The following is a 144,179-nucleotide window of genomic DNA, read 5'->3' as shown; positions in this document are numbered from 1 at the left end:
GAAATCCTTCCTATTATATTATACAAGTGTGCACAGTAATGCATAAGCGAAATATATAGCTTATAGATGCACAGTATACTTTTCCATAATATGTAGGGAAATCACAAAGGAGGGGGGGGGGGAAGAAGAAGGACAGGGAGAAGGGGACAAAGGGATGGAGCACATAGGTATGGGGGGAAGGGGAAGAAAAAATAGAACACAAGATAGCTGGCAGAAGTGGGCACATACCGGGTAATTCTGCGAGAGATGTGAGCAACAAGTGGGTCCCAATAGGGCTGCCTAAAGGTGAGAAGGTGAAAGAAATCAGAGGCAAGGACCTCACAGAGTGCGCCAGAAAGGCGTGCTGTGCCAAAGGTTACCTGCTGAGAAGCGCGTGGGGGCATGGACATCACAACGCGGTCTCCACCGCTAGTTGGAGTAACCATAAGTGCAGAGAGGGAGGTTAATAAAGGGTCTAAAATGCAAAAGACGCGCGAATCCGAAACGCCGGACTGCGCATACCGGAAGTGCCATACGACGCAACCGGAAATGACGTTAGCGGGTCACCGTCTGCGTTCCACAGAGGGAGAGCGCAAACCGGAAGTTCCGGTTTGAAGCGAACAGGAAGTGACGAAAGCCGGTGCGTTCCATGAAGGGATCACTTGCGTTCCAGGACGGTGTACATAGCCAGGGGAGGGAAACAACGAGAGGTATAGATGGAAAACGAAGGGGAGGTGGGAGAGGACCACAGTATAAGGTGAATCTGCAACAAAAGAGACATAAGTTAGAGCGCACACGCGAACTTACATAAACACGCCAGTCAAAAACATGGTGGCAAATTGATTATAGGGTAACACTGCGTCAAAGCAGTAATAAATAATAAAAAATGATAATAAATAAATAATAAACTGAATATTTGAAAATGTACAACAGCGAACCAGATGGACAAAAGAATCTTAGGCCCACATGTATGGGATAATCCACCCCGATTGAGGACCCAGGTGACAGTACATCAAGAGGTGTAACATAGTAACTGTATATAAACAGATAGAGGAGCAGGGGAGACTTTAGTTAAAGGAGAGGAGGTCGTATTCCCTATTCAATCCCCTGGGAGAAAGGGTGTCCAATGTGTGGATTCAGAAGGCTTCCTTCTGTTTAAGGAGTAGGGTCCTGTCTCCACCGCGGCGCGGCGGTACCACTTGTTCCAGAACCTGGAACCTAAGTTGGGAGATGTTGTGTCCTGAAGTAATAAAATGATAGGGGATTGGTAAGAGTAGATTTTTACACCTGACCGTAGATTTGTGCTTTGAAATTCTGTCACGGATTGGTTGCGTGGTTTCGCCTACATAGAGGAGGCCGCATGGACATTTGATGAGGTAGACGACAAACGAGCTGTCACAGGTGAAATACCCTTTGATAGTATATTTCCTACCGGTGTGCGGATGGTGAATTGAGTTCCCTTTAGTAACATTGTTACACTGCCTACAATGAAGGCAAGGGAAGGTACCAGTTTTGGGTTGTTGAAGGAAGCGTTGTGTCGAAAGAGACCTATTAGTACCAATGTCAGCTCTGACAAGTGAGTCTCTCAAATTGGGGGCACGTTTAAAGCAGGGCATAAAAGGCCTTTGAAAGCCAGTGACAGAGGGATAGCCAGTGCGTAGTATGCCCCAATGTCTACGTATGGTTTTGTGCAACACATAGGCAAATGGATGAAAAGTATGGACAAAAGGGATACGATAGGAGTTATCAGGGCTTGCACGGGACGATTCGCTAGAGGATTGGAGAAGCGCTTGTGGATAGCCCCTGTTAATGAATTTGCGATTCATTTCATGAAGTCTGTGTTGGCGGGTGACGGGATCGGACACTATGCGTTCCACCCTCTTGAATTGGGATCTGGGTATGGATTTCTTGACATGCACAGGATGGTTACTGGTATAGTGCAACAGTCCGTTGCGGTCCGTGGGCTTTGAATACAGGTCTGTGGTGAGAACGCCATTCTCATCTTTGATGACTAGCGTGTCAAGGAAGCTAATCTGGTGTAGATCGTATGTAATGGTGAACGTGAGGTCGGGCCATGCAGAATTGAGATCAGTGAAGAATGTTTCAAGTGTAGATGAAGGACCATCCCAGATACAAAAAATGTCATCAATAAATCTCTTCCAGACAACAGAATGTGACTGGAAGAGAGGATGGGCGTAGACAACGTCGGTCTCAAAGGCCGCCATATAGCAGTTAGCGTAAGGTGGTGCCACATTAGAGCCCATTGCTGTGCCTTTTATTTGTAGATAGTATCTGTCTTGAAACAGAAAATAATTTTTGTGAAGTATGATGGATAATAAGTCAATCACAAGGTCAGTAATCTGTGGGTCTGTATGGAACTGGGTCAAGAGAGACTTAACTGTATGAATACCCATGTCATGTGGGATAGACGTATAAAGACTCTTCACATCCAATGAAACCAAAAGGGCAGATGAAGGAATCTGTCTGTGTTCGGCCAGAATCTTCAGAAAAGAGCCCGTGTCCAGTAGAAAAGAGGGGCTTTTTTGGAAGAGAGGAGTGATTATTTTCTCCACAAAAATGGAAAGAGGGGAGAACAACGAGTCTGTAGAAGCCACAATGGGACGGCCCGGGGGTTCTATAAGACTTTTGTGTATCTTCGGTAGGACGTAGAACACCGGGGTAATGGGATTAATTTTAGTGAGGTATTCACTTGTTTTGGTATCAATAGTCCTAGCTTTAAGGTGACGCTCAATGGTATCACGTATCAGAACCCTGAACTCGGGGGTAGGGTCCCGAGATAGCTGATGGTAAGTGGTGGTGTCACTCAGTTGGCGTTCAATTTCCCTAATGTATTGGGCTTTGTCCATAATGACAATGGCACCCCCCTTGTCTGCCGGTTTAATGATCAAAGAAGTGTCATCACGTAGGCTGCGTAGAGCCTGTTGGTCTAAGGCAGATAGGTTGGGTTCGAAGTGTAGTTTCCCTCTATCCATATTTGACCGTAAACCTCTGAAAGCTGAATCAATAAAACCAATGAACGTTTCAAGAGCATGAGAGTTATGGGGGGGCCTGTATGTGCTCTTGGTATAGAGACCCAAACTTTTAGCAGTGATGGCTACATCAGTGTTAGGGGTCGGGGCTTGTTGTGTACCATCGGAGGGTGTAGGGCCTTGATCGAAGTGGACCTTGAGCCTAAGGGAACGATAGAATCGTTGTAACTCCATGTCCAACTTAAAGGTATTAAACCTCATCGTTGGAGAGAAAGTAAGACCTTTTTGTAGTACAGATAATTGGGCCATGTTTAGAGTCTTTGAAGAAATATTTACCACCAAGTGGGGCGCGTCTGGGACCTGGTCACTCTGCCGTAGTCCGTACTGTCTCCGATGCCTGCCACCCCTCCTCGTTTTCTTCTTGACGGGTATCTCCGCGGATGACCTAAAAAACGAGAGGGATTAGTGAGCCGGTCCCGTCTCTCAGGTTCGGAGCCAGAGGAGGACGCGTTGGTCGAGAGGTCGGTGAACCGTGACGAATGGCCACCCGGTGGATATCGTTCCTGCCACCGGTACACCCTGTTCGCCTCGTAGTCCTCTGCGTCGCGCTTGAACTTGGCCCTTTTCTTGGATTCAGTATCTTTCTTATGCTGGTCAACGTTGGATTGGATTCTAGTTGTCAGGTTGGACCAATCATCCGGTGGTAGAGTCGAGGTGAGTTGTGATTCTGTACTGGTGATAAGCTCCTTCGTAGATGATATTGCTTTATGCAGGTAGTCGACGGTCAATAACATAAGATCAAAGGAGCATTTATTCAGGATCTGTTCGAATCTGGTGTTATAGTCAGGTAGATCAGAGAAGAGAGTGGGTCTGAGTGGTACTCTAAGGCCCCTTGGGATCCTTTGTACTTTGAGATATTCAGTCAAGGTAGTGCAGTGTAGTTCTAGATTCACCAGGTGGCGGTGGTCCTTCTCCAGGTTGCACCCTCTCGTCTCGCCTGGGGGCAATCTCAGGAAATCGCTTGATACACAGGTGCAAGCCAGGAAGAAGAAAACGAGGAGGGGTGGCAGGCATCGGAGACAGTACGGACTACGGCAGAGTGACCAGGTCCCAGACGCGCCCCACTTGGTGGTAAATATTTCTTCAAAGACTCTAAACATGGCCCAATTATCTGTACTACAAAAAGGTCTTACTTTCTGTCCAACGATGAGGTTTAATACCTTTAAGTTGGACATGGAGTTACAACGATTCTATCGTTCCCTTAGGCTCAAGGTCCACTTCGATCAAGGCCCTACACCCTCCGATGGTACACAACAAGCCCCGACCCCTAACACTGATGTAGCCATCACTGCTAAAAGTTTGGGTCTCTATACCAAGAGCACATACAGGCCCCCCCATAACTCTCATGCTCTTGAAACGTTCATTGGTTTTATTGATTCAGCTTTCAGAGGTTTACGGTCAAATATGGATAGAGGGAAACTACACTTCGAACCCAACCAATCTGCCTTAGACCAACAGGCTCTACGCAGCCTACGTGATGACACTTCTTTGATCATTAAACCGGCAGACAAGGGGGGTGGCATTGTCATTATGGACAAAGCCCAATACATTAGGGAAATTGAACGCCAACTGAGTGACACCACCACTTACCATCAGCTATCTCGGGACCCTACCCCCGAGTTCAGGGTTCTGATACGCGATACCATTGAGCGTCACCTTAAAGCTAGGACTATTGATACCAAAACAAGTGAATACCTCACTAAAATTAATCCCATTACCCCGGTGTTCTACGTCCTACCGAAGATACACAAAAGTCTTATAGAACCCCCGGGCCGTCCCATTGTGGCTTCTACAGACTCGTTGTTCTCCCCTCTTTCCATTTTTGTGGAGAAAATAATCACTCCTCTCATCCAAAAAAGCCCCTCTTTTCTACTGGACACGGGCTCTTTTCTGAAGATTCTGGCCGAACACAGACAGATTCCTTCATCTGCCCTTTTGGTTTCATTGGATGTGAAGAGTCTTTATACGTCTATCCCACATGACATGGGTATTCATACAGTCAAGTCTCTCTTGACCCAGTTCCATACAGACCCACAGATTACTGACCTTGTGATTGACTTATTATCCATCATACTTCACAAAAATTATTTTCTGTTTCAAGACAGATACTATCTACAAATAAAAGGCACAGCAATGGGCTCTAATGTGGCACCACCTTACGCTAACTGCTATATGGCGGCCTTTGAGACCGACATTGTCTACGCCCATCCTCTCTTCCAGTCACATTCTGTTGTCTGGAAGAGATTTATTGATGACATTTTTTGTATCTGGGATGGTCCTTCATCTACACTTGAAACATTCTTCACTGATCTCAATTCTGCATGGCCCGACCTCACGTTCACCATTACATACGATCTACACCAGATTAGCTTCCTTGACACGCTAGTCATCAAAGATGAGAATGGCGTTCTCACCACAGACCTGTATTCAAAGCCCACGGACCGCAACGGACTGTTGCACTATACCAGTAACCATTCTGTGCATGTCAAGAAATCCATACCCAGATCCCAATTCAAGAGGGTGGAACGCATAGTGTCCGATCCCGTCACCCGCCAACACAGACTTCATGAAATGAATCGCAAATTCATTAACAGGGGCTATCCACAAGCGCTTCTCCAATCCTCTAGCGAATCGTCCCGTGCAAGCCCTGATAACTCCTATCGCATCCCTTTTGTCCATACTTTTCATCCATTTGCCTATGTGTTGCACAAAACCATACGTAGACATTGGGGCATACTACGCACTGGCTATCCCTCTGTCACTGGCTTTCAAAGGCCTTTTATGCCCTGCTTTAAACGTGCCCCCAATTTGAGAGACTCACTTGTCAGAGCTGACATTGGTACTAATAGGTCTCTTTCGACACAACGCTTCCTTCAACAACCCAAAACTGGTACCTTCCCTTGCCTTCATTGTAGGCAGTGTAACAATGTTACTAAAGGGAACTCAATTCACCATCCGCACACCGGTAGGAAATATACTATCAAAGGGTATTTCACCTGTGACAGCTCGTTTGTCGTCTACCTCATCAAATGTCCATGCGGCCTCCTCTATGTAGGCGAAACCACGCAACCAATCCGTGACAGAATTTCAAAGCACAAATCTACGGTCAGGTGTAAAAATCTACTCTTACCAATCCCCTATCATTTCATTACTTCAGGACACAACATCTCCCAACTTAGGTTCCAGGTTCTGGAACAAGTGGTACCGCCGCGCCGCGGTGGAGACAGGACCCTACTCCTTAAACAGAGGGAAGCCTTCTGGATCCACACATTGGACACCCTTTCTCCTAGGGGATTGAATAGGGAATACGACCTCCTCTCCTTTAACTAAAGTCTCCCCTGCTCCTCTATCTGTTTATATACAGTTACTATGTTACACCTCTTGATGTACTGTCACCTGGGTCCTCAATCGGGGTGGATTATCCCATACATGTGGGCCTAAGATTCTTTTGTCCATCTGGTTCGCTGTTGTACATTTTCAAATATTCAGTTTATTATTTATTTATTATCATTTATTATTATTTATTACTGCTTTGACGCAGTGTTACCCTATAATCAATTTGCCACCATGTTTTTGACTGGCGTGTTTATGTAAGTTCGCGTGTGCGCTCTAACTTATGTCTCTTTTGTTGCAGATTCACCTTATACTGTGGTCCTCTCCCACCTCCCCTTCGTTTTCCATCTATACCTCTCGTTGTTTCCCTCCCCTGGCTATGTACACCGTCCTGGAACGCAAGTGATCCCTTCATGGAATGCACCGGCTTTCGTCACTTCCTGTTCGCTTCAAACCGGAACTTCCGGTTTGCGCTCTCCCTCTGTGGAACGCAGACGGTGACCCGCTAACGTCATTTCCGGTTGCGTCGTATGGCACTTCCGGTATGCGCGGTCCGGCGTTTCGATTCGCGCGTCTTTTGCATTTTAGACCCTTTATTAACCTCCCTCTCTGCACTTATGGTTACTCCAACTAGCGGTGGAGACCGCGTTGTGATGTCCATGCCCCCACGCGCTTCTCAGCAGGTAACCTTTGGCACAGCACGCCTTTCTGGCGCACTCTGTGAGGTCCTTGCCTCTGATTTCTTTCACCTTCTCACCTTTAGGCAGCCCTATTGGGACCCACTTGTTGCTCACATCTCTCGCAGAATTACCCGGTATGTGCCCACTTCTGCCAGCTATCTTATGTTCTATTTTTTCTTCCCCTTCCCCCCATACCTATGTGCTCCATCCCTTTGTCCCCTTCTCCCTGTCCTTCTTCTTCCCCCCCCCCTCCTTTGTGATTTCCCTACATATTATGGAAAAGTATACTGTGTATCTATAAGCTATATATTTCGCTTATGCATTACTGTGCACACTTGTATAATATAATAGGAAGGATTTCTGTTTCACTACTTATGATATGCTGTTTTTTCACTATGTCATCTAGAAATGATATTTGTATCGTTCTGTATCTAATTGTCTATGACATTGTCCTATTTTCTACAGTCAACTGAAGAAGGTCGCTAAGACCGAAACGTTTTGGTGTTATTTCTGTGTACAGATTTATTTCACAAAGTCAATAAATTTTCTCTTGCAAAAGGACGATTGAGGGCCGAGGCTCTTTGATCTCACATGAGCTCCAGTCTTATGGGGATAAAAGCTCCACATTCTACCAATCGGTGCTGGTCCCAGCAGTCATATCCCCACTAATCAATAACTTTTCACTTATCCTGTGGAGAGGTGATTACTTGTTTTCCCTGGAGAACCCCTGTAAGTGCATCTTGTTCCAAGTATTTAATCACTAATGGAAATAAAGAATATTCTCCTAATTAATATCAGAGAGAACAAATGACCGCCATACATAACACAATCCACTATACCAATACTAATAGTACCACATACAAGGGAGAAATACCGCCACACCATGACCAGACCACATAGTGACCGAATAATACTACATACAGGGGAGAAATACAGTGACATCTGTGACCAGACCACATATTATCACCACATAGTGACTGAATAATACCACATACAAGGGAGAAATACCACCACACTATGACCAGACCACATATTAGCATCACATTGTGACTGAATAATACCACATACAAGAGAGAAATACCACCACACCGTGACCAGACCAGATATTAACAGCATATTGCGTCCAAATAATTTCCCATCATTGCACTCCCCCAAACCTCCATCATTACTCTCCCCCACCTCCTCCATCATTGCTTTCCCCCATCCCCATCATTGCTCTCTCCCATCCCCATCATTGCTCTCCCCCACCTCCTCCATCATTGCTTTCCCCCATCCCCATCATTGCTCTCCTCCATCCCCATCATTGCTCGCCCCCATCTCCTCCATCATTGCTTTCCCCATCCCATCATTGCTCTCTCCCATCCCCATCATTGCTCTCCCCCACCTACTCCATCATTGCTCTCCCCCACCTTCTCCATCATTGTCATATCTCCCCCACCTTCTCCATCATAATTGCCATATTTCCCCCCACCTCCTCCATCATCACTGCCATATCTCCCCCACCTCCTCCATCATTGCCATATCTCCCCCACCTCTTCCATCATTGCCATATCTCCCCCCACTTCTTCCATCATTGCCATATCTCCCCCACCTCCTCCGTCATCATTGCCATATCTCCCCCCACCTCCATCATCATTGCCATATCTCCCCCACCTCCTCCATCATCATTATCATATCTTCCCCACCTCCTCCATCATCATTACCATGCCATATCTCCCCCCATCTCCTCCATAATCATTGCCATATCTCCCCATACCTCCATCATCATTGCCATATCTCCCCTGACCTCCTCCATCATCATTGCCATGCCATATCTCCCCCCACCTCCTCTATCATGATTGCCATATCTCCCCCCACCTCCTCCATCATCATTGCCATATCTCCCCCCACCTCCTCCATCATCATTGCCATATCTCCCCCTACCTCCTCCATCATTATTGCCATATCTCCCCCCACCTCCTCCATCATTGCCATATCTCCCCCCACCTCCTTCATCAATATTGCTATATCTCCCCCCACCTCCTCCATCATCATTGCCATATCTCCCCCCACCTCCTCCATCATCATTGCCCATCTTCCCCCACCTCCTCTATCATTATTGCTCTCCCTCATCCCCAGTGTATTAGTTACAAAAAAACACACAAGCGCACACTGCATGATGGCGTCATCAAGCCGCGCAAGAAAGTGTCAGGAAGCAGAGGACGGATCCCTCAGCTCCACCACTATTTTCCTCCCGTCAGCAGCAAAGCTGGAGGGATCGCTCCCTGCCTGCCGCACACGATGAGGGCAATCTGGCCATGGGCCCCCTGGAGCCTGGGGTCCGAGAAGCAGGGCTGATTGCCCTCATTATCAGCCGCACCTCAAGGGCCCCCCTCCTCCTCCGGGTCCAGGTGCATGTGCACCGGCGGCCATGTCAACCAGCGGGCCCCTGTGCGTCCTGCTCGGGGGCCCGCCGAGGACCCGGGCCCATCGGAGAATTCTACGGGGCCCCAGTCCGACCCTGCATACAAGGTCTTTCAGAGTGATAACTGATAAATTTAAAGGGAACCTGTCAGCACGCTTTCCCTATGTAAACTGTATCCACCACTTTTGTCCTGTCTCTAACAGTGTTCCTGCAACTGCATAATACCACATCTGCCCTGAATATATAAGAAAATGCCTTTTATAATGGTCCCACGCCATATACTAATAATAGTCCCATGCCATTTGCTAATAATTTTCCCATGCCATATGCTAAGCGCCGATTGGTCCAATGGGCGTCTCTGGACTGTGCTCGACGCCACAAAATCGCCATCTCTCCTGCCTTGATTTACATGGATGACATCATCGCTATAGTCTTTTGTGCCTGTGTGGGTTTGTGTGACACAGCAGTTGCCTGGACAGAGGAGCCTTTAACCACAACTTTGAGATGCCCATTGGACTGCATAACTCTAATTAGCATATTTCGAAGAACAATTATAAAGCTATGTGCGCACGTTCAGGATTTGAAGCAGAAATTTCTGCAGCGTTTCTGCATCTCCTTGGCAGGAAAAACGGTTCGGAAAGGCCATGCAGTTTTGCTGCATTTTTGACGTATTTTTTTAGGCATTTTTTGAAGCGTTTTTGTACTTCAATGACTGCTTTTTGGAGCTAAACAAAGTTATTTGGTGGGATATTGCTTTAACCCTTGGATTACCGTCAGAACTGGGGTGAGTATATTGGTTAATTTAAATGATTAAAGAATGTGTCTGTTGTATTTCAAATAAAGTGTTTACTCCATGTCTGTGTGTTTATTTTACTCTTTACTTTACTTTACTTTAATTAGGTTTGGTTATGAAAGGGTCTGATTGACACCTTGTCATCACCAAACAAAAGAGCTAGGTGTGAGCTAATCCCATTCACCCAATCTTCATTAGCATTCCCATTCATGTAATTTCTGGGGCAGCTGTGAGCTGCTATTTTTAGCCTAGGAAGGTGCCATTAGGCAAACATGTTCCCTGGCTATTATTAACAGCTCACAGCTGTTTTGTTAGCCGCTACGTCCCCCTGATCAGCACTCAGCAGCGCTTTGGACACAACATATTTTTGTGGCATGCAAAACGTGGTGTTCTAATGCCACACTTTTGTTTTTGGTACATGTGAATCCACCACATATAATGACATTTCAATCAGTCAAAATCTGCAGCGCAGACTAGCGTGTCAAACAGAAATTGACTTGCTGCGGGTGATTTTGGGTACGTGGCCACGATCAGGAGCCGCTGCAGGTTTGACACTGTGTGTTTATATAGCGTCAAACCTGCAGCGTCCAGATGTTACAGCATAGTGGATGGGATCTCTACAAATCCCATGTACTCTATGCGTGCAACAGAGGCTGCGAATCACCCGTGGACACTGACAGCAGCATGTCAAATTCTCTTGCCATTCGCTAGTCTCCGCAACATAAATTTGACCACTAGAATGTATTGAATGCGATAAATTCGCATGGTTCAGTGAACACATGTGGATTTACCTGCTTTCAATAGAATGCAACGTTTTGGAGGCAGCAAAAATATGCTGCATCCAAAGCGCTGCTACGTCCTGATCGTGGGCACAGAGCCTAAAATTAAAAAAAAAATGGCATTGGCGCCCTCGTCATTTTTATAACCAGTAGAGGGAAAGCCGATCGCTGGGGGCTGATATTAGTAGACGGGGAGGGTGCCATTAGCCCAAAATGCTCCCTGGCTATTAATATCAGCCCACAGCTATTTGCTTAGCCTTTACTGGTTAGATTACAAGGGGGGCCCAGAAAAAAATTGACGTAGGGTACCCCTATAAAATCTAACCAGAAAAGGCTAAACAGACAGCTGCGGGCTGATATTAATAGCCAGGGAAGGGGACTGAGATCACTGGGGTTCAGCTGATCAGCCCCGGTGACCTCAGCACTAGTACTGGTGGGAACATTCTTCAGAATGTTCACAAGCAGCATCGGTGCCATAAAGTGAGGTCACGTGAGCTCTCACCTGATCTTCAGCTGAGAGCGCAAGTGACCGTCACGTGATCGCAGATCCTGCAGTGCAGTACATACTGGGAGCGAGCGTACCGCCGGGAGGATGACATCGCCGGGGGACATCGCCGGACAGGTGAGAATAGTGTTTCTTTTTTCTTTTTTACTTTTTTGTTTTGTTTTTTTACACCGCGTGGTACCCGGCTCGACTGAGGAGACTACTGCTCCCCTCAGCCACACCGCTTTTGCTGTTATCAGTGGGAGCGGAGGTTGGATCAGGGGAGTAGTACTCCTATTCTGCCGACCCGGGTACTACCTGCAGTGTTTCCGCAGCGTTTCTCTGCCCATTGGCTTTAATTGAAACGCAGCAAATCCACAGGTATAAATATTATACCTGCGCATTTGCTGCGGTTCAATTAAAGTCAATGGGCGGGAAACGCTGTGGAAACGCTGCGGAAACACTGCGTACAATTGACATGCTGCTTTTTTTTCTGCAATGGTAATCCTGAGAGGAAACTTCCGCATCTTGTGCACAGCACATCAGGATTACCACTGCAATAGCTGGCAGACCCATTACCAAGTGTTTTCACTGTGTTTCCGCAGCGAAAAATCGCCGAGAAAAAGCATAAAAAACGCTATGTGTGCACTTAACCTAGAAGGGGTTTTCCAAGTTATGTGGGGCAGCTGTGATCTTTTGAAAGGGTTACAGGAGTCCTATTAGAGAGAACTTGTCATCCTGATTTTTTACCCCAAACTAATGCGATGTATGTAAGGGTGCTTTAATGCTGATTAAATCCTTAACTTTCTTGTAGAAGACTATAAGTCCCAAAAAGCTTGAAAAGAGACACAAAGCCAACAGAGCATTGAGTATCCAGAAAAAGACAGAGTGAAACCAATGGAAAGGCAGTTGGCTCTTGGAGCGAACTCAGGTTCAGCAGAGCATGTGAAACATCAACGTTGTTGTCACTAATTCACTTCCCACTCAATCTCCTATGTATTCAGTTGTAATGAGAGCCAATGGGGTCACATGGTAAGTAAATATGAACAAAGAACACAAAACATTGGAATTGCATGCAAATGAGCCTAACATGCATCAGGGTGGACAATGCACTTGCTGCTCTCCTGACTCCCTATTCTCCACCTGCTGCATGTGTCCTGTCTCTGATTGATAAATAATTATTAATTCAGTGACCAGTTTTCCCTACAGAGATTTCCAGTGCCATCCATTCCTTGGGTGGTGCATGTGCAGTAAGGACCTCATGACATCACAGGGAGTTGATCTGCATATGTGCCACCCCAGGCACTGACGGCGATGGCAGAAGAACTAATTAGGAAAAGCAGGTCACTGAAATAAGAGTGACCTGTAATTCAGACGCAAGAGCAAGACGGTGGGAGGAGAATGAGGAGGGGATCAGGAGAGCTACAAGTTCATTGTCCCACCAAGCTGCACTTGCCGCTTATTACAGAACCATTTCAATGTTGGGTTTCTCTAAAATGTAAAGACTATTTTCTACAAGTAAAGTAAAGATTTATTCAGCATTAGAGCACCTTCACATACTGTGAGAAGGTCACTGGTAAAATACTGGAGGGGAGATATGTGTCACTCAAGATTTTAGCTTCAGTGATATGAACCTGGAAAAATGCTCCAGCACACTAAGTGCTGAGAGGGGTTAATCAGCCATGTTAAGGGCCAGGTTTTTGTGAACATCTGAAGAGTGGGTAGGAGGCTGTTCGCCACATCTCTACCCCAGGGTGTGGTCCAGAAGGTAAATGTGAAGCCTTTGGACTCATTCAGTGTTCTGTGTCTCTTGAGATGAGATCTCAAGAGCTGTGCTCATATTAAAGAGAGTTGAACCTTGTGTTTTTTTTCCCTGAGCAGGCAAACCCTGCAGCTACACCGACTGTACTGTATGTTATTTTGTTTTTACTGTTATGCCAGAAGGGCAGTGTATATTCATTTAATTTTGAACTAGCTTATGCAGCTCATTTTTTAATAGACCAGTGGAAGACTTAAACAGAAAGCCTTACTGTGTCTACCTCTGTGAGCAGCTGAGTGAGGCGATCTACCACAGTTGATGGAAAATGTGGGCAACTTCCCCAGGAAGTACATGTGATGGCTGTGGACAAACGGCATGTCTTGGGTGACAGCAGCAGGATTAAAAGCAGATAACAGGAAAGATGTTAGGAGATGTTAAAGCAGCTACTGTAGGCTAATCTCCAGCAGAAACAGGAATGAAAGCATCAGCAACAGGAACGACAGCAGCGACAGCAGGAACAATTCCAGCAGCAGCATCAGCATGAGCAATTTCAGCAGCAGCAATTGGCGCTCCAGATCAAGGTGATCCGTGGCAGGGCGGTCACACCTCCCCCAAGTCCAGGTGATGACTCATATACCTGGAAGGCGGTAAGACGTGCCATGCAAAAGATGACCCATGGTGATGATGTGGAGCCATTTTTAACTGTACTTGAAAGGGAAGCAGAGCGAGAAAAGCTGCCGCTGGAGCTGGCAAGCCCCAAAAGGCTTATTATGACCAATGGCCAAGAATGTTGTTATCAACAGGTTTATTCACTCCCTTCCTAGGCGGGTGCAGACTTGGGTTCTCCAGGGAGACCCACGGAATGCCGACGAACTGGTTGCCCTAGTGGAAAGGTACCAGGTGGTCAAAAAGGCCACAAGGAAACCGGGCATGGTTGCATCCCCATACCGGGGTACCCAAAAAGAGCCTAACTCTCAAAAGAAGGGTAATTGAGCCATGACTAAAGGCAGTCCAAGGTCTCAAGGGGCTCAGGGGTTGCCGAAGGCCACTGGGAAGGACGTAATTTGTTGGAGGTGTCACATTCCTGGACACATAGCCATCCATTGTCCCATGTCCCCCGAACAGATGGACTGCAGAATAAGGAGTCGCTGTTCATATTAGTCCACTCTGCAGGCCGGATAGGCATATCAGCCCGGTGAGAGGCTGCTGGCATGTCCAGTCACAATAAATGGAGTACTGGTGTCAGGACTCTGGGACTCGGGGAGTCTGGTGACCCTGGTAAGAGCCATACTCCCCCACCAGTTGATCCCTGGGAAGCTCGTATTCACATGTGTATGTTTATTTAATTCAAAACTGGTTTATGCTGCACATTTTTTAATAAACCAGCAGAAGACTTAAACGGAAAGTGTTCCTGTGTCTACCTCTCTCAGCAACCGAGTGACCCGATCTAGCACAATACTTAGCATTAGTTTGGGATACAAAATCCTGAAGACAGGTAAAATTTAAAGACAACTAATAGGTGGTAGATATAGTTTATATAGGGAATACCTGCTAACGGGGTCCTTAAAAGATTAATTTCCCTTAAAGAAGAGCCTGATTTCAGTTCTTACCTATCAGATGGTCACCACAATATTTCTTAAAGATGAAAAGTAAGAACATTAGACTAACATATAACAGAAAATATAGACAAGCTAGATAAGCTACAAGATACCTATTCCAGTGATCCATGTGATTTCTAATAAGATTTTATTTTCCTAGTCTAATTAACCATCCTAAACATTTATGATAAGGTTGTAACATAGAATAAAATGACAATAAAGTATGACCAGGTTTACTATAGACACTGACTCATGGTGAAAAATCCTTCTAAGAGGTCTTTTTACATTGACGTGCTAGAATAGTCAGCATAGTGTGAGTGGAAAACACTGTGTGGCTATGAATGACCCTATTCATAATGAGGCGTATGTGGATTTTGTCACTTTACTAACATACTAAGCTACACATATTACTAGCTCCTTATCCTATGAATTAAATTAATGTTAAAAATTTCAGATGAGCTCACCATAATGTATTCTGTAGATTTTTTTTCCTAATTCATCCCTAAATAGAGTTTCTCATAAAATAGTATAGTAGTCAAATAAGTTGGGATCATCCAACAGAAGATCCTTTGTTGATCTAACAAAGTGATGGTCCCCAAATGGTTTAATAGCAGACAACCTTAGTTGGAGATGACACTGGGGTATATTTATTTTGAGTCGCTACTAATCCTAAGATGTTAGTGATATGTCCCATGTGTGCAATGATCACAACAATAAATACATTGCAGTAAGTAGTAGATATCTGTTAGCAGAAGTTTCTTTTCGTCTTTCCATGGAACCGCACTCCATTACTGGGCTCTAGTATGTGAAACCTTTTTTAAATTATATTTTGGTAGGTTCCAACCTATATTTGCCTCCTTAACTGGTAAGATTAATAGAATATAGAACCCTGGACAAGAACTAATGACCGTTACTTGCCATTTTAAGCAGTTTTTCACATAATTTCAAAATTCCTCATGTTGTATGGATAGTGACTGGGCTTATTGTAACTTCCATAGTCGTCTAAAGCTGGACATACACATTAGATAGCTGTAAGCTGATCATTTGGCTAATAGCTATCTCTCCAGATTCCCCACTATACAAGAACACTCTGCTCAGCTGAAGATTCTTGTGTCCTGCTAGAATCACAAGAATTGGGCAATGGAATTCCAATGATGGGTTGGCCACCATACACATTAAATAGTCAGCCAATCCGAGTTCAGTCAACTATTATCTGATATGCATTAAAGGGGTTGTCTGGTCAAATCATATTGATGACCTTTGTCAGATTGGTGGTGGTTTGACATTCAGCACCATCACCGATCATCTGTTACAAGCTCAGCAAGCCGGATGCGAACACATGGAAATCAGCTGCAAAGAGCAGCTCCAAGCAGTGCGTAGCAGTTGCTGCTGGTTACTGCAGAACAGCTCATTTTCAATAAAGTGGCTTTCGAGTATACTACAGAACCAGAGACTTGTACCCCTTGATGAGAATTTTAGTTTTATAGCAGCTGGAAAGCCATAGGCTATTGAGGACAGAAGTAGAGCATAGAGCAAAGTATTGTATTGTATTATTCTCAGACTCTTCTCTTACAGAGAACCTGTCATGAAAATGCAGTTCAATTTGCAGGCATCATTTTGTGGAGCAGGTGGAGTGGAGCAAATTGTTATATAGTTTTGTAACAAAAGAACCAGTATAACCTGTGATTTTATCATTTAAAGCTCTTTTTGTTCTGGGATTTTTGGTCCAGTGGGCGGATCTAACAGTGACTGACAGTTCACTCACTTATACAAAGAAAGCTGTCAGTCACTGATAGGACCCCCCACTGGAACATAACAGAAAGCAGAAGTTTAAATTACCAAAACATAGATCATATTGAATCTTTTGTCACAGGACTATATATCAATCTGTTCAGCTCCCCCTGCTCTATAACATGGTGCCTGCAGATTGGACTGTATTTTCATGGTGACAGGTTCCCATTATGTCATCAGTTTAATTCACCGGTGTCATTTTTCCCAGTATGGCTACCTTGCTTACCTCCAAATTTTGGCTCAACCCTTAACAGATATAAATAGACTATGCTCCAGATTATTTCTTCAACTATGCACTGTTTACATGAAGAATTAAGTCAGAAGCACATAGATCTTGGCAATTTCCTCCTTAAGACCTTGACACACATTAAAGTCATCCAAAACTGCTAATTTTGACAAAAACAGCTGGCCATATGACACAAACCGAACATACATGTGAAATCTGGGGTAGGAAGAGATAGTTGATGACCAAATTAGTTGTCTGCCAACAGTTATCTGATGGGTATGGCCAGTCTTTCGGGAAGTAATGTATCGGCATTGCGAGTGACGCGCCCCCTGGGCCATAGGATACTCGGTAGCCGGGCCGGTCGGTGCTGGGGATGTCTCGGTGGCAGTGACCCGGTCCGTGACCCAGGGCGGTCAATAAAAGGGGAAAAGTAAAAGGGGAATAAAGTTTTTAGAGATAATGTTCATGACGCCACCTGTGGTATGCGGCTATATGTGGTGCAGATCCTCTGGAGCTGATGGTGATGCAGCAGAGTTGGTTCAGCTCTCCACAGGCAGATCTTAGCTATAGGGCAGAATATAGTGATGCTATGAGGTAGATGTTGTTGGTGCTGTGTACTGCAGGGCTGGTGATTGCACAGCAGTCTTCAGGTTTTACTCACAGTTGTTAAGTTCCTCTGGTTACACTTTCCAGATTATAACCGCTCACGTCGTTCTGTGTTCACCAAGAAAGGGGTTTAGCAGCTCTCAAGTATTTCAGGAGTACTTAACTGGACCCGTTCTATGTTCCTTTCTCGGTCATCTTCCCCGCGCTGGCTCTCACCCTCCTGCCCTGCACCTCACAATCAGTGTCCCAAGCCAGTAGCCTTGGATCTTGGAGGGTGAAGTGCAGTTCCCTGGACCCTCTGTGGCCACCTTTTCAGCGATGTAATTGTGGTGGTTGGCAGCTGCACCTTGCAAGTACAGTAGCCTCCGGTTATCTAGCTGAGCCTGATTATTCTCCACTAGTTTAGGGGCCGGTCCCCTCTGCGGCCTGATCCCTCCATGTCCGTGTAGATTCAGGCGCACGGGTGACTTCCTGCACTCCCTGTGCCCATGGGATCCCCTCTGTCTCTGGAGCCTTCCCTCTGCTCCCGTCCTCGCTTTCTCTTTCTTTCCTGGGCCTCTCTTACTAGGCCCCACTCCTCTCAACTCCTGCTCCAAGCAATGGAGCCAGGAGCCTGGACCTCCTACACTGCTCTCCTGAGCAGGACTCGCCCTTACTGAACTCCTTCTACATGGTTCCCTTCCTTCTTATACTCCTACTCACGGTGCTCCCCTGATTTGCTTCCTCCACCCACACCCGCTACATGGTTCCCCCTCTCTTGGTTCCCCCCCTTCCAACCAGGGACAGGGCTCAGCAGTGGATTCGTGCATCTTGCCCCTCCTGCTGGTCTGTAATGGTGTAGTGTTGGATGCAGGTGGGTGGATTCCGGGTAGTACTCCCTCCTTACCTGAGAGTGGGGTACCACACCTCTGGGTGAGATGCAGTACCTCTGTGGCGTCGCCACACGAGCGGGATGAAAGATAAGAGATACAAAGCTCCCTCATCTTACTTTCTTCTGTCCTCTATTCAGCCTTCCTGTTCCACAAATCTTTTCACTTTATGTGACAAGGTAGCTAAGGAGGGTCTCAACAAAAATCCTGCGCACATAGGATATTCACCACTCAGAATGAGAAGTGGGATCATTTTATATAGGTTTTATTATGATTGCAAATAGATCTTTATGGGAAATGGTACTTTCAAAGATCATTTGAGGAGGTTTTGCTGAGGTTTCATATTACATTTATTTTATTAGATTTGTACTGTACACATGAATTCACAATAATTCAATTACAGAATTTTTTAATATACAAAAATATTTACATAAATTAATAATTTATACTGGATATATGAAAGAGAGATAACAGAGATATCAATGTTGTGTAAAAGTGATGTTGTGGAAAATGTGGAGATTTCATATAAGTAAATAAGACTTCAAGGTAGGTCGTGTCTGAGTGTAGTTCGACCATGACAGAGCAGGCCAATTCAAAAACTTGGTGGTCAAGATTAGTGTTGAGCGAATTTGTTCGGCATTTCAAATTCGGGTTCGTGTTCGGAGTTCCGGCTTGTTCGCGCCAGAAAATCGACTCCGCCCGTGAACATTCCTGATTTGCCACGCTGTCACGCAGACGTTATGTCTTCCTTCGTTAGGCCACTCAAACCTCATTTTGACTAGTGTTGAGTAAATTTGTTCAGCATTTCAAATTCGGGTTCGTGTTCGGAGTTCCGGCTTGTTTGCACCAAAAAATCGGCTCCGCCCATGAACATCCCTGATTTGCCACGCTGTCATGCAGATAACATATAAATATAGGATGTGGGTACAAAAATCACACAAAAACTACGGCCCCTTTATGCACCTTTCCTAAAATGCTGCCTCATATGTATGGTAAACAGCTAATTCAAAATGTGGACCCAATGACACTGCACAAACTGTAGTTGAACACCCTCTGGCATCAACATCTGTGATGTTCTCTCTTCTAAGTGTGATATTCCCATACATACATCTTATACTTTTCACCTAATTATTCACTGGGAATATCACCATTGAATTAGAGTTATAATAGTTCATCTAGAGAGTGGATCATTTAAAGAGGTTGTCCACTACTTTAACATTGATGACCACTATGTTAAAGTAGTGGACAACCTCTTTAAAAATTTAAATTTTTTGCTAATTTTGTATTTTTACCAGTGTTTTTAGTCTGTATTTTTTTACCAGTTTATATTTATTATGCAATATGTTGCAGTATGTGATAACACTTCTGTACATTTAACAGTCACTTTCCATTAAAGATGGTGTATCTGTTCTTGTTTTGACACAAATTTCCCGTCTTCAAATTCCTCTATGATTGAAACAATCTTCAAACTTCTATGTGAAACTAAATGGAGAAAGAGCAGAAATACATTAATCATTTGAGAACAGAAACACTCAAAATACCAGTAACATACACAGAAGAGTGAAGTCCCCATATAGAGGTACAACTGGGAGCTCCTGGGTACAAATGCAAAATCTGCAACAGGGCCCCCACTGACCATGTGCCATTTATAACAGTGATCTCTTCTAATATGGCTGAAGAATCTCGCCAACCCCCAACTCCAGATGCAGGGTTTATATACTACCTCTGCATAACTTATAGATGTAGGGGTGCCCTCGTAGCTGAGATGAAATGGGCCCCTCATTAAGATGCAGGACTGGTTGGCAAGAATGTTCTGGTGTATTTTTCTCCTACATTTTTAATAACTTTTGGAGAGTTCAGTACAGGTTTATAAAAGTTATAAAAGAATGGTATCCTCTATCTCTTCTACTTGAGCGATCTCTATTGTGTGTAAGCCCTTTACCACTGCTTCTGGTCAAGCAGCTGGAAAATCTAGAAAATCCAGAAGTCCTAATTCTAGTAATACATATAGCATAATGTCTATCCAAGCATATTGATAACATGGTCACCGTTCTGTTTGTACCATTGAGATTGAAAGACCTGAACCTTCTCCCTCTTCTGCATATACATCCATATTTGCAGTTGCATCCGTTAATGGGGTGTGTTCAAGCTTTTTTGGCTGATTAATATGTTCCCAGCCTCCAATTCTCCCACCTTTCATGAAAATTATTATGTACATGTTACATGCCAGCTCAATTTTTGTCAAACGTGATTAATTTTTAGAACAATGACTACTACAGGTTTAAAACCGTACTACACTCTGGAAAAATTAATCATTTCTATTTTTCATGCCTGAATCAGTTAGATGGGTCCCGTTAACATTTGGGCTAGGAATTTTTACTTGCCTTTTGTTTTTGTAGATTCAGCCAGTGGAATTCTGTAATGAGGAAAAGAGGAAAAATGTAACTGGCTTTATTTCCTAAGATTTAGGCTAATACATAGTCAGTACTACAAATGTATTTTAAACTCATAATCTAACCATACGCATGGACTTTAAAAAGAAACTGATAATCTTGTCCCATCAGTCTATTTTAAAGACACAGTAGCTATTTCTTCCTACATACATGTCTTCTTCTTGCAGGAGACGTCTATATGTAGCGATTTCCATCTCCAGGCGCGTCCTTACACCCATCAGAATCTTATACTCGTGTTGTTGACGCTCCAGGTCGTATCGTAGCCTGGAAAATTCAGCTTCCACATTGTTAACCAAATCTTGTATGTAAGCTAGCTGAGTCCCGTAATCATCTTCTGTTTCGACTAAAGAGTCTTCCAAAGCCAATTTCTGCAACAGGTCACGACAAAGCAAATAGTGATTTGCAGGTTATAATTCTTACTAAACAAATGAGTGGTGATCAAAATATTCGCCCATGTCGTCGACACCACTTTTTGCACAGAAAAAGAGTTACATTGACTTTGACTTTTTTGGCTTCGAAGCATTCTATTGAATGAGAAGATTTCCACACTCAACTAACAATGGCGGTGCCATCAATGCTGCTGCAATGCCAGACACAGCCTATGGACTACAGTGATGCTGTTTCTAGTGGAATAAAGCAGACCCCTTTTCTAATCTTAGGCTTAAGCTTTAAAGGAAATCTGTAATTAGGTGTTTTCTACCTAATCTGAGAGCAGCGTGATGTAAGGGCAGATTATTATTATTATTTATTATTATAGCAGATACCCTGATTCCATAAATGTGTCACTTATTGGGCTGCTTAGTGTCGTTTTTATAAAATCACTGTTTTATCTGCAGGAGATTATCATTACAGGACTAATAACCATAACCCTGCTGACAGGTAGTCAAGCCCTGTCCCCATCACTGATTGGCAGCTTCCTGCCTATGCACAGTGGTGTGGGCGGGGTTACACAAAGCTCAGCATTCAGAGAGAACTGGTAGATCTAGAATCATAGAATCATAGAATTATAGAATCATAGAATGGTAGAGTTGGAAGGGACCTCCTGGGTCATCTGGTCCAACCCCCTGCTCAAAGCAGGATTCACTAGATCATCTCAGACAGATGTCTGTCCAGCCTCTGTTTGAAGACGTCCATTGAAGGGGAACTCACCACCTCTCGTGGCAGCCTGTTCCACTCATTAATCACCCTAACTGTCAAAAAGTTTTTTCTAATATCTAATCTGTGTCTCCTCCCATTTAGTTTCATCCCATTGCTTCTAGTCTTTCCTTGTGCAAATGAGAATAAAGATGATCCTTCTACAATGTGACAGCCCTTGACATATTTGTAGACAGCTATTAAGTCTCCTCTCAGTCTTCTTTTTTGCAAGCTAAACATTCCCAAATCCTGCAACCGTTCCTCACAGGACATGGTTTGCAGACCAGTCACCATTCTGGTCGCTCTTCTCTGAACTTGCTCCAGTTTGTCTATGTCTTTTTTAAAATGTGGTGCCCAAAACTGTACACAGTATTCCAGATGAGGTCTGACCAAAGAGGAGTAAAGACCGATAATGACTTCACGTGATCTAGACTGTATGCTTCTGTTAATACATCCCAGAATTGTATTTGCCTTTTTTGCTGCTGCATCACACTGTTGACTCATGTTCAGTCTATGATCTATTAGTATACCTAAGTCTTTTTCACATGTACTGTTGCTTAGCTCTATTCCTCCCATTCTGTATATGCTTTTTTCATTTTTATTGCCCAGCGGATAAAAGTTTTTCATCAAAACTATAGTTCCCAGTAAAGTAAGTGATACATCGCTGGAATCAAGGTGTCTGTCCTTCCATTATGCTGCTCTCATATGGTGCAGCAAAAACTGGCGACAACAGACACTCTTTAGGCTACATTCCCACAATGAGCTTTTGGTGATTTTTTGACACAGCAGAATTTCTGCAACTATTATATAGATTTGGTTACTTGCAGTTTTTCATTGCGTTTTTGTATGCGTTTTTTAACATGCGTTTCTAGCGCGTTTTTTACACTGCATTTTTTTTGTTCTTATTTTGGTGTGTCATGCTTTAAATAAAGCTGCTTTGTTTTTCGCACTTCCTGGTATTTGGCTTTGACAAAACTTTATTGATATACTTAGGTACGGATAACATGCATTTTCAATGCGCTCCCGGTGCAGAAGCTCACTAAAGACCCACATGCTTTTTTACTTGCTGATTTTCTGCATCTAATTCAAGTCTATGGGGAAAATGCGCACAGAAAATTCAGCGTACCCGCAAGAGAAACTAACATGTTTTTTTTTACGCTGAGTAAAAATAAAAGCACAGCAGGCATGAGATTTCTCTAAATCCTATCCACTTTGCTGGGCCTGTAAGATGCTGTGGTTTTGATGCACCAGAAATACACAGCGTCAAAAACGCACCAAAAGCTCATCGTGGGAACATAGCCTAAGACTAAATATCTTAAAAAATTTAACAGAAGCTGTCTCACCATAGCCAACCCTTTTTAGATAAGATCAGATCAATTAGCTGATTATTCCAAAAGAAGAGAAAAAAGCAACTTCTGCATGGGAAATGTAATAGTACATGGAGGCAAGTGAAATGAAAGTGCTCTGTTCTTGCCCGTTGGGCAACCATATGATCTCATAGCATATAGACAAGGATTGAGTTCATGATTGTTAACAATACTGTAGCATGGCGCTGTAAAGCCAAATACAGAATTAGGTTAGCTCACTTCTGCTGGGAATTTCATGTAGCAACAGTAGTCCAGAAAGTTGAAGGAGACCGGTACTGGAAAACTTCAAAAACATTTTTATTAAGGTCTAAAAAAAATCAAATTAGGCCATCAGTGGCAAAGCGGCATCTCTTGACTTACATGTTTCTGACCTATTTGTTCTTTACTCATAGCTTTGTTATAACTATGATTTTAGAACTTATGGGGTGCTGATCTCCACCAAGTTTTCTGGACTACTGTACTAATTGTTTAACATACTTCATGTCAATACCAAAAGTTCACAGACTCATTGTTCTACCTCATCTTACAGTGTAAGCACATACTTTGCTCATGTCAGCATGAAGATCGATCTCTAATGTCTGTATTGTGTGCCGTAGATCAATGACTTCAGTTTTCACCGTCTGCAGCAGCTCGGTCCCGGAAATCATTTGTTGGTTCAATTCTTCACTCTATGCATTTAAAGGAAAATATAAAACATGACATTTAACTTCCCTATCCCAGCTTTAGATCCATATACTTAACAAGTCTCTGTAACTTTTGAAAGGTTGCAGCTGGACAGGTCCTTGATGGGAGATATGTGTCACTGTGGTGGTTTTTAATAGGGCAGTATGGCTCCAGGTTTTTAGGAGCAGTCAGAAGAGATTGGTGGAACTGGCTGCTCCCATATCACCAACCCAGGAGTTGAATGGACTATTTAAGTAAGCTCAGCTGCTTCAGTCTTGGTCTGGGAGTGGAGGTGGAAAGACTTCTAGTGTTGTGTCTCTGCCAGGGACTAAGAGCTGGACATTTGTCTGAATGGGTGAGCTCATGTTATCATATGGCCTGTTTATTTTCTGTGTGTTTTTGTTTCACCTTTATGCCGGAGGAAAGATCCTTTGTTTTCCATTATGAGAAAGTTTCTGAAGTCTAATAAACCTTCCTGTTTGCACCAAGAAGCTTCCTGCCTGTGTGGACCCGGCGACTACCAAAGAGTGAAATCCTCATACCTTGCACTTAGAATTTTGCAATCTAATTGCTTATCTTCTGATTATAAAACACAACCATCTATTCTTAAAAAGTACCTTTCACAAGATTTTTTTATAATTTAAATTGAATACCTCCTCCACTGGGCTCTGCTCTACTAATTCCGGAACAGTTTTTAATTTTATTTTTTGCCTCTTTGTTCCAAAATGATGTCGCCTGGTAAAAAGATTTTAAAAAATCCCCTTCGGCCAACTGGGCATATACCATTGAACTCCTCTGTGGGTGCGGCTATGTTTTGATTGGCCAGCAGCATCAGACGAGAAAAAGCAAAGGCCCACAGAGAAGATCTGTGGCATACGCCCAGTAGGTTGAAGGGAACATTTGCACCCTTATTACTGGGGGTGTAACTTTGGAACAGAGGGGCACAGAAGAAAAACAAAAAAGTTCTACAATCAGTGGACCAATTTGGTTGGTTACTCAGTTTAAATTTTAAAAATCCAGCACAAATTCCTTCTTAAAGAGATTCTATTAGATTTCTTCCTAAAAAGCTAATACTAGTGTTGGGTAGTACATCTAAAGACAAGTGATATAAAACCTGCATTGAAATTACCAGTGATGGAAAAAACTAAGCTTTATTCTTTATGCAAATAAGATCACATGTGGTTTTTTGGAGGTCCACTGCCAGACATGTGGTCTGCTTATGTTGATAAACTCACTTCCACGCCTCCCCTTTGTCTTGATTGTTGGTGTCCGGAAAAAACAGCCTGTCTGGCTCTAAAATTCAGCACCTGCACCGTTTATTCCAGGGGTGGCACATGTGGCATGTGAGATACTTTCAGGGCTGTGGGCATGGTAAGTAAATCTGCACAGTCAGGTACTTTTCCCGATGCCTTTATCTGCACTATCTGGTGTTTGTTTTAGTATGGAGACATCTAATCACAGCCAGTTAGATGTTGAGGTGGTCCGGCTGGGGAGGTGACATAGTTTTGCACAGTCCTTCGTGTCTGCAGCAATCTCTAGTCTATCTACATGACTCACATTCTGTATGTATTATCATGTTATATTGGATTCAGGAGAAAAAAGGAAAAGCCAGAAATATTGGTAATTTTAATATGAACTTTCAGTACATATGGTCATGTTCAGACTTCACCCTGATCTTTTCGATTAGGCCCCATTAAAAAAATAGTTTCAGAAGTCCTGCTTTAATCATTTTAATTTGCTTTGTAGGTCTTTCTTTTGCTTAAATCTATTTTTGAAGTTTTAAAATTTGTGATCATTTGATTTCTACAGCTTCTATGGATCACAGTACATTGACTTTAGAATGCATTAAAGGGTTGTTAATAGTGATAAGCGAGTATGTTCTGTTAACCCTTTCGGCGAGCATGCTCGGGTGCTCGCCGAGTATCTTCAGCGTGTTATGTTTTCGTCACTCCGTGCTCATGATTTGTGACTGTTTGACAGCTTTAATACATGTGATGAATGCATAAGAAACAGGCATTCCTCACATGTATTAAAGCTGCCAAACAGTCGCAAATCATGCGACTAAAACATAACACCCGAGCATGCTGAAGATACTCGGAAAACACCCGAAAATCTCAAGTAACGAGCATGCTCACTCATCACTAGTTAACTTTCATCCAGCTTCTGTCCTCAGGCTCATTTAGGTATAAAAAAAACAGACTAATCTTTACTTACCCTCCCCCAGTCCAGAATTGTGCTTCCAACACTACCACTGTTGTTTGGCTGCAGAAATGACGACAGTTCTGCAGCCAATCAGTGAGGTCAGTGACTCATGCCATCAACATTGGAAGTTGCGGAACTCAGTGATTAGCTGCAGCACTATCGATGTCATGTCACTGCCGCAGTCAAACGACAGAGACCAAGGAAGCACAGGAAACACATCGGGGGAGAGTGAGTAAAGCTGAGTTTTTATCTCTACACATAACTGAGTGTGTGGGCAGATGTTTGGCTAAAGACTGAGGTCAAACCCTTTAACAGTGAACTTGTTCTGACAACAGAATTTGTAAACCTTATTTTTCCTCTCATGAAACATCTTTCAAGCTAATTTATGAGCTGAACTTTGATGTGGTCTTCAATCAGTTTAATTTACGGAAGGATTCATTGGTAACTCATTCTGCAGCATGCTATGTCCGAAGCTGAAGAAGCTGTAGTAGCAAAAAGATTAAAAATTGAATAAGATCCTTTTGCAAAAAAATATATATATATTTTTGGCCAAAAAATTTATTAATTTAGGTTAAAAAAATGCCATGAATGTATCCATATCCAGCAGTTTGTCCGTGTGGAAAATTAAGGAGGCAATTTTCTGAAATAATCTGTCAGGCGCATAGTAGAAGAAATAATTTGATGTTTTCGCCAGTCAAGTTCCTGCTTTTGCTCGAATTACATATTTGGAGATAAGCGTACAGCTTTGCAGAGAAGCCTCAACTTTCATCTTCTGAGATGTTTGGCTTGGTAAGCCTTCTGTGCTCCCCTGAAATGGTATATTCGTTTCCTTGACCGTGTTTGATGGCACACACTAGTTGTAGAACCATTTTATGGACAACTAGGCTCTCTGGATCCTCTCTTAGTCAACTTCTCCTTAAAAACTCACCAGCTCTGGTAAATGTAGAAATATATGGTGCTGGTCTCTCCATGGTCCACCAATCTAGGCAATATATGAGATGGAAACAGTTCTTCACCGTAAATAAGCAGTGAGCCTTTATTACACTGGTACAACGCCTCAGATTCTGTGAGCCAGCCTCAGAGAGGGTCACAGAAGCTGAAACCTTGCTTGAGGTGAATAAAGATTTGCTGTTTATTTTTGGTGAAGACCTGTCTGCGTCACTTATACTGATAATTTATTCATGGACTTTCTTATAATTTTGGAAAACAATCCTTTGCATATCGTCATAAAAAATCAAAGCCACAAAGGGTCGGAACTTGGGCCTAGAGTAGTCTGTAGGCACCATATTTGAGAGTCGGAATATAGCTGAATACAAAGTATGTCAAGTATATATAGACTTTAAAAATAAGGGGACCACAATCATGAAATAATAGTCTAACTATTCATACAGCTGCTCCTTCCAGAGGATCCAGTACCTGAGTGATGAACCAGGTCTCCACATCCTTCATGTTTTCCGCCATCAAGCTTTCATATTCCCTTCGGATTTCTAACAAGATCTTACTCAGGTCGGCTGACGGCGCAGCTTCAACTTCCACATTGACTCTGGCGCCTAGTTGTGTTTCAAGGCTCTTTACTTCCTAAAGAAATACCAAATTGTAATTCTATTAAATATATAGATGAAAAATAAAAAGACATCAAATGTATTGTGCAGCATGGAATTGATCTGACTGAACCCTGCAGGATAATTATTGTTTGTTTTATATTTATATGTAAGGACTCATTCAGATGTCCGATATCCTCATATACTGCATGTTCTTCAATCTATATTCCTCACACCAAATACACCAGATAAATACAAAAGCATCATCTCACCTCCATGTGATTCTGGCTGTTCCATCAGCCTAACGGCAATCAATATGTTGAGACTTCAGTGGAGTGATACCGGCTCAAATAAATACAATCTCAGTAGAAAAGATTATTTCACACAAACTCCGGGCAAGACTAAATAAAAAAGTCTCTTTATAACATTGGTGTTTGTGTGAAGCCAGCTTTTCTATGGAAACTGTACAGTGCAGTATAATATAGAGAGATGTAGTATTATACAGTACAGTGTGGTGAGGTGTAGTATTATACAGTATAATATAGTGAGATGTAGTATTATACAGCACAGTGTGGTGAGGTGTAGTATTATACAGTATAATATAGTGAGATGTAGTATTATACAGTACAGTGTGGTGAGGTGTAGTATTATACAGTATAATATAGTGAGATGTAGTATAATACAGTACAGTGTGGTGAGGTGTAGTATTATACAGTATAATATAGTGAGATGTAGTATTATACAGTACAGTGTGGTGAGGTGTAGTATTATACAGTATAATATAGTGAGATGTAGTATTATACCGTACAGTGTAGTGATGTGTAGTATTGTACAGTACAACGTAGTGAGGTGTAGTATTATACAGTACAGTGTGGTGAGGTGTAGTATTATACAGTATAATATAGTGAGATGTAGTATTATACAGTACAGTGTGGTGAGGTGTAGTATTATACAGTATAATATAGTGAGATGTAGTATTATACAGTACAGTGTGGTGAGGTGTAGTATTATACAGTATAATATAGTGAGATGTATTATACCGTACAGTGTAGTGATGTGTAGTATTGTACAGTACAACGTAGTGAGGTGTAGTATTATACAGTACAGTGTAGTGAGGTGTAGTATTATGCAGTATAGTGTAGTGAGGTGTAGTATTGTACAGTACAATGTAGTGTAGTGAGGTCTAGTATTATACAGTGCAGTGTAGTGAGGTGTAGTATTATACAGTGCAGTGTAGTGAGCTGTAGTATTGTACAGTATAGTGTATTGAGGTGTAGTATTATACAGTGCAGTGTAGTGAGCTGTAGTATTGTACAGTACAGCGTAGTGAGGTGTAGCATTATACAGTACAGTGTAGTGAGGTGTACTATTACACAGTACAGTGTAGTGAGGTGTAGTATTGTACAGTACAGTGTAGTATTATACTGTACAATGTAGTGTAGTGAGGTGTAGTATTATTCAGTACAGTGTAGTGAGGTGTAGTATTATACAGTGTAGTGTAGTTTAGTGAGGTATAGTATTGTATGGTATAATGTAGTGAGGTTTAGTAGTGTACAGTGTAGTGTAGTTTAGTGAGGGGTAGTATTGTATGGTATAATGTAGTGAGGTGTAGTATTGTACAGTGTAGTGAAGTGAGGTGTATTATTGTACAGTATAGTGTAGTTTAGTGAAAAGTAATATTGTTATTGTATGGAGTAGTGTAGTGAGGTGTAGTATTGTAAAGTGTAGTATTGTCTAGTGTAGTATAGTGTTGTGAGGTATAGTGTAGTTTAGTGAAATGTAATATTGTTATTGTACAGTGTAGTGAGGTGTATTATTGCACAGTATAGTGTAGTTTAGTGAAATATAATATTGTTATTGTATAGTGTTGTGTAGTGAGGTGTAGTATTGTGAAGTGTAGTATTGTCTAGTGTAGTATAGTATTGTACAGTGTTGTACATTGTACTGAGACATAGTATTGTACAGTGCAATGTTGTGTTGTATAGTACTGTACAGTATAGTGTAATGATGTTTTGCCTTGCATGGTATATTGTAGGGAGGTGTAGTATTGTACAATATGTTGTAGGAAGGTAGACTATTGTACATTAAACTGTTGTGTACTATTGTACAATATAGTGTAGCAAAGTGTATGTTATAGTGTAATGTGGTGTAGTATTGTACATTTATTGTTTAGTATTGTACATTATTGTGTAGTATTGAACATTATAGTGTAGTGTTGTGTAGTATTGTACATTATTGTGTAGTGAGATGTAGTGCTGTATAGTGTAGTACAAAAATAGTAACTCACAGGTCCATCATCCTCAATCACAGTACCTCATTATGACTCTTCTTTAGTAATGACAAATCTTCCATGAGAAAATTAATCTGAAATTCAAGGTCAAATTTTTCCAAAGTCAGTCCATCAAGACCTTTCCGCAAGGCTTTAATATCTGCTTCTATATTATTCCGTAAACTGAGCTCCATGGAATATCTTGAAAAAAAATCATATCACGTTATTTCAACCTATGTTATTAATGACAGATGATGCTATAACTAATCATTATAATTTGTTTTTGATTTTATTAAGGACCTTTCACTAAATTTTTCATTTTCAATTTTTACTGGGAGAAGAAGTCCACGTCCCCAGTGAAAACACCCACTTGGACTTAACTAAACTTAACTCATTGGTTACCAAATACTTTGACAGCTAATATCTTCACAACGGAGAGGCAAAATTCAAAACAAATACAAAAATGTAATTTCGCTCTGCAGCCGTTATTACATCGTGTGTCCATTTTAGCATGACATTTTGGGTGAATTGTCCTCTTTCAGTGCTCCTGTGAGGGTTTCTCCACTCGGACTCTCATCCGTTGCTAGAATGTGGCTGCACAGGCAATGTGAAGATAACACAACTCATCTTTTTCATTCTCATAATTGGTGGGAGTCCCAACATTTGGACCCTTACTGATCACCGAGTGACAGCATATCTTCAACATCTTTAAACTACAGATTCGCAAATGAACAGTAGAATAATGACAATGGACATTTCCACTAGTGCAATCCTCGCCATAATATTATTATGTAGTAATAATAATAACATTAGCAAATACCTGCAATTATAAACATAGTATAGTTCTTCTGCTTAGCTATGTCACTTTGACCATGTGCAGGGCATTTCAGTAGCTTAGGTATCCTTGGTTATGACAACTGGCAACTAACTAACTGTCTCTTTATGAGTGGTCGTAACCATGAATACCTAAGCTACTGCAATGCCCTTCACATGGGGTAAGCGGCCTAGAGAATCAGAAGAACTATACTACATTTCTAATTGGGGCTATTTGCTAATATTATTATTATACCTACTACATATTGGGATAGGATCTTGGAGATGGGAACACCCCTTAAATGATAGGTTGTCTGTCTCAACTAATAAAGATGAGAAAGACAACAACTGATAAGCACTGAAAATGGCATTCTTATTCTAAGGCCCAATAGACATTGGTAAGTGATGGGCAGAAATAGCTTGCTAACCCCTAGTGATTTGACAAATTTGGGACATTAGATTGCAGCCATTTTACTAATCTAACATGTGTCACTTTACGTGGTAATAATACTTTATGTTATTATTACATTTAGGTAAATTAGTTTTGTGTTTATTTAAAAAAAAAAATTAATTTACAAAAAAAAAATTGGACCTATTTCAAATCCTTCTGCCAACGAAGTGGATATTCATAAAACAAAAAACAGTTAATTATTACATTTTCCACATGTCTAATTTTTGTTGCCATCATTTTTTATATATCCATTTATTTGGGGGACATTGGAACTCTTAGTTTAGTAGTATAAACCTATATTTTTAGGGACTTATTCAGTTTTCAAGTACCTTTAATCACGCAATTTTAAACAATGCATTCCTTATAGTGTTCAAAATAGTATTTCGGAAGTTTCTTAACTTTTTATCTATTTCACAGGATTTAGATAAACTTGGACGTAAAATCAGTCAATGTCATCATCAATGTCAGATGAGCAGATGACGTACTGTTCTAATCACTTGACTGCTGGAGCAAATCTCAAGCCTCAATGGACCTGTGTCAGAAGAAAGGTGACACCATTGCTTTCATTGTTGCAAACCACCAGAGCGACCTGTGCTTGATCCATGTGGGTGACAGCAGTTGAGTATGGCTTAGTTTCACTATATCCATGCCTCAAGTAGAGTTTTTATTTCGCCCACACATGCATGATGAAACCCAACCTCTGCCACTGGGGAGAGCTGGGCCGCCTCTATACCGTATTGTTACACGCATGCCGCTAGGTTCAGATAGGGCGAGACGGGTTTCATTAATTCTTTGGAATCCTGGGGGAACCGTTACTCAGGGCGACCATAGGCTGCAGCTTCTCTCAAGCACATGATAGATTCAGTTGCTGACCAGACACATCTGACAAGAGTCTTTTTCAACAGTTTAACAGTGGAATTTAACCTGAAGCACGGCCAGTGCAATTCAGGGATATTACAGCAATAATCTTCATTACAGTACAGTTTAATAAAGCAGGCACAGTAACCTCAGTCTCTTCAGTAGCAGAAATCAGCACAGATTAGATCTCTTGGCAGCACACTTCTATGCATAAACAGCAGGCTTTTCCTTCACAAGGACTCACTAGTACACACCATTCTTTATCCTGCATGGAGATGGAGAGGGGGAGGGTTTGATGAGGGAGATGATCCCTGTGACACAATTCCTTCCAGTCCTTATCTTGCTGCCCGATAATACTCTGCACTGTTAGTTCAGGGAGTTTATCTGACCTGTGTTTAGTTTCTCTCCTGATCTGAATCCTGTTCAGTTGCCTTCTCACAGATCCAGATAACACACCACCTTTCTTCTCGGCTTCAGCCAGACTCCAATAACAAGTTCCCCACAATCCCCATAGGGCTCTGCTAAAACACTCCCTGTCTCCTACTGTGTTAACCCTCTAGTTACTGGATGCTTCTGAAGCACAACAGCACTACTTCTGCATGTCACAGTATGCATTAGACCTGACATGGATATTTTACTAAATCGGATCCTTGGCCTGTGGACCAAGGGCTTGGAGCAAACTTTCATCTGTACTGTTTTATGAAAATGTGCTTATTCCCTATCCCTTTCAGTGCATGGCACACGTAGACACATAGCTTTCCTTAACACAGCCCAGATGGGGCTGTTTAGCTGCTCCTTCCAGCTGCCCGGTCTGTTCTGGCGCAAAGGCGCCATTTACCACCATTCGTGTTTTTTTTTCTCCTGTGCAGATAGGCAAGTTGGCAACTGTACACAGTCTTGGTGTTAATACTTGTGCTCTGGACCATAACAACAGATCAGACATTGAAGACTTGATAAGTTGGTAGATTTCCTGGTCATTGTAGGATTTTATCCTTATGTTTGCCGGTTCCCCGCACATTGGACTTATCATAACATCTATTCTCACCGGTAGCATCTGATCAAAACCATACAATTTACTGCTTATTATTTATGTAATAGGTGTAATATTAATAATAATAATAATATTAATAATATTAGAAAATAACTCCAATTAGAAATGTAGTACATTTCTTCTAATTCGCTATGTCACTTACCCCATGTGCAGGGCATTGGAGTAGCTTAGACATCCATTATTATGACCACTTATATAGTGACAGTTAGTTAGCTGTTAGTGGTCGTAACCATGTATACCTAAGCTACTGCAATGCCTGCACATGGGGTAAGCGTGATAGCCAATCAGAAAAACTATACAACATTTCTAATTGGAGGTATTTGCTAATATTATTATGACACCTACTACATATTGGGATAGGATCTTGGAGATGGGAATACCCCTTTAAGTTCAGTGTATTGGTTCAGCCCTTCACAACAGTCCTAGTTTCGCATGTGGTCCCTTGAGAAAGTTAATTACTCACCCCTGTGTTACACTGTTGGTTAACCCATATGATATTCTATTCCAACACTCAACCACTATAAAATCTAATACCTAAAGACAACATAGATGTCTTGTTATAGTTTTCTTTCTTTACATATAAGCTTCTTACTTGTTTAGTAGGTCATCCCCTGCAAGACGGGCATTGTCTATGTGCAGAACAGCCTGCGAATTCTCAATAGTAGCATTCAAAATCTGGAAAGGATGGCAGAAACTGAAGCTGAATATGTCAGATAAACGACTCAAAGCCAAATATTACACACAATATATATTATATATGGAATACAAATTATTAATATATGATATGATTGATTATTTTTCATTTTGATACAACTTAAAAAAAACTGACCCCTGAGTTCCCTAAAGTGGTTCTCCTCTTTGGAAAATCATTTTATGTTAGAAGTGACTCTCTATGCTTTGCAGATGACAGTCTGCTGAGACCACTAGAAATCTATTTTATCCTGGGAGTACTGTATCATTACACCATTTTCATGAAATATATGGGTTGCACAAGGCATGGACACCCTAGATCCTCCAGAGCCAAAGAAATTACTTGTAGCTGCTACCTGCTCTATCTAATAGATGAAGCTCCTGAATGGGGACCCAGTAACTACTGTTAGTTCAGAATTTCTAATAGTGTCTTTGAAAATATTTTTTAAAACAAGATTTTTTGTTAAACTTTAAGACAGCAGATTTAAAGTCAAAATCTCAGAGTGGTGTCAAAGAGGTATGGGCAACTTTTTTGAGGACACAGACCCTTCATTTTAAAGGGAACCTGTCATCTCATTCATGCTGCCCAAATCTCAGGCAATATGAAAGTGCTCTGGCGATTCAGAAAAAATAAACTTTAAAGATCTGGCCTGGAACCATAACCAGACTAATATTGTGCCGCCCCTGGCCAGCTCTTCCCAGCGCTGCTGCAGGTGATTGACAGGTCTCTCCCTCATATGTGCATAAGATCATTAAAGTTTATTCTCTCTTAAACGCTGGAGAATTTCAGAGAAAAATATACCTGGCTACAATTGTGCAGCTGTATTTCTGGTATGTCTATATCAGTGTTCCCCAACTCCAGTCCTCAAGGTCCACCAACAGGTCATATTTTCAGGATTTTTCTTACTATTACACAGGTGATGATATTATTGCCTGTGCAGGTAATGCAATTATCACCTGAGCAATAGTAAGGAAATCCTGAAAACATGACCTGTTGGTGGGCCTTGAGGACTGGAGTTGGGGAACTCTGGTCTATATGACATCACAGATGCTTAGTTTGACTGAAAACAGAACATCCTCCATTAACCTCTATCTGCAGACTTTTATTACCTCTTTTTGAAGCTCCTCGATGGTCTTGAAGTAGGCTTTGTAGTTTGGTAGCTCTTTTGGAGCATTTTTCTCATCCCATGCCTGTATCTTTCTTTCCAGTCGATTATTTTCTTCTTTTAGTTCTGCAACCTGTTCTAAATAATATGCAAGCCGATCATTTAGAAACTTCATGGTTTCTTTAGAGTTCGTGCTGAATAAGCTTCCATTCTTCCACTCATTATTACTTCTACCGGCTCTAAGACTATAGCTTTTGTGTACACGCTCAGGTCCAAAAACATAATGAAAAGCATCCTGAGCTGTTCTCCTTGGCTTTGTTCCACCAAGTACACTAAATGTCTCTGAGCAGCATCCATTGTATGATAAGGACAAACGCCTTGATATTTTTTTAGGGTCACCACCAAAATGATAAGTTCCTCTGTGGGATCCAGCAGAAGACCAAGCTTTCCTCCCACTGCTGCTCATGGTGATACAATAGTTAGGTCCAGGTAGGTTGTTAGAGATCTTATTTTAAATTAAGAAAAGTAAAACTTCAAGGTATACTTCTTTTATAGGTCGTGTAGTGGGTGTCGCATAGAGAAGAGTGTTTTTATAGGAATTTTACAAGCGTCCGTCCCTATGCCAGGCCTATTCCCAGCTCCATCAAAGGTTTTTTAACTATATAGAATATTTTGTGTCTATGTAGGAAGGTGAGCATCACACGAGGCGACACCCTGTGAGACACAAAAGTAAAGACTAGTTGTAGCTGTCAAAAAGTCACTAAGTATACACTACTCACAGTGTGGGAATCTAGGTGTCTTGTGTAATATAATTTCTTATTACTAGGTTAATAGTAAGAAGCACATTGTAATTGTTAGTGTCAATGAAAGGTTTAACAGTGTGATAAATGTAAGGATATTCATCATACAAAAATATAGATTTCACACTATAGTGTGTGCATATATATGTAGCAGCTCGGTGGCTCAGTGGTTAGCACTGCAGCCTTGCAGCGCTGGGGTCCTGCGTTCAAATCCCACCAAGGACAACATCTGCAAGGAGTTTGTATGTTCTCCCTGTGTTTGTGTTGGTTTCCTCCAGGTTCTCCGTTTTCCTCCCACACTCCAAAGACATACTGATAGGGAATCTAGATTGTGAGCCCCAATGGGGACAGCGATGATAATGTATGTAAAGCGCTGCGGAATATGTTGGCACTATATAAAAATAAAGATTATTATTATGTATAAGTGCTTCTCACTAAATTAGAATATCACAAAAAGTTAATTTATTTCAGTTCTTCAATACAAAAAGTGAAACTCATATATTATATAGAGTCATTACAAACAGAGTGATCTATTTCAAGTGTTTATTTCTGTTAATGTCGATGATTATGGCTTACAGCCAATGAAAACACACAAGTCATTATCTCAGTAAATTAGAATACTTTATAACAACAGCTTGAAAAATGTTTTTAAAATCCGAAATGTTGGCCTACTGAAATGTATGTTCAGTAAATGCACTCAATACTTGGTCGGGGCTCCTTTTGCATGAATTACTGCATCAATGCGGCGTGGCATGGAGGCTATCAGCCTGTGGCACTGCTGAGGTGTTATGGAAGCCCAGGTTGCTTTGATAGCAGCCTTCAGCTCGTCTGCATTGTTGGGTCTGGTGTCTCTCATCTTCCTCTTGACAATACCCCATAGATTCTGGCCTGGCCTGGCCAGGCCAGGCCAATCAAGCACAGTGATACTGTTGTTTTTAAACCAGGTATTGGTACTTTTGGCAGTGTGGACAGGTGCCAAGTCCTGCTGGAGAATAAGATTTCAATCTCCAAAAAGCTTGTCGGCAGAGGAAAGCATGAAGTGCTCTTAAATTTAGACGGCTGTGCTGACTTTGGACTTGGTAAAACACAGTGGACCTACACCAGCAGATGACATGGCTCCCCAAACCATCACTGATTGTGGAAACTTCACACTAGACCTCAAGCAGTTTGGATTGTGTGCCTCTCCACTCTTCCTCCAGGCTCTGGGACCTTGATTTCCAAATGAAATGCAAAATTTACTTTCATTTGACACAACAACACCTTGGACCACTGAGCATTAGTCCAGGTCTTTTTCTCCTTGGCCCAGGTAAGACGCTTCTGGCATTGTCTATTGGTCATGAGTAGCTTGACACAATGAATGCGACACTTGTAGTCCATGTCCTGGATACGTCTATGTGTGGTGGCTCTTGAAGCAATGACTCCCGCAGCAGTCCACTCCTTGTGAATCTCCCCCAAATTTTTGAATGGCCTTTTCTTAACAATCCTTTCAAGGCTGCAGTTATCCCGGTTGCTTGTGCACCTTTTTCTACCACACTTTTTCCTTCCACTCAACTTTTCATTAATATGCTTGGATACAGCACTCTGTGAACAGCCAGCTTCTTTGCAATGACCTTTTGTGGCTTACTCTCCTTGTGGAGTGTGTCAATGACTGCCTTCTGGACATCTGTCAAGTCATCAGTCTTCCCTATGATTGTGGAGCCTACTAAAACAGACTAAGGGACCTTTTTAAATGCATCGGAAGCCTTTGCAGGTGTTTTTTGTTAATTATTCTAATTTACTGAGATCATGACTTTTGTGTTTTCATTGGCTGTAAGCCATAATCATCAACATTAACAGAAATAAACACTTGAAATAGATCACTAAGTTTGTAATGACTCTATATAATATACGAGTTTCACTTTTTGTATTGCAGAACTGAAATAAATTAACTTTTTGATGATATTCTAATTTAGTGAGAAGCACTTGTATGTCTATGCACACATGTATGTGTGTGCTCGCGCACATGTGTGTGTCTAGGTGTGCACATATGCATGTGTGTGTATGCACATGCATGTGTGTGTGTGTGTCTGCGTATGCGCACATGCATGTATTTGTTTGCATGTGTACATGTGTGTGTGTGTATATGTATGTAACTTGCAGCTCTTTACTGCAATTCAGAATCCAAGGTAACAAGAAGACTTTGCAACTACCATGTGCCACTAACTGATGCTCTTTTATGTAGGACTGGGTTTTGAGTACCTTTTGTGAGCCGAGAATAGTTAAAGGGATTACGTGCTATGTCAAGTGAAGTTACCTAGTGGTCGCTGTGGCTATTGCTTGCATTTCACCCAGTAAACCTACTAGAGCTCAGCCTGGCAAATTTAGATTGGGCAAGAAGGGTCAGGTTTAAGCTAACATTTCTAGTTGTACATAGCATACCAAATGTTCATACCTAGAAGCTTTACTATTAAAGACTACGTGACTAACCAGCTCTATATAAGATAAAACCTGAGTCACTGAAAAATATCTATAATATAATCGTAGATGCGTCCCTTTGTCGAAGCCTCCATAGACTGCGCATGCGCAACGCCCCTGCGCAGTCTGGCTCCAGACAAAAGACTGCATCCAGCCGTTACAAGTAAGAGGAGTGTATGGCGCCGGAGATCGCGGTATGCGTAGTCACTGAATGCATAGCGCGATCTCTGGCGCCATAAAGACATACTTCCGATGCCACAGGCCGGGGGCGGACTGTGGCATCGGAATTGTTGCATTTGAATAGCGCGCTATCCGGCGCCATTTTACTGAAGACACATTTGCAGTGTATCTTCAACAAAATGGCGCCAGACAGCGCGGTATGGGCACGTGCGGACTCTGGCGCCACACTCCTCCCCCGACCTCCGGCAGAATAGGAGGCAACTCTGGAGCACAGGGAAGAAAGATGAGTAGAAGTGTTTTTTTTTGTGTGTGTGCGCTCCGTGATGGGGATGAGGGCCATGCTTACCAGGATTGGGGGATGAGGAATACCTTACTTTCCAGAATACGGATGAGGGGCCATACATACCAGGATAGGGATGATGGGGGGCCATACATACCAGAATCGAGAGATGAGGGGTACCATGCTTACCGGGATAGGGATGAGGGGTACCATGCTTACCAGGATAGGGATGAAGGGTACCATGCTTAACAGGATAGGGATGAGGAGGCCATATGTAAGGTGCCCCAGCGAGGTAGTCGTGGGCGAGTTGTAGCCCCTGATCGCTTTGACACCCTACAGACAATTTGTGTCCTCCCTCTGTTATGTGGCTGGGTATGTGACATTCTTCACTTACTTCAAACCATCCGATCTCGGCTGTCTCCAGGCATTTCTCTTCTGGGACCAGGGCATCAATAAATTCAAAGGACACAAAGTTCTTAACCATAACTGGGATTTTACTTGGGGGAGAGGAGTATATACAGTATTTACAGTCAGGTCCATTGGATAAGGCCCAACAGGTTTTCATCTCCCATACAGGTGCTCGAAACATCTTCAGCCCTGGTGCCCTCTTTAGGTGAAGCATCTCTCTAACTCTATTCTCTAGCTGAAGAGAAGTTTCCTCACCAACAACAGTGTATCCGGATCCTATATCCCCCTCACGGCTTAACCTGGAGTCCTATCTTCCTCTGCTACCTGCAGACTAGAAGTGACCTGGGGTCCTCAATACCTCTGTTGAGTTTCTCCGGCCGACTAATGGGACTCCTGCGTGAGGAGATATTTACACTGCTTATCTACTGTCTGAGGTTAGGGAGCCCCCGTCTACCCTAGCAGCCAATTTCTCTGGCTGTCCGCCTGTAAGGCTTCCTGTCACAACTCTGACAGGACTCCAACTGACACTTTCTGGAAAATTCTCCAGACGTTACCTAGGATGCCTGCGGCAGTTAATTCCTCACTGTCATTCTGGCAGCAGGCTCTCACTAACAGCTGTGCCCGACAGTGGCATCTTGTGGCCCATTAAAAGTACTACAGCCCCACAAGGAAATATGTCAAACTAAACCCCAGATATACTCCATGCCTGACGGAGACACTGCGTTCCCCCCCTCTACTCTACTGACTGTACCACTGAAGCTAACCCCTTAACTTGACCTAACAGCAGTTCAGAGAGATCTAACTATGGGAACATTTTATTTTAACTGCTTCAGTGCCAGGGGAAGGTTACACCCAGGGCCGGCGTCAGCACCCGGCGTACCCGGGCAAGTGCCGGGGCCCTGGAAAATCAGAGGGGCCCACTGCTCACTCACTGTCGGGGCCCACCGCCCACTCACTGTCGGGGCCCTGGCCACTTCCTCGGCACCTGTTCAGTGATGCAGGCGCTGCTTGATTGCCGGCACTCCCCCAGTCCCAGACATGGCTGCGCGCTGTGCGGCTGTGTCTGCTAGTAATGACACGGAAGGGTCGACGGCACTGCACCTTTAATTGTGCTTGTGTGTCGCCCCTGCCGCGTCATTACTACCAGACACAGCCGCACAGCTCGCGGCCATGTCTGGGGGAGTGCCGGCAATCAAGCACCGTCGGAGGTCCTGCACAGATGGGGGGAGCGGCCCGGACCCGACCGCAAGTGGGCCCCTCTGATGGTCCAGGGCCATGATGTCTGTGACACGCCGGGGGCCCTGCACTGCCCCATACCTGAGGAGCTGCTGGACAGGACACAGGACCGGGGACAGGTGAGTGAGGCTTCCCCAATCGCCATATTAAAAATATTTGTAATGGGTCTGTGTGAGTGCATGAATGTGAATGTCAGTGTGTTTAACTGTGTATATATATTTGTCTGTTTTATATATGTTTTTAAGAATTTGTGTAAAAATGTGTGTATGTCTGTATGTGTACATATCTGTGTACCGTGTGTGCGTGCGTGTGTCTGCGTACCGTGTGTGCGTGCATATGTCTGCGTACCGTGTGTGCGTGCATATGTCTGCGTACCGTGTGTGCGTGCATATGTCTGCGTACCGTGTGTGCGTGCATATGTCTGCGTACCGTGTGTGTGCGTGCATATGTCTGCGTACCATGTGTGTGCGTGCATATGTCTGCGTACCGTGTGTGCGTGCATATGTCTGCGTACCGTGTGTGCGTGCATATGTCTGCGTACCGTGTGTGTGCGTGCATATGTCTGCGTACCATGTGTGTGCGTGCATATGTCTGCGTACCGTGTGTGTGCGTGCATATGTCTGCGTACCGTGTGTGTGCGTGCATATGTCTGCGTACAGTGTGTGTGCGTGCATATGTCTGCATACCGTGTGTGTGCGCATGTCTGCATATGTGAAGGATGAGGTGGCAGGCTGGGCCCTGTGTACTATATATATTTCTCTGCGGTATCTGTGCATCATGAATCGTGTATGTGTTAAAAGGGGCCCACTGAGACTCTTTCGCCCGGGGCCCAGAAAAACCTGGAGCCGGCCCTGGTTACACCCTTCCTCACTATTACACATACATACCAGGATATGGATGAGAGGCCATACATACCAGGAGAGGGATGAGGAGGCCATATATACCAGGATACGGATGAGAGGCCATACATACCAGGATTGGGGGAGAAGGGGTACCATGCTTACCAGAATAGGGATGAGGGGCATACATACTAGGATAGGGATGAGGGGCCATACATACCAGGATAGGGATGAGGGGGTACCATGCATACCAGGATAGGGATGAGGGGTGCCATACATACCAGGATAGGGATGAGGGGCCATGCATACCAGGATTGGGGATGAAGGGGTACCATGCATACCAGGATAGGGATGAGGGGGTACTATGTATACCAGAATAGGGATGAGGGGTGCCATGCATGCCAGGATAAGGATGAGGAGTGCCATACATACCAGGATTTGGGGGGCCATACATACCAGGAAAAGCATGAAGGGTGCTATGCATACGAGGATAGGGATGAGGGGTGCCATGCATATGAGGATAGGGTTGAAGGGTGCCATGCATACCAGGATAGGGATGAAGGGTGCCATGCATACCAGGATAGGGATGAGGGGTGCCATGGATACCAGGAAAAGGGGTGCCATGCATACCAGGATTGGGAATGAGTGGTGCCATGCATACCAGGATAAGGATGAGGGTGCCATGCATGCCAGGATAAGGATGAAGGGTGCGATGCATGCCAGGATAGGGATGAGGGGTGCCTTGCATACCAGGATAGGGGATGAGGGTTGCTATGCATACCAGGATAGGGATGAGGGGTGCCATGCATACCAGGATTGGGGATGAGGGGTGCCATGCATACCAGCAAAAGGGGTGCCATGCATACCAGGATACAGATGAGGGGTGCCATGCCTACCGGGATAAGGATGAGGGGTGCCATGCATACCAGGATAGGGATGATGGGGGCCTTGCATATAAGGATGAAGGGGGGCTTGCATAAAAGGATGAGGGGTGCCTTGCAGACCAGGAAGGGGATCAATGGTGCCATGCATACCGGGATGGAGGGGTGCCATATTCAAGGATGGGGGATATTAACAGAATTGGGGGACATCTATAATATAACCAGGGATGTAACCTTCTGTCTGAAGCCTCTGTAGACTGCACATGCGCGACGCGCCTGCGCAGTCTGGCTCCAGACAGAAGAACGCATCCAGCCGTTACAGGTAAGAGAAGTATATGGCGCAGAAGATCACGGTATGCGTAGACACTGAATGCATACCGCGAGCTTCGGCGCCATAAGTACATACCTAACCCGAAGGAATGCTGCAGCGGCACCTCTGTTTTGGCTGGAGTCTGGGGAGGAGTGCGGCACCGGAATCGGCGCATGTGCATAGCGCGCTATCCGGCGCCATTTTAGTGAAGACACATTGGCGCCGGACAGCGTGGTATGGGCACACGCATACTCTGGCGCCACACTCCTCCCCCAGCCTCCGGATGGAGGCAGCACATAACAGGATGGGGGCGCAGGATGGGGGCTGCACATAACAGGATGGGGGCTGCACATAGTAGGATGGGGGCAGCACATAACAGGATGGGGGCTGAACATAGTAGGATGGGGGCTGCACATAACAGGTTGGGGGCGCAGGATGGGGGCTGCACATAGCAGAATGGGGGCTGCACATAACAGGATGGGGGCTGCAAATAATAGGATGGGGGTGCAGGATGGGGGCTGCACATAGCAGGATGGGGGCTGCACTTAACAGGATGGGGGCTGCACTTAACAGGATGCGGGCTGCACGTAACAGGATGGGGGCTGCACGTAACAGGATCGGGGCTGCATATAACAAGATGGGGCTGCACATAACAGGATGGGGTCTGCACATAACAGGATGGGGCTACACATAACAGGATGGGGGCGACACGTAACAGGATGGGGGCAGCACGTAACAGGATGGGAGAGCATATACCAATAAAGATGCTCGTCACCTGGGCATAGAACGGGTTCAATAGCTAGTATATAATATTCAGAGTTGAAATGACACAACACTGGACCTGAGGATCTACTGGTGGCTCAAGATAATGGGGCGAGCCAATAGAGTCTATGAGGAACAAAAGCGAACAACACCATCTAAAACTGATAGAGGGAAAATCACTTACTGCATGACCCATTTTGGGTAATTTCCTAAATAACTTAATAGAGTAGACTTTGGTCCCGATTCATCAAGACTGGTGATTTTCTTGACAGTATTGATAAAGGGGTGGGATGGAATGTGCGGCTCCTGATTCATTAAGAGAATCTGTCAGTAGGATCAACCCTCAGAAGTAGCCTATATGGGTATATGGACATATGGGCATGTAGGTCATAGGAAGATGAATAAAATGATGCCTTGATATCTGCAATCCGATGGATAGATCTCAATATTTCATTTACATATAAGAAAAACATGGATTTCTCTGGAATAAGACATCAGATATCAAAGTATCATTGTATTCAACTTTCTATGAACTGCATGCCCATATAGATGGCTAAGAAGGATTGATCTTATTGACACATTCCCTTTAATAAATCAGGAGCAATTGACAAGTGGCATGTGCCTCTACTTGTGCCTCACCAAAGTCCCCGCTGGAGTAAGATTTGTGGCACAGCAAACAATGCTGCTCGTCATGAATTTGATGAGCTGAGGCCACCATTCCCTGTCCCGCCTCAGCTCCACAGACTTTGTCAGAGCTGGGCGAAAATAAAATCAGAGCGCCAAAAGTTAAAACGTTTTAGCTCAGCCCCGAGTTGTGCCAAAATGTGTTGACTTTTCAAAGTTTTTTTACCTCAGAATTCTGGATTAAAAGCTTTGATGAATCTGTGTTAATTATAACAGAAGAGTTTCTAATGGAAATTCCTGTTCACTTAAGACATAAATAGTATTCAACTAAATCCCATCAAGGACATCATCTGCAAGGAGTTTGTATGTTCTCCCCGTGTTTGCGTGGGTTTCCTCCGGGTTCTCTGGTTTCCTCCCACATTCCAAAGACATACTGATAGGGAATGTAGATTGTGAGCCCCAATGGGGACAGTGCCGATAATGTCTGTAAAGAGCTGTGGAATTAATGGCGCTATATGAGTAATATAAATAAATAAATAAATATTCAGTTTTTTGTTTTGTAAAAGGAGTCCGCACAAAATGACTATTCAAGCAAAGCACAGAGGCTTTGTGCACCCTTTGTATAGCCAAAAGTTAAGTGCTCTTTCCCATTTTGTTTTCCATCTAACGCCATAATTTTCTGGCTCCCTTGAATCCAGAATTTTCAATCAAGAGAGAGAGGGCAGCGATATATGGAAAACAGTAGGTTGGAAGGTGCACTGAACTGTTTCGCCAAGTCATAGGTGCACCAAGCGCCTGTTATTTTATACTGACAGAGTACCTTTCAGCATAAAATCCTTCCTGCTTTTTGATTTAATAGACCCATATTTTAAACAAAAGGACATTTTGGTCTTTGATAACATTGGGCGGAACCCATAAAGATCTTTTATTGCATAACATTGTGCAATGAGATTGAACATAGAATTGACTTCAGGTTCATAGACCAATGCATAAATCTTTGCTTGACAAAATGGTCTTAATATCTGCTTAGTTTGGTGGTGGAAATGACCTTTCCGCCAACTTCCTCTTTGATGATTGCTTGCACTTTGGTGGTGGTGGTGGTAGTGGTGGATGAGCTGGATCCTGGAGAAGAAAGAGAGGTTGTTAATTTATATTTTTATTCGAGCTTTGTAATGTAATGTCAGTAGTGATTGATACACTTTGCAATTGCATTCTATAATTTTTTAGATTATGATTCTTACCTGATTGAAACTCTCCACCGGCAATTCTGAAAAAGAAAAATATTTTAAAGATTAAAAAAGAGACAGATAGATAGATAGATAGATAGATAGATAGATAGATAGATAGATAGATAGATAGATAGATATGAGATGGGAGAACATGGGTCATGATGCTTGATGCGATATGGGGCAACATTAAGCCAATTACATATTTGAAGAAAAGTCTAACGTGAAGTGTCTATGAGAAATCTCATAAAATATGAATAGACTAAGGCTATGTGCCCACGATGCAGAAATGCTCCGGATTTTTTCCTGAGCGTTTCTGCATCTCCCTGGCAGAAGAAACGCATGCGGATTGTACATACGTTTTTCCTGCCAGGGACAAGCGGATGTGAAGCGTTCTTCACATGCATTTCCGCATGCGGGTTGACAAGCGCTTTCCAAGCAATTTTAGCATCACTTGGAAAGTGCTTGTCAACTTGGTCACATTATATAAATCCATGCAAACAGCATGGATTTATATAGTGTGACCGAAAGAATGTTTAAAAATAAAAAATAAATCTATACTTACCTTCTGATGGCCCCCGCAGTCTTGCTTCACTCCGTCCTGGCTGCCGGCAGATCGCGGTACACTGAAGGACCTGCCGACGTCAGCGTGACTATGATGTCAGCGCAGGTCCTCCAGTCCATCGCGATCTGCCAGCAAGGAAGGACGAGCGCAGCGGGGGCCATCAGAAGGTAAGTATAACATTTATTTTTTATTTTATTCTTTTTTTTTACAGTTTTCTATGGTACCAGGGTCCGGAGGAGAGTCTCCTCTTCTCTAGACCCGGGTACCATCCGCACATTGAACGTATGTATTCCGCATGTGCTTATCTAGTGAAGCGGAATCCATGCGGTCTAATGCATGTCAATGGCGGCGAAAATGCAGCCCTTCCGCAAAATAATTGATAGTGCTGCGTTTTTTTCCGCAATGATAATCCGCAGCGGAGCACAGCACATGCGGATTATCATTGGGGAACATGGCAGGCCTTCTACCATGCATTTTTTAAGCGTTTTTGCAGCTTTTTTGCCGCTGCGGAAAAGCTTAAAAAACGCATCGTGGGCACACAGCCTTACTGTTTCCAGAGTAAGTTAAGGCCCCATACAGATTAGACTGAAGTTACCCAAACTCGCCGATATCGAAGAAGACAGATGATGTCGGTGGATAGAAGGATCTAGCCAATGGAATTCCATCATCGGCAGCAGCTCTCTCATAGCCAACGTAGGAGAGCTCGGCCAAACTAAGCAATGTTGTGCATGGGGAAGTTGCAAAGACAGAGCTGCCTCATGTGTATTCGGCCTTCAGTCTCCTACCCAGCTTGTAGTCTGAAGCAGTTTCGCAAAAATAGCCAAATTACTCATCTATGATTTGGACCTGGAAATCACATGTAGTTAGAAGTTTGTTGGTCATTGACTGGTGACCAAACATCCTTAGCTCAAAGGGAAGGTTGCTAAGTATAACATCACAAATTTTGAAATGCCCTTCAGAATAGAAAATATATTGGCTGCAATAGCAATCATTAGTATCAGTTTAAAAAAAGATAATTTTTACTATTAGAGACTATAAATTAATTGAAGTACTAACTAAAACAATGCACTGATGCACATTGGACAATGGAGGGAACAAGACTTACTTTCCACCCTCTCCTTCTAGGAGTTGATGGTATGTGGCGATTTCCTGCTCCAGTCTGGTCTTGATGTCCAGCAGGGCACTGTATTCTTGGTTTTGACGTTCAAGGTCTGAGCGGATATCACTAAGCTGTACTTCAATGCTGCCGATAATAGACTGTATCTGGTAAAGTTGTGCAGCATAGCGACTTTCTGTCTCTGCTAATGTAGCTTCCAGGCCGGCTTTCTGTTGTAGGAAATAAGTTTGGGATTAGGATTTCATTTAATTTAATGTTTAAAGATGATTACCTACTTTATTTCATTTTTTTCCAGAAACAGCCCAATGTTGCCCTCGCCATTGTTGTAACCTAGCCCATTTTAATTGAATAGGGAAGAACTGGTATACCAGACACAACCCATGGACAAGAGTGGTGCTAATGCTGTACAGAAAAGTTAATTCTGGTTTTAACGTGTTTTTGAAAATGTTATTATAAATATTTGCATTCACTTTAAAGTAATTTTAAAGTTTTTTTAGAACTTTACAACCAGGCCCGGCGTCAGCACCCGGCGCACCTGGACAAGTGCTGGGGCCCTGCGCAGGCGGAGGTTCCCACTTGCCGTTGGGCACCCCGACGCACTATGGGAAACGTGAGTGGAGGAGTCCGGTGCCAAAACCCGTGAGTGGGCCCCCCCCCTGCTTGCTCAGAGCCCCGGCATTATGCTTACCTCTCCCCGTGCCTCTGCAGTTCCTGTCTCTTCCGCATCTCTTGACTTTGATGTCTCAGGTCAGAGAGTGCGATGACATCTTTCCAGCGCGCCCTCTGCTGAGCAGTCACATCGCAGAGCGGGAAGACAGCGACGCTGAGGAGCGATGGCAAAGCATCGGCAGAGAGGAGATTATTTTATTTTTTTATGTATGGAGGCATGGGTCATTATATGGGGCCCATACAGAATGGGGCCCATACAGGATGGAGCAATATATGGGGCCCATACAGGATGGAGCATTATATGGGGCCCATACAGGATGGGACCCATACAAGATGCAGCAATATATGGGACCCATATAGGATGGAGCATTATATGGGGCCTATACAGGATGGGGCCCATACAGGATGGAGCATTATATGGGACCATACAGGATGGAGCATTATATGGGGCCCATACAGGATGGGGCCCATATAGCATGGAGCAATATATGGGGCCCATACAGCATGGGACATTATATGGGGCCCATACAGCATGGGGCATTATATGGGGCCCATACAGGATGGAGAATTATATGGGGCCCATACAGGATGGGGCTCATACAGGATGGAGCAATATATGAGGCCAATACAGGATGGAGCATTATATGGGGCCCATACAGGATGGGGCCCATACAGCATGGAACAATATATGGGGCCCATACAGCATGAGGCATTATATGGGGCCCATACAGCATGGGGTATTGTATGGGGCCCATACAGAATGGAGCATTATATGGGGCCCCTACAGGGTGGGGCATTATATGGGGCCCATACAGGATGGAGCAATATGTGGCCCAGCCTGCATGGAGAATTATATGGAGCCCAGCCTGCATGAAGCATTAAATGGGGCCCATACAGCATGGAGCATTATATGGGGCCAATCCTGCATGGAGCATTATATAGGGGCCAATCCTGCATGGAGCATTATATAGGGGCCAGTATTCTGTATGGAGCATTATATGGGGTCCATTATTCTGTATGGAGCATTATATGGGGCCCATAGTACTGTATGGAGGACTATACTGTCCGGTCTGCACTGTGCGCTGCAAGGATTCTCTGGTTTCTGAGATATTGTAGAATTTACAATAGATATCATTCATGTATTGTAAGAAGTGAAATCTTTCGCCTTGTACTATATATATATATTTCTCTGTGGTATCTGTGCATCATGAATTGTGATATGTGTTAAAGGGGCCCACTGAAACTCTTTCGCCCAGGGCCAGCGAAAACCTGAAGTCTGCGCTGTTTACAACTGCTTGTTAACTATCACCTCTTATCAAAGGGGTGTGTCCCTTTACCCTCCAAAAACTGTTCTATAAGTACTGGTAGTATCAGACAATAAAGGCAAAAAGCCCCAAAGGGTATGGTATAACCTAGGAAGAATAACAAGGATAGAGAGAGTTCTAAGAAAATATGGGGAATTTATATTTTATGGGGAATACAATTATTTCATAGATTAGACACCTTAAGTGACCTAACAGATTTCCCTTTTAAGTAAGGTAACAGTTTTTCAGATACTTACAGCGCTGAGCAGAGCCTGAAGTTCAGCCTCAAGTCCTTGATAACTGCGTCTCAGGTCAGAGCTCTCAGATTTGTTGGATTGCACTTGTTGTGTGTTGGTAACAACTTCATTCTGCAAGCTTTCAACCTAAAATGTCAGAAGACAATTTGAGTTACCCTTACCCTAAATATCATCAACATAACTGGCTATGAACCAGGCCTCTAAGTATCCAGATGAGGGTTCCAATATTGAAACAGCCATTCTGTAAACCGCACAGTTATATAGCTGGTCATCACGCTAACCTGGCTGTTTAATCCAGAATATACTTTCAAATGTATTTTGCAGCAAAATCATCTTAAAGGACTAATCTTATGAAGAAAATCCTGTTTATATGGGTTATTAGGAGATATGGACCACATTTTAGAAGGTGATCCCCAACTTGAGTCCCCTATAATTGAGTCAGCACATAAAGTCGCAGTGTACAGCATGTGGCCACCGTGTACCACTACACTTCTCTTACAGCATCTACAGGAGCTATTTAAATCTACATTAGCATCTTCAATCCAAGCAACTAACAACCAAGAAAAATCATTCAGGAGGTCCAAAAATGTCTATATTTTGGCATAGGTGCCCATTGGTCAGAAGAACTAATTGTTTAATTAACATGGTCAACCTTTCAACACTCTTTTTTGTTTAATAAGAGGTTTTTCAAGATATATGTATCCATGAGATGAGTTCAAAAATGGTGTTATGAGGGCAGCACGGTGGCTCAGTGGATAGCACTGCAGCCTTGCTGTGGGGTCCTGAGTTCAAATCCCACCAAGAATAACATCTGCAAGGAGTTTGGATATTCTCCCCATGTTTGCATGGGTTTCCTCCGGGTTCTCCAGTTTCCTCCTACATTCCAAAAATATACTGATAGAGAATGTAGATTGTGAGCCCCAATGGGGATAGATGTCTGTAAAGCGCTGTGGAATTAATGGTGAGTGAGAAAATAAATAAATAAAAATAAATGTTACCTGGCCAAGGAACCAAGCTTCAGCCTCTCTTCTGTTCTTCTCTGCAATATGTTCATACTGTTCCCTGAGGTCATTGATAGCCTTGAGGAGGTCAACTCCAGGAGCAGCATCCAGTTCAACATTGACGGTGCCAGCAGCTTGCTGTTTGCTGTCGCTGAGTTCCTGAAAATTCATAATGGAAAAAATCCTTAAATGTCAGCACAAAAAGCATAAGACATTGATATATACACTGTATTTTATCCCTAAACATCACTGCACAGAATCAGTCTATGTTTATTGAATGACATAATCAATCATGGTGGTAGTGGAGATTCTAGGTTGATTAATAAAATATTTAGTTACATAAAGTTAGATAATAATAAAAGTCGTGAAATGATTTAGATAGTTGTGTGTGGGAGGATTGTTCTGGGATTGTACATATTGCACAGATTGGTCTTGTTGACTTGATTGATAACTGGGTCACAAAACTGAGGAAACTAGAAGGAGTAGTATCTACACATAATATTTGTTCTCCATTAAGGTCAATTAAAGATATCAAGAAACATTATGAGGGATCATAGACTGATTGTTCCCTATTTTCACTTACCTCCTCGTGGTTCTTCTTCAAGTAAACCAGTTCCTCCTTGAGACCTTCAATCTGGAGCTCCAGATCTGATCTCGTCATGGTCAGCTCATCCAAGACACGTTTAAGTCCATTGATATCATTCTCCACACTCTGGCGAAGGGAAAATTCATTCTCATACCTAAAGAATGGGGAATGGGATCATTTATGTAACTCCAATAGGTATCAATAGCTGACATTTTTATTGGCTGACTGAAGAAGATTTTGCCAAATTACTGGAGCATGCAAATTATTTTTATTGCGTATAAAATGTATTTACAGTAGAACATGTTTTAAGCCATAATAAGTTGTAATAGATTCAATCTCAAATAAAGGGGTCAAAGAAAGAAATAACCTTAAGACAAAAAGAAACAAAAGAAATTAAAGAGATTGCTCAAGATTTTTTTAAAATGGCCAGAAAACAGGAGAGGCATTAAAATAAGCAAATTACTAAAATACCTAACAGATAAACTCCTTTTATATATTTCATAGAAGAACTGTAGTGACCGACTACCCACAGGTGACCTCTGTTGTCAATCACTTGTCTCAGCGGTGATGGTAACGATGTCAGCATATGACTCCTTCGGTCAAGGATTGGGTCAGTGGCCCCTGAGAGTAGTGGAAATTTCATCATCACTGTAGGACAACTAACAAAGACTGGTGGGACCAGCAGTGCTTGAATGGCAGTAAGTGTAAGTTATTTTGTTATTTTAGTGCATCCTCTGCTTTCCGGCTAGTGCTAAGGATTCTTGGGCAACCCTTTTTAGAATAATAATAGTTAAAGATGAGATATCTAGAAGAGATAGATAGATAGATAGATAGATAGATAGATAGATAGATAGATAGATAGATAGATAGACAAACTATCGATATATCAAATAATCACTTCAGTTTGAAGTCATCAGCAGCCAGTCTGGCATTATCGATCTCCAAAATCACTTTTGAGTTGTTGATTGTTGCTACAAAGATCTGTAAGAGAAACACATAAAATAGATTAAGTAAATTCAAGAATGTATGCTCTTGAATAGCATAGATAAGATAGATAGAACAATATCTAATATATGGAAATTGTATTGTGTTGTGTTGAAAGTGCTCTATTTCTCTCTTCATCACAATAATATGATTCATACCTTATCACGTAGGTCATCAATTGTGGTGTAGAAGCCAGCAAAGCTCTGCTCACGAACTGTCACAGACCCCTGCTTTGTATACCAGTCACGGATCTTAGCTTCCAAATCGTTATTTGCCTCCTCCAAGGATCGGACTTTATCAAGGTAGTTTGCAAGACGGTCATTTAGGTTCTGCATGGTATATTTTTCATTTCCTGAAAGTAATCCATCTCCACCGCCACCACCACTGACACCAAAGGATGATCCAGAGGCAAAGCCTGCTCCACCACCAAATCCAGAGCCATAGCCTGCTCCACCACCAAATCCAGAGCCATAGCCTGCCCCCCCACCAAATCCAGAGCCATAGCCTGCCCCACCACCAAAGCCACGTGATGAACCAGTGGAAATGGAGATGCCAGATCCTCCATATCCACCACCCTGGACACTGGCTGCTCTGTAGATTCCATCAGAAAGCCTGGATGAGACACCACTGCTCATTCTGGAGGAGCCAGCTTGGCTAAAACTGTAGCTCATGGTGGCAATGAGTGGTTTCTGGAGATGACTATGAAGAAGGATCCTAAACAACTAGAGTCAGGAGTGCAAAAAACCTTGGTAGATGAACCATATTTATAGGACAGGTGTAGGGTCATATTCTATTACAGGCTTCACACCCCTTGGACCAAAGCCACATCTTAGAATTACTTCTTATTGGTCAGTAACTGGTTTTAAAGATGATCATTTACATTCTTTCCTTTTTGCCTTAGGATAAACACATTTCAACTTTTCTTGTCTGATTTGTTTTAGAAACATTCCCTGAAGGGATAAGCGGAATTCACCTGAAGATTTCTGTAATATATAGGTATCTTTGAATTTTTGCATTTTTTTTCTTTCACCTATATGTTGCAAATAGAAAGTTTTGAGGCATCTGTTTTAAAGAACATAAAACACTAATATAACTAGCTGTTATAAATGGTCATTAAATCTAAGCATCAATAACCTGAATAAGTTATAATCTTGACATACTGATGTACGGAAAGTCTTATATATACACAATGGGTCAGATTTAAGGTTCACTTGCATGAACTGACCTGCAGCCTTAAATGACCAACCGCCGATTGGTAAATATACAGTACAGACTAAAAGTTTGGACACACCTTCTCATTTAAAGATTTTTCTGTATTTTCCTGACTATGAAAATTGTACATTCACACTGAAGGCATCAAAACTATGAATTAACACATGTGGAATTATACACTTAACAAAAAAGTGTGAAACAACTGAAAATATGTCTTATATTCTAGGTTCTTCAAAGTAGCCACCTTTTGCTTTGATGACTGCTTTGCACACTCTTGGCATTCTCTTGATGAGCTTCAAGAGGTAATCACCGGAAATGGTTTTCACTTCACAGGTGTGCCCTGTCAGGTTTAATAAGTGGGATTTCTTGCATTATAAATGGGGTTGGGACCATCAGTTGTGTTGTGCAGAAGTCTGGTGGATACACAGCTGATAGTCATACTGAATAGACTGTTAGAATTTGTATTATGGCAAGAAAAAAAGAAGCTAAGTAAATAAAAACGAATGGCCATCATTACTTTAAGAAATGAAGGTCAGTCAGTGCGAAAAATTGGGAAAACTTTGAAAGTGTCCAAAAGTGCAGTTGCAAAAGCCATCAAGCGCTACAAAGAAAATGGCTCACATGAGGACCACCCCAGGAAAGGAAGACCAAGAGTCACCTCTGCTTCTGAGGATAAGTTTATCCGAGTCACCAGCCTCAGAAATCGCAGTTTAACAGCAGCTCAGATTAGAGACCAGGTCAATGCCACACAGAGTTCTAGCAGAAGACACATCTCTTCAACAACTGTTAAGAGGAGACTTTGTGCAGCAGGCCTTCATGGTAAAATAGCTGCTAGGAAACCACTGCTAAGGACAGGCAAGAAGCAGAAGAGACTTGTTTGGGCTAAAGAACACAAGGAATGGACATTAGACCAGTGGAAATCTGTGCTTTGGTCTGATGAGTCCAAATTTGAGATCTTTGGTTCCAACCACCGTGTCTTTGTGCGACGCAGAAAAGGTGAACGGATGGACTCTACATGCCTGGTTCCCACCGTGAAGCATGGAGGAGGAGGTGTGATGGTGTGGGGGTGCTTTGCTGGTGACACTGTTGGGGATTTATTCAAAATTGAAGGCATACTGAACCAGCATGGCTACCACAGCATCTTGCAGCGGCATGCTATTCCATCCGATTTGCGTTTAGTTGGACCATCATTTATTTTTCAACAGGACAATGACCCCAAACACACCTCCAGGCTGTGTAAGGGCTATTTGACCAAGGGGGAGGGTGATGGGGTGCTACGCCAGATGACCTGGCCTCCACAGTCACTAGACCTGAACCCAATCGAGATGGTTTGGGGTGAGCTGGACTGCAGAGTGAAGGTAAAAGGGCCAACAAGTGCTAAGCATCTCTGGGAATTCCTTCAAGATTGTTGGAAGACCATTTCCGTTGACTGCCTCTTGAAGCTCATCAAGAGAATGCCAAGAGTGTGCAAAGCAGTCATCAAAGCAAAAGGTGGCTACTTTGAAGAACCTAGAATATAAGACATATTTTCAGTTGTTTCACACTTTTTTGTTAAGTATATAATTCCACATGTGTTAATTCATAGTTTTGATGCCTTTAGTGTGAATGTACAATTTTCATAATCAAGAAAATACGGAAAAATCTTTAAATGAGGTGTGTCCAAACTTTTGGTCTGTACTGTATACCGATCAGTGGTTGTTTCATAACCTGTTTACACAAGCAGACCACTCTTAACGATGTGCACTGAACAATCTGGTCTCAGCAGTGCAAGTCCTATTTACAAAAGGATAATGCGCTGAAGAGAACGATGATCTTTTGTGCCGCTCAAAATATCATCTCACCCGACGACTGAGCATTTTGCTCGCCCATCAAGTGACCTCAGCCTGTTTTCACTGCAAGATTATTGTCAAACAAACATTCCTCGGAAAGCTCGCTTATGATAATTTTGCAGATACACCATATTTATCACAATGGCGCTCTCTCTGATTTGGTATATCTTGATAGAAATGTTAATTGAAATGTCAGATACTTTTCTGTAACTTATCTTACCTACTGTAACTTATCTACTGACGTCGCTGAAATAAAGCAGAAGAACAGCGCTGGACACCCAAGAAAACGGCGGTAGATGAGTATATTATCAGACTCACACTACAGTACATACACACACACTTAAACAATAAAAATGTTAGTGGGAGTGCTTCTTTAAGTAATGCATGAAGAGTGTCTAAAACATGTAACAAATCTGGAACATGACATGTACAGTATATCAGTCTTTGGTGCAAATTGTTGCAGTATTCTGGTGCATTTCCTATAGTAAATCCATCAGAATTGGATGAAAATCTAATATGGATGGGGATCATAAATTCTGAGAGATTAATCCAACATGCATGTTATTTTCACCCTTGGGACATAAGCTGCTGTCAGAGGGGTCTGAGCACATACAGTATGTCTTATATGTTGAATGTGCATGTTTTTGAAGGAATTGAGAAAGGAAGCCCTTTGATTTGTATGGCAGAGTTTAGCCTTAGGCTATGTGCCCATGATGCAGAAATGCTGCATATTTTTTACGCTTCTCCCTGGCAGGAAAAACGCATGCGGATTTTACATGCGGTTTTCCCGCCAGGTAGAAGCGTTTGTGAGGCGTCTTTGCAGCGTTTTTGCATGCATTTCTGCATGCGGGTTATCAAGCGCTTTTCCAAGCGATTTTAGCATCACTTGGAAAGTGCTTGACAACTTGTTCACACTATATAAATCCATGCAACTGGCATGGATTTATAGTAGTGTGACCAAGTTAGTTAAAAAAAAAGAATAAGAATAGTAAGAAATAAAAAATAAAGTTTATACTCACCTTCCGGTGTCCTCCTGGTGTTCTCTCTGCTGCGTCCGGTGTGTTGGACGGCTCGCGGTGTTGTGAAGGACCTGCGGTGATGTCATTGAGCCATGTGATGGGTCACATGACTCAGTGACGTCATGGCAGGTCCTTCACAACAGCGCGAGCATTGCAAGAGACCAGATGGAGCAGACAAAACACCGGGAAGATATCGGAAGGTGAGTATAAACTTTATTTTTTATTTTAAATTATTTTTTTACAGTTTCTATGGTACCCAGGTCTGAATGAGAGTCTCCTCTCCTCCAGACTTGGGTACCATCCGCACATAGAAACGCATAATATCCGTGTGTACAAATGTACTGACACGGATATTATGCGTTTCAATGCAAGTCAATGGCGGCGATTACGCTGCGTGTCCGCAAAATTAATGGACATGCTGCGGATTTTTGAGCGCAGCATAAATGCTGCGGAAAAATCCGCAGCATGGGCATTGACATTGCGGCTTGTCATTGGGGACCATGGGGGGCGGATTACCAAGCGTTTCCCAAGCATTTATGCTGCGGAAATTCCGCAGCATAAATGCTTGGAAAACGCATAGTGGGCACACAGTAAATTTATACTTACTCACAGAGGGTTTATACTTACCCTCTGATGGCCCCCGGTGTCTTGCTTCGCACTCCGTCCTGGCTGCCGGCAGCTGTACACTGCACCGTAGGACCTGCCGACGTCAGCGTCGCGTGACCCGTCACATGACTATGACGTCAGCGCAGGTCCTTCAGTACATCGCGAGCTGCCGGCATGCGAGCAGGAGCGCATCGCGGGCCGCCAGAAGGTAAGTATATATTTATTTTTTATTTTATTCTTTTTTTTTTTACAGGTACTATGGTACCCAGGTCCGGAGGAGAGTCTCCTCTTCTCTAGACCTGGGTACCATCCGCACATTGGAACGCTTGGAATGCGCATCTACATATACAGTGATGCGGAATCCATGCGATCTAATGCAAGTCAATGGCGGCGAAAACGCAGCACTTCCGCAAAATAATTGGTAGTGCTGCGTTTTTTTCCGCAACGATAATTCGCAGCGGAAATTTCGGCAGCATGTGCACAGCACATGCGGATTATCATTGGGGAACATGGCAGGCCTTCTACCATGCGTTTTTTAAGCGTTTCTGCAGCGTTTTTGCCGCTGCGGAAACGCTTAAAAAACGCATCGTGGGCACACAGCCTTAGTTGACCGTTGGAGCAGGAGCAACCTTCCATCTATCAATATTTTCCCTATGACACCATTTGTGCTACATAGGTACAAAAAATCAACTGGATAAAATAAGGGAACCCTTCCCCTTGTTAAACGAATTGGGGGCACAATTCATACACATAAAAATTATATTGAGGCAAATCACTGTGTGCTACGCTTTGTGCAGAAAATATTCTTCTATGTCATAAGCCATCAATATCTGATTGGTAGGAATTCCACTAATGGGACCTCCACCAATCCCTGAAGACAATTGGCTCTTCCTAGAAGTTATGGCTAAGCAAATAACATGCTTGGGCTTTTTCCCTTTTTCCATATCTACCATTAACTTTATATGGGTGTGGAATTTCTTATTACAGTGGGGAAAATAAGTATTTGATACACTGACGATTTTGCAAGTTTTCCCACCTACAAAGAATGGATAGGTCTGTAATGTTTATCATAGGTACACTTCACCTGTGAGAGAAAGAGTCTTAAAAAAATCCAGAAAATCACATTGTATGATTTTTAAATAATTAAATTGTATTTTATTGCATGTAATAAGTATTTGATCACCTACCAACTACCAAGAACTCTGGCTCTCACAGACCTGTTAGTTTCTCTTTAAAAAGCCCTCCTACTCTGCTCTCATTACCTGTATTAATTGCACCTGTTTGTACTCGATACCTGTATAAACGACACCTGTCCACACACTCAATCATTCACACTCCAATTTCTCCACCATGGCCAAGACCAAAGAGCTAGCTAAAGAATCCAGGGACAAAATTGTAGACTTATACAAGGCTGGAATGGGCTACAAGACAATAGGCAAGCAGCTTGGTGAGAGGGCAACAACTGTTGGTACAATTATTAGAAAATGGAAGAAACACAAGATGACCGTCAATCTTCCTCAGTCTGAGGCTCCATGCACAATCTCGAGTCGTGGGGTAAGGATGATTCTCACAAAGGTCAGAAATCAGCCCAGAACTATACAGGAGGACCTGGTCAATGACCTGAAGAGAGCTGGGACCACAGTCTCAAATATTACAGTTAGTAACACACTACGCCATCATGGATGAAAATCCTGCCAGTTGCACGCAAGGTTTCCCTTCTCACACCAGCACATGTCCAGGCCCGTTTGAAGTTCACCAATGACCATCTGGATGATCCAGAGGAGGCATGGGGGAAGGTCATGTGGTCAGATGAGATGAAAATAGAACTTTTTGGTTTCAACTTCACTCGCCGTGTTTGGAGGAAGAAAAAGGATGAGTACAACCCAAAGGACACAATCCCAACCATGAAGCATGATGGGGAAAACATCATACTTTGGTGGTGCTTTTCTGCAAACGGGATAGGACGACTGCACAATATTGAAGGGAGGATGGATGGGGTCATGTATCGCGATATTTTGGCCAACAACCTCCTTCCCTCAGTAAGAGCATTGAAGATGGGTCATTGCTGGGTCTTCCAGCATTACCCGAAACACACAGCCAGGGCAACTAAGGAGTGGCTCCGTAATGAGCATTTCAAGGTCCTGGAGTGGCCTAGCCAGTCTCCAGACCTGAACCCAATAGAAAATGTTTGGAGGGAGCTGAAACTCAATGTTGCCCAGCAACAGCCCCAAACCTGAAAGATCTGGCGAAAATCTGTATGGAAGAGTGGGCCAAAATCCCTATAGCAGTGTGTGCAAACTTGGTAAGAACTACAGGAAATGTCTGACCTCTGTAACTGCAAGCAAAAGTTTCTGTTCCAAATATTAAGTTTTGTTTTTCTATTGAATCAAATACGTATTTCATGCAATAAAATGCAACTTAATTATTTAAAAATCATACAATGTGATTTTCTGTTTTTTTTTTTTAGATTTTGTCTCTCATAGGTGAAGTGTACCTACAAAAAAAGTTACAGACCTCTGAATTCTTTGTAGGTGGGAAAACTTTCAAAATCGTCAGTGTATCAAATACTTATTTCCACCACTGTATTTGTAGATTGTGAAATGCAATGGTTTCACTATAAATGTCAATTCTTTTGCTGTTTCTTTTACAGAGCCAACATATTTCACAGCCATTGTCATTATTCACATAAATACCTTTCTTCAAAGGGGCTCACATTCATTGCTGTCAAAACAAAAAAACACAATGCTGCCTATTAAAACATATGGGGAGCCCTATTGTTCCCTCCTCCCTACTCTTAATGCTCCAATTGCCTAAGGGCCTGACACAACGGGGATAACATTTTTCAACAAATGATATATCCATACATTGCAACTTAAGGATAGGGCCCAATAAATTTTGTGGATTAGTTTCTTTGCTGTCAAAAACAACAGAAAGTATTTAAGCTTTTGCAAAGAGAATAATCAGAAGTTTCTGCTTGTATGTACATGAAAATTGTTTGAGCTATGCTTTGTACATAATGCCTTTGTAGGTCGCCTAGATGGTGTGCTGTAATATTTGGTGATGCCGCCAAGCTATATTTCTGTGGCTGGTAATGGATCTGACAGCCTTATTTGCTGTCAGCTACGTCTGGAGGTATAGATGTAGCGCCCCGAGGGTTCGGCCTCTACAGGGGTATTGCACCTCAGACCGGGGGTGTGATATTCCACTCCCAGGTAAGGATGGAGTATGGACCAGGGCTCAGTTGGCTGCATACAGCACACACACCCCATTTCCGAGGGACAGCTCAACGGTGCTCCCACTAGACAGAAGTGCAGGCACGACCGACTATGTCCCTGCCTGGAGTGGGGAGGGGGGTGGAACACCCAGTGCTGTAGGGGCAGATAGGGGTTGGTTCCTGAGCGTAGATAGGAGCTCATTGGTTGCTGGTCACCTGGGCTCATGGCTAGAGGGAGGTATAAAAGGTGGGCACCATCTTAGAACAGTGTTCAGTTCTGTGGAGAGGAGAAGACAGGGAGCAGCAGCTCAGACTGAGTGCTGCTCCAGAGGCAGGCCTAGGGAAGAGGCCGGGGCCTGAGAGGAGAAGGAGAAGTGGGCCTGGAGAAGAGGCCGAGGAGGAGGTGAAGGGGAGCTGAGATTCTGGCTCATCTCAGCTCCAAGAGAAAGGAACAGAAACAGAAAGGAACTGCAAAGAAGGAGAGACAGAGAAACAGAAGGGCTCAGGAACAAGAAGGTGGAAGGGACCCTAAGAACCCACGAGAATCCAGGGTGCAGGGTCAGGCAGATTAAGGGTACCGGATCCCAAGTTGGTGGAGGAGAAACAACCCTCAGCCAAAGACCGGTCGTCGTGATCATATATTGGTGCGACACCTCATCAAACCTGCTAGGAAGGCACCATATAGGACAGCGGAGGACGGGGCCCACGTTTAACCGCACAGGTCCGCGGCAGCTGGACAAAAGTGGGTCACTGGTGAGGCAGGCCAGAGAAAGGATAAAAGGGGGTCCTGTGCCATGCTCCTGAACTGCCTGGGAGTTGACCGAGCCCCTCACCTGGTGGACGCAGCACGGCTCAGGAGGTCACTGCTGGCCGAAGTGACCTGGAACAAACGAACTGTGAGTAAAGACCCTGGACTGAAACTTGTTGTCTGTGTGCTCCTTCGCGCCTCCAGCACTATCAGCACCGGGACTCGCACTACCATTACTCCCAACATCCACTACACTGCCCTGGGGCTGCACTCTTCCCGTGGGGAGTCACATCACCTCAGCTGCACCCATCATCAGCCCCAGCGGACTGCCTTGCAGCGGCGGTTCCTAATAACCGCAATCCACGGGTGGCGTAGTCGGACATTATTTGGAGCGCATAGCAGACTACCATTGGCCTGACCACCCTGAGCCGCGGGACCGGGCCGCCACTACTACTATCCCCATCGTTCCCCTATCGCCCGGATCCGCGTGCCCCACAGCCCAGGGGGCGAGTCAGCTTTGGCGTAGTCGGCAGGATCATTACCAACCCGCCACAAGCGGGTATTGCGTGCCTGAAGAAAATTGCACATGTACCTTAAAAAGAAGTTTCCCGCCGTCCGGAGTCGTTTCCCGCCATCCGGAGCCGATTCCCGCCATCAGACGCCATCTTGGACCGTTTCCCGCCATCTTCATCCGTCTTTCCCGCCCTGGCAGAGCGGACACCATTATGTGCGCACCAAAAGACAGCAGGAAGCCACCTCCCATCGTGGGCCAGGTCCCAGAATGGCGCCAAAGAAGGAGCCCGCCCCCACCAGCCATGAATGCAGCAGTGGAGATGTCCATCAACATGGGGGGGCTGCCCCTGAAAGTGATTGTCAGCAGAATGCCCCAGGACCACCCCCGCTGGGGGCGGAGAGAGAAGAAAACTGTGGGGCAGGGCGCAGTCTGGATCAGTCTGGCCAGGCCGCACCCGGAGATGGAGGGAGAAACCAGTTCCGGTACCCTGGCAAAGGGCCTGCTGCAAGCTACACCACCATGCAGCCTCACCGAGCTGTTAGCCCATCTCCCCAAGGAGGACCCCGAATATACATGGGCGGCGTTGGAAGAGCTGGACCGGAGGATGGTCCGGGCGCAGCGGGACGTGATCGCCGGATGGAAGAAGGAAGTGGCCCGGCGGGCTGTGATCCTGCAGCCGAAGGCGCCATTGACGAGCAGCGCACCAGCCACTGAGGGCAGTGAAGGCCGAGCGGAGGCCGAGGACGACGCCGCGGAGGAGGCCGCGACAGCAGAGGCAGGTAACGGAGACGCCCCTGCACTGATTCCTGAGGCCGCCGACCTGCCCCTGCACCCCGTCACGGAGCCCAACGCACCGGGACACGCCGTCGACACCGTGCCCCCGCCGCCATCAACCGGCCCCCAGGCCGTCGACGCTGCCGGTGAGCCCCGCCCCACGCCGTGCCCTCTGACCCCGGGCGTGCTCAGCCAACCACCATCGCAGGCCCGGCCGCAAGGCCCTGCGCCCCCGGGCCCAGCTGCCCCGACGGAACCCCCTGCACCTGCTGTACCGCCCTTGGGAGCAACCAGGAAACAACCAGCACGGGCCTGGTCGCAAGGTCACGTGCCCCCGGGCGCCGCCAACCCACCTGCGCACCCTGCTGCTGCAGTACCACCACTGGGCGCGGATCTCTTCGCCCAATACACCACTCCGGATGGGCTGCCTTTCATCTGGCCCCCCGAGTTTGTCAACCCCCGCTTCCGGAGGAGCCCGTCCGCGGAGGTCGAAGTACCCTCTGAGTCCCTCATACCTGCTCCGGCGCCTCAGGAAATCCCCCAGCTGCCATTGGAAGATGCCCAGTTTGAATGGGACCCCACAGGGGATGACCTGATGGGGTTCACGAAAGAAACGCGAGCGGGCGCAGCTGAGCGGCGGGAGGCCTGCCGCCAACAGCTGGAGATGTTTGAGAAGGAGCAGCGAGAGCGGCGGGTAAAGCAAGAGAAGCTGCAGGTCCAGAGCGCGGAGCAGAAAATGAAGGCGCGACGAGATCCCCGAACTGCCCGCAGACCCCGAGTCACCGGGACTGTGGTGAAGTTCCAGATGGAGCGCGGCTGGGGCTTCATCCGAGACCCCGAGACCATCAGTGACGTGTTTGTGACAAGGAGAGATGTGGAGAGTCACCTACCGGAAGGCCATCGTGGGCGGGATCTATTCCCAGGTGACGTGGTGTCTTACACCCGACACCAAGGCGTGAAGGGGTGGTACGCCCTACACGTCCGCCGAGTAGTAGAGGAGGAGGAACAGCACTACTCGGACGCTGAGTACCAGGAGGGCCCGGACGGGCCTGAAGATCCGTATGAGGAGGAAGAAGGAGCGTCACGAAGACACCGTTACCAGTGAACGGTCAAGTGGCATTATAAATAGTTACCCGTAAGGGTGCAAAGGAACTGTGTGGGACTGTTTCAAATTGCGTGTGGTCCCCGTTGGGACTGATATAGGACTGTGTGAACGTTATGCCCTATCCCCTAAGTAACCTGGCTGAGGACTGAGAGCAGCCATCCCTCTTCCCCTAACAGGCTGAGGACTGTGAGCAGCCATTCCCCTATCCCCACCGGCCGAGGACTGGGAATGGCCAATTCCATGTATATAGTTGTGCTTCTTAAAGCACCCCCTACTGGTTTTATACAAGAACCGCAACGTCTACCTCAAAGTTAAAATGGACTGTTGCACCTTTAAAAAGAAAGAACGCCTAGTCGCAAGTTGCACCGCCGCCAGGATCCAAGAATGTGCTTTACTTAAAAAAATGTAAAGCAGAATGCCCCAGGACCACCCCCGCTGGGGGCGGAGAGAGAAGAAAACTGTGGGGCAGGGCGCAGTCTGGATCAGTCTGGCCAGGCCGCACCCGGAGATGGAGGGAGAAACCAGTTCCGGTACCCTGGCAAAGGGCCTGCTGCAAGCTACACCACCATGCAGCCTCACCGAGCTGTTAGCCCATCTCCCCAAGGAGGACCCCGAATATACATGGGCGGCGTTGGAAGAGCTGGACCGGACGATGGTCCGGGCGCAGCGGGACGTGATCGCCGGATGGAAGAAGGAAGTGGCCCGGCGGGCTGTGATCCTGCAGCCGAAGGCGCCATCGACGAGCAGCGCACCAGCCACCGAGGGCAGTGAAGGCCGAGTGGAGGCCGAGGACGACGCCGCGGAGGAGGCCGCTGAGTACCAGGAGGGCCCGGACGGGCCTGAAGATCCGTATGAGGAGGAAGAAGGAGCGTCACGAAGACACCGTTACCAGTGAACGTTCAAGTGGCATTATAAATAGTTACCCGTAAGGGTGCAAAGGAACTGTGTGGGACTGTTTCAAATTGCGTGTGGTCCCCGTTGGGACTGATATAGGACTGTGTGAACGTTATGCCCTATCCCCTAAGTAACCTGGCTGAGGACTGAGAGCAGCCATCCCTCTTCCCCTAACAGGCTGAGGACTGTGAGCAGCCATTCCCCTATCCCCACCGGCCGAGGACTGGGAACGGCCAATTCCATGTATATAGTTGCGCTTCTTAAAGCGCCCCCTACTGGTTTTATACAAGAACCGCAACGTCTACCTCAAAGTTAAAATGGACTGTTGCACCTTTAAAAAGAAAGAACGCCTGGTCGCAAGTTGCACCGCCGCCAGGATCCAAGAATGTGCTTTACTTAAAAAAATGTTTTATGTGAAAAGGTTTTATATGCTGCTAAATAGTCATGTGAAAGTTTTCTATAATGTTTTATACAAAAGAGTTCCGGAAGTATTGGAAAAGTTTTCTATAATGTCTAGTGAAAAGAAAAGTGTGTCCCATAAAGGGAGTTGAACCGTAATGTCTGTTTCTAATGTAAAAAGTTATTGAAAAAGTCTTTGCATGTCCTGTAATCAACTGTTTTTGCTCTTTTCCAGCCCGAGGACGTGCTGTGCTTTACCAGGGGGGAATGTAGCGCCCCGAGGGTTTGGCCGCTACAGGGGTATTGCACCTCAGACCGGGGGTGTGATATTCCACTCCCAGGTAAGGATGGAGTATGGACCAGGGCTCAGTTAGCTGCATACAGCACACACACCCCATTTCCGAGGGACAGCTCAACGGTGCTCCCACTAGACAGAAGTGCAGGCACGACCGACTATGTCCCTGCCTGGAGTGGGGAGGGGGGTGGAACACCCAGTGCTGTAGGGGCAGATAGGGGTTGGTTCCTGAGCATAGATAGGAGCTCATTGGTTGCTGGTCACCTGGGCTCATGGCTAGAGGGAGGTATAAAAGGTGGGCACCATCTTAGAACAGTGTTCAGTTCTATGGAGAGGAGAAGACAGGGAGCAGCAGCTCAGGCTGAGTGCTGCTCCAGAGGCAGGCCTAGGGAAGAGTCCGGGGCCTGAGAGGAGAAGGAGAAGTGGGCCTGGAGAAGAGGCCGAGGAGGAGGTGAAGGGGAGCTGAGATTCTGGCTCATCTCAGCTCCAAGAGAAAGGAACAGAAACAGAAAGGAACTGCAAAGAAGGAGAGACAGAGAAACAGAAGGGCTCAGGAACAAGAAGGTGGAAGGGACCCTAAGAACCCACGAGAATCCAGGGTGCAGGGTCAGGCAGATTAAGGGTACCGGATCCCAAGTTGGTGGAGGAGAAACAACCCTCAGCCAAAGACCGGTCGTCGTGATCATATATTGGTGCGACACCTCATCAAACCTGCTAGGAAGGCACCATATACGACAGCGGAGGACGGGGCCCACGTTTAACCGCACAGGTCCGCGGAAGCTGGACAAAAGTGGGTCACTGGTGAGGCAGGCCAGAGAAAGGATAAAAGGGGGTCCTGTGCCATGCTCCTGAACTGCCTGGGAGTTGACCGAGCCCCTCACCTGGTGGACGCAGCACGGCTCAGGCGGTCACTGCTGGCCGAAGTGACCTGGAACAAACGAACTGTGAGTAAAGACCCTGGACTGTAACTTGTTGTCTGTGTGCTCCTTCGCGCCTCCAGCACTATCAGCACCGGGACTCGCACTACCATTACTCCCAACATCCACTACACTGCCCTGGGGCTGCACTCTTCCCGTGGGGAGTCACATCACCTCAGCTGCACCCATCATCAGCCCCAGCGGACTGCCTTGCAGCGGCGGTTCCTAATAACCGCAATCCACGGGTGGCGTAGTCGGACATTATTTGGAGCGCATAGCAGACTACCATTGGCCTGACCACCCTGAGCCGCGGGACCGGGCCGCCACTACTACTACCCCCATCGTTCCCCTATCGCCCGGATCCGCGTGCCCCACGGCCCAGGGGGCGAGTCATAGACATCAGCAAAGATCAAGGAAGAGTCTGATGTTGACTAGAAAGTGTTGATAATACCAATGTGCTGAGCCATCACATTTTGAGGAGCAGTCAGAAGACGATAGCATGGAGAAGTTAACAGAAGGTAAGATTGCAGATGATTTGCTATAAGGCTACATCCACACATCTATGTGACACGTCCAAACGCTGTCCGATTTTTTTCTCGGAGCACTAGAGTAGAATAGGTATATTCTCACATTCGTTAAAATCACGATCCAAGAGTGAGATAAGTGTGACACAGAGCAGGTCCGAGGATCAGACGCGGCCTTCAAGTCCATGGGGATCTGTAAGACACAAAAATTGGAAACTCTTTTTTGAATCCATGTCTCACGGATCTGTTGATTAGTGATAAACTTGAATAAAAACATGACCTGCCAAGGGTTATTTATTGACTTGCAAGCAAGCAAACTTCTTCAGTGAAAAAAAATAGAAGCAACTAGGATGCAAATGTAATGCAATTAGGATGACTCCTGAGAATAATCCATCCATTTCTCTCAGATGGTAACATCAAATACTGTATGTGTGAAGATTGTGTGAGTCTAGCCTAAGACAGCTAGGTCTTCTGCTTGTCCACTTAGTTTCAGTGAGCTGGTAGAAAGGGTAGGCTTAGTCTTTAGGAGAGAAAGTGGAGGACTAGAGAATGGAGAACCTTCCCACTGAAGAGTTGGAGATGGGCTTGAGGCCAGAAGGCACAAGGAGAAGCTGTGTGAAGTTTTGGCCAGTATGCTTGAGAAAGTCCATGGAAGGGAGTGGTCTACCTGCTTCATTAGCAAGGCTTAAAAGATTGTCACATGGACATTGTCACTGAAGATTACAACCGTCAAAATAGTTTCAGATACATGATCTTCCTAGAAGGCTTTACAAAGGGGCTATACCTTAATATAAAGAATAATGCAGCGCTAAAATAGTTAAGCTCTCCACCAAGTTTGACCTTGCACAGTAAGAATGTAGGTTCATACCCTGCAGTTATTGAATATCTTATGTCAGCTTTACTACAAGTTCTCTCATTCCCAAAAGCTTGTGGGGTTTATCCATCTTCTTTCACCTGCCAATATACTATAAGTAGCCCGGGGACAGCAATCCGGAACTAAAACCTTGTGCTGCATGCCACAATTTGCCAAAGGGCCGTAGGGAAGTTTGAGGGTTGGTTAGAAGGCTACGCTGCCCCAATTATAAGGAACGTGAACTGTCAGAAATATTTCTGTAATTATTGCTTGGAGGGTTTTTTAATGACTTTCCTGAACAGTCATGTACAGTAACAGGACAATTTGACTTAGGTAGAAATGTATAGATGTGTTATACTTTTATATCCTCTGAATAAAGCTAAGCCAGTTTCTTGAGCACAAGAGCGGATATGATTTTATAGGTCAAGTACCATCTCTAGATTACAGACATCCTCTTCATTATGACATATCACAAATGACAAGTGAATGGCTCTAAATTCACCTCCAAATTGAGTTATTTTCTGGTCCTATTGTGTTGGAAGTTGCACCACATGAGGATCCCCTAGCATTTTATTATGTCATTGTGACCTTGTAGAAGGGTCTTCCTGTTATTGAAAGTAATGGAGATGGGTACAGGTTATATAGAGTATAGGGTAAAAATAGGTGAAAAATAAAGTGGGCTCTATGTATAGAAAAAAAGAATTAGGCTGAACTGATATCACAACAGGCACAGAGACCCTTGCTCTATGTTCCTAATGAAGAAATAGTTTATGTTAACAATGTTAATAAAAATTGATGTGCGGAAATAACTTGAGAAAACCAGGGATAACTCAATTGACTTAAAGGATTATTCACAACTTCTATTTTCAGGAGCACACAGCTTCCCTTACTTTCAGCTTTCTGCTTGCAAGCGGGACTAGGATACTCTATTTAATATTTATTTTTCTTGTTATATCCTGAAGTTTTCACTTTACAAAAGTCACTGGAATGATCTCTTGGCTCTCGCCAAACCATTGGTATATCAAATGGCATCTTATCACGTGGTCCCGTTGTCCACATCCGTAAACTCTCAACACACTGCTTGTGACTCGCCCCCTGGGCCGTGGGGCACTCGGATCCGGGCAATAGGGGGAACGATGGGAGTAGTAGTGGCAACCCGGTTCCGTGGCTCAGGGTGGTCAGGCCAGTGGTAGTCCGTTATGTGCTATTGATAATGTCCGACTACGCCACCCGTGGATTTGCGGTCATTAGGTACCGCCGCTGCAAGGCAGACCGCTGGGGCTGATGAGGTGTGCAGCTGAGATGGTGTGACTCCCCACGGGAAGAGTGCAGCCCCAGGGCAGTGTAGTGGATGGTGGGAGTGATGGTAGTGAGAGTCCCAGTGCTGATAGTGCTGGAGGAGCAAGGAGCACGCAGACAATAGGTTGCAGTCCAGGGTCTTTACTGAAACAGGTAAACTGACCCATAAACAGTCCCAGCTAGGAGGGGACCTGGATGTCTGAGAGCAACGGGGAAATTGGTCCTGGTCAGGGTGAGGGTGTAGGCCTACCGTGCTTTCTGCGCTCTTTCTGGCTATCTCCTCGTTATAGGGTAACAGCCCACGTTTCCGAGCTTTCCGTGTATTCTCGCCTGTATGGCCTGCGACGTGGGTTCCTTTCTGCTCCCAGCCTTGTACGGCTTTACTGGTCCCTTCTGTTGTGGCAGGGCCTCCAGGCTTCTTAGGCCAAGGAATATACAGTCCCCTGCGGACTGGTTATCTGCTGGGGGATGTGGAATCCTCCCAGCCTCAGACACCAAAGTCTGGGAAATTAAGTCCGTTATCTGCCAAGACAGGCTCACTTCGCCTCTTGTCTCTGGCTTGTGGCTCTCCTCCTGCCACACTTCCTCTTAGGTGCAGTGCAACTGTCTGTCCCTGCTCTGCTCTGGGACAAGTCTCAGTGCTGAGACAGGTCATCAGGTTCTCTCTAACCCTGCCCCAAGCATCAGCTTTTATAGGGGCAGCCAGCTCCCCCTACTGGCCTGAGACAGGAGGCATTGCATGCTAATGTTCCCCTGACTAGAGAACCTCCCCCTTGCTCTCAGACACAGCTTTAATACATTTTGTGGCCAGGGTGACACATTCCCCCCTAGTGAAATTTAGTACTCCGGGACTAAACAGTAAACAAAGACAATATGCATAACAATAAAACATTAATAGACAGACGACGCACAAATTGAGTTCTTAAGGTCACAGTGTGGCCTGTGACCGGGTGTCCATATCACCAACCCAACGGGGAGCCTTAACCAGGTGGGGGTCTGTCCTACCCCAAGTCCTTCACAGTCTTAGTTCATTCCTTGGTTAGGCTCCGAATGCAGTCCATACAAGGTCCCGGTTATAAAAAGTCCATAACCTGTGAGTCCTTACGGTAGCTGCAAGAAACTGAAACAGAGTATTACCAAACATGCATGTAACTTTGCAAACGATTCAACATTTGGCAACAGGGTTATTTACAATTTTAGTACATCCTATATTCTCCAGTGAGCGGGTATCTGCCCCTTTGTGCTCCTGGTTGACCTCCTTAACCCACTGTCTGGTGGTGGACCAACCTGGCTTTCCCCACTAGCGTTAGGGGTACAGCTACCAGCTGGGTTTACAGGTAGGGCAGGCAGCTGTCTGCGGGTCCTTTGGCTTACCGCAGGCATGGCAGGCTCACTGTCAGCAGAGGGTTGACTCTCCTGGGCTGCTGGTACAGGCTCTTCTGCCTCTGGAACCGCTTGCTCCTCTTCACCTTCCGGCTCTGGTTTTGGTTGTTGCTGTGCCGGTTGCAGGAAATGCAGGACGGGTACCACTATGGCATTATTTATGCGAGTCCAGGACTGAGGGAACTCTCCGAGAACGGTGCTGATCATTTCTTCCTTGTCCTCTGCGGGTTCAAAGTCAATCTGATCCTCTTCTGCACTACGGAGTTGCTCGGGGCACCTTTTGAGGTGGTCTCTGGAGACGACACTAGTGGTTTCTCCTCCGTCCTTGGTGATTACGCACACCTTTGGGTTGTCGTGATCAGACTGCAGTACGGTGTAGGGTTCCCTTTCCCACTGGTCGTCCAACTTATGTAGCCTTCTCTTCCGCTTCAGGACTTGCTCACCAGGTTCTAGGGGACCAGCAGGGGCGTGTTGATTGAAGAGTTTTTCTTGCCTCTCTCTCACCTGGGCCAGGCTCTTCTCCACACTCTCCTGTACCTTCTTGTACTGCAGTTGCCTTTCCGTATCCCAGTCCGCATCCGGGGAGGTGTCCTCAGGTATTAGGACTCCCATCTCCAGGTCTACGGGCAGCTTACCTGGTCTAGCTCGCATCAGGTAAGCCGGGGTGCAATTTGTAGCATTCACCGGGATATTGTTGTATAGGTCTATCAGGTCCGGCAGTTTTTCTGGCCACAGGCTGCGTTCCTCCAGGGGCAAAGTCTTCAGGAGATCAATGACTATATTGTTCATCTTCTCACACATCCCGTTGGTTTGGGGGTGGTAAGGCGTTGTCCGAATCTTCTTACAGCCATAGAGGTTGCAGAACTCCTGGAAGATTTCAGCCTCGAACGCTGGACCCTGGTCTGTCAGGACCTGTTCCGGATACCCGTGTGGATGGCAGAAATATTGCTGGAAGGCTCTGGCCGCTGTTTGGGCTGTCAAGTCCTTTACCGGGACCACCACTAGAAAACGGGAATAGTGGTCCACGATTGTCAGGGCATAGATGTATCCTGACCGGCTGGGAGCCAATTTGACATGGTCCAGAGCTACCAGCTCAAGAGGCTGCGTGGTGACGATGGGCCTCAAGGGTGTCTTCTGGCTGGTGCGGTCCTTCCTCCTTAGGTGACAAGGGCCACAGTCTCTGCACCATTTTTCTACAGCTCCTCTCATGCCGACCCAAAAGAATCTTCCTCTTAGCAGGAACTCCAGTTTCTTCCAACCGAAGTGCCCCGCTCGGTCATGGTAAGCCCCCAGGACCATAGCTGCATCCCGCCTTGGGACCACGACTTGCCAGGTCAGCTCGTGCGTCCGGTGGTTAACAATCCTTCTGCACAACTTGCCTTCGTAGAGGAACAGCTTGCTCTTTTCCTTCCATAGCTGCTTGGCTTTCTCTGGGGCATCTGGATCTAAGCGGGCGTCTTCCCGGGTCAGCAGATCTTTCACCAGGCGGACTGCAGGGTCACTATCTTGGGTCTCGGCCCAGCTGTGGTGAGGTAGAGGATTGATCATCACAGTTGTTAGATCCTCCTCCTTCACGCGGTGAGAGTGTTGAGCGGCTCCATACCGGTGAAACGCGGGGAGTTCTACCTCCTCCAGCTCTTCTGGGTCTTCGTCACCCTCAGGTAAGTGAGGCATTCTTGATAGGGCGTCCGCGTTGGCATTGGTTTTGCCTGCCCGGTACTTGATCACGAAGTCATAGTTGGAGAGACGGGCCATCCACCGCTGTTCTAGGGCACCCAGTCTTGCATTGTCCAGGTGTGTCAACGGGTTGTTGTCCGTGTACACGGTGAACTTCGCGGAGGCCAGGTAATGCTTGAAGCGTTCCGTCATGGCCCACACCACCGCCAAGAATTCTAGCTTGAAGGAGCTGTAATTCTCCGGGTTCCTCTCGGTGGGCCTCAGCTTCCGGCTGGCGTATGCGATCACCTGTTCTCTGCCCTGTTGGTTTTGGGACAGTACGGCTCCCAGTCCCACATTACTGGCATCTGTGTGAAGGATAAAAGGCTGGCCATAATCAGGGTAGGCTAGGATCTCATCCCCCGTGAGGGCCATCTTCAACTGGCGGAAGGACTCCTCTTCCGGTTTATCCCACTTGAAGGGTGGCTTTTGACTCCTGGACTTAGACTGTCCGATCAGGAGATCCTGCATAGGAGCTGCCATCTTAGTGAACCCGGGGATGAACCTTAGGTAGTAGCCTACCAACCCGAGGAACTGTCTCACCTCTTTGATGTTCGAGGGGCTTCGCCAGCTCTTGATTGCCGTGACCTTGTCAGGGTCGGGGGCTACTCCTTCCACACTTACCACGTGCCCTAGGTGCTGGACCTTCGGTTTCAGCAGGTGACACTTCGATGGTTTCACCTTCAGGCCGTAGCCTGCCAGGGCTTCGAACACCTCGGCCAGGTGCTTTAAATGGTCCTCGTAGGTCTTCGAATAGACGATCACGTCGTCCAGGTAAAGGAGGACCGTCTCGAAGTTTCGGTGCCCTAGACAGCATTCCATCAGCCGCTGGAAGGTCCCTGGTGCGTTGCAGAGCCCGAAAGGCATGCGGTTGAATTCGCTCAGTCCCATCGGGGTGGTGAAGGCGGTCTTCTCCTTGTCAGCCTCTGCCACAGGAACCTGCCAGTACCCACTAGTAAGGTCCAAAGTAGAAAAGAAGTTAGCTGATTTTAGTGCGGCTAAAGACTCTTCTATTCTAGGCAGCGGATATGCGTCTTTGTGGGTGATACGGTTGATTTGTCTATAGTCGACGCACATTCTCATGGTGCCGTCTTTCTTTTTCACCAGAACCAAGGGGGCTGCCCAGGGGCTACAGCTGTCTCTAATGACCCCAGCTTCTTTCATCTCTCTTAGCATGCCCTTTGCGTTCTGATAATGTGCAGGGGGTACAGGTCTGTGTCTTTCTTTTATCGGTGGGTGGCTCCCTGTGGGGATGCGGTGTTCTATCCCCTTTACTCGGCCGAAGTCTAGCGGGTGCTTACTAAAGACTCTCTCGTACTCCTGTACCACCCGGTAGACTCCTTGTTTTTGGTGCAGGGGAGTGGAGTCAGCACCCACATGGAGTTTCTGGCACCAGTCCTCCTTTTGTTTCTGGGAGCCATTACCCTCCGCCTGAGGAGATGGAGGCAAGGGTTCCACGGCCCTGATAGCTTTGTGTTCGACAACAAACAGTTTGGCGAGTGTAGCGTACCTGGGTAAGTGTACTTCCCTCTCCCCAATGTTGAGGATGCGGACGGGCACCCTCCCATGACGGACATCAACCACCCCCAGGGCTGTCAAAATGGTGGGCCTGCTGTCTGAGTACACGGGTTCTACCATGGCTTGGTAGTCTCTACCTCTCAACCCGATTGCAGTCCGACACCAGATCATCATTTCACTTTTGGGAGGCATGGAAATGGGGAATGGGTCACTCAGTCTTACGCTACCGATCTCACCACCAGACAGTTCTACCTGCTGCCGTCTCATCAGGGCTTTTATCTCCTTGTTGAGGACTCTCTGTTGGCTGGAACTAGCATTCACCGCCACCTGTTGTAAGAGTACAATTACCTCTGAAAGACAATTTTCAATTACGTTAGTACCCACAGTTATTTTAGGGTGACTTTCACGATGGTCAATGTCCACAATAATTACTCCCTGTGCCGGCAGTTCAACTTTACCAATTTTAATGGTCATCTCCTTGAACCCCATCTGCGGCACGGGTAAGCCATTACTGGCGATGATGCTCAAGTTACTGTCTGGATACCGTGTGATATCAGCATCAGTCCAATACTGCTTAAAAAGTACATAAGGGATAGTGGTTACTTGCGACCCAGTATCCAGCAAGGCGCTCATGGGGATACCGTCCAGCACCACGGGTAAAACCGGGCGCCCCCCAACGTACTTATTATGCCAATTGTAAGGGCCTGGTGATCTTATGCCTGGGGGTTGGCCCTCTGCCCCAGGTTGGACCCGTTTAAATTACAGTACCTGGAAATGTGTCCGGGCTAGTTGCATCGACTGCAAATGGGCTGTCCATCCTCTGCGTAGCGGTCTGTGGGCGTCCCCCGGAACGACGGGATCCTCCTCTGTCGACGCCACGGGACATCCTCTGGACTTGAAGCCGACTCGATGGGTCTTGACGGGTCCACTTGCAACGCCTGGACGGTCCTGGTCAACGCCGCGACGCTCCTGGTCAGCTCCTGGACTTGGTGGTGCAGGTCTTTCGACGGGGCTTGGTTCAGGGCCTGTGCATCAGCCCCCACGGGGTCCATAGAGGAGGGCGCCGCCTCCTGGTGGTAGGTGAGAGCAGGGCACCGGGGGTTTATAGCGCCACTGGTTGCAGATTCACTGAGCACCCTTATGGCCCTGTCCTAAAATTGGGCAAAGGTCAGGGTTCTGAAAGAACATGAGGCGCAGTTGGGCCCTGTGGGCGCTAGACAGCAGACCTTCTATGAATTGTTCTGTTAGCAGCTTATCCGTTTCCTGCACACTGCCAGGGTCAGTTTTTTGAATAGCCCTCAAGGCTTCCTGCAGATTTAGGGCATAGTCTCTGATGCTGTCCTGTGCCCGCTGCTTACATCCATAGAACCTCATTTTAATTTCAGCGGAGGTACGTGTGTCAAAGGTACCCCGCAGCCGGGCCAGAATACCCTTCACAGTCCTTTTCTCCTCAGTGGGCCATGATTTTACCTCCCTTTGGGCTGCGCCAGTTAACTGCCCTGTCAATATGCTGACCCTCTGTTCCTCTGTCAGGGGGTAAACATGGAACAAACTGTATAGCCTTTCCTTGAAGTCAGTTAGGGCATGGGGCTCCCCTGAGTATTTGGGCAGCCTGGCCGCTCCAGGGATGTAGGGCAGGGAAAAGGGCATCACCGCTGCTGCAGCTGCGTTGGTGGTAGTGGGGGCCTCTGTGTCCGACATCTTCCTCCCCCCTAGTCAAGCGTGGCCTACCTTCCGACGATCCTCTTCTGTAGGCCGCGGCTCCGCTGCTGCTGCTATGGACGAGGACCTGGCGTCGCGTCCTGATGACGTCAGCGTCGCTCTCTCTCCCTTCCAGGACCTTGCGCAGCGTCGGTGCGTGGGGCGGAGCTTCGGATCTCACGCGGTTTTGACGTCCACGCCCCTCTTCTTCCCGCGCGGCGTCCTGAAGATGGCGTCCGATGGCGGGAAACAGCTGCGGATGGCGGGAAGATGGCAGAAGACGGCGGGAAACGGTCCAAGATGGCGTCTGATGGCGGGAATCGGCTCCGGATGGCGGGAAACGACTTCGGACGGCGGGAAACTTCGCCACAGGTAAGTTACAAAAGTCTTTTTTCAGGCACGCAGTACCCGGTGGTTGCGGGCACGAAATCCTGCCGACTACGCCAAAGCTGACTCGCCCCCTGGGCCGTGGGGCACTCGGATCCGGGCAATAGGGGGAACGATGGGAGTAGTAGTGGCAACCCGGTTCCGTGGCTCAGGGTGGTCAGGCCAGTGGTAGTCCGTTATGTGCTATTGATAATGTCCGACTACGCCACCCGTGGATTTGCGGTCATTAGGTACCGCCGCTGCAAGGCAGACCGCTGGGGCTGATGAGGTGTGCAGCTGAGATGGTGTGACTCCCCACGGGAAGAGTGCAGCCCCAGGGCAGTGTAGTGGATGGTGGGAGTGATGGTAGTGAGAGTCCCAGTGCTGATAGTGCTGGAGGAGCAAGGAGCACACAGACAATAGGTTGCAGTCCAGGGTCTTTACTGAAACAGGTAAACTGACCCATAACAGTCCCAGCTAGGAGGGGACCTGGATGTCTGAGAGCAACGGGGAAATTGGCCCTGGTCAGGGTGAGGGTGTAGGCCTACCGTGCTTTCTGCGCTCCTTCTGGCTATCTCCTCGTTATAGGGTAACAGCCCACGTTTCCGAGCTTTCCGTGTATTCTTGCCTGTATGGCCTGCGACGTGGGTTCCTTTCTGCTCCCAGCCTTGTACGGCTTTACTGGTCCCTTCGGTTGTGGCAGGGCCTCCAGGCTTCTTAGGCCAAGGAATATACAGTCCCCTGCGGACTGGTTATCTGCTGGGGGATGTGGAATCCTCCCAGCCTCAGACACCAAAGTCTGGGAAATTAAGTCCGTTATCTGCCAAGACAGGCTCACTTCGCCTCTTGTCTCTGGCTTGTGGCTCTCCTCCTGCCACACTTCCTCTTAGGTGCAGTGCAACTGTCTGTCCCTGCTCTGCTCTGGGACAAGTCTCAGTGCTGAGACAGGCCATCAGGTTCTCTCTAACCCTGCCCGAAGCACCAGCTTTTATAGGGGCAGCCAGCTCCCCCTACTGGCCTGAGACAGGAGGCATTGCATGCTAATGTTCCCCTGACTAGAGAACCTCCCCCTTGCTCTCAGACACAGCTTTAATACATTTTGTGGCATCCAGGCCAGGGTGACACACTTGCACACCTTGAGAGAGGCCCAAGATGTATCTCAATCATCAAGTTTTACTTTGAAATATGCAAAATACGCTTGCTTGACAAATGTGCTGATGTTCGTCCTTTCACTGGGATTGGTGAAGCTGCCACAGATATAATAGAAGGAATCAGGGCTGTTTAGGCACTTACAATGAGAAATAGCAGAAACAGACATGATCTGAAAGAAAGCAAATAAGTGTGTAAATAAAAAAATAAAATCGGCTAACCCCTTGTATACAGACTTTCGGAATCGTTTCACTACATATACATTATAGCACAAAAGTGAGTACACCCCTCACGTTTTTGTAAATATTTTATTATATCTTTTCATGGTACAACACTGAAGATATGACACTTTGATACTATGTAAACTAGTCAATGTACAGCTCGTATAACTGTAAATTTGGTGTGCGCTCTAAGTAACTCAATACACAGCCATTAATGTCTACACCACTGGCAACAAAAGTGAGTACACCCCGAAAGAGAAAATGGCCAAACTGTGCCCAAAGTGTCAATATTTTGTGTGGTCACCATTATTTTCAAGCACTGCCTTAATTCTCTTGGCCATGGAGTTCTCTAGAGCTTCACAGGTTGCCACTTGAATCGTCTCCCACTCCTCCATGACGACACGGAGGTGGTGGATGTTAGAGACCTTGCGCTCCTCCACCTTCTATTTGAGGATGCCCCACAGATGATCAATAGGGTTTAGGTCTGGAGACATACTTGGCCAGTCCAGCACCTTTACCCTCCGTTTCTTTAGCAAGGCAGTGGTCGTCTTGGAGGTTTTTTTCATGTTGTTTTCATGTTGGAATACTGCCCTGCGGCCCAGCTTCCGGAGGGCGGAGGGAGGGGAACGTGCTCTGCTTCAGTATGTCACAGTATATGTTGGCATTCATGGGTCCCTCAATGAACTGTAGCTCCCGACAGCCGACAGCACTTATGCAGCCCCAAACCATGACACTCCCCCCACCATGCTTGACTGTAGGCAAGACACGCGTGTCTTTGTACTCCTCACCTGGTTGCCGCCACACACGGTTGACATGATCTGAACCAAATAAGTTTATCTTGGTCTCATCAGACCACAGGACATGGTTCCAGTAATCCATGTCTGCTTGTCTTCAAACTGTTTGTGGGCTTCCTTGTGCATCATCTTTAGAAGAGGCTTCCTTGTGGGTTGACAGCCATGCAGACCAATTTGATGCAGTGTTCGGAGTATGGTCTCAGCACTGATAGGCTGACCCCCCACCCCTTAACACCTGTGGCAATGGTGGCAGCCCTAATACATCTATTTTGAAAAGACAGCCTCTGGATATGATTCTGAGCACGTGCACTCAATTTCTTTGGTTGAAAATTACCTGTTCTGAGTGGAACCTGTCTCGTTAAACCGTTGTATGGCCTTGGCCACCGTGCTGCAGCTTAGTTTCAGGGTGTTGGCAATCTTCTTATAGCCTAGGCCATCTTTATGTAGAGCAACAATTCTCTTTTTCACAACCTCAGAGAGCTTGTTGTCACGAGGTGCCATGTTCAACTACCAGTGACCAGTATGAGAGAGTTTGAGTACGTTAACACCAAATGTCCCCATTCACACCTGAGACCTTGTAACACCAATGAGTCACATGACACCGTGGAGGGAAAATGGCTAAAATCTTGACACTTTGGGCACAATTTGGCCATTTTCACTTAGGGGTGAACTCACTTTTGTTGACCGCGGTTTAGACATTAATGGCTGTGTGTTGAGTTATTTAGAGCTCACATCAAATTTACATTTTTATACAAGCTGTACACTGGCTACTTTACATTGTATCAAAGTGTGATATCTTCATTGTTGTCCCATGAAAATATATAATAAAATATTTACAAAAATGTGAGGGGTGTACTCACTTTTGTGATATACTGTAGCGGCACACAACCTCTCGCTGCACTGTAACTGAATAGTCTAGACAAATAACCTGATGCCGCTCACCAAGGCTGTCCTACACCCCTCCCCACTCGAGGGCCATTCGCTCTCGGCCAATAGGAGAGCACTAGTGCTACCCTCAATCAAGCCTAGAGTAATCGCATTAAGATAAACTGTAGAAAAAAAAACTGGCATGATAGAAGAAAACTAACCTCAGTTTTGAAATCAGCCTATTATAGCCTACATCAGCAGAAAAATCGAACTCAACAAAAATGATGTTCAAAATTGTTCTCCAGTGAATTGCCCAAACTCACAAAATGTAAATATATTTATCCCATACGTTGAATGCTGAAATGAAAAAAACATATTTGATATCGCCACAAGAAAAATAAAAATAGCTGCTGCTCTTGGAATAAGGGGAGGAAAAAAACAAAAGAGCAAAAACAATAAATGTCTGGCTCCTTATAGGGTTAAATAAAAACTCAAATTTTAATTTCAATCCTTAAATCACTGATATGTTTATGTGCTTCTGGATTGCCTCCTATAAGCAATGCATCATAAGAAAAGTGAATTATTATTTAACCCCTTTCTGACATTGTCAGCAATAGTACATCCCTCTGCCCTGGGCCCTATGGACCAGGTACGTACTATTCCGCACAATGTGATCGCACCCTCATAAAAGCTATGCGGGGCAATCGCCGCCGAGTGTCAGTTGATTCTCACAGCTGACACCCGGTACTATGTGCCAGGACCGGTCCCGCACCACTCCCGGCACATTAACCCCCGAAATGCTGAGATCAAAGTCACAGAATTTCAATTAGGATTGTGCTAGGGTTAGGGTTGTGTTAGGGTTGGGGTTGTATTAGGGTTGAGATTTTTTCAAAAGTAAAGAAAAATAAATGATGACGATATGGCGACTAGTATTGAGTGCAAGTGCTCGCTACTTCAGCTTGCATTGGGTGCTCGGGTATGTACCGAGTATCACGGATGCATGAGTGACACACTCGAGTCTCCACCCCATATGTTTTGCGACTGTTATACAGCCAAAAAACCTTGCGGGGATTGCCTGCCATGCACGAGCGATCCCCATATGTTTTTATTTGGGTGTCTAACAACCGTGAAACATGCAGGGCGGGGACTAGTGCATGTCACTTGAGCACCCGCAATACATACCCGAGTACCCGATGCAAACTCAAGTAGCGAGCACTTGCGCTCAAGTCTCATGACAACTTATTCAATATGATGACCTAATGTTATCAACTTTTGTGTCGCATCTCTGGGTTAAAAATGTTCACTATACCCCTTGATAAAATCCTTGAGAGGGTCTAGTTTCCAAAATGGGGTCACTTGTGGGGGGTTTCCACTGTTTAGGCACATCAGGGGCTCTCCACACGCGACATGGTGTCCGCTCTTGATTCCAGACAATTTTGTGTTCAAAAAGTCACGCAGTGCTCCTTCCTTTCTGAGCCCTGCCGTGATCCCATACAGTGTATTTTCCCCACATATGGGGAATCGGCGTACTAGCTAGAAATTGCACAGTTTTTGGGGTCCATTTTCTTCTTTTACCCTTGTGAAGTTAAGAATTTGGGGCTAAAAGATAATTTTTATGGAAAAAGTTTGATTTTAGATATCAAACTTTTTTGATATAGGGTATCGGTGTGCTCAGGAGAAATTGCTCAACAAATTTTGTGGTCCATTTTTTCTAAAGAAACATTTCTGTGAAATAAAGTTAAATGTTTATTGTTTTCTTCCATATTCCAAAAATTCCTGTGAAGCACCTGAAGGGTTAATAAACTTCTTGAATGTGGTTTTGAGCACTTTGAGGGGTGCAGTTTTCAGAATGGTGTCACCTTTGGGTATTTTCTGTCATAAAAGCCCCTCAAAGTCACTTAAAATGTGATGTGGTCCATAAACAAAATGGTTTTGTAAATTTTGTTGGAAAAATGAGAAATCTCTGGTCAACTTTTAACCCTTATAACTTCCTAACAAAAAAATTATGATTCCAAAATTGTGCTGATGTAAAGTAGACATGTGGGAAATGTTATTTATTAACTATTTTGTGTGACATATCTCTCTGATTTAAGGGCATGAAAATTCAAAGTTTGAAAATTGCAAAATTTTTGAAATTTTCACCAAATTTCCGATTTTTTCACAAAGTAACGCAAGTCATACCAAAGAAATTTTATCACTATCATGAAGTACAATATGTCACGAAAAAAACATTCTTAAAATCAGGGGGATCCGTTGAAGCGTTCCAGAGTTATTACCTCATTAAAGTGACAGTGCTCAGAATTGTAAAAATTGGCCCGGTCATTAATGTGCAAACCACATTTTGGGGTAAAGGGATTAATCAATTATTATTTTTCATTATAATTTTTTTTTCTGTCACTCTACATATCCCAAATAAAAAAACACCTTCTACTTTTCACAGTCGTAACTAGATCACAATAGGATGGCATTTCCAGTTACTCGCAGCTCACTCCTCTGCTTTGCTGCATAGACTGGAACAGAATCAGCAGAGCAAAGTTCAACAATACTTAAGCTGTATTTACACATCAATATTTTTGATCAGTATTTCAATGCTAAAACCAGAATTGTCACCAAAACAGATTTTAATCTTTTAATTAAACTTTTACTCTGATTGTTCCACTCCTGGATTTGTATACAAACAGTGATCAAATACTGACGTGTGAATAATGGGACCTTAAGGTACTGTTCTTCCTGGGAATAACCCAAAGTAGACGGCCCCCACCCTCTTTATGACAAAATTAAAAGCTGACATACAGCGCACACATCGTGTTGCACTGTCTAGAAGCACAATACATGACGGACATTGTGCATCCAATATGGTAGCCTCTTGTTACATGAAATACTTTTACGTTTCCTTAAAACAGGCTGTCCATCTTTGATACCCTCTTTTCTAGCAGCAGCTTGTGTCACCTTTTTGCCCCAATGTATTGGCTGTCCTTAAATACCCAATACAATGGTGATCAAGTATTTGGTGCACCCTTGAAGTACAAGCCAAAAATCCCACCCAATGCCTCTAATATCCCCACAAATAAGGAGTCAGTGGGGTGCCGAGGTTTGTAAATACTTGTGTTGCTACCTGACCTTTTTGGCCATGCTTTGGTTTCATTGAATATTCTTTGAATTTTTGCATTTGTAGACATATGAATAGGTAAAATAGATGAACAGGTAAATAGAAAACCAATAGAAAACCATAATGTTTAATCTGTGAAAGTGATACTTTATTATCGCAAATATTCTTTGATAACATTTATGGCTGATTTATTCATTTGCAACACTGGAGACAACGTGGTAGTGTTGCTGTAGATCACTTCTCACTTCTTCTCGTCTTTCACAACAGTTTGGACCTTAGTGGTGGTTGTTTTGATTGTAGTGGATCCTGAGAGTTCAGACAAATGGAAATGAAAACCATAGTATACTTGTATTTATGCAATATGCATAGTCATCTACTAGATAAATCTACTAGATAAAGTATAGTACACAGCACCATTCTTGCCTATGGCTGTGTGTGGTATTACAGCTCAGCCACATTCAAGTGAATGAAGTACAAGGAAGAGGCCAATGACAAGAAAAGTGCAGTTTTTTAAAACATAAATAAAAACAGATTTGATCACTCAGACTTATGAGGTTTCCAATGTATGTAAAATAAACAATGACACTAACAGTTGCATAAGCATTCATTTTCATAAAATATTGTATGTAACATAGGACACTTAGTAGCTATCACTTTTTTTTAACTCAGGGTATAAAATATTTACCTGCACTTTCTTTGTGAGATCCACCAATGCTGTGAAAAGAAGGAGAGGAAATCAGGTGCTGCACACGGCATTAATCACATACTGTGGGCATCAAAGGGAATCTGTCAGTAGGATCAATCCTCCTAAGCCGTCTATATGGGCATGTAGGTCATAGAAAGCTGAATAAAATGATACCATGATATCTTTGATCTGTTGTTTTTCTTTAAATGTAAGGAGACATTACCAGTGTGAGACATGTAATGACTGACAGTCTGCTCTCATAATCACACACAGCTCTGCAGTGAGATCCGAACTAACACAGTGCAGCAGAGCTAACACAGTGCAGCAGAAGTGAACTTTGTCTCATTACAAACATTTAGTAGCAGCATTTATCGTCCCATGGTGCCCTCAGCTTTGCTGCAGATCTGTGCATGATTATAACTAACACAGTACAGGAGTTGAACCTTGTCTCATTGCAAATACATTTGTAGTGATGTCAGCTCTGCCCTCCCCATCCCCACTAGCTGCCTGTGAGATGGTAGCTGAAGCACTGTGAGAGGACACCTGCTGTGCAAATGTGTTAGGACATCAAAAGTGAACCTTGTCTCATTACAGAGTTAGATCTGCTGTACTGTGTTAGTTCTCACTGCAGAGCTGTGGTTATGAGAGCAAACGTTTAGTCAGGCATTCCAAGTCTGACACTGGTAACCCTCCTTTTATTTAAAATAAGCTCTGGAGGCAGATTTTCATGGTCATCATGAGCCACACTGGCTCAGACATTTTAATAACCAGTTGGCAACTGGTTCAGCCATGGTTCTCCTACCATTTGTGGACAAATTAGCTTTTACTGCTCAATGAAAGTCTCAGCCTCACCTAGAAGACATAGGGCCCAATTCCTTAAGACTGGCATTTTCTTAATGTAAAAAGCGCTGGAGTATGACGCACCAGATTTATTAAGAGACGGGCACCAATTTTGCACATCATTCTACTGCCATTGGCCAGTGTCAGAAATGTACACCAGTGTACATTAAAGGCAATTTTCTGGAGTAAATTTTTATGAATTTGTCAGGTGTGTTTGGCCATGTCCCGTCCAAGTTACACCCACTTTGGTGGAGATGGTCAGAAATTATAATATTTTTGAACAAATATTTTGCAACATTTCAAGGACTTTTACACCAGAAAACCTAAATAAAATACTTAATGAATCGATCCCAAAGTCTAATATGTTATCAGAATGCCCAATCAATGTGGCACAGTTGGTCAAGATGATGCAACAGTTTTATTTATAGGGTAGCAACCAGTATGGTTTCAAAAGATGTATGTGAAAATGTAATTCAAGAAAATGTTGAAAGGGTAAAAGCTATAAGGTCATCTTAGCTAAAAAAAAGAAAGAGAAGTTTAAGCATTTTTCGTTAGTACTAACAGAACAGGGAAACTGGTTGTGGCAATCACCTTTGGTCATGTTCGTCCAACAATTTACGATATGTAGCAATCTCAGCCTCTAAGTGAGCTTTGATGTCCAACAGGGTCTTGTACTCCATATTCTGGCGTTCCAGGTCAGACCGAATATCTCCAAGTTGAGCCTCCATGCTGCCAATTACATGCTGGATATGATGCAGCTTGTTGGCATATCGAGCCTCGGTCTCGGCTACAGAGGCCTCCAGTCCTGCTTTCTAATGGGAAATAATGAAGCCATAGTGAGCTGCAGATAGAAATGCGTTTTATGACTATTTTCTTGATAGCTTAACCAATACCCTGAGCACTGAGTCCAGTACAAACACAGATGAAACATTCATTGATAGTAATTCCCATTTTGTTCCATTTTATCTGACTGTGTGAAAATGTAATCTGTGTCTCTCTCTAGCTGTCTCACTGTTTGTCTATTAGATATTTTCAATTTTCTGTATTATTATGGATTTGTGGAACTATTTGACAGGAGGAAAGTTTATTCAAGATAAACTTTTTTTACTCTTATTTTCTATTTTGTAAAGGTTCCCATACACAGTGGATAAAACTGGGATGAACCAACCAATTTGGGAAGAAATGGTCAACATTCTAATGGGTATAAATGCACCACTTGGGTGATGTTAGAGAAACGACCGATCGGCCATATTGGATTTCAACAATTCTCACATGAGCAGAACCCAGAACCCTACCAGATGTGTCTGACGTCAGCTTGTTCCCTTCTCACCAATGTAATACAGGAAAAATACAAAGAGATTGAGAAAAATAACAGTTGGCAAAACAGTCAGGCTGTCATTGCAGTAAAGCTGTGACAGATAATGGGATTGTATATTATAATAATGTTCTTTTTTTTCCCAAAAACCGCTCTTGTCCATGTTTGTCATTGGTTTTGCAGCTCAACTCCATCTCCACTTTTCAGAGAACCATCTCTAACATAATAACACAATCCTACATGTTCCTACCATGTTCCTATCCTCATACAGTATGAACTTTTTTCTCCCTTCCTATTGATGAGTGGAAGGAACCTGATATGAGCTGACAACTATTGCCCAATATAACATGCAACAAAATAAATATCTAGAAATTACTTTCATATGTGCTGTATGACCTTCTACAATGTAAGTTATGAATTGGTCACAAATAGCACTAAGATTTTGCTTGTACGTGACTAATATACAGTTATATGAAAAAGTTTGGGCACCCCTATTAATCTTGAGCTTAATGTTTTATAAAAATTGGTGTTTTTGCAACAGCTATTTCAGTTTGATATATGTAATAACTGTTGGACACAGTAATGTTTCTGCCTTGAAATGAGGTTTATTGTACTAACAGAAAATGTGCAATCTGCATTCAAACAAAATTTGACAGGTGCATAAGTATGGGCACCTCACCAGAAAAGTGACATTAATATGTAGTAGATCCTCCTTTTGCAAAAATAACAGCCTCTAGTCGCTTCCTGTAGCTTTTAATGATTTCCTGGATCCTGGATGAAGGTATTTTTGACCATTCCTCTTTACAAAACAATTCCAGTTCAGTTAAGTTTGATGGTCGCCGAGCATGGACAGCCCTCTTCAAATGATCCCACAGATGTTCAATGATATTCAGGTCTGGGGACTGGGATGGCCATTCCAGAACATTGTAATTGTTCCTCTGCATGAATGCCTGAGTAGATTTGGAGCAGTGTTTTGGATCATTGTCTTGCTGAAAGATCCATCCCCTGCGTAACTTCAACTTTGTCACTGATTCTTGAACATTATTGTCAAGAATCTGCTGATACGGAGTGGAATAGATGCGTCCCTCAACTTTAACAAGATTCCCAGTGCCGGCATTGGCCATACAGCCCCAAAGCATGATGGAACCTCCACCAAATTTTACTGTGGGTAGCAAGTGTTTTTCTTGGAATGCTGTGTTTTTTTGCCCCCATGCATAACGCCTTTTTGTATGACCAAACAACTCAATCTTGGTTTCATCAGTCCACAGGACCTTCTTCCAAAAAGAAATTGGCTTCTCCAAATGTGCTTTTGCATACCTCAGCCGACTCTGTTTGTGGCGTGCTTGCAGAAACGGCTTCTTTCGCATCAGTCTCCCATACAGCTTCTCCTTGTTCAAAGTGCGTTGTATAGTTGACCGATGCACAGTGACACCATCTGCAGCAAGTTGGTGCTGCAGCTCTCTGGAGGTGGTCTGAGGATTGTCCTTGACTGATCTCACCATTCTTCTTCTCTGCCTTTCAGATGTTTTTCTTGGCCTGCCACTTCTGGCCTTAACAAGAACTGTCCCTGTGTTCTTCCATTTCCTTACTATGTTCCTCACAGTGGAAACTGACAGGTTAAATCGCTGAGACAGCTTTTTGTATCCTTCCCCTGAACAACTATGTTGAATAATCTTTGTTTTCAGATCATTTGACAGTTGTTTTGAGGAGCCCATGATGCCACTCTTCAGAGGAGATTCAAACAGGAGAACAACTTGCAAGTGGCCATTTTAAGTAGCTTTTCTCATGTTGCATACACCTGGCTATGAAGTTCAAAGCTCAATTAGGTTACAAAACCAAAAAAAGTGCTTTAGTAAGTCAGTAAAAAGTAGGTAGGAGTATTTAAAATAGGAAAATGATAAGGGTGCCCATACTTATGCACCTGTCAAATTTTGTTTGAATGCAGATTGCACATTTTCTGTTAGTACAATAAACCTCATTTCAAGGCAGAAACATTACTGTGTCCAACAGTTATTACATATATCAAACTGAAATAGCTGTTGCAAAAACACCAATTTTTATAAAACATTAAGCTTAAGATTAATAGGGGTGCCCAAACTTTTTCATATAACTGTACCAGTGCCAGTACCATAAATGCAGGACCATTTTCATTTATATCAGTAGTGGTGGAACATTTTTAATCTTTTGTAGGAACAAACCCTCTTTGCATCTTATGGTACCCATACACCTTAAATATTGCTCAGCTCAATGATTGTTTGACCAACTGCTATCTCTCCTGACTAACCTTTGGCGGTTGTTTATCTCCCACAAAAACAAGAGGATCAAGCGTTGTAATTCAACATGCCTGATTCATCAACAACATTTGTTGGAAGGGATGTTGGGAGGACTCCATATACTGTACATTAAATTCATCACAGGTCTAGATGAAATCCACAGATTTGGTCGAATTTAATCTTGTGTATAAGGGAACCATTAGAACCCAGTGATCTCCTCCTATTTTGGTTTTGTTAGGGAATTTGGGTTGTTTATGAAGAAAGTTACATTTTGGATGACCGATTACTCAACTAATGACTTACCATGCTGTGTTGCGACTGCAACTCAATTTCAAACCCTTGCAAAGTGCGTCTCAGCTCAGTGACTTCCGTTTTGCTGGATTGTACTTGTTCTGTGTTAGTAACCACTTCCTTCTGGAGGGATTCACTCTAAAAATTGGAATTGCAAATGAAGTTATGCTATAGTGATAGATAGATAGATAGATAGATAGATAGATAGATAGATAGATAGATAGATAGATAGATCTTTACCTGAGACAAATACCAGGCCTCAGCATCCCTTCTATTCCTCTCAGCAATGAACTCATACTGATCTCTCATTTCACCCAATATCTTGGTCAGGTCACATCCCGGAGCTGCATCCATCTCTACATTTACTGTGCCACTCATCTGCTGGCCCTTCTCACTCATTTCCTAAGGAGACCATCACATGAAAAATCAAATTACTGTATTTTTTCATGACAAGGGTCTAAAGTAACATTGACGGAATGTAGATGTCTAACCTCCTCATGGTTCTTCTTCAGGTAGGCCAACTCTTCCTTTAGGTTTTCAATTTGCAGTTCTAAGTCAGATCGGCTGAGGGTTAATTCATCCAACACTTTGCGCAAACCATTAATATCAGCTTCAACACTCATTCGCAGGGAATGCTCATTCTCATGCCTGAAAAGAAAAAGACGGTTGCAGACATTTGTTTATGGGCTTTATTTGATATGAGAGCCCAACTTAACTCACTGGAGCTACAACCCCAACACTGTTATGAGCAAGCGCAAAGCTATTACTGATACCTCCAAATACCTCATATCATAAAAAAGTTTCTTCTAAAGGAAATCACATTTTAATGCATAGAGATAATAAATCATAAAGCATAGAAACTTACTTCAGTTTGAAATCATCAGCGGCGAGACGTGCATTGTCTATGGCCAGTAAAACTTGATTGTTCTCAATAGTTGCATTGAGGATCTGTAAAGATAAAGTGTAAATTACTGATTAGTTCAAGATAGCAGTCACTCCGAGACAATAAATACCATGTGATTCTTGAATCCTGGATGACCACCTATTAAAGAACTTTTGTGATCATCCCATTATTTTAAAAACCAGAGAGGTGGATCCCTCAAACAGGACCGCCCTCTAAGAGCCACAGTGATGGGTTTATATCAAAGAGTAGCTCTTGTTGTACCCTGGTGTTTCCTGCCTGTCCGGACATTCATATGGACCACCAGCACAAGAAACACTTAGATAATTGTAACTTTTCCTGGAGATAGCAGCTATTCATGGAAGGTTTCTGAAGCTGGCCTAGTCTATTGTGCCTCCCTTTGGTTGTATCACGTTGCACAACTTGTATACTTGAATTCCCTTTACTTTGACCTTTCTGCTCTAGGAAAATCAATCACCATCATCTCAAATCTATTTAATCTAGACACAATGCAAGCCAAATGCTTCTGCCTATAGCTTGCCTCCCCCAATATATGCGCTTTTAAGGTTAGGAAAAATTTTTTGCTGATGATTAAAAACTATCTAATACATATTTATTTACCATTAACGCAGCAATCACTCTAATTTGTAACCACTCACAATGCATTGTACTCATCCTAAAATAATGAATCACTTTATCACTATACATTAAACCTGTAAGTCAAAAAGCTAGCAGTTTTTTTTTAAATGTCCATATTCAGGTACATGTAATCTCATCGTTCTCATAGTTACCCGTAAATCCAAATTAAACTTACCTTCTCCCTCAGCTCGTCAATTGTAGTGTAGAAGGGGGAATAGTTTTGTTGACGTACAACGACCGACCCTTGATTCTCATACCATTCACGGATCTTTTTCTCAAGCTCAGTATTGGCATCTTCCAATGAGTGCACTTTTTCCAAGTAATTAGACAAACGGTCATTCAGGTTTTGCATTGTGTACTTTTCATTTCCAGATAGCAATCCATCTCCGCTGTGAGAGGCAAAGCCTCCACCAAAACTGGATCCACCTGCACCACCAAAGGATGCTCCACCACCAAATCCAGATGACACTATTCTAGAAACTGATTGGGTAATTCCTGCGCCACCATGACCACCATGAATACTTGACCCTCCAAAAGCTCCAGGAAATCGAGAGGAGATGCCACTGCCTCCCCTGGAGGTGCTGCTTTGGGCATAGCTATAACTCATGGTGGCAATGAGGGATGGAACACTGTGCGAACTACGAAGACACCTGTTGGAATAGGTTTGGAGAGTTGAACCAGGCACTCTTTATGCTGTCCCCATCTGTCGTTGTCATGGTAAAGTTGTGTACATGTTTGATGTATACTCCTACTTGGACCCATGCCATCCGGATACCTTTCCAAATCTTACTTATCACAGATTCCTCTCTTGCAGATGCGTATCAGAGTTTCATTCTCTTGTTTTCTCCGAGAACAAAGACAGCACTCAGCACCCTGCCTAAGGCTATGAGCTCAACATCAGGTTACCTTTCACTAATTGTCAAAAAGTAAATACAGGTTCCCCCTGCCTTGTGTCAATAAACTTGCACTTTTCAAATACAGAAGATACTCCTTTTAAAATGGGCAATTTTAAGATTACCGAGTTACGTGAAATTTTTAGCTTTTTATTTCCTGGGTGCAAAAGAAGGCAAGATGTACCGTATATCAAGAAGCTTCAATAAGCTATGATTCTTCTGGAACACACACAATATCTGATATGTATAGCTTCATAGTTATAGTAAAGATCTTGACTTTTTTTGGATAATAATTCAGATTGTACACTAAAAAAACTCAGAGTTTTTACAATATTATATATCAGAAATTGCAGACAAATACTTTAATTATAGTAAATGGGTTATTTTGAACCTGTCAAAAACTGAACTCTTTTTGTTTCCCCCTTCAACTAACCTACCTAAACCTGAAATCTCTGTGTGTGGTTCTACCATAACTCCCACGCAGCACGTCCAGTGTCATGGGGTTATATTTGACTCAGATCTTTCCTTCTGGCCACCGTCACATGTTCAGTATTTGGTCAGTATTTTACCTCAGTATTTGTAACCCAAAACCAGGGGTGGAACAATCAGAGGAAAAGTATAATAGAAACACGTCACCACTTCTGTATTTATCACCCACTCCTGGTTTTGGCTTATAAATACTGATGTAATACTGACCAAATAATGAACGTGTGAACGTGGCCTCACTCCCTATATCTGATCACTCGCTCACTAATATCACGTGCACCTAAAAACATCTCCAGAATTCAACCTTTCCTTACCTTTGACTCTGCAAAAACTCTTTCTGTTAGACCTTGTTCACACATTCAGTATTTGCTCAGTATTTTACCTCAGTATTTGTAAGCCAAAAGTGGTGCACGTGTTTCTATTATACTTTTCCTCTGATTGTTCCATTTCTGACTTTGGCTTATGCCATGATCACATTGCAGTATATTGGTCAGTATTTCACATCAGTATTTAAAAGTCAAAACCAGGAGTGGGTCAAAAAAGTATAATAAATACTTTTGCTCCGATTGTTCAACTCCTGGTTTTGGCTTACAAGCACTGATGTAAAATACTGAACAAGAACTGAATGTGTGAATGTGGCCTTATAAATTCTGATGTAAAATACTGACCAAATACTGAAGGTTTGAACAGTGGCCTACTCTGATTCATTCTCACCTGGACTACTGCAACTCTCTACTAATCAGTCTCCCTCTTCCTAAACTCTTCCCTCCCCAATCTATCATGAATGCAGCAGACAGTATCATATTTATGTCCAACCGCTACACTGATGCCTCCACCCTGTGCCAGTCTTTGCACTGGTTTCCCATCCACTTCAGAATCCAATATAAACTGATCACTCTTGGGCCACGTTCACACGCTCAGTATTTGGTCAGTATTTGTAAGTCAAAACCAGGAGAGGAACAATCAGAGGAAAAGTATAATAGAAACACGTCACCACTTCTAGATTTATCACCCACTCCTGGTTTTGGCTTACAAATACTGAGGTAAAATACTGTGATCAAATACTGAACGTGTGAATGTGGCCTTAGGGTACGCTCACACTAGCATATAAAAAATTGGTCCCATTCTCATCAAGGAGAGTGGGACAATTTTTTCTCATTTGTCATCCATGTGCAGTCAGTGTGCAGTCCGTTTTTTTACTCAGCAGCTATAGATCATTTACAGGACCATTTAAAGTTTCTTATTTTACAGAATTGCAATGTATCCGTATTGCGATTTTTTTCACAGACAGATTCTGCTAGTGAAAAAAATCATCTGTCTGCACTGCACTGAGCCCCAAGAGTCATTGAGCAACACTGACAGGGTTTAAAGTCATGGCATTTTCTTCCCCAAGACTTTAACCAAAGAAAGTCTGGTCTGTCAATTGAACCCCCATACACATTAGAAAGCTATTGGACAAATCATCGTTCACCCAATCATTCACCTGATCATTTTGGCTGACAGCTATCTCTCCCGACTCCTCCATGCACAACAGTGCTTGGCTCGGCCAAGTTCTCCTGTGTTCGCTAGGAGAAAGCAGATGCCAGACTCCTCTGGCACTTACTTATCCCAACCAGAACAAAAGGAATGGCAATCCAAAATAGGTCAAGCCAGATCCTTATCTCCCCCGACATCATCTGTTGGGAGAGTCAGGAGAGTTTAGCCAACATTAGTTTAATGAAGCACTCCTCCTCCCATTAAAGTTTTTATCCTCTTAATATATTGCAATCATCATATTATATAGCACTCTGTACTTACAATTGCTCATTTCGCCTTTCTACCCAGTTAATTTTTCTGTTTTCCATTAGGTCTATGACATCACTTCATTAAAAACTGACTAGCTGACTCCTTCTAAACTCTATGTAGAAACAGGAGGTAAATTTTGCCTGCACAAGTCATGAGTCAGTGCAAAAGTCCCTGGCAGGGGGAGGAGGGAGCAGCTGGGTCAGCAGTTGAAGAGGGAGATGATAAATGGAGGGACAAGAGACTTCTTGTTTCTACATAGAGCGGAGAAAAGAGAAGAACTAGCTGGGTAGAAAGGCAAATGAGCAATTGTAAGTGCACAGTGCTATCTAATTTGATGATTGCAATATATTAAGGGGATAAAAACTTTGATGGGAGGAGTGCTTCTTTAATGTGTTTGGGGGCTTTTAGGCCACATTTACATTTGATGGATTTGTAACAGCAACTGCAAAAATCATACATGTCGACGCAGTTTTAAAATCCGCATCCACATGTTTAGGAAAATGTCTACGGAGAAACCAGAGCTGTTGATTTTATCATTTATTTACAATGCACTGGGTGAAATCTATAGCAACGCTAAAGCACAATTTGCATTTAACACAAAAAGCCAGCTGCGTCAAATTGTGTCAAAAGCTTTTCAGACTGTAATTTTTGTTCACGTGAAACTATAAAAAAGGAGATCGGTCAAAAAAAGAAATAGTTTCAATTTATTCAAAAATACTTCACAAGTGTCCAATTTTGGACCACCTATTGTGTGAGGTTCATCTTCAGACATAATTAGGTAAGTCATTGTGACATCGCAAGATGACAAAGGTAAGGTCGTGCTCAGTGCTCTTTGCAATTTCAAGTAAAAAGCCAAAGGGTGAGTGCTAATCTTTTTGACCTGTTGGAATACACAGTTTATTGTATGTTCTGCAATGCTTTATGAGGCCTCTTAACTTTTACAAAGTTTTAGCGTAATGCATAGTTAGCTAAGTAGAAGATCAACACTTAAAGGAGTGCTTAGGGAATAGAAAAAAAATACCGAAAAGGAAATGTCATTATAAGTAAATTTCTAAATTCCTAAATACATTTAATTAGCAAATCACACTCGCTTTGTCCAGGGAGGTAATCACTACAGAATTAAAATGGCCGCTGTCCTGTTACACTGACATAAACTTGCCCTAGAATGTTAAGACATGTGCCTAACATTCTAGGACAGGTTTATATCAGTCTAACAGGGTGGCGGCCATTTTAATTCTTATTTTAGTAGTTTATTTATAATGATATTTCCTCTAGTTATTTATTCTTTTGTATTCCTGGAGAACTCCTTTAAGATCCATTTATACTGCATGATTATTGTGAACGAGCAATCCTAGGAAGACCTGTTTCATGATAATTGTGCAGTCTAAACAAGGCTGCTGGTGGTCACCCAATGAATGAGCAAAAAATTGGGTGAATTGATCTTTTGTGCTGTACAAAATATCATCATTCTCGACAGCGCATCGTCCTTTTGGCTCTTCACATTATTGATGATACAACATGTTTGTTTATTAATGATTTGTCTTCTATCTTTCTACAAATACTCAGTGTATGGCTAGGGTCACAACTCCGTTTTCTCTCCATCCGAGAAAAATGGTCCGATTATGCTAATCAGACTCTGATCAGAGCGGGATTCGATTTTCTCGGAGGTGGAGAGAGAAAAAAAGTTTCACCACCTTCTACATTATGTCAGCTCTTGAAAATCGATGTTATCTAAGTGCGGTCCAATTTTTTTCACTGACCCATTGACATGAATGGCCAAGGAAAACTTGATCAGAGGAAAAAAAAAGTGCATAGCCTCATAGAATAACATGGGTGTGAGTGCTGGCTGCCAAAACCATGGATAACACTCGTCCGATTTAAATGGTCGTATGCATGAGCCCTAAAAGGCAAAACGCACATTAGACAAAAGTAGTTTGATGGTTGAATGATCAATGAAAAAAATGAATAATTGCAAGGGTGCATGTACACTGGTCAATCATGCTTGTTAAAGGGAATCTGTCACCCCCTGGGACCTATCAGACCTCTAATATGGGCATACACGTGATAGAAATGTAAATCTCTACATACCTGTATGCCTCATATTAGAGGTCTACTTGCTTTGAAATACCTTTTTATTAAATTAGTTTTGGCAAGCTTCCCATACAGGGGATGCAAAGAAATCTCCCTTATTAGCTTCACTTCCATATTCCCCCCTCCCTCCACTGCAAGTCACAGTGCCCTGTGATGTCCAGTTCCCGGCCAGATCCCGCGCCTTCGCAACTTACCCTGTATGGAAGGCGCAGTAATCCCTGCCGTCTGTGTAGCCTTGTGGAGCAGGAAACTTGTGTGCAGGTGCCGGTGAGTCACTCTGCCTTTCCGGCGCCTACAATCAAGCCAATTGGTGGTCATTTATTCACCTGTTTAGATAGTTCGTCTGCACCTTCTTGCGCATAGAGTGATCATCTACTGTATTTTTCGGACCATAAGACACACTTTTTTCCCCCCAAATTTGGGAGGAAAATGGGGGGTGCGTCTTATGGTCCGAACGTTGCGTACCTGCGGTGGTGGTGGAGCGGGATCCCCCTCCTTTAAGGTGGCGGCGGCAGCAAAGGAAGAGGAGGTGAGATGCTGGGGGTGTCTGGCTGGGGTCTGCGGGTGTCTGGGGGGTCTGCGGGTGTCTGGCTGGGGGCCAGCCCGGGTTGGACTGAATGCGGGCAGTGTCTGGCTGCGGGCCGGGGCGGTGAGCGGCGCAGGTTTCCGGTGTGCGCGGTCACTTCCTGAAGCTGTGATCCACAGGAAAATGGCCACCCAAGCCGGCGCATGAGCTGACTTGTAGCTCGGGCGGCCATTTTCTTGTAGACCACAGCTTCAGGAAGATGGCCTCGCACACCGGAAACCTGCACCGCTCACCGCCCCGGCCCGCAGCCAGACACTGCCCGCATTCAGTCTAACCCCAGCCAGACACCCGCGGCCCCCAGCCAGTCACCCGCAGCACCTCACCTCCTCCTCTGCTATTGCCGTCGCCGACACCACTACCACCACCTGTCCCGGTCCCCAGGCAGGCCTCGGCAGCATGTTGCCAGACCCCGGTCCCTGCCCTAAGGCAGGCAGGCCCCTATCGGCAAACACTGGCCCCAGCCCCCAGCCATGCACCAGGCCTCAGCCAGGCCCCCAGCCATGCACTGGGTCTCAGCCAGGGCCGGCCCTCAGCCAGGCCCAGGGCCCGGCCCCCAGCCATGCACTGGGCCCCAGCCAGACCCCGGTTCCCAGCCAGGCCCCAGACCTCAGCCTGGCATCGGGCCCCAGCCATCTCTTCTGCTGCAGCCGCCAGGTTCCTGAGGGAGGGAACGGAGGGCCCTGCTCCACCGCAACTCCCCGCTGCTGGAGCACCAGATTCCTGGAGGACCCTGCCTCATGTGACCCTTGCTCCACCGACCCCCCAGGTAAGATACGGTACCTATTAAGACTATAAGACGGACCCCCATCTTATAAAAATATATATTTTTTCTATATTCCACCACAAAATTTGGGGTGCGTCTCATGGTCCGGTGCGTCTTATAGTCCAAAAAATACGGTATATGATAGTTCTGTGTGCATAAAAAATTTACAAAGGATGATGGGGTGCCCAGAATGAGGATTTTTTTAGCAAGCTTAAAATTCATTAAACCCAAAGAATGAGCTTTTGGCAATCATTGGCCTGTTTGAAGAACATTTCCTAAGAATGGTCATGCCCAATTATTGGCTAAATATATCTCTCAGGCTCATACCGACATCCGTGGATCTTGGTCCAATCAAGAACTGCACTGCACAGACTGGCCAAGGCTCTCCCTGCCCGACTGTGACAGCCTCATGGAAATATATAAAGTTGTCATGCTCCATTTGGGAGATCTGTGGCCATTGCGGTCCATGATCGGCTCAAGAACCAGGGACATCTGCATGAGTCCTTAAACTGATAGAACTATACACATTTTAGCCCATACTATCCTTATTTAACTGGGGCAAACATGTTCAAGGACACTGGGTGACAGCCAAATATTTTTTCTGGGAATATACTTTAAATATTGTGGATGATAGATGTTTTGTTCAAGGAATGATCCTTTGTCCCGCTGTCAGATGAAAAATTCAAATTTGGCCCTTTTAGTTTAAGATGATGATGGTGTGACATTGGTTGGCTAAAATGGTTCATTCATTGTTAAATTTAAGCAGATGAATGATCACTTTGGTTGAAATCATTCATTTTCTTCAACTAAAATCTAATTATGGAAACCTTTATGGTCCTTTTACATGGATAGATAATCTGCAATGATTGACAATATAGCATCTGCATATGTAAACTTTCCATATTCAATGCGGAAAATTCCATGCGCTGCATAAACAATGTGGTCAGCGTGCTAATGTGCATTTGCTTTTTTTGCAGGTTGTCATTGCAATGATTGGAAACCAACATTAGTATGGCTGGCCAGTGTCGATTGGTCTTAATATGTCTCTAATTAAAAGTAGATAACTGGAAAGGGGACCACTATGTGTATTAAGATGGATAGTGCAAGCTTATCCTACTCCATGTCCAGAACAAGGCTTTGGGACTCTTTATGCTCAAGAATGATGGAGGTCACAAAGTTCAGATATTTGTCCAAGACCTGATTGACAGTCCTGCTCTCTATCAAATAAGAGATATTTAGAGAACCTGTTAATCTTGGCAACTGTTGGAATCACAGATCTAAGATCTGACTGAAAACTCCGGTCTATGTCTGGGAACAGGAATTTAGGGAGACTCTCATTCTCGACAATCATAGGGCTCACGAGGGCTGGAGAAATAAGCCCAGCTCACTGACCGATAACAGATAGAGACAACTCATTCTTGGACATAGAGGGGGTTACAGAGGTCAGATTTGATAGTTCTGCTATTTCCTCAAGTAGTAGATATCTAGGGGCCACTCTTTTCTGGCAATGGCAGGGGTCATACAGGTCAGGCCTGATGGACAGGCCATATCAGAGGGACAATCCCTTTAAACTCTCCATCTCCAAAATTTGGCATTGTATTTTATTGTACAAAGGTTTGTTAGGGTCATATGTGAGTTCTTGGTAAATGCTTTTTGCAACTTTTGGTTGTTACAGTATATATACTGTATATTTTGGCCACTTCTGAGTATACTGAGCTTTCAGCAAGTCCAGCACAGTTTACAGAAAAAAAAAGTTGCTTTGTTCACAGCTTAGCAGTTTGGCAGGGAATCTTATCTTGCTTGATGAGTAAGCATTCTGAGGCATAGGGTTCCAAGAGCAGAATAAGAAGCAAAGCCAGCGCCAAACACAAGAGATACTGTATTGTCACTGACAGCTTATTCAATACCTTGTTCTAGATGAATAGCCACAAAGCAGAAGAACAGGTCCTAACAGCTCAACTCAGAGGAGAAAGTTCAACATTGCTAAGTTGGAAGGTTAAACTTTCATATCCAGTTTCTACCCAGAAGGTCTATTAACTTCACAGTAAAAATTTAACATTTTAAAACAAACTTACCCTATAAAATACATGCATGTCCATTTGCTCTCTGTATGAATTGTAATGGAAGTAAACATCAACTGTTAAAAAGTCTGGATTCTTGGAACTTTATTATATACAGTGCCTTGAAAAAATATTCATGCCCTGTGAACCTTTCCACATTTTTTCACATTAAGCGCACAAAACTTAAATGTATTTCATTGGAATTTGAGGTGATATACCAACACAAAGTATTTGTGAAGTTTGAAGGAAATGATACATGGTTTTCTAAATATTTTACAAATATAAATATGAAAACTGTGACATGCATTTGTATTCAGCCCCCTGTAGTCTGATACCCCTACATAAAATCCTTTGTTACAAATTGACTCCAGAAGTCACATAATTAGCAGTGTTGAGCAAGTATGTTTCATTAACTCTTTCGGCAAGCATGCTCGGGTGCTCGCCGATTATCTTGGCATGCTCTGCATTTTTTTTACTGTTGCCGCTGCTGCAAGTGTCAGAGCTGTTAGACAGCTGTGACACATGCAGAGATTGCCTGTTCGACATGTCTGTGTCTAAACATCAGGTAAGGCTTTAACAGAATGAGCCTTATTTATCAGTGAATATATAACCAGTCCAATGCTGGTTTGAATGCATTCTGTATATTTCAATATGGACTCAAAATATCCATTTTTATGTTCATACTACACTGACCAACAGTATACATGTAAGTATTCATATAGAAGGCTAAAAAAGGGTGAAGATCCTACAGATGCTGATAAGATTGCATGGATTGTGTAAACCAAAGAGCGCAAGTTAGACAGAAGATATCTAAGAATAATGAGGATTACTACCTTGGTGGTTCAGAACACCGAGTGTGGCGCACACCCTGACGCGTATTTTGGAATAATCCTTCATCAGGCATATTCATGTGTTTGAATGGCCCATTCACAGTTGAAACCAAAATCCCATTGAGAATCTGTAGCAAGACTTGAAAATTGCTGTTCACAGACTCTCTCCATCCACTTTCACTGAGCTAGAGCTAGTTTGCAAAGAAGAATTGGCAAAAAATGTCAGCCTCCAGATGTGCAAAGCTGGTAGAGACATCCCCCAAAAGACATGCAATATTTAGAAAAATATGTATCAAACTTTACACTTCACAAATACTTGCTACTTTGTGCTGGTATATCACATAAAATCCAATTGAAAAACATCCAAGTTTGTTGGTGAATGTGAAAAAAATGCAAAAAAGTTTTCGGAGTATGAATACTTTTCCAAGGCACTGTAATTGTTACAGCTCTACAGTCCAATATACTTACCAAGATAGGGCTTATTCCAGAAATATGTCAGAAAAAACTATAGAACATGAAGCACCAAATAAAGACAATCGCACAAAACAAAAATAGATAAACACATAAATTCATCTTTATTATAGTTGCAATTCATAAAAGCATTAATAACATTAATAACAGAAAACAAGTCTATGATAATAATGTTATATAGTGAGTAATCACCCATTTCAAAAGATACCGCATCTGAAAAATGGCACAAATACAAAAATGTAAATAAATTTAGGAAATGTGGAATGTAAAATTAAGTGTCAAGCTACCTCAATAGGCACACAGCAGATCAGCATACAGCACCGCACCCAAACGGGCGTTTCACCTCGTGCTTTGTTCAGGGTAATCCGGAACACTATGCTAGCACGATTACATTTGGAATTGCACATGTTGAGGTATTATATAGCACAAAATCAACAAGAACATGGATTATTTACCCTGCCAAACCCGTCACTTTCCACAATAAAAGGGTTGGACAGTCTCATAAAATGCTGTAAAAGGGCCATTTTAAAGGGAAGGTGTCCTCAGAAAATCACCTAATGTTTAAATCAGGTTTTTAAGATACACGTATTTGTACAGTTTTTTTTTCATATCGTGATTTATGTAAAAAAAAAAAAATAGAAATCTTGCAATTTTCACACTGGCGAGCAGAGCTATTCTGCACTCCTACTTTGTGTTGTTACAGGAAATCCACATAAACATTAGCAACAATAGACTAACTCAGACCCTGTGTTTTATATTGAAGCATCTAATGAGCGGGTGCAAAGGGCATTGTGAAGGGAGGGGGATCAGGGTTAGCTGTGACATCACCTATAGTGAATGGTGATGTCACGCAAGGTGTGGTAAAGACTTAGTGCAACACAAAGGGAAGAGGGAAAGGGAGCCCAGACTCTAGGGAAAGGGGAGAGTGGAGACCTCCTAGGCTGATCTAATATCACATCACCCTGTCTCCATTAACGTCTCTTCACCGATCGCCACACGCGAACCTCGCCGTGTCTTTCCCTGGCGTTGGGCCCTGGCTAGGGAAGGGAGGGGGATGAGTGCTAGTCGATCCCCACTGACCACTAAAGACAACAAGGGGGAAAAAACAAGGGAAGATAGCTTAGCTTTTAGTCGACTTCATAGAGATGAACACCAGTCATCATAGCTCCAGAGAGGATGAAGTATTGCACTTGCTCCAAGCCTTCACAAAGGGTAATGTGAGTATCGCCGGCACCTCCCTCTAGCAGACAGCAGGTATTTATACACCCAGGCCAGGGTGTTAATTAGCCAGAGGAAGGTAGCCACTGGGTCCTAGAGAGACAGCCTCTAAGAAGGTGTCTGCAATGCCAAATGTAGAGATCCCCTGCAACCAACTGCAGGGCGACTGTCACTTCTGACACACCCGTGACAGGTGAATCCTATGTTATCAGCTGTGTATAGACGTGTTACCTTTCATTGATACAGGAAAAATATATACGGTATATTTCTACCGTGTTAGCCAGTAGATAGAAAAATATTAAAATGTAAGAGTCGACAGTGGTTGATATCTTCCAATGGCTAACTGAAAAGATGGTAATAAGTAGCCATCCTTCCAGACTACTCAGGTCTCTTCTTCAGGCATATCACTGTGTCAAAATTGCAAGATTTAAATTTTTGGATAAAGATTGTAATATGAAAAAAAGAAAACCTGATTTAAACAATAGGTCATTTTCTGATGATACATTTCCTTTAAGGTGATACAGGGGGGCTTGCTATTGAGAACCCTAGTTTTTATCAAGTGCCAAGAATCAGTCTTAAGAAGTGGCTTAGGCTAGTTTTACAAGTGTCAGCAGTAAGACTTCTGCACATGGTAGAGCTGTGTATAAGGAGCCTACGGTAGTACACAACTTCCTTATGGCTCACACATGGTAGAGCTGTGTTTAAGGAGCCTCCGGTAGTACACAACTTCCTTATGGCTCACACATGGTAGAGCTGTGTTTAAGGAGCCTCCGGTAGTACACAATGTCCTTATGGCTCACAAATGGTAGAGCTGTGTTTAAGGAGCCTCCGATAGTACACAATGTCCTTATGGCTCACAAATGGTAGAGCTGTGTTTAAGGAGCCTCCGATAGTACACAATGTCCTTATGGCTCACACATGGCAGAGCTGTGTGTAAGGAGCCTCCGGTAGTACACAACTTCCTTATGGCTCACACATGGCAGAGCTGTGTTTAAGGAGCCTCCGGTAGTACACAATGTCCTTATGGCTCACACATGGTAGAGCTGTGTTTAAGGAGCCTCCGATAGTACACAATGTCCTTATGGCTCACACATGGCAGAGCTGTGTGTAAGGAGCCTCCGGTAGTACACAACTTCCTTATGGCTCACACATGGCAGAGCTGTGTGTAAGGAGCCTCCGGTAGTACACAACTTCCTTATGGCTCACACATGGTAGAGCTGTGTGTAAGGAGCCTCCGGTAGTACACAACTTCCTTATGGCTCACACATGGTAGAGCTGTGTTTAAGGAGCCTCCGGTAGTACACAACTTCCTTATGGCTCACACATGGTAGAGCTGTGTGTAAGGAGCCTCTGAGGGTACACAAAGTTCCTATGGCACAATAGTGTGAAGGTGTAAATGGAGGCCTTAGTATTGTATTACAGAAATAGTTGTCAACTTTAAAAGGAATACTTTTACATTTCTTTTTTCTGTGAGAGTCATAAGTGTACAGTATGAATTGGAGACATGAGGAGGTACAATAGAACCCAAAAAACTTCTACAGTGCCAATATTTATAGTATGGTTATGGGCATAAGGCCTTATTCAGCAGAGAAACCCACCATTATGCCACGTGCACACATTCAGTATTTGATCAGTATTTTACCTCAGTATTTGTAAACCAAAACCAGGAGTGGGTGATAAATACAGAAGTGGTGACGTGTTTCTATTATACTTTTCCTCTGATTGTTCCATTCCTGGTTTTGGTTTACAAATACTGATGTAAAATACTGACCAAATACTGAACGTGTGAACGTGGCCTTACAATCAGAAGAGTATGGCACAGCATACATTTTTGCACTATTCTATAAGGAAAATGTATCTAAGGCCACTTTCACACTAAGACCACGTTCACACGTTCAGTATTTTGGTCAGTATTTTACATCAGTATTTTTAAGGCAATACCAGGAGTGGGTGATAAATACAGAAGTGGTGACGTGTTTCTATTATACTTTTCCTCTTATTGTTCCACTCCTGGTTTGGCTTAGAAATACTGAGATAAAATACTGACCAAATACTGATCGTGTGAATGTGGCTTCCAGTATTTTGTCAGTATTTTACATCAATATGTGTAAGCCAAACCAGAAAAGTATAATAGAAACACATCACCACTTCTGTATTTATCACCCACTCCTGGTTTTGGCTTACAAATACTGAGGTGAAATACTGACCAAATACTGATCGTGTGAATGTGACCTACCAGTATTTGGTCAGTATTTTACATCAGTAAACCAGGAGTGGAACAATTAGAGGAAAAGTATAATAGAAACACGTCACCACTTCTGTATTTATCACCCACTCCTGGTTTTGGCTTACAAATACTGAGGTGAAATACTGACCAAATACTGATCGTGTGAATGTGACCTACCAGTATTTGGTCAGTATTTTACATCAGTAAACCAGGAGTGGAACAATTAGAGGAAAAGTATAATAGAAACACGTCACCACTTCTGTATTTATCACCCACTCCTGGTTTTGGCTTACAAATACTGACGTAAAATACTGACCAAATACTGAACGTGTGAACGTGGCCTTAAACTGCATCCACGGAAAACCTAGTTCGGATTTTTATTTTTTTTTGTTTACAAAGCAGGCCCCCTTCTTTATGAAAGTTGATTGTCCTGTAAGAACGAGCATGAGCATAGCTGTTTGTTGCGTCGTCAGTATGTTTATACAAGCTATATTTTTATTTTTTCCATTTTAGTGAGCCTTTAAGGGAGATGCTGGGAGTCAGCTCTGCCATCAGGGACTTTGGATAGGGATCAGTTTTTTCACCAAGGGCTGCAAATTAGGGGTATATGTGGGCATGACAAGGTAAGCTCGTTTGACTGTGTGGAGATATAAGGAAGAAATCTACACGTGGGGTAAGAGGGAAAGATTTTTTTGGTGTAAGTGCCTGCGAAATGAGAGGGATTTGAAGCTGTCGTGTCAGCTGACATGGTTAAAGGGAATCTGTCACAAAGTTTTTGCTACTTAATCAGAGAGCAGTATGATGTAGAGACAGAGACCCTGATTCCAGGGATGTATCATTTACTAGGCTGCTTAGAGTAGCTTTAATAAAATCACAGTTTTATCAGTAGGAGATTTTCATTACAGGACTAGTAAACCTGCTACCAGGTAGTCCTCCGTAATCATGAGCTCTGTATAGCCCCTTACACACCACTGATTTGCAGCTTTCTGTGAATACTGGCAGAAAGCTTTCAATAATTAGTGTGGGCGGGGTTATACACAGCTCAGCATTCAGAGAACTGCTAGATTTGCAGCAGAGAAAACAGGGATTGTATCAAAATTATAGCAAGCAGCTCAATAAGGGACACATCGCTGGAATCAGGGTCTCTGTCTCTACATTATGCTACTCTCAGATGGGATGACAAAAACCTGGTGACAGATTCCATTTAAAGGGGATGTTCCACCATAAAGAACACTTTTAACCAAGCAAAAAAGGTGGAAATAAATAGTACTGTAATTTACATCTATTAAAAAATTATGTTCAGTTTAATAAATACCAAGCTTTTATCTTCTGAAGTATTCTACCTAGCGCCCCCTGGCGATTCTATTCTGCCCTTGTAGTGGGCAATCAGCTGGTCAAGTTTGCGCAGTTCCTGTCATCATAAGAGGTCCAACTCCCCCCAACTCCCCACCCCCAGTGTGCACAACATATTCTCCTAACACAAGTCTGACAACGCTAGGGAACATACTTCAGAAAATAAAGGCTTGGTATTTATTAAATGGAGCATAATTTTTAATAAATGTAAATTACAAAACCATTTATTTCAACATTTTCTGCTTGGTTAAAATTATTTTTTATGGTGGCACAACCCCTTTTAAGGGACCTGTTTTGGAGGTAGCAGTAGCCCTGCTTCAACGTTTCAGGCAGCCGCCTATGTCGAGTATGAAGGAATTAGATAGAGAACATGGGCCAGTCCTCAGTGATCAGGGTGAAGGGTTACCTATGTTGAGACGCTCTGATCTCCTAAGGCTGAAATTGATACATTATTACTGACATTTTAACAAGGGTTTTTGTAAAAACCTGTTACCTCACAGATGGTGGAGACCTCTGTAGATCGCTGTATTTATTGCTTAGTAAAACTCCTATAAAGTCTGCTATTGTATTGCGTATTACACCGGCATGCACCTTATAGACGAAGGATACAGAATCTCTGACCAGCTTTACCCAGGAAGACTGAGAAAATTAGCCTAGCTCTTCCAATGGAGATACAAATGTTTAGTTTACTATTTATTGATTGCGTTAATAAAAAGGTGAAAAACACTTTATCTTTATCCCATGACACAATCCTGGTGGAATGGTCCGGACCGTGCCATGCCGTGCAATGCTTCCGACTAAAAACACATTTTTTGGATGGAAACATGAAGTCTTTTGTAGCAGCAGGAGATTTTTCATCTCTATCCAAATGCCACCCCATGCAGGTTTACAGAGCTGTGCCAATTATGGTAATGGAGCGTGAGTGCAATCAGGACTAAAAGACACTTTATTAAAGCACTTTTCAAAGCAAAACAAGCAAATTGTGCAATCAATTAATATAATCCAAACTACAAAGGAAAATTGTTATAAAGAGCTACCAAATAATGCGGGTCACAATGAAGGGGTTGTGTTTTCATACAAGGGTTAGCTGAACGGTGTGTATTGCAATCTCTTTCTTAATCATAACTAAATTGGGACTGCATGTAGACAAAGTGTGTTCTTGGCAAAGTACCCAGATCTAATATTACAACCACACAGTGACCATATAGTGGTGGATATCAGTTCTATACAAGTAATAAATATAAGTGTTTATGATTATCTAACTGCCAACTACAGACTGTCTCAAATCTATCTAACAGCGGACCGCTATCTCTTGTGTATGGCCTGCCTCGGAAGATCCCCAAACATATTAGACCATCTAATGACTTGCGGAGGATATTGGTGAGTTTTGCCAACCTTAGTCTAATATGAATGGGCACTATTAGATGTGGTCAGATACCTCTGTTGGCAGCTTACTTCCCCAGAGAACAAAAGGATGAGGTGTTGATATTCAACAAGCCCAATCATTCTCTCACACAACATCCTTCAAAATCAGTGGGCTCAGACAATTTTATTTAAAGGGGTTGTCCACTACTAGGACAACCCCTTCTCATTCCTCATGTTTGGCGCCGTTAAAATAAAAACATCTATACTCACCTCCCATGCCAGAGCCGTTCCAGCGGTGTCGGCACTCACGTTCAGGTTGCAGGGCTCACGTGTCATATCAACCACACATGACCTCCGAAAACGTGAGTGCCGACACCACTGGAACAGCGTTAGCTCGGGAGGTGAGTATAGGTGTTTTTATTTTAACAGTGCCAAACATAGGGAATGAGAAGGGATAGTAGCCATTTTTTATTAGCATAGAATGTTGATGTTTTATTGTATTATTGGGGCACTATATTGTTTGTTATAGAAGGAGGTTGTAACAGAAGGTACTGCACAGAACATAACCAACCTATGGCCAGTCCTGCATATTTCCAAGGCAGTCAGTTAGGGTGTTATTTACATTAGATATGTAGGTCCTTTGACCACCATTATGTTTGATTCCTATTCACTAACCCATAGTTTAGTCTTTAGTCCTGCCCCGGAACAACGGATCTTGTTTGGTTCTATGAAACGCTATATTACCTTCACCAGTCTCTTATTCTTGTTGTTCTTTGCATATAATACAATACTAAGCAACTATTATTTTTCTTCTGTTGAAGGGTCTGGTAGATAAAATCTTAGTTTCTGTGATTTGTACACATAAGACTCTTTTATTAGTCACACTTATCTAAGGAATGTTGAAAAATTGCCCTTAATGCACATCCATTTATTTTGCTCCTTCAGAAGACTTATGGTCGCCTTTGCAGATAAGATTACACTGGATGAAGTAGAGGTGATGGGGAGGGAACCATTGTATTTTGGGTAAATATTTGTATGGCATCTTGGCGAAGTAAAGCTTTTAAACTCCTGCTATATCTCCTGTTGACAGACAGAAAGGAGGAAGATGTCACAATGTGAACCTAGGGCTACATGAATAATACCTTCTCATTCATGTGTTTTCTAGGACGGTCATACACCCTGGCACGGCTCGGATCTGTTGTATGCATTGGAATCTGTGAATTATCAAGCTTGACAACATGCCAGAAAGACAGAAGAAAGACAGCAAAAAGCTCTAAGCTGTAGCAGATATAATGTCACGCATGACTTATCTATCTAACCATTGAACAAGTTCACCAAAGAACCATCCGGTGGGCACAGGGTCTAACACAATAATGGTGCCAAACACTTGTGGCCCATGACTTCCAGCAAAAAACAAAAGGGTTGACCATTATTATGTCTATGCATCTTCGCTATAAATAGGGAGTAGTGGACCTTGAATTCAGTTCTTCTAGTAGCGCCAAGTTACTCGAGTGCACTGTATATATACGGTTGTAAAGGTGTAGCGTGCCATTTGTTTTATGTAGTTTATAAAAATGTCAAAATGTAGACTTATATTACTATATCATTATTAGAAAGCCCACTTTCAAAAATCCTTTTATATGGAAGGATCCACCATTATGGACTTTTATCTATTATCCAGATTGGAAAAGGCCTTTATCGCTGGAGGCAGGACCGTAACTACAACCGGGGCACTGCCTCGGGGCCCCAACCACCCAAGGGGCCCCAACTGATGGTAAAAAATTGTATTTTAATACTTGAATTTCTCATAAAATACCCAGCTCCTATATTCCTGTCAGACAATGTCACCCAGAGGACAGGAGAGACTATAATTCAATAATTTCCAGGAGCTCTGCCAGCTGTCAATGAATGGAAACCTGCACTGGCCTGGAGAGTCTCATAGCACAAGATTTGTAACAATATGTTAGTCTGAAGATCACAGAGAGTTGGCAAGGCAGGCACAGTGCACACTGACTGTAAAACTCTCAGCATCATTGAGAGGAGACAGTCTCAGCAGACACAAATATCTCTGTGACAAACTGTGAGAAGCCCTGCTAATTAATAAACATATACAGTTATTTGAAAATTGTGCAATATTTGGAATTATTCACCTTATTAATTTTCCAAACATATTCACTGAATATTTAACTTCTAAAACTTGCATCATAAACAACAAAATCTATTAAAGGTCTTGCGGAACGTGGTGAAGCCTGTGTGTTGTATACAACAATGCGTAGCAGGCTTCACCACGTTCCGCACAACCTCTAGTGATTGAAATGTTGAGGGGCCCCACTATGAAGTTTTGCCCCGGGGCCCCGAAGTTTATAGTTACGGCACTGGCTGGAGGACCATATGTGCTAGATAAATATATTGTATTGATTTCAATTGGAACTGAGTAAGGCCTCAATTCACCAGTGGTGGCGCTGCAGGAAATTTGAACAGTTGCCAGTGCCTATGGCTTCCATCAGTCCTGCAGAGGTAACATCACATCCAACATTTATGTAAGGGGGAAGACCGGGGTGTAAGTGCTTTCAGGGCGAGGGATCCGGAACTGCCGGGGCTGTGCCTCTGGTTGCAGGGGGAAGACAGACTGAGAGCTGGGAGGTCAGGTGACCGAGAGACTGGTGACGTGGGCAGAGAGAGAAAGAGACGAGAACTTTTGCGCGGGAAAGCGGAGCTGGGTCCTGCTGAGCAGAGCAGCGTGAGAGGGTCCAGGCTCTTGGCTCCAGGACTGGGAGCAAGAGCCGAGTGCAGTGGACCGGAGGAGTCAAGCCGACTAGAGAAGAGACGCAGGGTCGGTGGAGCCGGGCACGTGAGGTGCCGTGTTATGGACTAGGGGCTCAGCGGGTAAAACCGGAGACCACCCGCTGCCGCCAGAAGACGGAGCATTGTTTGGGCGGGGAAGCCTGAAAAATCAACACCGGCATCAGCAGGCAACTGCCTTGTGAAGAGCAAGAGTCAGCTAAATAAAAAAACTGTCGATTATTACCGGTTCGACTCTGCTACATCCAGTTAAACTGTGAACTGTCAGTGATAGACTTTTACCTGCTTTTCCCTTGTTTTTTCCCCCATATTTTCCCGTGTTACTCCCTGTGTGGAGATTGACCCTGTTATCATAAACCTCCCCTGTTTATTAACCCCGTATTGGCTGCTCTGTGTTTCTGTGTCACTGCATCTAAAGTACCTGTGTTAGATTCACATGGTCGCTGCAACCAATCACAGGCCTCAGTGATAATGCCAGCATGTCTGGCATGTCTTACACGCACGCTGCCTAAGTTCAGATAGGGGCAAGACCGGTTACATGAATTTGTTGGAATCCTGGGGAAACCGTTACTCAGGGCGACCATAGGTTGCAGCTTCTCTCAGGCACACGATAGATTCAGTTGCTGATCAGACACATCTGACAAGAGTCTTCATAAACGGTGGAACAGTAACATTTAATGAGGCACGGCCAGTGCAATGCAAATGTCTCTTGAGCAACAGGCTCCAGTAAGAACAGTACAGTCTCCTTTGCAGAACAGGAGTAAACAGTCTATTATCCGGTAGCACAGTACAGCACAGTTTTAATGCATACACAACCACAGGCTTTTCCTTTACAAGGACTCAATTGTACACAGCATTCTTTATCCTGCATGGAGATGGAGGGGGGAGGTTTTGATGAGGGAGATGATCTCTGTGACACAATTCCTTCCAGTCCTTGTCTTCCTGCCCAAAGATAGACTTCCTGAACTAACAGTGCAGGATATCTGACCTGTGTTGAGCTTCACCCTGGACTTGAATCCTGTTCTCTTTCCTTCACTTCTGTGAGATACAGATCACACACACCACTTCTCCCTTTGGTTCAGACCAGACAACTTCACCACAATCCCCCTGGGGCTCTGCTAAAACACTCCCCCTTCTACTGTGACTGTATTAACCCCTCTAGTTGCTGGATGCTTCTGGAGCATAACACTTCCTGTCTCCTGTGCTTGTGTTACTTCTAATAGTTGCTGAATGCTTTTAAAGCAACAGCACTATTTCTACATGTCACACATGTAACCAATTAGGTCAATGATTAGCCAGAATATCTAAAAGACAGACAGATAGTTTTATAGGTGTTTAAGGGGTTGTACCAAGTATATAAGTTATCTCTTATAGAATAGAATATAATTTATAGCTCACTGAGGGACTGACCACTAGGACCCCCACAATCCCAAGATGGGGGCTTTGCAGAGCCATATCTGAATATAGTGGAGGTTGAGCATGTGCATCGCCACTGCATTCATTATTTATGGGACTGCTATCTCCAACAGTTCCATAGACAATGAAAGGAGCAAAGGTGTGTGTGCTCAACCTTGTTATGCCGGTGATTTGCATGTACCGCTCTGCTACTCCCAGGGTATGACCTTCTCCCTGGGCTGCGTCTTGCAGACACTTCCAGCCAGGGCCGGCTCCAGGTTTTTCTGGGCCCCGGGCGAAAGAGTCTCAGTGGGCCCTTTTAACACATACACGATTCATGATGCACAGATACGGCGGAGAAATAAATATATATATATATATATATATATATATATTTATTTATTTATTACACATGGCCCAGCCTGCCCCCTCATCCTTCACATACGCAGACATATGCGCGCGCACACACGGTACGCAGACATATGCACACGCACACACGGTACGCAGACATATGCACGCACACACGGTACGCAGACATATGCGTGCGCACACACGGTACGCAGACATATGCGTGCGCACACACGGTACGCAGACATATGCGTGCGCACACACGGTACGCAGACATATGCGTGCGCACACACGGTACGCAGACATATGCACACGCACACACGGTACGCAGACATATGCGCGCGCACACACGGTACGCAGACATATGCGTGCGCACACATGGTACGCAGACATATGCACACGCACACACGGTACGCAGACATATGCGTGCGCACACACGGTACGCAGACATATGCGTGCGCACACACGGTACGCAGACATATGCGCGCGCACACACGGTACGCAGACATATGCGTGCGCACACACAGTACGCAGACATATGCGCGCGCACACACGGTACGCAGACATATGCGCGCGCACACACGGTACGCAGACATATGTACACATACAGACATACACATAGATAAAACAGACAAATATATATACACAGTCATATACACTGACATTCACATACATGTACTCACACAGACCCATTACTAATATTTTTAATATGGGGATTGGGGAAGCCTCACTCACCTGTCCCCGGTCCAGTGTCCTGTCCAGCAGCTCCTCGGGTATGGGGCAGTGCAGGGCCCCCGGCGTGTCACAGACTTCATGGCCCTGGAACATCAGAGGGGCCCACTTGCGGTCGGGTCCGGGGCCCACTTGCGGTCGGGTCCGGGCCCCTCCCGCCCATCTGTGCAGGACCTCCGCTCCGACGGTGTTTGATTGACGGCACTCCCCCAGACATGGCCGCGCGCTGTGCGGTTGTGTCTGCTAGTAATGACGCGGCAGGAGCGACACACAAGCACAATTAAAGGTGCAGTGCCGTCGACCCTGCCGTGTCATTACTAGCAGACACAGCCGCACAGCGCGCGGCCATGTCTGGGGGAAGTGCCGGCAATCAAGCAGCGCCTGCGTCCCTGAACAGGTGCCGAGGAAGCGGCCAGGGCCCCGACAGTGAGTGGGCGGGTGGGTGTGTGGGCCCGGCCCCGACAGTGAGTGGGCGGGTGGGTGTGTGGGCCCGGCCCCGACAGTGTGTGGGCCCGGCCCCGACAGTGAGTGGGCGGGTGGGTGTGTGGGCCCGGGCCCCGACAGTGAGTGGGCGGCTGGGCCCCTCTGATTTTCCAGGGCCCCGGCACTTGCCCGGGTACGCCGGGTGCTGACGCCGGCCCTGCTTCCAGCATTGCTACTACTCCCTCCAGTTGCTGAGAGTCTCCACCAGGATATTGTGAGGCGCAGCCAGACTCAGCAAGAATTAATAATCAATGTGTCCTGCAGAGTTCTGCTTTCCTAGCTTATCCCCTGCCAGTAGGTGGTATATTAGATAGCTCCTCCCTCCACTCCTTGGCTGAGCTTAGCTCCTAGTTGTTATTTCCTCTAGTGCTCTGACAAGGTGTTGTATTGTACTGACCTCCCTGTTACCGACCCCGATACTGTAGTTCTCTTGTTTTGTCTGACCTCTCCGCTCATGACTCCAGCTACGTCTTCTGAACCTGTGCTGCCTGCCCTGACCTTGGACTTCCGGACCAAGTCTCTGCCTATGATGTATGGTCTTCGTACCTCGTATCCCCGCCTTGACCTGTTGGTCAGCTGCTGCCGATCCTGGCACTGCCCTGGAATGGCACCTGGTGGCTACCCTAATAGCCAAGACTATCCTCACCATCAGAGGCTCTAGTTAAGACCAAGTAGTCACATAGTCATGCCCCTCCAGGAAAAGCCTGGCCAGAGGCGCAGTGTTTCCACACCCACCGTCATCATAAACCTCCACTACATTCAGATCGAGCCCTGCAGAGGCCTGTTGTTAGAGCCAGAGGGGTTAAAATAATGGGGTTTCCAGTGATCACTAAGTTATCCTTTATCCAATAGTGGATAATTTATATACTTAATATATCCCCTTTAAAGCAAAAACTCAATGAGGCAGATGCTAATTGCCCCATATTAGGGTAAACATTCCTTTCTGACTCCATGTATGGTAATCAGACTAGATCCCTGGAATAAAGTCCCATTAGCTATGTCCTTCTTATACATGCAATCCCAAAATTGTATATACTACTCTAAGTGCGGCCGCCCTAGTGACTTGCATAGAGGCAAAACTACAGTTGCAATGAAAATGATTCAACCCCCATTTGCAGATTAGGTTTTTATCAAAATTTACCATTTGCAACAAAGAAAACATAAAAATGAAACAAGAAAAATGAAAATAGCTCTTCACCACTAATAGTAACATAGTTTGTAAAGCCGAATAAAGACTTGCGTCCATCAAGTTCGACCTGTTAGTTCTGTAATTGCTAAAGTTGATCCAGAGGAGGGCAAAAACCCCAAATGATTTGGCCAATCTTCACCTGAGGAAAAATTCCCTCCCGACTCTGAAACCAGCAGTCAGAATAAATCCCTGTATCAACCTACTATTTTATTCTATTTTTAAGTATACGCTGAAATCTGCCTGGTATCTAGAAATGCATCCAGTCCCCGCTTGAACTGGTGTAGTGAATCCGACATTACCGTCTCCTCACTCAGTGAATTCCATATTCTCACTGCTCTTACCGTAAAGAACCCCTTCCTATGCTGGTGCTGAAACCTTTTCTCTTCCAGTCTTAGTGAGTGCCCTCTTGTTACCGTAATATCCCTCCTTTTGAACAAATCCCGGGCAAGGTCTCTATACTGTCCCCTAACATATTTGTACACATTTATTATGTCCCCCCTCAACCTTCTCTTTTCCAGGCTGAATAGTCCTAGTTTTGCCAACCTCTCTGGGTATTGCAGTCCCTCCATTCCCTTTATTAATTTTGTTGCCCTCCTTTGTACCTTTTCAAGCTCATTTATATCCTTTCTATATATTGGGGCCCATAACTGAGCACAGTATTCCAAGTGTGGTCTGACCAGTGCTTTGTACAGTGGAAGAACAATGTTCTCATCCTTTGCAGCTATACCTCTTCTGATACATCCCATTACCCTGTTTGCCCTTACAGCAGCAGCCTGACTTTGGGCACTCCAATTTAGTTTACTATCAATCAAGATGCCCAAGTCCTTCTCCATCTCTGAATTCCCCAATGATTTCCCATTCAGTGAGTACTGGTGACTTCCATTTTTCCTTCCCATATGTATGACCTTACAAATTCAGCACAAATTCCTTCACACACTACAAAATGTTGAATAAAGACTTCTTAGGTGGAAACTGTTACGGCTGCAAAGGGACTGACTCCATATTAATGTCTATGGCTTTATTTATTTTCCTCGCTTATATAGCATCAATAATTCCACAGCGCTTTACACTCATCATCATCACTGTCCACATTGGGGCTCACAATCTAAATTCCCTATCAGTATGTCTTTGGAGTCTGGGAGGAAATCAGTGTAACCAAAGGAAACCCACACAAATACTAGGAGAACATACAAACTCCTTGCAGATGTTGGTACTTGGTGGGATTTGGACCCAAGATCCCAGCACTACAAGGCTACAGTGATAACAACCAAGCCACCGTGCCATGATGGATCTCATAAAGCTCCTGTAGGTGTCTGTAGGTGTCCCAATACTTTTATCCATATAGTAAAATAGATACATATTATATTGCAACATTGGCAGGTTGAAAAAATAAAACTACTTATGATGACGGATTAATAGTTCATATTTGTATAGCTTGTGTGTTTGTATAGGGCTTAATGATCATGGTTGAGATAAGGGTCAAGCTAAAACATAGCAATAGAATGCATTTCTATCAGCAGCTCAGCACTCATCATGTATTTTTTCTTCTCTCATCAGAAAGCAAGACTGGAGACTTCCACAGCAGAGACCGAGGCTCAGTATGCCAACCAGTTGAATCATATCCAAAGAAATTGGCAACGTGGAGGCTCAACTTGTGGATCTGACCGGGAGTGACAGAATATGGAGTAAGCCTTATACATCAATGATAACTCAGAGGCCAAGATTGCAACATACCAGAGGTGAGCAAAAAGATTCAAACTAACCGGGTCCAGCCTCCAGTATGGCCCTCTATGGAAGCGGGACCAGGGCAGTGTTCACTGAGCCGGCCAATTCTCTGCCTGGCATTCTGGACATCTCTGCCACACACCAGGAACCCGTGAAGTCAGAAAGGGCTTAGTAGGCATCAGAGGTGGCATGGCAAAGAAGTGTCAATGCAGAAACCACTGTGCTGGTCAAGCTGCAAGAGGAGTACCGAACTGGACACCAGAACAGGGTACTTCAAGTTTTGTTGCACATCTTTACTATATACCATAAATTGTTGCAAGAGTATAACTAAAGATGATTGCCACAATCAAGGTTCTTATTGTGCTAATATTAAAGAAAAATGGTTCATATTACTGTATAACATTCATCTTTTCAACATTTCCTGGGATGAAATTTATCTTCTGGAGCCAAGGTAGCTAGGTATACTACAGTGGGTACGGAAAGTATTCAGACCCCTTTAAATTTTTCACTCTTTGTTTCATTGCAGCCATTTGGTAAATTCTAAAAAGTTAATTTTTTTTCTCATTAAAGTACACCATGCACCCCATCTTGACTGAAAAAAAACAGAAGTGTAGAAATTTTTGCAAATTTATTGAAAAAGAAAAACTGAAATATCACATGGTCATAAGTATTCAGACCCTTTGCTCAGATACAGTCATATTTAAGTCTCATGCTGTCCATTTCCTTGTGATCCTCCTTGAGATGGTTCTACTCCTTCATTGGAGTCCAGCTGTGTTTAATTGAACAGATAGGATTTGATTTGGAAAGGCACACACCTGTCTATATAAGACCTCACAGCTCACAGTGCATGTCAGACCAAATGAGAATCATGAGCTCAAAGGAACTGCCCAAGGAGCTCAGATTCAGAATTGTGGCAAGGCACAGATCTGGCCAAGGTTACAAAAGAATTTCTGCATTACTCAAGGTTTCTAAGAGCACAGTGGCCTCCATAATCCTTAAATGGAAGAAGTTTGGGACTACCAGAAGTCTTCCTAGACCTGGCCGTCCAGCCAAATTGAGCAATAATGGGAGAAGAGCCTTGGTGAGAGAGGTAAAGAAGAACTAGAAGATCACTGTGGCTGAGCTCCAGAGATGCAGTAGGGAGATGGGAGAAAGTTCCACAAAGTCAACTATCACTGCAGCCCTCCACCTGTCGGGCCTTTATAGCAGAGTGGCTCGACGGAAGCCTCTCCTCAGTGCAAGACATATGAAAGCCTGAGTTTGCTCAAAAATACATGAAGGACTCCCAGACGATGAGAAATAAGATTCTCTGGTCTGAAGAGACGAAGATAGAACTTTTTGGTGATAATTCTATGAGGTATGTGTGGAGAAAACCAGACACTGCTCATCAGTGCCCAATACAATCCCAACAGTGAAACATGGTGGTGGCAGCATCATGCTATGGGGGTGTTTTTCAGCTGCAGGGACAGGACGACTGGTTGCAATTGAAGGAAACATGAATGTGGCCAAGTACAGAGATATCCTGGATGAAAACCTCTTCCTGAGTGCTCTGGACCTCAGACTTGGCCGAAGGTTCACCTTCCAACAAGACAATGACCCTAAACACACAGCTGAAATAACAAAGGAGTGGCTTCACAACTAGAGATGAGCGTTGTTCTACTCGAACTGTTCGCCAATCTCAAATTCGAGCTGTTTTGGGCGGTGTTCGAGCCGTTCGGCGAACACGAACGATTTGAGAAAAATTCGGCTGTTCGAGGTTATGTTCGATAACTGTTCGTGCACCAAAATCATAACTGGATTTTTTCTCAGTAATGATGAAAATTAATGTTAATACGCAGTTTGAGTATACAGCGGGGTGGGGGGAGGGGCAGGGGATGGATCTCTGCAGGAATAATGAAGATCTCCATTTTTTTTTCTCTTTCCCGCATTTGCATTGGGGAGGTGCAGTCTGTCAGCCTATCAGCAGCGCACACACGGAGCGAACTGCTGTTTTTCACACAAGCAAGGGCATGTGTCATTGGCAGTGTATGTCACATGTCCTTGCCCTATAAGACCAAGCCATTTTCCCCGTCGCCACCATTTTCTCACTGCTGCAGCTGCGTGTTAGCCGGCACCGCTGTTGCTGTGTGCGCTATACCTTGTTAATTTCAAGTCAATTTTCGCACAAATCTACAGATAGCTTGGGAGTAGGGAATAGTTGTGATTGCAGTCCTTTTAAGGACTAGGTTACAGCATTTCCTACGACTTTTATCAGGCAGGTCTGTGCTCTTAAATAGATAGATTGTGGGAGTAAAGACTAATTGTAATTGCAGTCCTTTTCAGGACTAGGTTACATCAGTTCCTATCAGTTTTTGCCAGGCAGGTCTGTGCCAGTGCTGTGCAAGTTTTTTTCACAGCATTTGGCTGAATCTAGCAAAGCTAATCCTTTTTGGCCTATTGCAGAGTGTGTTAGTCAGTGGAGTAGCCTATCTGTGTTGCAAGATATACCACCTGTGTATAGAATACCAATTTTTTTACTGCACCTAGTGAAGTAAAATCTTTTGGGCATAGCATCATTCTATTAGTCCATCTATACTGGCCTCCATCAGGTTGCAAATTGAATATAATTTTTTTCTGCATCTAGCTCTGAAAAAATATTTGGGCTTCTAGCAGTGTGTGGGACTTGTTCTATTAGTCCATCTATACTGACCTCCATCAGGTTGCAAACTGAATATAATTTTTTTCTGCATCTAGCTCTGAAAAAATATTTGGCCTTCTAGCAGTGTGTGGGACTTTCTCTATTAGCCCATCTATACTGACCTCCATCAGGTTGCAAATTAAAAATAATTTTTATCTGCATCTAGATCTGAAAAAATATTTGGCCTTCTAGCAGTGTGTGGGACTTTCTCTATTAGTCCATCTATACTGACCTCCATCAGGTTGCAAATTAAAAATAATTTTTATCTGCATCTACCTCTGAAAAAATATTTGGGCTTCTAGCTGTGTGTGGGACTTGTTCTATTAGTCCATCTATACTGACCTCCATCAGGTTGCAAACTGAATATAATTTTTTTCTGCATCTAGCTCTGAAAAAATATTTGGCCTTCTAGCAGTGTGTGGGACTTTCTCTATTAGTCCATCTATACTGACCTCCATCAGGTTGCAAACTGAATATATTTTTTTTCTGCATCTACCTCTGAAAAAATATTGGGCTTCTAGCTGTGTGTGGGACTTGTTCTATTAATCCATCTATACAGACCTCCATCAGGTTGCAAACTGAATATATTTTTTTTCTGCATCTACCTCTGAAAAAATATTGGGCTTCTAGCTGTGTGTGGGACTTGTTCTATTAATCCATCTATACAGACCTCCATCAGGTTGCAAACTGAATATAATTTTTTTCTGCATCTAGCTCTGAAAAAATAGTTGGCCTTCTAGCAGTGTGTGGGACTTTCTCTATTAGTCCATCTATACTGACCTCCATCAGGTTGCAAATTAAAAATAATTTTTATCTGCATCTAGCTCTGAAAAAATATTTGGCCTTCTAGCAGTGTGTGGGACTTTCTCTATTAGTCCATCTATACTGACCTCCATCAGGTTGCAAATTAAAAATAATTTTTATCTGCATCTAGCTCTGAAAAAATATTTGGCCTTCTAGCAGTGTGTGGGACTTTCTCTATTAGTCCATCTATACTGACCTCCATCAGGTTGCAAATTAAAAATAATTTTTATCTGCATCTACCTCTGAAAAAATATTTGGGCTTCTAGCTGTGTGTGGGACTTGTTCTATTAGTCCATCTATACTGACCCCCATCAGGTTGCAAACTGAATATAATTTTTTTCTGCATGTAGCTCTGAAAAAATATTTGGCCTTCTAGCAGTGTATGGGACTTTCTCTATTAGTCCATCTATACTGACCTCCATCAGGTTGCAAATTAAAAATAATTTTTTTTCTGCATCTACCTCTGAAAAAATATTGGGCTTCTAGCTGTGTGTGGGACTTGTTCTATTAATCCATCTATACAGACCTCCATCAGGTTGCAAACTGAATATAATTTTTTTCTGCATCTACCTCTGAAAAAATATTTGGGCTTCTAGCTGTGTGTGGGACTTGTTCTATTAGTCCATCTATACTGACCTCCATCAGGTTGCAAACTGAATATAATTTTTTTCTGCATCTAGCTCTGAAAAAATATTTGGCCTTCTAGCATTGTGTGGGACTTGTTCTATTAGTCCACCTATACTGACCTCCATCAGGTTGCAAATTCAAAATAATTTTTTGTCTGCATCTAGCTCTGAAAAAATATTTGGCCTTCTAGCAGTGTGTGGGACTTTCTCTATTAGTCCATCTATACTGACCTCCATCAGGTTGCAAACTGAATATATTTTTTTTCTGCATCTACCTCTGAAAAAATATTTGGGCTTCTAGCTGTGTGTGGGACTTGTTCTATTAGTCCATCTATACTGACCTCCATCAGGTTGCAAATCGAATATAATTTTTTTCTCCATCTAACCCAGCCAATAGTTTTGGCCTAATACCACAGTTTGGCCACTCAGCTCTGCTCGGTTCCCATCCATTGTTTTTTTGTGCAAACAACTCCAGAGTTGTGAATTAGTTAACCACCAAAATGAGTGGAAAAAGGCCTGCTGCTGGTGGAAAGGGGAATAGGCGTGTTGGGAAGGGGAAAAAAGGTTGTGTCCGTGGGGTAGGTGTTAAAGCAACAGTAACATCTGCAGAAGAAAGACCATCTTCCAGCCAAACTAAAATGTCTACTTCTTTTAGCGGACAATGTGATAAGATCCCTTTCTTACGGCCACGCCAATCGCTACAAATTCCAGATGAGGCACAAAAACAGCAGGTGCTTCAACGGATATCAAGTGCTCCTTTAAGTGGGCTCTCCTCCACATCAACTTCAACATCACAAATACTCCAGTCCTCAAAGGTGTCACCCCAATCGCACTTGCTTCCTCACAGCTCCCAAATCTCCAGCTGCCCGTCTGAGTATGAGGTAGAACAGATGGTTGAGTCTGCAGAGCTGTTTACTCATACTATAGCCTGGGAATCAGAGGTCGACTCCAGCGCTTCTGTGAATCCAGACGAGGAAATGATCTGCACTGATGCCCAGAATCTTTATGAGTCGGATCCAGGACCAGACGCAGAAGGTTCTGACCATAATGTAGACCCTCATTCCCAAACTGTAACTCCTGTTGGTGGAGACAATGAGGAAGACGATGATGAGACTCAAATACCTGATTGGAGCGACAACTTTAGTTTTTTGTCAGGGCAGGAACAGGTTGGCTCTGAGGACGACGGGTGTGATAACGCACAGGGTGATGATGATGAGGTTGGAGATCCCACTTACTGTCAACCCACAGTCAGCCAAGAGATGAGGTCAGCAGAGGAGGTGGAGGAAGATGCTAGTGACGACGAGGTCAGGTTGCGCCTTCCTGGACAGAGACGTAGTACTGAAAGCACGTCAACAACTGCATCCTCAAACACAACTCTGCCTCTCACTACAAGTCGTGGTGGCTCTTCAGGTCGCATGGGTGCTAAGCCTTGCATAGCCTGGGCATTTTTTCAGATCGATAAAGATGACCCAACTCGTGTTATCTGTAACATTTGTCAGCAAAAGCTAAGTAGAGGCCAAAAAATACATAGTTTGAGTACTTATGCATGAACCGGCACATGGACATGAAGCATAAGTTGCAGTGGGAAGCTCAGTGTGCTACAATGCGGCCTAGCCGGCCGGGCCAACCACCGTCTGCCATATCTTGTGCATCCGCGGCCTCTTCATCCTCTGTGACTGGGGGGACAGCAGTCACACCTGTTTTGGGGCGCAGACCTGCCACCTCTTTACCCGCAACAGCCAGCGTGATTGGCAGGTCATCATTTTCTTTGGAGGTGGTAACACCAGCTGGTGTTGAGCGCTGTCCGACATCGATAGCACCACCTTTGGATCAAGGCAACCTAACATGTCCGCCTGCATCTTCCTCACAGACCGGCAGTTTGCCGGGGACATCCTTATCAACCCCGTCTAAGCACAATAGCCAGCCCTCGGTCCCTCAGATGTGGACAAGTAAAAGACCATTTCCTCCTAGCCATGAGAAAGCTAAGAGGTTGAATTTCACCATCTGCAAGCTCTTGGCTACAGAAATGCTGCCTTTCCGCCTGGTGGACACAGAGGATTTTCGAGACCTTATGTCCGTCGCAGTGCCCCAGTACCAGATGCCCAGTCGGCACTACTTCTCAAAGAAAGGTGTGCCTGCGCTCCACCAGCATGTCGCACACAACATCACCGCTTCTTTGAGAAACTCTGTGTGTGACAGGGTGCATTTCACCACAGACACTTGGACGAGTAGGCATGGACAGGGGCGTTACATGTCGCTGACTGGGCACTGGGTAACTATGGTGACAGCAGGACAAGGGGCTGCTGTCCAAGTCTTGCTGTCCCCACGAGTTGTGCGTCAATCCTCTTTATGTCAAAGTTCCTCCACTGCTTCTGCCTCCTCAACCTCCTCTCGGTCTTCCACCTGCACCCAAAGCCTGTCTGGTCATGCCACAAGCTTTCTAACTGCGCAGGAGGGATCCTGCACACCTCCTTACTATGCTGGCAGTAGGGCTCAACGTCATCAGGCGGTTTTTACTTTGAAATGTCTGGGAAATGTGAGTCACACAGCTGAGGAGTTGTGGTCAGCTCTGGAGAACCAATTTCATGAATGGTTGTCTCCACTGGACCTGAAACCAGGGAAGGCCGTGTGCGACAATGCTGCAAACCTGGGTGCGGCCCTTCGCCGGGGCAATGTCACACACGTGCCTTGTATGGCTCACGTGTTGAACCTGGTTGTCCAGCAATTTTTAGCCCACTATCCCAGACTAGATGGCCTTCTGCAGAGGGCATGGTCGCTGTGTGCTCACTTCCGCCGTTCGCATCCCGCAGCTCAGCGACTTACATCTCTACAGAAGTCGTTGGGCCTGCCACTTCACCGGCTAAAATGCGATGTGCCTACCCGGTGGAATTCAACTCTGCACATGTTGCAGCGACTGTGGCAGCACCGACAAGCCCTGGTGCAATACGTTCTGACGTATAGCCTGGGTCAACGAGATCCAGAGGTGGGGCAAATCACGCTGGAGGAGTGGTCTCAGATCAGGGACCTATGCACCCTTCTGCACAGTTTTGAAATGGCGACGAAGATGTTTAGTGCTGACGATGCCATTATCAGCATGACTATTCCGGTGATTTACATGCTGGAGCACATGTTAAACAGAATTCGGAGTCAGGTGGTGGCACAAGAGGAGGTGGAGGAAGTAGAGGAGGAGGAGTTGTATGCGGAAGGGCTAACATCTGCAAGGTCCAGACGGTCGGCAGCACCAAGGCGGCAGGCATGTGAGGGTGGGGGAGATGGTTTTATCAGGGCGCATGGTAGCAGCCAAACTAGTGAGGAAGGTGCAGGAGCCCAGGAAGAAGTGGAGGACGAACTGATGGAAGACTCATCAGATGAGGGAGACCTTGATCACATTTCTGTTGTGCGAGGTTGGGGGGAGAGGACAGAGGAAGGAAGCATGATTGTTACCTCGCCACCAACACAACAGGGACTTGGTGCTCCTGGATGCGCAACACACATGAGTGCCTTCTTGCTGCACTACCTGCAACATGACCCTCGAATTGTGAGAATTAGAAATAATCCTGACTACTGGGTTGCCACACTGTTAGATCCCCGGTACAAAAGTAAATTTGCCGAAATTATTCCTGCCATAGAAAGGGATGCACGCATGCAGGAGTATCAGCAGAGACTGTTGCAGAATCTTACATGTGCTTTTCCACAAAACACCAGTGGTGCACGTAGTGAATCTCACAGTTCCAACTTGCCAACCGTGGGACCGTCAAGTGTTCAGCACTCAAACCGTAACAGAACCACAGTATCTGCTGGTAACATCAATTTTGCGGAATCATTTCACCACTTTTTTAGCCCATCCTTTGCAAGGCCACAGGAGACAAGAAGTCTGACACATAGTCAACGCCTAGAGACGATGGTACAGGAGTATCTCCAAGTAAACATTGAAGCCATGACTGTGTCACTGGACCCTTGCTCTTTTTGGGCTTCCAATCTGGATAAATGGCCGGAGCTAGCCACTTACGCCTTGGAGATCTTGTCATGCCCCGCAGCCAGCGTTCTGTCTGAACGTGTGTTCAGCGCTGCTGGTGGTGTGCTGACAGATAAGCGCACGCGGCTCTCCACTGATAATGTAGACAGACTCACGTTCAGAAAGATGAACAAATCATAGATCCGAAACGACTTTTCTACCCCTGTGTCATCCTGGGGAGAGTAAAAGCTTGATGATTGGTTAAAATCACCCTACCAACCGTTTTAAGCTTTCAAATTACTAATCATGTTTATCTGTATCTTGGCTGGAAAATAATTTGGGCTTTGTAGCAGTGTGCAGCACTGATTCTATTAGGCCATCTATAATAAGCTCCACCAGATTTAAAATTACTAATCATGTTTATCTGTATCTTGGCTGGAAAATAATTTGGGCTTTGTAGCAGTGTGCAGCACTGATCCTATTAGGCCATCTATACTAAGCTCCACCAGATTTAAAATTAATAATAATTTTTAGCTGCATCTAGCCCGGAAAATAACTCAAAACTTTATTCTAGGTGATGTTACATTTTCACATACGACCCCTTGTTCGAAAGGAGCTTCTGAACTCTCTCGTCCATTGAATTTGTCAGGTTTTGGATGGTTTCTGCTTCAATTGTTTTGCATGAGGACAGAATACCCTCCCAGAGGTGTTGCTTAGATGTGAACTGCCTCCCGCCATCATAGACACTCCTTTTGATGATGCTCCAGAGGTTCTGAATGGGGTAGAGGTCAGGGGAGCATGGGGGTCACACCATAAGTTTGTCCCCTTTTATGCCCATATCAGCCAGAGATGCAGCATGAGATGGTGCATTATCATGCAAAAAAATGATCTTGCTGTGAAATACACGGTTCTTCTTCTTGAACCATGGCAGGAAGTGCTGTTTGAGAAAATCCACATACATTATGGAGTTCATCTTTAGCGCCTTCAGGGATCCTAAAGGGGCCGACAATCTCTCTCCCCATGATTCCAGCCCAAAACATTACTCCACCTCCTCCTTGTTGGCGCTGTAGCCGTGTTTGCGTGGGGTGTCCATCAACCAGCCATCCTCCACTCCATCCATCTGGACCATCGGGCGCTGCACGGCACTCATCCGTGAACAAAACAGTTTTGAAATCAGTCTTCATGTAATGTTTAGCCCACTGGAGCCGTTTCTGCTTGTGTGAAGTGGATAGAGGAGGTCGACAGGATGGCGTATGCACAGCTGCAAACCTCTGAGGGACCCTGCATCTTGTTGTTCGGGGGACGTTGGAGGCACCAGCAGCTTCAAAAACTTGTCTGCTGCTATGACAAGGCTTTTTTGCCGCTGCTCTTTTAACCTGACGTAATTGCCTGTAGGAAAGAGTCCTCAATTTGCCCTTATCAGCACGCACACGTGTGTACTGTGAATCAGCTACATACTTCTTGATTGCCAAGACACTTCATCCTGATCATCGCACAATGTTGATTGTAGTCATGCCTTGACCTAAACACTCCACAATTTGTTGCTTCTCAGCAGCCGACACATCCTTTTTCTTTCCCATTTTGGCAGAAAATGTAGGCTGCTTAATAATGTGAGACAGCCTTCTTAAGTAGTCTTGCCTTTCATTGGCCACACCTGCCAAACTAATTAGCACAGGTGTCTGCAATTGCTTACAGTGATATAAAGAGCCCTGACACACATCACCATCAATGAGTTTAACTGACAAACAAACAAATTCTTCCCTTATCACTCCTAAACACTTTTTGCATAATAATTTGGAACACAGTGTACATGTGCTTTTCCACAAAACACCAGTGGTTCACGTAGTGAATCTTACAGTTCTAACTTGCCAACCGTGGTCTGTATGGAGTTGTTCAATAAAGGGCCCAAAATTAAGATAACATAGATGGGAGAGGTCTCTATGAATAGGAATTCCTAAGTATTTGATACCCTGTGAGGGCCAGGCAAAGGGAAAGTTGAACTGGATGGAATCCTATATGGATTTGGGGAGGGAGACATCGAGGGCCTCAGACTTCGCTGCATTGATTTTAAAATTTGACCATGTAACAAAGTGATCTATTTCAGCCATAACAGCATGGATGGATATATGTGATTGAGTGATATATACTAGGACATCATCAGCAAATAGAGAACACTTGTACTCGGTGCCTCCCACCTCAATCCACCTAATATTGGGGTTATGGCGAATTGATGAGAGCAGGTGCTCCGTCACTAGGATGTATAAGAGAGGGGACAGAGGACATCCCTGCCTTGTCCCATTGGTGATTGTGAAAGGTGATGAAAATGTTCTGATGCACCCCCTGGGCCTTGGGACACCCGGAGCCGGACCCTTTTTGGTGGATGCTGGTGGTTGTAGTCTTCGTGGCGGCGACCCGGTTCCGTGGCTCAGGGTGGTCAAACCAGTGGCGGAACTATTTATGTGGTTTTGATGTTTAAATGTCCGACTACGCCACCCATGGATTGCGGTCAGAGTGAACCGCCGCTTCATGGCAGACCGCTGAGGCTGGTGTTGTGGGTGCAGCAGAGCGTAGCATAACTCCCCACGGGAGGAGTATAGCCTCAGGGCAGTGTATGCGGAGGATGGGGGTGATGGTGCAGGGCAGCAGCAGTAACGACACGGAGTCAGTGATGCAGTCCAGGGCCTTTACTCACAGTTCTTATTATCCAGACCACGTCTGCAGGTAACGGCTGCCCACGTCGTACTGTGCTCACCAGGTGAGGGGCTCAGACAACTCCCAGATAACTTTGGAGCGCTTCACAGGACCCCCTTTGTGTGTCCTTTGTCTGGCCTTTCTTACCAACCCTTCTGTCCGGCTGCCTCGGGCCTCCTCTTGGTAAACTTGGCGCCAGTTTCCCTGACCCTATGTGGTGCCTTCCTAGCGGGTGTAGCGAGGGGCTGCGCCACATAAAATGTCAGAGCCTCCGGTTTCTAGCTGAGGGTCGTTTCCTGCCTCCACTAGTTTCGGGGACCGGTCTCCCCCTTTGGCCTGACCCCTCCACGCAGGTGGATTCGGGCGTGTGGTGGCGACTCGCCCATCCGCACCCCTGGGATCCCTTCATTCCTCGTTCCTGGAGCCTTCTCCGCTCCTCTTCCTTCCTTCTCCCTCTTCCAGGCCTGGGCCTCTGTTACTAGGCCCGCCTCCGGAGCAGAGCTCATGCAGAGCCCCTGCTCCCTGCCACTTCTGCTCAGACTTCTCTGCACTGAACTAAGATGGTGCCCACCTTTTATACTCCCTTCTCAATGCACCCAGGAACTGCTTCCTCCCTGCTCCTGCACTACAGGGTTCCCCTTCCTCAGTGTTCCCTCCCCCCACTCCAGCCAGGGACAGGGACTGTCGTGCCCATCTCAGAGGCATATTGGTCGCCCTGCCCCACGGCAATGTGGTGTAATGCATGCAGGTGTCGGGTCCTGATCCACACTCCATCCTTACCTGAGAGTGAGATATCACACCTCTGGGTGAGGTGCAATACCTCTGTAGCAACCGAGCCCTCAGGGTGCTACAGTTCCATCTATCTTCAGCCTAGGTGACGTATTGTGATACAGGGCCGTGATTTTGGCTATAAAAGGGTCCCCTAGACCCCTACCCCAAGCTTTTTAAGAGAATCATATATGGCGTGCCAGGAGACTCTATGGAATGCTTTCTCAGCATCCAACGAGAGTATCTAATTACAAATTTTTAACTGCATCTAGCCCAGGAAATACTTTGTGCCTAGTAGCAGTGTCTGCTAGTCAGCGGATTATCCCGGCTGTTAAGCAAGCTACACCACCTGTAGTTTGGACACTTAATTTTTTCAAAGGAAATGCTTCGGGACCACGGGATACTCAGTGAAGAGCATCAGGAGGCACCCCAAGGCATAGGGGCTGGGACTGGCAGTAGGATGCCTTGCGGTGGACAGCCAAGCTCGATCCTTATAAAAGCTTTTTAACTGCAGCAGCTTTAGTGGACGCTACTGGAGCTGGAATTACGTGGCTGCTGGCATGAGACTTGCCCTCCAATAGATCCTTTTAAATGGATTTAAAGTGTATTCATTCAAATTAGAGAGACAATTTAAATTAAAAAGCTTAGAGCTGCCTCCACCACAGGGGGGCTCGCTCGACCCACCAGCGGACAGGCACCAGTATTGGGAGAGGGGGGCTGGCCGTCAGGGTTCACCGCGGCTCTGGCACAAACCCGGCGACACCGAGGTGGCACGGGCAGGAGCGGACTGAACGTGTCGGCTTCTCACTTTTTGGATTTTAGAAGGGCATGACATGCCTATATTTGTGTCTCCCCCTCCTTTTACTCCTCCACCTCTTTTCTTTTCGCATGACTATATGTACTTGTCACTTTTCCATGTGTTAGTTGTGTCTTCTGAGCAGTTTGTCAGCTTTTGGACACCTTTGAAGGTGTTTTCTATGTGTTTCTATGTGTTTTTGTTTGCCTGCCATTGGTTTTAACGGTGTTCGAAGGTGTTCGACGAACAGTTCGACGAACAGTTCGGCGAACACACGGGTGTTCGACGAACCGAACCGAACTCGAACACTACGGGGGTGGCTCAACACTATTCAGAACAACTCTGTGACCATTCTTGACTGGCTCAGCCAGAGCCCTGACCTAATACCCAATTGAGCATCTCTGGAGAGACCTGAAAATGTCTGTCTACCAACGTTCATCATCCAACCTGACGGAACTGGAGAGAATCTGCAAGGAAGAATGGCAGAGGATCCCCAAATCCAGGTGTGAAAAACTTGTTGCATCATTCCCAAGAAGACTCATGGCTGTACTAGCTCAAGAGGGTGCTTCTACTCAATACTGAGCAAAGAGTCTGAATACTTATCACCATATGATATTTCAGTTTTTCTTTCTTAATAAATTTGCTAAATTTCTACATTTCTGTTTTTTCAGTCAGGATGGGGTGCAGAGTGTACTTTAATGAGAAAAAAATGAACTTTTTAGAATTTACCAAATGGCTGCAATGAAACAGAGTGAAAAATTTAAAGGGGCCTGAACACTTTCAGTACCCACTGTACATGAAGAGAATCACATTACACCTACAGGAGCTTTATGACATCCCATTTTAAATTTATAGTCACTAATATGGAGTCGGTCTCTACTTTGCCGCTAAAACAGCCTCCACTCTTTCGGGAGGGCTTTGTACATACATACATCCAGAAGATCATTTGTGATATCAGACACTGATGTTGGAGAAGTGGGCTGGGCCCACAATCTGTATCCTGGGGTTTAGGTCAGGCCTTTATTGGGACCACTCAAGAAAAGTGCCTTCCCCAAACTGTTCCCATAAAGTTGGAACAATTGTCCAAAATGTCTTTTATGCAGTAAGATTTCCCCTCAATAACACCAAGAGGTCTAGGCCAACCCTGGGAAACATTATCCCTCCTCCACAAACATTAGACTTTGGGACAACCTAGTCAGACAGGTAACGTTCTCCTTGCTTTAGTCAAACCTAACCCAGACTCAGTCATCAGACTGCCAGAGAGAGAACAGTTATCGGTCACTCCACAGTACACTTTTCCACAGGTCCATGGTCAATCTGACGATTAGCATTGTGCTTGGTGATATAAGGCTGCTTGCAGCTGCTTGGCTATGGAAACCCATGTCATGAAGCTCCGGGCACACAGTGTTTGTACTGAAGTTAATAACAGAGGAGGTTTGGTCTCGGCAGTTATGGAGTCAGCAGAGTGTTGGTGACTTTCAGCGCTGGTTTTGGCTCCCACTCCTGAGAAAAAATACTGACCGAATACTGACCAAATACTGATAGTGGGGCCGTGGCCTTATGTACTATGTGCGTCAGAACTTGGTAACCCTGCACTGTAACTATACGTGGTTTCCACATGGTTACTGAGTTGCTGCGGTTCCTAAATGCTACCACTTTGCAATAATATCACTCACAAGCCATGGTGACATATTTATGTGGATGGCATTTCACAATGTGACTTGTTACACCGGTGGCTTCTATTAGAGGACCACGCTGGTATCAGTGAGCTCTATAAAATTAGACATTCTTCCACAAGTGTTAGTGATGGCAGATGGCACGGTGAGGAGCTGGATTTTATACACATGTGGTAATGGGGCTGAATGAAAAACCTGAATTTAATGATTGCACAGTGTATCCAAATACTTTTCTCCATAAAGATAGATTAGATAATAAATTCATAGATGATAGATAAACTGACATTCAGTCCAGTCCAGCATGGCAGCAGGACAAAGGCAGTTTTCACTCCTGTGGTCAGCATCCTCAGCCTGCCATCCTGGATGCCTCTTGCATTAACTGGGCCCAACAACATCATGACGTTGTGTGAGGCCTAGACGTTATGTAAATCTGTTTACTCATCTCTATTAGATACCGTGTTTCCACAAAAATAAGACCTAAGATATGTTCAGAGGTTAAGACTGCTTAAGGACTTTAGGTGACATCGCGGTCATGTGACCATGATGTCACTAAAGTTCCTTTAACTGTGTGAGTCAAGAGGAATTGAAGAGGAAACAGACTGCTATATACCATATGTGCAATGTGTGTATACATGTGTCAGCTTTCTTTAAGGCTGCGTGCCCACTATGCGTTTTTCAAGCGTTTTTGCCGTGGAATTTCCGCTTAAAAAACGCTTGGTAATACGTGCCCCATGGTCCCCAGTGATAATCCGCATGTGCTGTGCACATGCTGCGGAAATTTCCGCTGCGGATTATCATTGCGGAAAAATACGCAGCATGTCCATTAATTTTGCGGACACGCAGCGTAATTGCCGCCATTGTCTTGCATTGAAACGCTTAATATCTGCATGGCTACATGTGCACAAGCGGGTATTAAGCGATTCAATGTGCAGATGGTACCCGGGTCTGGAGAAGAGGAGACTCTCCTCCAGACCCAGGTACCATGGTACCTGTTAAAAAAGAATTTAAAATAAATAAAGATTATACTTACCTTCTGATGGCCCCCGGTCTTTTCTCCGCTGCGTCCGGTCTCTTGTACGGCTCGCGGTGGTGTGAAAGGACCTTTCATGACGTCATTTAGTCATGTGACAGGTCACGCGACCGCTGAGGACGTCATTTAGTCATGTGATAGGTCACGTGACCGCTGAGGTCAGCGGTCGCGTGACCTGTCACATGACTAAATGACGCCATGAAAGGTTCTTTCACACCACCGCGAGCCGTACAAGAGACCGGACGCAGCGGAGAAAAGACCAGGGGCCGTCAGAAGGTAAGTATAATCTTTATTTTTTACCATTCTTATTCTTTTTTTTTAACTATTAACTTGGTCACACTATATAAAGCCATGCCGGTTGCATGGATTTATATAGTGTGACCAAGTTGTCAAGCACTTTTCCAAGTGATGCTAAAATCGCTTGGAAAAGCGCTTGATAACCTGCGTGCAGAAATGCATGCAAAAACGCTTGACAAACGCTTCTACCTGGCAGGAAAAACGCATGTAAAATCCGCATGCGTTTTTCCTGCCAGGGAGATGCGGAAAAAATATGCAGCATTTCTGCATCTTGGGCACTTAGCCTACCATGAGCACTGCTCTGGAGATCTCATCTCCAGAAGCACCGAATATTGAATGAGTCCAAAGGCTTCGTATTTACCTGGGGTGGAGATATGGTGAACAGCCTTCCACCCACTCTTCAGCTGTTCACAAAAACCCAGCCCTTAACATGTCCAATTAACCCCTCTCAACACTTAGCATGCTGGAGCATTTTTCCAGGTTCATATCACTGCGGTTAACATCCTGAGTGGCACACATCTCCCCTTCAGTATTTTACCAGAGACCTTCTCACAATGTATATGTGTATTGTGTATGTGTATCTACATGTATATGTATGTGCAGTGCCTTCGTATATACATGTGTATGTGCAGTATGAGTTTGTGTATACATTTATATGTGCAGTGTGAGTGTGATGATATGAGTATATTTGAATAAATGTTGATTTTTTGTTCATGAAAAAAAAATGAGACATCGCCAGGAAAATAAGCCCTAACCCATCTTTCGGAGGAAAAAATAATATAAGACCCTGTCTTTCTTTTTGGGGAAACACAGTAGACAGACTGACAGATAAAAGTTGGAATGATAGATGATAGATATGACCAGGGCGTCACTACTCATTTTACAGGTGCAGACCCATAATTATAAGAGCAAAGCCCGGAATTTCTAGGGCTGTGCATTTTAGTTTTTAAATAAAATTAATTTATTCAAATAGAAGCTCGTGCCATGCTGTACAGCTCAGTCCATGCATGCAGGTTGCTCATCCTCCGGCTCCTCCTCTCCTCAGCCAGTTACTTACAGCCTCCCACTCCTGCCTGCCAGCCTGTGCAGTGCGGTGTCAGTGCGCACAGACCCAGGCACTCTGCAGCAGTGAGGATGCTACTGTAAATGCTACCTGTCAGTTTCAGTGGAGCAGTAGTGGCAGCACAGTCAGAGATTAGAATCAGTGATTTAGCTCTCTGCTGTCTGGTGGATGCAGGATCAGATTTCTCATCCACATATGACACCAACAGCACAGAGCTCCAAGCACACAGTCATTAATCACTACTTGTAATCTCTGATAGGGCTGCCTCCTGTCACTACTGCAGTGATGAATCCAGGCTAGAAATGGCCCCTTACTCTATACCCCATCCAGTATCTACTGTGTTTTCGGTGGTGTACATCATCTGTGCTCAGAGACAGGGGCTTAGCGTCCATAGTGACAGACCATGCAGCTGCTATGCGGCCCGTGAAAGTGGTAGGGGCCCAGTGCCGAGTGGCACCGCCCTCCCAACTAACCCTTCCGATCATCACAATTTCAAAGGCATCTGTACCCACAGGATGTAGATATCGTTGAACTGGTGATGGGCAGTCCGGCTCTTTTTGGTGACCTGGCTCACTTGGCTCTGCTCGCCAAAAACAGCAGGCTCTTTTGGATCCTAAATGGATCCCTAATACGATTACGAGCATAGATTGCTCTTCCTGTGTGGACGGTGCCTCAGTGCATAGATCACTGACCAGAGCAGACATCGGGGAAACTGCAGAAAGTGAGTAGTTTGTATTTGTAGTTTTTCTTTGATTGTCAGTACTTTTGGGGGACATGATGCCTTGTGGGGGCATCATAGTGTGTGTGGGCTGCAGGGCAATCAAACTGTGTTGGAGGCTATCACACTATCTGTGGGATCTGTGTGGGACATCATATTGTGTGGGGGAGTCCTCATACTTTGTGAGAGCCATTACACTGTATGTGGGGGCCCTGATACAGCCGGTGGCAGACATCATACTGAGTATGATGCCGTGGGGACCCTAATGTAAGTCGTGAGCGAGGTAGTCGTGGGTGAGCTGTGGCCCCTGCTCGCTCTGGCACCCTACAGTCAAGATGTGTCCTCACTCTGATGTGCTGCAGTGTATGTGGTGCTTCCCACTTACTTCAGACCAGCCAGTTGCATCTGTCTCCAGGCATTTCTCTTCTGGAGCCAGGGTAGCAATAAATTCAGAGGACATGAGGTTCATAACCATAACTGGGACTTTACTTGGGGAAAAGGAATATGTACACTATTTACAGGCAGCTATAATGGATAAGGCTTTACTTCCCATATCCGATCACTCTTGTCACCTGCATCTTAAAAACATCTCCAGAATCTGACCTTTTCTCATCTTTGAAACTGCTAAAACTCTAACTGTCGCTCTTATACACTCTCGTCTGGACTACTGCAACTCTTTTCTGATCGGTCTCCCTCTTACCAAACTTTCTCCTCTCCAATCCGTCCTGAATGCGGCAGCAAGGGTCGTATTTCTGTCCAGCCGCTTCACCGATGCTTCCATCTTGTGCCAGTTATTACACTGATTGCCCATCAGCTACAGGGTCCAATATAAACTCATCGCTCTCACCCACAAAGCTCTCTACAGTTCTGCACCGCCTTATATCTCCTCTCTCATCTCTGTCTATCGCCCTACACGTGCCCTCCGTTCTACAAATGACCTAAGACTAACATCCCCCATAATCCGAACCTCGCACCTCTGTCTCCAAGACTTCTCTCGTGCTGCGCCAGTTCTCTGGAATGCACTACCCCAGGCGATCTGACTGATGCCTAGCCCCCATGTCTTCAAGCGCGTTTTAAAAACCCATCTCTTTAAACAAACCTACCACCTTAGCTACTCAGTAAATTAACTTTCCCCTGTTCCCTCCTTCTAAATATTATTCAGAATCTGTTCCCTAATTTTCATCTGTCTCCACACCCTCCATGCACAAGATAACTGCACTCGGTACTTGAGTATTGCACTTTAAACATACTGGTTGATGACCGGATCATACAGCTTTATATGAAAATCCTTATTTATTATAATTGCCAGACCTGAAATAACAAGCACTTTTCACCTACTGTGTCCCCCCATTTCTTTGTAGAATGTAAGCTTGTGAGCAGGGACCTCACTCTTAATGTAACTGCTTAAACATTATTACCTTGTACTGAATTTATTGTCTGTACATGTCCCTGGAATATGTTGGCGCTATATAAATAAAAAAATATTATTATTATTATTATTATTATAAGGCCCAACGGGTTGTCATCTTTCCCACAGGTACTAGATACAACTTCAGCCCTGGTTCCCTCTTTACGTGAAGCATCTCTGTTGCTCTCTTCTCTAGCCTAGAGAATCTTTCTCACCAATGACAGTATATCAGGATCCTAGTCCTCCCCACGTCCTTGACTTGAGTCCTAGCTTCTTCTGTAGCCTACAGACAGAATGTGCCCCCGGGTCCTCAATAGCTCTGTTGAGTTTCTCCAGCCGACTAAGGGGGCTCTTGTGTAGGGAATCTTCACTCTGGTGATCCTACTGTCTGGGTTACGGGGCTCACGTCTGCCCTAGCAGCCACTATACCGAGGCTGCCCATACTGTTCCAAGTACTATCTCTCACTGACTCATGACTTCCTGCTCATGGAAACATTCCTACATTCCCCCATACTTTAATTATGGTCGTCCTTGGGCATACTAGACAACCAATCAAATATTAACACTTACAATACTATATCATATGACTAAAACATTTTAGTAAGAAACTGGTCCTGAAGTCTTCTTCTTGGGTAGGAACCGGCCTCAGTTAAGGACCCCGGAACAGCAGTCAGGACAGTTCATTGTCATAGCATTTAAAACTTTTCAGAAGTACAGGTCCTTCTTGGTAAGGACCCCAGAAACACAGTGTCAATGTCCATTCTATTAAGACAGGTCAACTCACCAATAGCCCTTCATCTTCCTTAAGGGCTGTATCCTGAGGCACACAGTCACGGGGAACATCCCATGAGTCCTTTTATTCCTGGCCCTAAGGGGGTTACCAGTTCTTCCCGCTAGGCCAGAAGTCTCTTTGCAGTAGAGGATTTTTTTTAACCTCAAGGTGTGCCTCAGTGCTGCAAATTCCAGCAGAAAAAGGCACAACAGGTGCAACAAAAATAAAAATAAAAACAAAAGAGAGCAGCTTACAGGAGCACACAACTTGGCGCTGCTTGAGGCCTCCTTGTCCTGGGAGGTAGGGGAACAGTCCTCCGGCTTCTCTGGACTTAAAACTAACTCTTGTCAATATGGGACGGTCCGCCCCTGCCAGGATTCACCACCAACGGGTAGTATGCAGGCAAATTGAGAGATCAGTGGATCCCTCTACGATTGCTTCACTTCTTCTTTCGGGCCTCCCTCTGCTCCTTCATGAATGTGGCCCATGCTGTACATGAAGGTGGTTTCTTCCACCCCCAGGGCTGATCAGGGTACCTGCTAGGCCCAGGGTCCTCGTCCGAGGATGTAGTGCTGCCGCAGCCGACTTGGGTAGGGCCATAGCTTGTGACCCACGAACTTCTGAACCACAGGACTGGGGCTGGGTTGTGAGTCCCCAGCAGCCCCCCGACCAGCTCCTTCAGCCCCCTCCGGGTGTTTTGGCGGGAAGCTGACAGTATTCCCCTCACTGGGAGAGTCAGCTGCCCCGCAGCTCTTGAAGCCTTCTTCCTCTTCATCCCCAGACTCCTCCCATTGGTGCCTCTCCTGGTGTCCCTCTTCACCACCCGCTTTTGGGGGGTGGCAGGAAGCCCTTCAGAACTTCCCGGGCCCACTGGTGTTGTCTTCTCACTTAGCCATTCTCTGGAGGACCTCCTGGTCCCTCTCCAGGACAGCATCCCACTCATAATAACGTGTTAACGCTGCTGCGTACCACCCCCAGGTACATTCGCATTTCAGAAAGTACACGATGTCCCCCAGGTTGTGGAGACGGGAGGGCAGGTACCTCACGACTGAAATACACCTCATCGACGGTAAATGTCTTCTCCAGGAATCCATACCCCTCCAGAATATTAAACTCTGTCACCCGCCCCGGGTCTGGGAATTTTCCACCGACTCGCGCCGGGCAGTGTTGGAACCCTCCAGCCAACCTCGCAGGAAAGTGTCAGTCCACTGCCGGCGCTCCCATGGTGTCATCGGGGGGTTATGAGCCGCCAGCCATTTTGACTCGTAGCTGGGGTGACTCTTGATGGGGGGTGTGCGTATCATATCCCATTCGACCCCCCACCAGTTGATCTCAGACGCCTTCCTCTTGGCCGCCCTCACTCCTGACTTGCCAACTTTGGGCCCCGAAGTATCCACCGCCCCTATGAGAACCGCTACTGCTGGTGTACCAGCCGCAAGGGGAGATGTTCCTCACCTTTTTCCGGCTGCGTTGCGGCTGCTGCTTCGGCTCTGCTTGGAGTTTCTCCTTCCTCAGCTAAGGGGGGAGCACTGTCTGGCATGCAGCTCCAGCACCACACTTGTAGCTCGTGGACTAGCAGTCCTACATAGGGCTGGGGGACATTGGACCATTGGACGGTAATTGGTGGTAAAGGTGATGGTCCATGGGCAGCGCTCGTTGGTCTGCGGTTTTCGGCTGTGGCCCCTGGGGTAACGATCTCGAGGATGTCCTCCTCGTCACTCATCTCCATGGGGTGAGCGGGTTCTCTGGCCACCATTCTAAGGATTCGGCTGCTACACCTCCTTCTGCTCGCGTGCTGGACAGAAAATGGCACTGGTTGCTTACTGGTGGCACGCTTCCTGCGCGTCCAACTCCTCCTTTTTCTGGGCAGATCTTCTGACACGACCGCTGCATCATACTTCACTCCGCCTTCAGCCGCACCTCCTTCTTAACTGTACCTCCCATCCTGGGACGAATTCTTGCTGCTGGGCCCATCGTTCTTTGGGCCAGAACTCGTACAGTTTGGACACCTTTTCGCGCTCTCAGGCGCCGTCCACTCCCACGATAGGTGGTTCTACTCCTGTTCTTTACCGCCACTGTCACCATTTTGGAATCCAGGCTTCGGGCCGCCATCTTGGGCCACCTGCCTTCCAACACTTTTACTTCAGTTTTCTGAGTCGGCTCTTTCCCATTTTCTTCATGCGAGGAGCTCAAAACCTGCCGACTACACTAAGTGTAAGGTGCCTAAGCGATGTAGTCGTGGGCGAGCTGTGGCCCCTGCTCACTCTGGCACCCTACAGACAAGGTATGTCCTCCCTCTGATGTGCTTCATTGTATGTGCTGCTTTCCACTTACTTCAGACCAGCCTGTCGAATCTGTCTAACACTAAGTGGATGGCTACTAGGGCAATCAGATTGTGTGTGGGTGCCCTCATACTGTGTGCTAAGCTATGGGGGTCCTCATTCTGCATGTTGTGGCTGTAGGGGACATGCTATTGTGCATGGGGGCCCTCATTCTGTGTGTGGCGCTGTGTGGACCCTGCTACTGCTTGTGGGGGCCCTCATGCATTAGGGGTTGTGAAGCCATCATGTTACTTATAGGGGAGCTGTGACACCATCATACTGTGTTGGGGATACTTTAAGGGCATCATGCTGTGGTAGGTATTACAGTATGTTGGGGTTACTATGACAGCATCATAATTTATGGGGGGCATGGTGGTAGCATCATACTTTGCTGAAGGCAATGTGGTGTCATCATACTGTTCATGTGGAGAGACTATGGGGTGAAATTGTGCGGAAAATTCACTGTAGGGGTATCATGCATTCTTGATTCTTACATTCTATAAGGGCCATGAAAGGGGTATAGTAGTGGCTGAGAACACTAACGGACTTCAGTATTGGCATAATTACTGTGTATTTACAAATCCCTCTCCCTGATTTTAAAAGTTGTGAGATATAACCCCACTTACTCCTCCAAATATTTTTATATTTTATAATATTATTGAGTGGGGGCATGTGGGTGTAGGGCCCAATTAGGACTTTTTTTATGGGGTCTCGTGATTTATATGTACGCCACTGCTCAGAGAGTTATCACTGCGTTATCTGTGGTATTAATTCTTTTTTTGGGAGGAGAGGGTGGGGGAATATATAAATATACTGTATGTCTTAGGGCTTGGGCCCCTGATCTTTTCCATGGATATGACAGGGACACGAAAGATACACACCTTTGAGACCTCCTTTGAGATAGATAGATAGATAGATAGATAGATAGATAGATAGATAGATAGATAGATGAGAACTACTACCTTATTAGTATCAATAATTTTCACTTCACTCATAAACCTTATAGAAGCCACAATCCTTAGCTACAAGGAGCCGCGCTGGAAATTCTTGTTCAGTGTGTGACAGATGGATTAGGCTTCAATATGACAGATGAGCCCTCGGTGTTACCCCAGGACAGATGAGCGGCAGGATTATACTTGCCTCTCAGGTACTTATAGCTGACATTCTAGGAAAACATACTACACTATTAGCAACTTGCAAAGTTAAATTAAAGGTCAGTAATTCTCATTAGTAATCTATATACTGCAAGGGCAGTGAGACAATCAGGTATATGTAGTGCTGGTAACTCCAGTTGAGGGTCTGAGCTAGGGGTCAAGCATCAGTGTGACAGATGAAACCTCTGTATGACCCTCGATAATTAAGATACATTACACACAGGATTGTACTTGTCTCACCGGTACATAGCAATGACATTCTCCAAAAATACATAGTTTCTTATCTCCAGTCAAAGGTCAGATCTTGTGAGTGAAACTGCGCTGAATATTTTTGAGAAGTGAGAAGTTTTTACACCTTTTCAGGTAAATGGGTCTACAGTCTACCCATAAAATAAAGTCTCATGCACTAACACGTGTTATGGAGCCAGGGCTCGTACCCTACTATGTAGTCATACAGTACGCCCGGGTGTCTCTAGAGAATGTAGGGAGGATATATTGTATTATGGAGGCAGGGCCATATTACCACTAGGCACTGGAGGGCCAGTGCCTAGGGCGGGACCCTGAAGGGGGCGACACCCACTGCTTACTGTGAAATCCAGGGTCTTTTCAGAGAGGCAGGGCCTACATGCCTCTCATAGACAACTTACCAATGAGCTACTGTGACATGAGGAGAGGCTCTAGGAATGAAGGGGCGAAATTAAAAAAGAGACCAGTGCTGAGAGAACTCACTGAGAGGCGTTATTGTGTATTGGTGTCAGACACACATTGATGAAGGCCGCATGCACACATAGGACCGTCCCCTGAAGACCCATCATATGCAAAGTGCTGTTTGGGCAGGAGGAGAAGCCCATCAACATCTTATGCTTGGTCAGGGGCATAAAAATGTTGATGCTCACCTCTGAGGAGCCTGGGTCTGACAATGTGGGGAGGAGTGGTGCAGTGTATTAGGGTCTGTTAGTGAATATGGGGGATGGTGCAGCGTATGAGGGGCTAATTCTGAATGTGGGGGGAATAATGGAGTGTATGAGGGGCTGCTATTGAATGTGGAGGGAGAAGGCAGTGTGTAAGGGACTGATACTTAATGTGGGTGGAGCAATGCAGTGTATGAGGGGCTGATATTGTGGGTGGAATGGTTCAATGTATTAGTGGCTAATAGTAAATGTAATGGAGGGGAGCAGTGTATGAGGGTAGAATACTGAATGTGGATGCAGGGATGCAGTGTATGAGTAGTTGATACTGAATGTGGGGCTATTGATGTAGTATATGAGGGTTTGTTACTGAATGTGGGGTGAGGGTGACTAGCCCAGGGGCTGGGGGATGACTCGGTTACCCGGGCCTTTAGCCTTAAGGAGGTCGCGGTAGTCGGCTCCCGGGCCCGTACTCTGGGGTCTCTCATTAAAAAAGGGTTGATAGATATTTGTGAAATTTGTTAAAGTTATAAGAGTTCGTGACGCCACCCATGGCTTCTGATGATATTCACCAGCGCTGCGCAGTCCACTGAGGCCGGTGATAAGGCAGCTAGATGGTATGGCTCCCCACAGGTGGAGCTAGGCCTCAGGGCAGTATAAGAATGGGGGTGCAGGACAAAGAGACTACGCCGGGTCAGAGCAAGAACAGTGACAGACACGATAGTCACTTCAGTACCTTTTACTGGTGGAATTTCAGGCACTTCCCGGAGCACTGTAGGGTGAAGGGTGTATGTCCGGATCCTCCCCAATGAGCAGGTTTTTGGGCCTCCTGGTTCTTGCTGCTGCGTAATAAGTTTCTGACCTGCCTGGAGCTAGGCCTAACTTTGTCTCTGTCCTGCGCTGGCTGACCTTGTGGTAGGGCCTTCTCTTGGAGTGCACGCTCCCGACCTACGGGGCCTATGTGTCTCCTGGCTCTGGTACGTATCAGCACTTTAGCGATCCTGGGACTTGTAGTTCTCCAGGGATTCCGGTTTATCTTACTGGGTTGTGGAGATCCCGGCAAGCTTCGGACCCGGTGTCCGGTAACTACTTCTTCGGGGTGAGCTAATTAAGCTCCTCTGCCCCTATGAGCTAACTCTCTACTCCTTCGGCCTACTCGGACCCTCAATAGGCTACTCACACTAACGGCAGCAGGCCGCGTTTCACCGATCTTATGGCGCCGGCACACCTAAAGCTCACCTCACTGAGCTGCACCGAGTCTCGATCTGGATAAGCTCCACTGCAGGATAGCAATTGCAGGAGCTGAACAGGCTTTTGTCCTCTGAGGTAACTCCTCTCAGGCTGTACTGGACTCACTGCTAAACCAGAATTGACTAACTGCTCACACAGACTGTAGTCTCAAGACTGACTGCTGCCTGGCTCCACCTTCCCTTTTATATCTCCCTAAGGAGCTCCCTCTGGAGGTCTGAGGTGGAAGGTGGAGATGTGTGAATGGTTATGGGGGCCTCTTGTGGAGGAATCCTTCAATACACCCTTCTGGGATTTGTAATACCAAGCACAGCTGGGTTTCACAAGGGTTGCAGTATATGAGGGCCTGATACTGTGTGGAGGGATAGATGCAGTGTATGAGTGCTCATACTGAGATGGAGGAGTGCAGTGTATGAGGGTATGTTACTGTGTGATAGGTAATGATGCAGTACATGAGAGGTTGATGCTGAATATGGAGGAGGGATGCAGTGTATAAGGTCTGATACTGAATGTGGGGGAAGGATGCAGTGTATGAGGTCTGATACTGAATGTGGGCGAGGGATGCAGTGTATGAGGTCTGATACTGAATGTGGGAGGAGGGGTGCAATGTATAATGGTCTGATACTGGGTGTGGGGGAGTAGTACAGTGGGATTGATAACGTTTGGGGGGGGTGTATGAAGGCTCCTAATGTGTGGAGTTTGGGTACAGTATATGAGGTTCTGAGGATGCAGCTAAATCAGTTTTAAGAGCAGGAGGTTTATACTGGTAATTATTGTCATTTTTGTTTCAACAACTAGAGCATTTGTAAATCCTGGCTGGCATCCTCGCCAGCTCCAGTTCCCGATTGTCAAGTCAATATAGAGTATGGAGGACCCATGAGGAATTGGAAACAGTAGGCAAAGTCAAGGATGAAGTTCAGAGAGAGATGCAGTGCCCACAAAGGATGCAGTGCGGAGATGCAGTGCCCACAAAGGATGCAGTGCGGAGATGCAGTGCCCACAAAGGATGCAGTGCGGTGAGAGATGCAGTGCCCACAAAGGATGCAGAGCGGAGATGCAGTGCCCACAAAGGATGCAGTGCGGAGATGCAGTGCCCACAAAGGATGCAGTGCGGCGAGAGATGCAGTGCCCACAAAGGATGCAATGCGGAGATGCAGTGCCCACAAAGGATGCAGTGCGGAGAGAGATGCAGTGCCCACAAAGGATGCAGTGCGGAGATGCAGTGCGGAGAGAGATGCAGTGCCCACAAAGGATGCAGTGCGGAGAGAGATGCAGTGCCCACAAAGGATGCAGTGTGGCGAGAGATGCAGTGCCCACAAAGGATGCAGAGCGGAGATGCAGGGCGGAGAGAGATGCAGTGCCCACAAAGGATGCAGTGCGGAGAGAGATACAGTCCCCACACATGATGCAGAGTGGAGATGCAGTGCGGAGAGAGATGCAGTGCCCACAAAGGATGCAGTGCAGAGATGCAGTGCCCACAAAGGATGCAGTGCAGCGATGCAGTGCCCACAAAGGATGCAGTGCAGATAGAGATGCAGTGCCCACAACGGATGCAGTGCGGAGATGCTGGGCGGAGAGAGATGCAGTGCCCACAATGGATGCAGTGCGGAGATGCAGTGCGGAGAGAAATGCAGTGCCCACAAAGGATGCAGTGCGGAAATGCAGTGCAGAGAGAGATGCAGTGCCCACAAAGGATGCAGTGCGGAGATGCAGTGCCCACAAAGGATGCAGTGCGGAGATGCAGTGCCTACAAAGGATGCAGTGCGGCGAGAGATGCAGTGCCCACAAAGGATGCAGTGTGGAGATGCAGTGCGGAGAGAGATGCAGTGCCCACAAAGGATGCAGTGCGGAGAGAGATGCAGTGCCCACAAAGGATGCAGTGCGGAGATGCAGTGTGGAGAGAGATGCAGTGCCCACAAAGGATGCAGTGCGGAGAGAGATGCAGTGTCCACAAAGGATGCAGTGCGGAGATGCAGTGCCCACAAAGGATGCAGTGCGGATATGCAGTGCGGAGAGAGATACGGTGCCCACAAAGGATGCAGAGCGGAGATGCAGTGCCCACAAAGGATGCAGTGCGGAGAGAGATGCAGTGCCCACAAAGGATGCAGTGTGGAGATGCAGTGCCCACAAAGGACGCAGTGTGGAGATGCAGTACGGAGAGAGATGCAGTGCCCACAAAGGATGCAGAGCAAAGATGCAGTGCGGAGAGAGATGCAGTGCCCACAAAGGATGCAGTGCAGAGATGCAGTGCCCACAAAGGATGCAGTGCGGAGATGCAGTGCCCACAAAGGATGCAGTGCAGAGAGAGATGCAGTGCCCACAAAGGATGCAGAGCGGAGATGCAGGGCGGAGAGAGATGCAGTGCCCACAAAGGATGCAGGGCGGAGATGCAGTGCCCACAAAGGATGCAGAGCGGAGATGCAGTGCGGAGAGAGATGCAGTGCCCACAAAGGATGCAGTGCAGAGATGCAGTGCCCACAAAGGATGCAGTGCGGAGATGCAGTGCCCACAAAGGATGCAGTGCAGAGAGAGATGCAGTGCCCACAAAGGATGCAGTGCGGAGATGCAGGGAGGAGAGAGATGCAGTGCCCACAAAGGATGCAGGGCGGAGATGCAGTGCCCACAAAGGATGCAGTGCGGAGATGCAGGGCGGAGAGAGATGCAGTGCCCACAAAGGATGCAGTGCGGAGATGCAGTGCCCACAAAGGATGCCGTTCGGCGAGAGATGGAGTGCCCACAAAGGATGTGAGTGAGAGAAAGAGAGAGGAGCAGTGGCAAAACTGAAGAAGCTGCTGCCAGACAGTGCCTGCTTATTACCTGGGGCCAGCTGAGGAGGGTGTACAGTGCTACCAGGAGAGTGAGGCCTCAGAGGAGGGTGTGGGTTTGGCATAAACCAAGCTGGAACAACCCTCCCATCTCTAACATCACAGGGAGTTAAAGAGGACCATTCACCAGTTACAGCATGGTAAAGGGAACCAGTCATCAGGTTTTTATACTCCAAACTAATACCATCTATATAAAGGCCCTGTAAAGCTGATTACATTTATATCTTTATCTTAGAAATCCAGTTTAAATTTTGGAGAAATATATTGTTGAATTGTTATGCAAATGAGCCACAAGTGCAGTGGGTGGGCACTGCACTTACATCTCTGCTGCCTGTCTCCTTTTCAGTGACCTGCTTTTCCCACCCATGATCTAGTGCAAACACGGTCACTCCCTGGCACAGTGGGTGCACGTACAGTAAGATCCTGATGAAGAAGAGTTTCAATGACTGGCACGATTTGCATGGTCTGCAGATTGCTCTATAAACTGGCCATCTTCACTCCCTTCTGCTCGTTCCTGCACTAGTCGTCCTAGTGAAGAAGACTATCAATGTCTGTCACGATGTGCAAACTGTACATTGAGATCACCCCAGACACTGGCAAACAATCTTTTTTATCAAGACCTTACTGTGCATGCACCCCCACTGAGGAATGACAGCTCTTGCAGTAGATGGGTGGGGAAGGCAGGGAAGGCAGGTGGCAGGTGGCGAATAGGGAAGAGAGGCCGTAAAGCTGGGAGTGCAATGCCCGCCCACTGTACTTGTGGCTCATTTGCATAACAAATGAACAATAAATTTCTCTAAAACTTACACAAGAAAATAAGAAACTTTACAATATATTTCATAGCAGTATGCATCTTTCTCTTCCTGAATTGATCATTCATTCTTAAAAATTCTCAATTTATGGATAAAATCTGTCTTCATGAATACAGACTTCCCCATTACTGATATAGGCGATGCCAGTTGGTGCTCATAAGATTCTATAGAAGACTATAACTGTCGTTTCAGGAGAACTTACAGCAGAATGTCTGCGTCTGCCTCTAGCAGCTCCATTCTTCTCTCCCTACCTCCTCAATAGAATTTTAAAAGCACCAACTGTCATCTCCTATCTTAGTAGGGGGATGGTGAACCTGATGGTATGAGGTTGCATTAGTGCCTATGGCATGGGCAGATTACACACTTTCAAAGGCACTATCAGCGCATTATATGCTCCCATCCATTTTAGGGAAGGCCTTGTATACTTCAGCAACACAATTTTAGACGACATACTCCATCCATCACAACAGCATGGCTTCACAGAAGAAGAGTTGATGAACTGGCCATCTGCAGTCCACACCAATAGAAAACGTTTGGCGCAAGAAACAAAAAATCCAGAAAAAAAGACCACAAACTGATGAGCAGCTAGAATCCTACATCAGACAAGAATGGGATAATATTCCTCTCCCAAAACTCCAATGATTGTCTCTTCACTTCCCAGATGTTTAAAAATTTTCATTAACTTTTAAACCAATGAAATTGCCTCCTCATTCAGCACGGAGCAGCGCCAGGCATGAGGCTGAACCAATCTAAGCCACTAACATTGCCGTACAGTTAGTGACTGCTGTAAAAAGAAGAGAGGATGCTACACAAGTGTAGACATGGCCCTGTCCCAACTTTTTTGAGATGTGTTGCCACCATCAATTTCTAAATGAGTTAATTTTTTAAGTGAAATGGAAAAATGTCCAAAGCTCACATTCTGTTCTGTGTTCTATGTTCTGTTGTGAATAAAACATGGCTATAGGAGATTTCCGAATCAATGCATTCTTCTGTCTGTACATTTCACACAGAGTACCAACTATTTTGGAATTGGGGTTATATTACAATGTTTCTTATTTTCATGTATATTATTGATTTCTGAAACCAAAATTATAATGATGGTGGTTACTCTTTATGCAATCCGTACCCCTTTTTATTCTTGTTACTTTGGACAGTATTCCCACTTTCATGTTAGTTAGTAGTGCTCTATCTACTGCAGTGGCTAGTCATCTCTGACAGTGTATTATTTTTCATATTTTATGATCATTCCAATAAGGCCTTATGCAGCAAAGAGTCAGTGCAAAAGAATGAATGAATGTTAATTTTTCTAGTGTATTACATAATTGCTATCCCTTCTCTTCGGTCTCCTCTCATTTAGAGTCACCCTCGAATCTGGCACTGTTCACCTTGGACCCCTTTTGGTCTCTTCACTAAGCACTCCAGGTCCTATCTGCCTCCCTACCAGTAAACTCTCTGATTGTGCTACATAGCCCCTCCCCTTATGGGCTAGTCCTAATGACTCGCCCAGGGGGATATGGGGGAGACTCGGTACCCGGGCCTTGACCTTCTATGGGATGTCATGGTAGTCGGCTCCCGGGCCCGTACCCTGGGGTCACTCTTTATAAAAGGGATTGTTAACAGTTTTTGCCTCGTGACGCCACGTGTGGTTTCTGGTAATAGGTACCAGCGCTGCTGCAGACCTCTGGAGCTGATGTTAGGGCAGCTGGGTTGGTGCAGCTCTCCACAGGCAGAGCACAGCTCCAGGGCAGTGTAGGTGCAGATGGTGTTGCTGGGTGTTGTAGTGCAGGAGCGGTAGCGTGGTATAAATAATTGACAGAGACAGTGGAGTGCAGTCATCCGAGTTTACTCACAGTTCTTTTCAGGTTCCTCGGGTACACTGTCCAGGTGTCAGACTCCCGCATCGCACTGCGTTTGCCAAGCAGGGGTTCAGCACTCCTTCAGGTATATTAGAAGCACTTAACGGGACCCCCTTTCTTTATGTTCCTTCCTTGACCGACTTCCCGCGCTGGGTCTTCTCTCTCCTGCCCTGCACTCCCCCACACACAGTCCTGATCGGGTACTCTGAGATCCCTCTGGGCAACGTGGAGTTCCCGGACCTACTTGGTGCCCTTCACGGCGGCTAGGGTGAGGTTGTGGCAACTGCACCATGGAAGTGCAGAAGCCTCCAGTTTTTCCAGCCGAGACCTGGAGTAACACGGCTAGTCCAGGGACCGGTCCCCTTCTTGCGGCCTGATCCCAAAAAAATCACTGACTGGGGTGGAATAGCAATAATTAACAAATGATACTTTATTGTAAATATTAAAATATGATAAAACCACCGTACTAAATGCAGTCTATCCTGTATGTCCCCTCTTATCACACGGGTCATACTCAGGATATTAATATTCCCTAAAACCAATCACCCAATGTGTAATAACTGATGTCTAGACTACTCTCAATATATCTCTATCCTAAATTGACAACCCTTAGACGAATATAAGTTATTTCCACAGGAGGAACATGGGATTATTATTGCACTCTGCCCTCTGCAGAATATGAGACTATAGACCCCTTCTTATCCTGTATATAGTCGGGGTTATAAGAGACAGGAGAAATATTAATTATTTCCATAGGGGGAGCATATAATTATTATTGCACTTTGCCCTCTGCAGAAAATATAGACCCCCTTCTCATCTTGTGTATTGTTGTAGTTATATGAAAAAGGATGGATTTTTTTTCCCCCTTCTCCCAGCTCTAATCTTTTTTTATATAAACTACAATCCACTAATAGAGGATACAGATAACACGATTCTATCTATATTGTGCTCTTGTCTAAAAGCAATTGGTCTGCGATATCAGTTTACTGGCTGTAAATTTCTGTTGAATCACAGATGACTCAATGACAGCTCTACATCTACATAGGACACAGCTCTTTTTGTTTCACTTACAGACCTAATGAATCGTCTGTCATTACGCTGTTCCTTTAAGACTTGCTGCCCCTTTATTTATAACTCAGGGTATCACAGCAGCCTCTTAGCATGTACGTCCCTATATCCACATACATGCCCCAAAACATACAAGTACGCCTCTACGCGTTTCACCCATCTAATATTTTTATGGGCACATCAGGAGGCTCTGGCACTATGTTGCTTGCTAATACATTTGCAGGAGTCTCTGCTCCCGGCTATTATGAGAGCCACCTGAACAGCTTCCTGATCCCTCTGACGCCTGGCAGATTCGGGCGTACGGGTGCCGTCCTGCACTCACCGTACCCCCTGGGATCCCTTCTGTTACCGGAGCCTTCCTCCCTGACTCCCCTCTCACTCCTGGGCCTCTTTTACTAGGCCCCACTATGGAGCAGAGCTCCTGAAGAGACTCTGCTCCCCTCCTCTCCTTACTACTCACTGACTGAACTCACTAACTAAGATGGCTCCCCTTTTTATATCT

At 44.9% G+C, this 144,179-nt stretch overlaps 3 protein-coding genes across 5 annotated transcripts; all 3 read right to left on the bottom strand.

Moving 5' to 3' along the window:
* Nucleotides 1-19,741: 19,741 nt before the first annotated feature.
* On the bottom strand, nt 19,742-35,415 carry LOC141272515 (keratin, type I cytoskeletal 19-like). The gene is made up of 8 exons (XM_073683322.1): nt 34,954-35,415; nt 33,746-33,828; nt 30,025-30,181; nt 27,587-27,748; nt 23,848-23,973; nt 20,955-21,172; nt 20,736-20,767; nt 19,742-19,833 (listed from the first exon to the last, which is right to left on the bottom strand). The coding sequence occupies exons 1-8, from the start codon at nt 35,413-35,415 to the stop codon at nt 19,742-19,744; spliced, it is 1,332 nt and encodes a 443-aa protein (XP_073539423.1).
* A 9,323-nt stretch (nt 35,416-44,738) lies between these two features.
* LOC141272514 (keratin, type I cytoskeletal 19-like) lies at nt 44,739-52,164 on the bottom strand. Its single transcript, XM_073683321.1, has 8 exons — nt 51,591-52,164; nt 51,347-51,429; nt 50,446-50,602; nt 49,860-50,021; nt 48,862-48,987; nt 46,620-46,840; nt 44,965-44,990; nt 44,739-44,845 (listed from the first exon to the last, which is right to left on the bottom strand). Exons 1-8 carry the CDS (start codon nt 52,101-52,103, stop codon nt 44,739-44,741), a joined length of 1,395 nt encoding a protein of 464 aa, XP_073539422.1. The 5' UTR covers nt 52,104-52,164.
* Nucleotides 52,165-80,584: 28,420 nt separating this feature from the next.
* Nucleotides 80,585-88,096, bottom strand: LOC141272513 (keratin, type I cytoskeletal 13-like). 3 transcript variants are annotated; one of them, XM_073683318.1, is made up of 8 exons: nt 87,578-88,096; nt 86,728-86,810; nt 86,354-86,510; nt 86,103-86,264; nt 85,875-86,000; nt 82,575-82,795; nt 81,144-81,172; nt 80,585-80,764 (listed from the first exon to the last, which is right to left on the bottom strand). In XM_073683318.1, the coding sequence occupies exons 1-8, from the start codon at nt 88,007-88,009 to the stop codon at nt 80,700-80,702; spliced, it is 1,275 nt and encodes a 424-aa protein (XP_073539419.1). In that variant the 5' UTR covers nt 88,010-88,096; the 3' UTR covers nt 80,585-80,699. The 3 variants fall into 3 exon arrangements, with proteins under 3 accessions (XP_073539419.1, XP_073539420.1, XP_073539421.1); XM_073683319.1 differs by lacking the exon at nt 87,578-88,096 and adding an exon at nt 87,028-87,069; XM_073683320.1 differs by lacking the exon at nt 87,578-88,096 and adding an exon at nt 86,876-86,898.
* Nucleotides 88,097-144,179: the final 56,083 nt, after the last annotated feature.

This window comes from Phyllobates terribilis, unplaced genomic scaffold (assembly GCF_046119375.1).
Source record: "Phyllobates terribilis strain yellow unplaced genomic scaffold, ASM4611937v1 Scaffold_5__5_contigs__length_657084704, whole genome shotgun sequence".
Classification (NCBI taxonomy): Eukaryota; Metazoa; Chordata; class Amphibia; order Anura; family Dendrobatidae; genus Phyllobates; species Phyllobates terribilis.
Note: the sequence above shows the minus strand (reverse complement) of the source record. Positions and strands in the feature narration are given on the sequence as shown.

Bases quoted from the DNA above. Each gene is read 5' to 3' on its own strand.
- LOC141272515 (XM_073683322.1), bottom strand. From the start codon at position 35,415: ATGAGCAGCAGTGGGAGGAAAGCTTGGTCTTCTGCTGGATCCCACAGA. The intron at 33,829-34,953 runs GTAATAAAAGTC...CATCCTTTCCAG, and splicing joins TCGAGGAGCTTCAAAAAGAG to ATTTTGAATGCTACTATTGA. The intron at 19,834-20,735 runs GCAAGTAAAAAT...TTCTCCATTTAG, and splicing joins TGAATCTACAAAAACAAAAG to TTTCACATAGAAGTTTGAAG.
- LOC141272514 (XM_073683321.1), bottom strand. From the start codon at position 52,103: ATGAGCTACAGTTTTAGCCAAGCTGGCTCCTCCAGAATGAGCAGTGGT. The intron at 51,430-51,590 runs GTATGAATCATA...TTTCTCTTACAG, and splicing joins TTGATGACCTACGTGATAAG to ATCTTTGTAGCAACAATCAA. The intron at 46,841-48,861 runs GTAAGTATCTGA...TTCCTACAACAG, and splicing joins TTCAGGCTCTGCTCAGCGCT to AAAGCCGGCCTGGAAGCTAC.
- LOC141272513 (XM_073683318.1), bottom strand. From the start codon at position 88,009: ATGAGTTATAGCTATGCCCAAAGCAGCACCTCCAGGGGAGGCAGTGGC. The intron at 86,811-87,577 runs GTAAGTTTAATT...TTATCTTTACAG, and splicing joins TTGACGAGCTGAGGGAGAAG to ATCCTCAATGCAACTATTGA. The intron at 81,173-82,574 runs GTGATTGCCACA...TTCTTTTCACAG, and splicing joins TTGGACGAACATGACCAAAG to CATTGGTGGATCTCACAAAG.